We start from the raw sequence: 144,179 nt of genomic DNA, 5'->3' as shown, positions 1-144,179 counted from the left end.
CGAAGCAGCTTCTACCAATTATTTGAACGGTAAAGTGCATATTTCCATTATACCTAAATATCAAGAAGTGTGCTATCTCTAAACTGTGATGTTCAAAAAACTCCCTCCAGCCATTGTGAAACACCAATGAAAGACGGAATAACTGTATTTAGAAAAGTGCACTCAATCTCTTACACGAGATATGAGTTTGTTTTTATTAAGGGAAAAGGTATTTAGGATAACTACATACGTAACCATATATCATTTTTAACCATTTTCGGTTTACATACAAGTGGACGATAAGATAACACAGGTTTGGTTTATATACAGGTGGAAGATAGGGTAACACAGGATGGGCTAGCTAACCAATCTCGTGATTTTAGGAACTCATTTGGCTGTCAGCTACATATATAAAGCGTGATCTTTTGAAGATGATCTTTGAGGAGTTTAACTGCCAGCTACATATGTAAACAATATTTGAGGAGTTCAACTGCCAACAACATATGTGAATGCATGATCTTGCCGATTTATGTTTCACAGAAATCGCTGCTGCCAGCTTCATATGTAAACAACATTTGAGGAGTTTGACTGCTAGCTACATATGTAGGACCGCCAGGGAACAAGTAGATCAAGTCTTAGTCAGCGCCTCATCCCGTGTCGCTCATAAAACTACTCTTTGCTTGAAAATGATAAAAATTATAGGAATTAGACTACCACGTCTAAGTAAAAAAAATTGTACTCTTAATGCAGGTATATCATGAAACCAATATGAGATATGGTTGTCATGGGTGAATTTTCAGTCTATTAAGACTCGCACCAAGAAGACTATGTAACAGCAATAACAGACATATATCTAAGCAGGCAGACAGATGATGCAGCAGTCATAACTAGGCAATTAAAGCATTTTATGCAAGGACAACAATTAAGCAAGTAAGTCATTAAGCGATTAAAGCATATGCTACAACAATAATAACAGTTAGGCACAACATTCATGTAGCAATCACAATATGAATTTGATTTCTTTCATATCAACACAGTTCCGGATTCCATTTCATCACAAGCGCAGAACATGCTGAAAAAAATAAAAACATGTATCCCTAGAACTACACTCACTGTGATACCTAAACTATTCTAATTGATGTTTATCTTTTCTTATCCCGCGGGTACACACGGGCCGAGGCAACCATCACAGAAAAGAATGTTCAAGGGTATATTATTCAAAGTTGTTTTATTAACCTGAATATTCTAACTGTGACTGAAATCCCAAAAGAAGCGGCCAGTGACCGAGAGAAACTCCCAAAGGCCAAAACCAAAACAGGATGCATTCCTAACTTCTGCAGAAGAACAAAGAGCTACCACTTAGAAGATATTGGTAGTCCGGGTCCCCCAACTCCGAGGATTGGGGACTAACGAGTCATTTTAGCTCGAAACAGTTAAACACGTCTCCGGAGTTTTGTACCACCTACCCTCTCTAAGGTAAGCCTGAATCTGAGTGGGTTAATCTTTTCATTTAATTATTTTCCCGAAGTATGGGGTGTTTCCCCATCTACCTCTTACTACCATAGTAGTAAGTTCCCAAACTTAGTCATTTTGCCAAAGTACACATACCTCCATTTATTTTTTTCCATATTCATTGCACAACCCACTCAGAGTGCTCCGGTGCCTTTAAACCAGTCAAGCACAAAAGTTAATATTTATGTGGGTATTAACCTTTTCGTCTTGAGTGCCACGATGAAACCTTCAAGTACCAGGCTTGGTGATTCACGTGCCAGCCTTAAACCATAACAATTACACATAAAGGAAAATTATTCTTATTTATCTATCACTATCAGGTTTACTTAACTAAAAGAGTGGTCAAAACTTTTTTTGTTAAGAACCCTCATTAACTTAGCTCTGTCCTTTATAAGTATCAATGAAGATATAAAATTTAGAGAAATGCTAATTGCCACGTTCACAAACCCACTACTGATAATTCATTAATGCTAGATTGAAGTTTCATGCATACTGCTTACAAAATATTAAAGGCGCGACATGCATCTCATAACTATCTTGAAATGTTTACAATTTGTTGTAACTAGCATATGTTGTCCTATATACCACATGCAAACACATAGCATCTTGATGTATGTCACAATATAGGCACATCTAGTACATTCTGTAAGGTCCATGGCTCATTTAAAATAGTTGGGTATATCCCACCATGTAAGTTCCAACATTGGTAGTTTGCTACTTTCAGGATTCAGAATACTGTGTTTATTGATTTAGTTGTATATTTCACAATTTCAGTCAAATTTAAGAAGTCTTTGACCTATACATGCATACGTTTGCTGATATACATATATTCTAGCTTGATTGTTTGAGTATATGGATCTGTGCATAAATTTTCAGTCTAGAGATCTTATTAAAAACATGAATCTTAAGCATGTTACAGTGAAACCTTACTTCAACAACCAGACCTAAAGAAACATTCTCGCTCTATGTTTTCCTTGGCAACTGAGAAGGAATAAGCCATAGCATAATGAAAGAAAATCATGATTTCATGAAAGTCGACAAACAAAATTTATGTTTTGCATCTATATACTACCTTTTTGACCATAGGGTGCTGCTACAACCCCGAAAGTAATAATACTAACTAATTCAACAAAATTCGATGTTCCTACAGGAAAATCCACATCCAATAGAAATTTCATTTTATGATAAATGGTATGATGGTTGATGGAGATACTAAGACCCAATATTCTACATTTTAACCAATGTCATAAGTATGTCTGATTACACTTATTGGATCCAAAGAGCTTGCAACTTGAGAGAATTTTATCAGCACAACATACATTCATACAAACCTACTAAGTCGGATCACCTACGCATGCCCAGCAAAACAATTTTTTTTTCTTTTCCCTTTTTAACCGAAACAAGCCCTATAGCAAGCATCGAAAAATCTCTCTCCATTTTACAGAAATATGAAACACAATAGTCCTCTTTTCCATAATAATCTGAAACCCCCAAATTGTAGATTTGGGGTTTTTGGTTTGGGGTTGAGAGACAACCCCAAATTGGGGATTTCCCCCCCCTTTTTCCGCGATTAAGGTGTCCCGACAACTCTCATCTCATGCTTGACCCATAGCATTCCCGAAAAGAAACAGCAAACCTACCATTTTCCGGCGAAGACGTTGCGGCAGCCACGAGAGGAGGTCGGTCGACCTGGACAGCACCACCACTGGAGAGGTCGGCTTCTGCAGGCCGGAGCTTGGAGGCGATTCGAATGATAGAGAGGTAGATGAGAGTGAGAGAGGGATGGAAGAGGGGTTCAGGGTCCCCCTTTGTAGGAGGGTGGCCACCCGAAAAGGAAGGGAACCCTACCTTCTCGGCGGTTGTGGTGTGCTCCCCCATTTCCCCATCTCCTTATGTGTAGGCGTACGCATCTACACAACATTCTGAGGTAGGGTAAAGTCGCACAAAGGGCAATAAATGAACCTATTTAAGTTGAAATAATTAAGATGCCCTTGCTAGATATGCTTAGATTTATATTGCTTCTGCTTTGCATATTTTCTTGTTTGCATATTTATGAGTCGAGGTATGATTTTACTCTTTGAGTATTAATTCGTGTATTTGCTTATGTGGTTTCGTACTTTTTGCAATACTTATGCCCTTAATTGCTTGCATATATACTTGCTTGTATGTTCCTATGGGTCGATATACAATTTCATTCTTCGATCATTATTTTGCATAGTTGCTTATGAGTTGAGGTGTGGTTTCATATTCTTGAAACACATATGCTTTTGTTTGCTTGCATCCATTTTTGCCTGCATGTTTCCTTTGAGTGAGATACGACTTCGTGTCTCATGTGTTACTTATGACCTTATGTGTTTGCCTATCTAAGTGGCCAAGGTATGATTTTGGTACCTCGTGTATTACTTATGTGCTTTTCCCTTGATGTGCGGCATTGCGAGTCGCGAGTTGCTTGTTGTCATGTTATAACTTGCATATGCTCACATTCATGGTAAATATGTACTTACATAAATGTAGTCTTATGTCTATCCTGATATCACTTGTTTTCAAAACACTAAAAGTTGTGCTTGTGCTTTGCAGTTCTTTAAAAGCGAGTTTCTTTCTGCAACCCAGTACTCTTCAAAATGCACAGCTTTTGCAAGGTTAAGTTTTAAGTCTCGCAGGATTGTGAAGTCACATTTGGGCCCTCCCAAGTCCACACACTTGGGAGAAATATTTTATAACCTTGACTCAAGTTGCGGCTCAATTTAAATAACCCCGATTAGGGACAGGAGCCTATGATCGAGTGAGGTTCTGTTAAAGGACCTATTCTTCATTTATTAAACTTAGTGTCGCATGTCATGCGAATCATGTTGATATTAAGATAAATTTTAGATGCAAGATTGATAGTGATGTGCCTTGTGTGAATGACTCAATGTGACATTGTGTCTTTTAAGGATGAATCGTGCCAAATGAGTACTCCTATATTCTTTGGATTGTTATGAAGTTGTGTGTTGGGTGTTCCTTTTGAGAAGCCTACGCACCTCTCTTGTTTAGTGTTGCATACTTTTAGACATGCATGACATGTTAAGTACTTTGTTGATCGGACGAGAGATCTGAGACGACCTTGTATCATGAAATATGCAAAGTATTGTTGAAATGAATTCAAGACTTAACTTATCAAATTGTGTTGTGTTACTTATGCAGATAATATCTGTTGGGGTTTCTTTGGTGAAACCATATCTCTTTTATCGTAGTCGTACTTTTGACAAGTACGCCCGTACTTTTTGACAAGTACATCTTCTTATGTTGCGATGATTGGATGAGTAGGTTGTGGCAACCTTGATGAGTGCAAATAACAAAATGCTGAGATCACCTAAATAAGTGATGATTTCCGCCTTCACCAGCACGATACTTGAGTTGGGTTGAAATACTAGAGTATGTAAAATGGGTCTTCAGTTAACTACCCCTGATGTACTCATTCGAATTGCTGACTTCTGTCAGGAGAGAGGACGGGAAGGTATAAAAACTTCGATGGATAAGCTATTAATGGCAGTTACAAGCAAAAGACTTGGCTTCCCCAGTCATCAGAGTTAGGGGAAAGAGACTACCATAATTATCATAGGTGGTAGCTCTCCATGTTCGGGATGCATCAATTGTTTATGCTGCTTTGGGGATTTCTCTCTTGGTCACTGACCGTCCCCTTAGGTGTGGACTCAGTCAGCTATCCGGGTTATCTTAAAATACATAGCATAATAAACGTCTGGATCAGTCTAGGATGTTTCTAGAGTCGTGCCTTGTGTGTACCCACTTGGCCAGTTAATATTGAAACATAATTTAAATCCGATCACACAATTTGTTGAGTTATGCACGTATGAAAGCAATAACATGCAACGGGTTTCAATACTTATGAAATTGTGTGTGTGGTTGATGTAGCATCATATTTTGCTTGCTTATGCAGTGTTTTGCTTATAATAATTAACCTACTTGTGCCAGTGAAATGCTTGTAATAGTTTTAGCATTTTGCTCATGAATGTTACTCTATGAATCTGTTGAAATTAAATTGCTATATAATTGTTTGTCTACTTGACATATTAAATTATTTTGCTTAACTATGTTCTATATCGTCCTGTATGTGCACCTACCAGTTTTTAGTGAAATTGACCCATTTTATGGACAGAAAATGGATAAGTAATATAGCCTGCGATGACACGATGGCGTGATGAGATCAAGATAGAGCTCTTTCCCTGACGTTTCGCTCCTGAGGACATGTTGGTAAATTTGGTATAAAGTGTATTTCAAAATTTCTCTTTTTATTAAACCTTGAGTTACTAAAACTGTTTTAGTAAACTTCTTCTTGGTTTCAACAAACAAATTTTCAATCATTGAAATTGCATTTTAAAACCATTTGATTTTAATAGTTGTGCGAAATTCAGTAAAGGAAAGTTTACGCTGTAATGCGCTCAAGGTCCATCGACTTGTTGTTTTAAAAATATCATTTTTCCACTGAAGTACTATTTAGACTCTGATAATTGTATGATTTCAAAGCTTTCTAAACTATTCTAAAAGTTACAAGTCCTAGATTTTTGGGGCGTTACATATGTAGATGCATGATCTTGTCGATTTCTGTGAAGCAAAAAATGGCCGATGCTAACAGTCATCGTGATCTTTCATTTATCTTAACATGCTCCTGTAAGGTCAATGGGGGGACACGCACGTTGAGCTTGTCCCAAAAGTCTCAAAATTTGACGATAGATAATGGCTTGGTGAGCTCATCAGCAAGTTGATCACCAAAGAAAATGAACTGAATTTGGAGATTGCCAGTGCGAACGTGATCCCTAAAAAATGAAAGTTGATTTTGATGTGTTTTGTGCGAGCATGAAACATGGAATTGGCTGCTAAGAATAATTCCCCAATATTATCATACTACAAAACAGGAGGGTTGCGTAGATGAACTCCAAGTTCCATGAGTAAAGACTTTAACCAAAGCAAGTCAGAAGCCGCACAGGCAAGAGACTTGTACTCATCTTCAGTGCTAGACCTAGCAACGGTATGATGTTTATGAGAGGACCAAGAGATAACATTGTTGCTTAGAAAGACAACAAATCCCCCATTGGATTTGCGATCATCTTGGCACCTAGCCCAATCGGCATCGGAGTATGCACTGAGTTCAAGAGAGGAAGACTTACGAATAAGTAAACCATATTCAGTTGTATCCTTCAGGTAGCGAAGAATGTGCTTGATGGCAGTCCAATGAGCCTCACGTGGCTAATGCATGAACTAACAAACTTTGTTGACTGCGAACACAATATCCGGGCGAGTGAAAGATAAGTATTACAGGCCTCCAACAATGTTGTGATGCAACATTACATCTGGAAAGAGTGTAGTGCCTGCTATGGCGAGCTTGAGAAACGCACTCATCAAAGTGGTCATAGGCTTGGCATCAACCATAGTGACTTTCTTGAGAAGAGTAAGAGTGTAAAGACATTGAGACAGATGCACTGCGTGGTTAATATAGTTAACCTCGATGCCTAGAAAATAGCTTAAATGCCCAAGGTCTTTGACGGAAAAGGTAGAACTGAGATTAGAGACGATGTGAGTGATGACTTCTGGAGAATTACTTATAATGATGAGATCATCTATATATACCAGTAAAAAGTTAAGCAAATGATGATCTTTATAGATGAAAAGTGAGGCATCAGACACGACAAATCCATGAGAAAGTAAGTGCATGCTTAGGCATTGGTACTGTGCCCATGAGGCTTGCTTGAGACCGTAGATAGCACGGTCGAGTTTGCAGACATGATTGGGAAAATTAATATCTGTGAATCCGGAAAGCTGGCTCATGTACACATCTTCACTGAGATATCCATTGAGAAAAGCATTGTTGAAGTCAAGCAGATGCATACCCTAGTTAGAGGAGACAACAAGTGAGAAAATAACCCAAATAGTAGTAGGCTTAACGATGGGACTGAAAGTCTCAAAGAAGTCGATGTCTTCCTGATAAAAACCCCTTGGCTACAAGATGTGCTTTATAGCAAGCAATGGTTCCATCTGAATGACTTTTGATACAATAAACCCACTTGTAGCCAACAACATTAAAATAGGATTGCAGGAGGACCAAGTGCCAGGTACAGTTGCACATAAGAGCATCATATTCAGTGGCCATAGCTTTTTACCATTGGGAAAATTGAGAAGCCTGTGAGAAGGTGGACAGTTCAGGTTCAAGAAGGGAGGCATGGAGATCGGTAAGTAGAAGGGGATAGAGAGAAGCCATAAATGATTTGTTTTAAGGAGTCAGTCATGGACCGTGTGACCATGGGATGAGTGGTTAGGAAGACGATTAACACTTGGACTAGATGGAGGAACAAAAGGGTCCATTGGGGGAGAGGGATTAGAGGAGAGTGAATCAAGGGATACCGAGGGATCAGAGGGCGAGGTAGGGGATGGGTGAGGATTAGAGGACAGTGACCTGGAGAAGAAGGAGAATCAAGCTCAGTATTCACAACAAGTACAGGAGACACAGGAGAGGGATTAAGGCCACACTTGGGTGACTGACCTACAGATGGTGAAGATAAGGGGACGACACAAATGAGGGAAAGGTGTTAGGTGAAACTGACAAGGAAATGCCCCACTCAGTTAAGCATGAAGGTGACAGAGGAGGCAAGGTTGATTTGTCCCGAGAATTTTGGGAGGAGGACTCATCAAAATAGACATGTTAAGATATATAAGTGTGACTAGTTGGAGGATGAAAACAAAGATAACCTTTATGACATAATGCATAACCAAGAAAGAGACATGGTACCATTTTAGGCTGAAATTTGGACCTGTTATAGGATATGAGTAAGGGATAACAAAGGCAACCAAAGACTCGTAGGTGAGTATAGTCGGGTTTGTGGTGGAAGAGAAGCTCATATAGTGTGTGGCATCTTAGAACTAAAGTTGGCAGTCGGTTGATGATGCATGTTGTTGTTCAGAATGCATCAACCCAATAGGCAAAGGCTAAATTTGTTTCACTGAGCATGCTAAGACAGGTTTCAACAATGTGTCTATGCTTACGTTCAACAAGTTCATTCTGTTTAGACATATAAGGGCATGAGAAACGCTGGAATATACCATTATGTTGAAGATAGCTTTCGAACTCAGAACTTGTAAATTCTTCACCATTGTGAGACTGAAAAGATTTAATAGCAAAGCCAACTTGATTTTCAACAGTTAAAGTTTTTGAAACAGTCAAACACTTGAGATTTATTTTTCATGGAAAATAACCAACAAAACCTTGAGTAATCATCAACTAATAGCAAATAGTATCTGAAACCTTTCCTGGAATCCACAGGCACAGGGCCCAAACATCTGCATGTAAGAGTTCTAGAGTTCATGAATTGTTGGATTAGGAGTGACCAAAAGGTTATTTGTGAGACTTTTAATGAGGCAATCAACAAAGGTTTTTGTTTGCTTCTTCTTATAAAAAAAAACATTTTTAGATTTATGAAATGACATAATTGTCTTATTGGCATGTCCAAGCCGTCGATGTCATGTATCAAAGGATTTGCATTATTTCGCATATGCTGCCATCAATAAAGAATTACTGCTTACCTTAATTGGATATAGACCCGTACTGGTTTTTGGTCTTCAAAGTCGAATCGTATTTGTCTGGCGATCCTTAACAATAAATTGAGATGAAATGAATTAAAAAAATACAATAATTATCTGTAGTAAATTAACCAATAGACAATAAGTTCTTTGCAATGGTAGGAATATGGACGACATTCTTTAAAGCAAATTGAGATCTTATGTATGAAAGAACCATGCCTTCTGTATGAGAAATAGGGAGAGTCTTAACATTTCCTATCATGATGGATTCACTCTCTTGATATGAGGATTTGTTTACAAAGTTCTACTCATTCATTGTCAAATGATTAGTAGCACCTGTATCTGGGTACCAATAGTCGTCTCCACTCTTTTGCATGGACATAGCCAAAAATGCTTTCGGGATGTTCCAACAATCTTTTGTAGTGTGACCGTGTTTGTCGTAGATTGATAGGTTATAGGTGCTCGTTGATGTGAGTTACCTTGATTGAAGGTATTATTCGAGGGAGAATTATGCTTGTGTTTCCTTCCTTGATTTCAGTAGTGCTATATTTCAATAACAACAAAAGTTTGTTGAAGTCAAAGCATATTGACATCAAGTTCCTTGTTGTTAAAAAAAGAGTTTAAAATGGTCAGATATCGATAGAACATATTGGCAAAAACTCCATGATTGTAGATCCGCTTACTAAAGGTTTGCCATTCAAGGTTTTTCATGAGCATACTGCTCGAATAGGTGTTTTATCATTTTATGATATACTAGTTTAGTGAGAGTTTGTATTTGGACGTTCTATGATATAATAAAGTTTTTTTTGCCACTTTGGTATAAAGTTAAATTCTCAGTTTCATTATGTACTCATTATGTTGTGATCTCACTAAAGTTTAAGGAAGGACCAGTTGGAAATAGGTATGTTTGATCACATTGCATGTAATTTTCATGCTTCACATCTATACTTGATCCATGTCATTTGGTTATGTCAATATATGTGATCATTGATGGGTCCAATTACGCTATTTTTAATGAAGGTCGCTTTGGTTCTATGTTGACATGATCAATGGACCGGATTGATAGAGATATCAATTGATAAGACAATATTTTTAAGCTCATAAGGTTATAATGTGTGATTATAAGGTTACATATGTGGCCCAAATAGAAGATTGTTAGAAAAATTGTGTGAGCCTACATACATTAAACCACACATTATAGATTGTCTTACGTTCAAGCCCGGTTTATGTGATCTAATTTGTTGGTACATGCATATTGATCATGTTATGACAAAAATCAGACTCAAAGGAATGCATATGAGTAAGTTAATCATGTTATGACATAAATTTCTCTAAAATGCATACATATGAGCAATTTGTTCACGTTGGACAACAATCTTATCATATTTTTTTTTATAACAAAATGCAAAACAGTATAGATTAGCAATACATACTTTTTTTAGCAAATTTAAAACTGACTATGAATATCAAAAAACACAAATTTTGACATCAATTTAAAGAATACAATGGATGTGAAAAACAATAATTTTTTACAACAATTTCAATCAAACTAATTACATATGAATATGCATTCATGTATGACAACAAATTTGATAATGTATGACAATGCATTCATAATTCATACATAAATAATGCATTTAAGTGTCTTTTATTGGTTTACATTTCATGCTTATGATGTTTCAGGAATAAAGAAGCTATGATTCGAATCTTGTGCAATTCAGAGTTAAAACGAGGAAGTGATGGTCGTTTTACGATTTTAGAGTGAATCCCAAAATAATTCGGATCTTGATCCAATCCAAAACACATTAATTGGATTTGGATCTAATTTTAATGTATTCAGCAAATAATTCAAACTAAATCCACACTTTAAAGTTCTAGAAAAATCCCTTTGAAAATGGCGCCAAGTGCAAATTCTAAATTTTAAGTAGTTTTGACACCCTTTTTAATTTTGTAAAAATATTAGGACTTAAGTGTAATTTTTAAGAGGCTTATAAATATCTAAAGTGGTTGGGCGTGAAAGGGGTCTCCACCCTAATTCAAGCCCAACCCCTTTCTCCTTTACCTCCTATTTTCTCTCCCATGCAATCCTCTAAAATTCTTCTCTTCTCCCTCCTTTTCTTCCTCTTCTTCTTTTTTTTCTATTCTTCTTCTTCTATTCTCAACATGGATCTGAGCATGAAGATCCAGTTCAGAGGCTTGGGTGCATGCTTCAGGAGGTGTTGATCACTCTTTTCTCAACCAAGACCAAAAGAGATCGTCGGATTGGGGAAAACCGGTAAGCTCACTCTCCTCTACCCCCTCTAACACACATTTGCGTGTTTTCCCCTTTTTGATTTTTTTTTTTATTTTTGTTCTTTTGAATTTGCAGCATTTTAATTATGTAATTTCAATTTTTGTTCATGCTCTTGATCTGAATTTTTAATTGAAAAATATGAAAATTAGATCTCAATTGACAATTTTGGGATTAACACGTGTTTAATCTCCAAAACACCAATTGATTTACAATTTATATTGTTTGATCTTCTTAATCTTTGTTTTAGATCTTAGATTAGAATTCTAATTATGTAATTTTTAGTTTATGTATTGTTTTTGTTTTTTCTTCAATTGCATTTTCATTTCATTTCATTTCAAAAAGAGAATACATCTCAATTGATTTTTATTGGAATTGGCACAAATCCATTCTAATTCCTCAATTGAATCTAAAAAATAGTTTAGATTTATTTTTTGTAATTTGATTCTTATTTTGTGATTTCAATTCTGTAATTAGTTGATTTAGGAATTAAATTTCAATTCATGAATTTCGAATTACTCATTCTTTGATTTACTTCAATGAATCAAAGTGTTAAAATCGTTAATTCTGGAATTATGTTTTTCTGATTTTTTTGCTTCATTTTGTTTTTAGCATAATTTGAGTTTCTGGAATCCAATTTGAGACTCGTAAATTGGATTTGTTTTTTGCTTGAATCTACTTTTTCTCTACAAAAATTCAGCAAGATCGGATTTCATTTCATGTTCTGTCACAGACTTTTACGGTGACCTGTCCAGAAATCTCGTAATTACTGCTTTGTAGTTTCCTATTATTTTTTTGCATTTTGTTTTTCAATTATCTAAAGTTTTCGGATTCTAAATTAAGATCCGTAAATTGGATTGGATCACTGAACGAGTCTACTTTCTACTATGAATTTTTTGTTTAGTTTTGATTATGTTTGCTATGCCTCCAATGCCAAATACGTGAAATTGTTAGATAGTTGATAGTGGATTTCCTGTTTTTCTTAGTCATTGTTCATTTAGTTGTAACTAGAGTTTCACACAAATTTTTTTTATTTTGTAATTGAATTCTTTTCCTACATGTGTTAGGATTATCTTTGTAAATTTTCAAAAGGATCCGAATCTGATTGATATCCTGTTCGGCTAAATTACAAAAACCTGTTTTGATAGAAAATTCTGGAATATGAATGATAGAACTGTAATTTCGTGTGCTAACCTCATTAGTGTAGATTTTGCATTTTTCGTGTTTTTGTTTTAGTGTTTTGCAGGTGGATGCCATTTGCAGAGTGCATTATGCTAAAGTGAAGTGGATTCAGATCTCTATTAAAGGATTGAAAGGCAAAAAGCTTTATTTTTCATTTTTTACTTTTTTAATTTCTAGTTAATTAGAGCATTTTGACCACATTTAAGATGTGTAATTAATTTTATCTCAGCTTGATTGGGTTGTAATAAGCTCTTAAACATTTAATTGTTGAATTTTAATTACTTATAATTTTTTAAAGGCAATAAAAATCACATTGTTTGGAATACAAAGTTAATCAAAACCGCTCCCTGAGTTCGACCCGGTTCTCACACTAGTGAAAGTTGGTTTTTATTATTTGGTGGCTAACTTTCACAAATAATTTTCATCAAAATACATTTTTAAAATACATTTCATAAAACTACTATCAAAATTCAAACAAATTAATAGCTCATGTACATGTGTTTATGTATGACAATAAATTTAATTAAACTAATTTCAGATGAACATGTATCAATGTAGGACAACAAATTCAATCAAACTAATTTAAGATGGACATGTGTTCATGCCCGACAACATTTTTTTTTCAAAATTTATATAGGTGCAATCACATGTGGCATAGAGGGTGCAAAGTTTCTTGGGAACAAGTGCAATCACATCGATCAAGTGCAGTGGCACATTAATGCAATGTGATTAAGGGTGTGAATGAGTCTCGTTTATCCGTAATCAACTGGACTCGGACCAAACCCTATAGGGTCTGGGTATGGTGACAAATAAGAAGACCTGGGTCAAGACACGAAGGTCCGATTAATACATGGACCCTAGTATAGTTTGTGAAATTTTATACCAGGCCCAGAACCAACCCGAATTTCGATTACGCCCCACAAATTTTCAATGTAAAAATGATAAAAAATATTATTTTACCAAGTATGGTCCGGGTCTGGTTCATGTAGTTCTTATCAGATCCGAGTATGATTTATTTTACAGTAGACCCAATTAGACCCGAGTCCGGACCCAATACCACACCCAAAAATCTGATCCAAGTCTGGTTCAAAGTGGGTCCGAACCAAACCTGAACCGTTGACACCCCTGATCCTACCCAAGTGTAACAAATTTGAATATGCACCAATCTTTCTTTCTTTTTTCATTCTCAGGCAGGTTTCTCGTTATTAAAAAATGAAAAAACACCAACAAAACCGGCAGTATTATTGCGAAATCGACGTTCATCTATTTATCGTTCTTATCAGTAAAATATCTATTACAAAAAAAATTAAAAACTTGGGAAGCATGCACGTATGTGAAAAGAAATAAAAAATATATAAAAAGGTTATTAGAGACCTTTTCCTTGTTGATATTACGAGAAGCTTGCAATATTTAGAAAATGAAAATAATCAAGGAATTTATGAACATAGCGATATTTTGAGCGTCTTGAACGCCTACGAAAATAACGCGTTTATTTGTAAGAGCGAAAGACGCAACGCTCAAGGTACTATTTGAGTAAATACCGAAAGTGCCCTTGGTCGAAGATTAGGGTTTGCGTACATAAATGGGAGGACGAAAACCCTGGCCGCTTTCCTGGAGAAGTGGTTAAAGTTTCGGCGGAGGAGCATCGTTCGAGTAATCGCTTCGCTTCTCTACTCCGAAAATGGTATGGTTTTCCTACGATTCATTCTTATGAATTTCGCCTTCGTGGTGATCTATTTTGTCTATTTTTCTTGGTTCCTTGTTTTGGGGTATAGGATTTTCTTCGTGTGTAAATCTGGATTTTTACTTGCTTTTCAATAGAGGGATTATGTTATTTTTTTTTTCTTTAAATTATTTGGAAGAGATTAGTGTTTTCTTCGTGTATACTTTTGAGGTTTGATTCCTGAAGAGAAGAGCTTCTCTTTTTGAAATGGAGCTAAAATAATTTGAGGGTTGATGCATTAAGCTTGCTTACCTCCTCTTACTTCATGTTTGAGGTTTGGTTTTGGCTTGTGCTCTGGATATGTAGTTATCGTGGACACGTTGTTGAGTTTTGTCTTCTTGCAGTAAGGAAAGGTATACTCATGTTTGGTCGATTCGTTTGCTTCTTGCTATTTGTCTGCCTGTGTCAATATGCTGGAATTCCCCCTTATGTTTTCCTGCTTGACCGTTATTGTGGCTTATGTGGAGGGTTACTTTACATCATAATGGGTGTTCTGTAATAGTGATTCCTCATGTCATTGGAAAACTTGCGACATTTTTTGCTGTATATTTTGTGCCTATATGAAATGATTAGAATGATATGAAAGGTGGTTTTCGACACGGTAGCATGGGCTTATAATAAGCGGTTAAAGATAAAAGATTTTGATTAGAAACTCAACAGTGTCCCCTTAAATGCCCATTTATGTAGATAAAAATAGCGAAGCTGTCCAATAGTAGGATGTGTCATGCGTGCGATAACATCAAATATCCACGAACAGTTTTATTAACTATTGTCCTCTCAGTCTTTAATTTGAGATGTGATTTCTGAGCTGTGTGTTTCAAAGTGGTTAAACATCTCATAAGCCTTTGGTGTCTAATGGCATCGATAAAGAGAACTGTATATGCAATTTAGATGAAGTCAACTAGCTACTACAAGCAACATGAGAAAAGAATCATGCCATTTGTGTTCTAGAAGAAAGAGGAAAGTCTAATAGATACTCAAGGCAATGCTGAGTACAAACATGAAATTCATTATTCTGTATTTGTTTCGAGGTGTGTAAAAAGCTCAACGTTTTCAAGCTTTCCCCTTGTTGCAATGTTATTGGGAAGTAGTGAAAATGTATAAAATCCTTCTGAACATGTATCTAGAAAACCAAACATTTTGCCAATGATAATATTAGCTTTCACATTATGTGAAAAAATAAAAAATTGTAAATTAGTTATGCTTCATGCATATTATACACCAATTTATTTATCTTAGTTGTCAAATGCGCTAGGCGGTGAACCCCTAAAAAGACTAGGCAGGGCCTAAGTGGACTAAGCAGTACCCCAAATAATTTTTTTTAAAAAAACACACAAAATATATAAACAAACTGTTAAAATTAATAACAAACATGTATACAACATAAAATCAATCAACAAGTAACACACACACACACACACACATATATATATATATATAATATTACACAATAAGTAATACTAAACATGTTTTTGGACATTTATAAAAAAATTTACAGAAACAAATAAAATTTCAGAAAATAATAACGATGCATATATCAACAAAATTAACATGCTGTTATAGAAAAACGGGAAGAAGAAGAAAAAAAGGAAAAGGAAAAAAACACAAGAAGAAAAAGGAAAAAAAAGAAAAGAGAAGGAGAAGGGGGGGGGGGAGAAGAAGAAAACTCGAGAGAGAGAGACAGAGGGAGTGATAGTAATAGAGAGAGAGAGAGAGGAGCGAGAGAAAGAGAGAGTGCTAAAGAGGGTTTGTATCTAAAATCTCCATTTAGTTGAAATCTAAGCATAGTTTGTATTCCATTTTACAATTCTTCTTGTTACCACTCATGGGAAAATAATCCCACAAAGATGTGAGCATTATTTTTCTTTCTTAAGTGGGCGTTAGCATTATAAGAAACATGTCATGACATAACTTGTTTCCCTTGAGTTTGATAGTTTCTCATATAACATTTGTTCACTCATAAGACCTGATGAAGTTAGGTGTACATTCAACTCTATCGAATGTTGCATGGTAAGGAAGAAATACAAACTCAGGAACATTTTATTTATTTATGTTTTTGAGCAAAATAAATAAAGGAACAATTTAGTGAAGCATTTGTTGAGATGGTGGTGGAATCCTTGGTTATGTGAGCATAGACACCAATTCGTAAGGCTTTCACCATAGCATGAAGTGGGGACAACACTCTATTTTTGGATGGATTGTGCATTTGAGATGGTAGCAAGGACCAAGGAGTGCATTATAGGAATCTAAATCGATGATAGTTTAATTAAAGCCCAAACTTGACCTGACCTTGTTGGATTTTTGTAATATATGTTTGTGTTCAAGTTAATCTGGAAAGAATTGTTCAGGTCTAGTCGAACTTGGTTGGAGTTGGTTAACATATATCATTGAATTAAGGTTGCAAATGGAGACCAACTCAATTGGTTTTACCACATGGAATTTGATCAGTTTTATGTGTTTCTAGTGGATGTAGCAACTACAAGGACTTGTATTATAATCAACTTTTAAGACTCCATTGTGAGCTTTGAGATAGGCCCATATTCAAAACCAAGCCCACTCTACAAGGTTTGAATGCAATATTGGTTATTCATGCCTAGTGCATTGGACACCTTTAAATAAGGAATATAAACTAAACTAGGAGATGTTATGTACATTCCATGTCTTAGTGATTTAATTTCCCTTTATACTATAGTGTTCTTAGATTCTAGCATCACACTATACTTGAGGTTTGTTCTTGGTTGTTTAGAGGAAAAAACCTATGTCACATAGGTGCGGGTGCAGATGCGGTGATGCGTCACTTAAAATTTTTTTGGGTGCGGGGAGTATATATATATATATATATAATTTTTAACAGTTTTAAGTTAACATTACATGTATGTGTGGAATTTATGTATTTATATATAATATAAATAAAACTGGACTTGATTAGGGTTAACTAAATCTACTTTTGGACAGAAATGGACCTCGGTGTGGTTGACATCACCTGATACAAAGAAAATTGTGTCCAAGTGTCACACCCACATGGGTGCGGGTGCGATGCGGGAGCGATGCTCTGTTAGAAGAGTCTGTGTTACATAGGCAAAAACCCAAATATGTTTTAGAAGGACAATATGTTTTGGAAGGACAAAAGCTGGCTGCTTTTATATCATATAACCACCTTCATTCTCTTTTTTGTTTCTCCTTCATGAGCCCATTTTATAGGGGTTATCTTATAGGCGCATGGAATGGATGGCATTGTCTCAATTAATGTTGTGAAAAGCGTTGAGGCGTAAAGCGTAAGCCTCAAAAACATATTTTTGAAAACTTAAGAAAAACTTCAGAAAAAATATCTAAAAATACAAATAAATAAAAAATGCTTTATTGATAAAGCAACAACCAATAAAAAATAGAAAATCTTAAATAAATACTGAAAAATATGAGATTAACATGTAAAAATAACATTAATGCAATAACTTGATTTATGTAAGTATCTAACCAATAAAATGAGCATTCAATAAAAATTAAGTAACAAAATCACTAACAATCAAATTTCTCGATATCATGTCATCGTTATATAATGCATATTAGCATTAACAACCAAATGTTATTGTATTTGTCCAAAACTCTCAAAAATGAGTGTTATGACATTCACAAGTGCAAATGAAGGACCCAAAAAACATATAAATGGCCATAGTCATATGATATAAATTATGGCCTTGGCTCTTCTTGTGTCTCGTCATCATCAATATTCAAGCCTTTAATGTCATCATATGAGGAATCCATATAAACAATTTAATTCATCCTCATTGTCTGACTCTTTATCATGTACACTTTCTTTCTCTACATCCTTAATCACTTTTTTTTCTTTTTCTTTTAATAAAAAATAATGTATTAAATATTTTTTACATATAATTAAAAAATACATTTGTATTCATAATGAGATAAAAGAAATATGGATTTACCTAGAGCTCTTGATGACCTTGTAGTATTGTCCTGCCTAGAACCATAATGTGAAGTGACTTCTTCAATAGGCACATGCTCAATGGCGTTTATGGTGAAGTTCGGGTCTAACCATGAATCCTTCAACCAATTATGATTGCTAGGCAATATTGGATCCTCCTAAATAATTAACTCATCATCCGAGTCTATGTAATTTAAACATATTGGAACTTTGGTCTTCCTCCTCATATTTCTCTCTTAACTTCATATTGTACATGACAAAAATCAATGCATTCGTCTTCTCTTGTTCAAGTCTATTCTTTCATTTTTTATGCACATATAATTTCAAATCATTGATAATCAATTATAAAATAATTAAACTTATAGAAATGTATTTAAAAAACAAAATAAAAAATTACATACGATGAAAAGTTATTACAGTTTTACTCATAGCTCGATGCACTACACATGAAACTTAGAATTTGAATTGCAAACTTCATTAGTGATGCAGGGCAGGATGGACCCAGACCTATACAGCAGGACCTAGGCTTTGGACCAGATTTGCAGCAGGGGAATGATGATCGGATCCAGGTGGTGGATCCGATCCAGATCACGATACCGAGGCTTGGGGAAGTGACACCCCTGCACACCTACTCCAGACGAGCATGAGGAACATAGGCCCGAACGACCCAGATCCAACAACAAACGAAGATTGTCTCGGGTCTAGGACCGGACCCGAGACCCGAGACCCGAATCCAGATGAGGCCTTAAAAAGCCCTCTAGTGTTGCGTGCGGAAGATAGAGTAAATTGAAGATTGCAACAGTTTTTTTTCCTTTTCCTGTTTTCCTTTATTCCCTTCCTGTCAGTCGTTTCATTAGTTTTCCCTTGTTAGGTTATTTGTTAATCGATTGTTTCATTTTTTTTTATTAAGTTGATTCCATTGTTAGATTGATTCTTATTGAAATAAAACAAGAGAGAAGTTACGCCACCGAGTTCGGTGGCCCTTCTCTGGTTCCATTCCCTGCCCACTGCACAACATTGGATCGTGCCCCGCTACTTGATATCCCAAACAATCGTGAAAACCGACCCCTTCACTGCATCAATTAGGTCAAGATTTTCATGCCCAAATGAACTCCACCAATCAACTATATTCAAATAAAACAATGAAAAAATGATAAAAACAATATGAATCTCACAATTAACAAAAAAACTTACTAGGATTTTTTAGTTTCCTTGTTGTAACAATTTACTCTCTACCAGTGTTATCAAAAACGTGCCTTGAGGCGCAAAAGGCCCGCCTTGCCTTGAGGCGCGGCCCTCTGTGCCTCAAGGCACAAGCCTGAGGCACAACTTTTTTTTATACAACAAGACTTCTGAGACATAATCAAAAAGATTTTTGTAGGTTAATCTCATATATTTTCCAGTTATTTCAGTTATGTAATAAGTTTCTTAATATATTACTATATTTTAACTTTTGTTGGTTAATCTCGTATATTTTTCAGTTATTTCAGTCATGTAATTAGTTTCTTAATATATGTTAACTTTTTTTGGTTGATCTCATATATTTTCAGTTATGTAATCAGTTTTTTAGTTACTTTTATATGCTAATCTTATATTTTTTAGAATAATCTCATATATTTTAACTTTTGTAGGTTAATCTCATATATTTTTCAGTTATTTCAGTTATGTAATCAGTTTCTTAGTATATTTTAACTTTTGTTGGTTAATCTCATATATTTTTCAGTTATGTAATCAATTTTTAGTTACTTTTATATGTTAATCTTATTTTTTTAGAATAATCTCATATATTTTAACTTTTGTAGGTTAATCTCATATATTTTCCAGTTATTTCAGTTATGTATTCAGTTTCTTAGTATATTTTAACTTTTGTTGGTTAATCTCATATATTTTCCAGTTTTGTAATCAGTTTTTTAGTTACTTTTATATGTTAATCTCATATTTTTTAGAATAATCTCATATATTTTAACTTTTTTTTGTTAATCTCATATATTTTTCAGTTATGTAAACGATTTCTTAGTATATTTTTTCTTTTATTGGTTAATCTCATATATTTTCCAGTTATGTAATCATTTTTTAGTTACTTTTATATGTTAATCTCAGATTTTTTAGAATAATCTCATATATTTTAACTTTTGTAGGTTAATCTCATATATTTTTCAGTTATTTCAGTTTTGTAATACTTTTCATAGTATATTTTAACTTTTTTTTTGGTTAATCTCATATATTTTCCAATTATATAATCAGTTTTTAGTTACTTTTATATGCTAATCTCATATGTTTTAGTACTTATTTGAGATTTTCTATTTCTTATTGGTTATTTCATCAATAAAGCATTTCTTTATCTATTTGTATTTTTAGATATTTTTTATAATTTTTTTTAAAGTTTTCAAAAAAAAAATTGAGGCTTACGCTTTACGCCTCGCCTCGTTTTTTGGTGGAGCGCCTTGCTACGCCTCAACGCTTTTCACAACAATGCTCTCTACCAAACAACTCCTTTGCCGTTTTAAATACATTGATTTGTGTTGTATTTTTCAATCGAACATTTGTATCATAAACCATTTTTCAACACAATCATAAAAATCACTCATAACTTCTCCATCTTAGGTGAAATTTTCAGCATAATGAAATTAAAAATTTAAATAATAGGTTGTTTGCATGCAAAGGCTTATGGAATTGGAAGCCCATTGTTTGTCAATGATGTCCCAAATATGTTTATATTTTCTTTCAACATTATTAAGATTTAAAGAAATTTTCTCCTTTGCTCTATTCATTATCTCATATAGAAATCCCATAGCGAAGCATTCACATTCGCTAATCTCAACACTTCATGAGAGACAATATAGCTTTAATTGCATATGATGTGGTAGCCCAAAAATGATGATCATTAATAACAATATGAGCAAATCAGGCTTCTTATAGTAATTTGATGATCTAAAGTTTGAAGACAAAAACATTGTTTTCCAACTCTTTCTTGTAGCATCCAATACTATGAAGTTTGAGATGTGATATGGTAAAACAAGTGACGACTTGACGTAGAAGTTTTTTCTTCTTTGTGAACTTTCTCATCAAATTTAATATTTTATGTATTACTATAGGTGTATCTTGTGATTTTCTTTGCCTTTTGTATTGTTTTTTTAAAAAATTTAAATCTTTTCAATGTCTTCTAACATTAAATCCAAGTAATGCACCGCACATGGTGTCCAAAAAATGTTTTACTTGCTATTAATATATTCTTAGCTGCCACATAATTTAGTGTATTATCTGTAATGAATTGCACCACATTCTCTTCACGAACTTCCTTAACAACTTCTTCAAATAACTTACACAATTTTTTAACATATTTTTCGCTGTGACAGATGTCAATAAATTTCAAAAATATTGTCCTTGATGAGTTATTCACAAGAAAATTAATTAAATTTCTTTTCTTGCCATATGTCCAATCATCTATCATAATACTGCAACCAACTTTGAGTTATTTTTTAACTCTTTTAACATTTCTTGATTAGACTTTACCTTATCCTTTAAAATCTATGTTATGATCTCATGGTAAGAAGGTGGTTTGAACCCTCGCCAATAATTTGAACAACTTCTATCATTGGACCAAAATATGGATTGTTATAAAGATTAAATGAAAGGGCATAGTTATAAAAAAACTCAATGACATGACATACATTTTTTCTCTCATCCCTTTTGAATGCATTATTAATTGTGGTTTGTCGTGCTTCTTTGTTCATAAATTGGTCCTTGCGACCAGTTGTGCTTGCTTTTGTCATACTACTTGATCCAATAACATTTACATTATCAACAACTAATGATGTTGAAGCAAAATAAAATCTCCTACCAATTTTTGACTTTGCTCCTCTTGTTTCCTTTTTTATGGTTCCTTAGATAATTCTGAACAAACCTTTGCACATTAGTTTAAGCCCTATCACATGACATTACAATAATGTTTGCCAGTTAAATGATGTTTCAACCCTATCACAAGAATATGTTAATAGCAGGTAAAACATTTTCTTGGACACCATGTGTGGCGTTGCTTGGATTTAATATTAAAAGATATTGAAAAGATTTCAATTTTTAAATATACTATAAAAAGGCAAAGAAAATCTCAAGACACATTTATAATTATGCATATATATTAAATTTGATGAGAAAGTAAACAAAGAAGAGAGAACTTAGTGCTAACACAAGAAATAGTGTAATGCCATGTGATAGGGTTTCACCTACTATGCAAAGGTTTTTTTAGAATTATCTAAGGAACCACAAGGAAATGAAACAAGACGAGAAACAAAGTAAGTTAAGAATTGGTAGGAGTCTTTATTTTGGTTTAACATCACCAACGCCGATAATGTGAATGCTATTGGATCAAGTAGTATGACTAAAACAAGCCCATCTGGTTGCATGGACCAATTTATGCACAAAAAAGCATGATAAACCATAATTAATAATGCATTCAAAAGGGATGAGCAAAAAGACATATGTCGTGCCATTGTGAGGTTTTTTTTATGCCAATGCCCTTTCATTTAATCTTTATTAAGAGTCCATATTTTGGTCCAATTCTATGAAAAGCATAGCATTTAAAATCATAATGCTATAAAGTCTAGTGATAATTTGGACCTAATTATTTTATGATAAGAAATTGTATGTGTGTGTGTGTGTGAGAGAGAGAGTATAACCAATTTTTGATTTATTTAAAATATATACTATGGTTTAACTAGCACTTGTTTCTTTTCCATTTAGTGATTGGTCAAGAATTTGCGATGGAGTTCTTTGGTTGCATTTGCTTTTGAGTTGTTGACATGCCAAGTATCATCAATTTCATTTTCTTTTCAGATTTTCATCTTTCCATTTGTATTTGATCATCTAATGCAGATTGATATTCTTGCACTTTTTGAATTGGAGGTGGAATTGGTTTTACGTTGTCATTGATAGTTCTGAAGCATGATTGATATTGATCAAATATGTTAGTTGCTTTGAATTTTGCAGCCGAAGCAAATACATGAAATCAAGGATTTCCTCCTCACTGCAAGGAGGAAGGATGCACGCTCTGTGAAAATAAAGAGAAGCAAAGATGTGGTGAAGTTCAAGGTTCGTTGTTCCAAATATCTTTACACATTGTGTGTGTTTGATTCGGAGAAGGCAGACAAGCTAAAACAATCTCTTCCACCAGGTAATGTGTATATTCTTTTCTCTGCCTGCTTTTAACTAGAAGCTGAGAGGAGTTTTAAAAGCTTTAGCTTCTGATGTGATCCTAAAAACATTTGTTTTATAGACTAATGCTGGTTGGGTTTAAACCTTTTGAGTTCTAAGTTCTAACCTTATACATTTTTACCATATACCTGAGTGATCGAGATTTCAAGCAAATGTAGGGAGGAAATAAATAGAAGAGGGAAAAGCTTTCTATATTTTGCCTCGAGTATGTCTCCAAACTTCGGCATCTCATTGGTTTTGAAACGTTGTGCAAATTTGTTTCTCTTTATTTAAAGATTTGACAAAGTATCTTCAGATTATTTTGAAACTTTCTTTTCTGAGGAATTTTCAAAACACACACCTAATCTTTAAGCAATACTAATAATCACATGTAAGTATTTTTTTTAAAAGGTAAGCTGGTGTTAGGCACACCCCCACCAGTTATTATTCAACTTACCACTGGGGTTTGAACCTGCAAACGACCCACCACAAGGAGGCGTGCACTGACCCCCGGTGGTCACACTTAAGTTTTTAATATTGTTAAAAACACGCCTACACTTTTTCATGGTTAATTAAAAAGCCCTGGGGTTTACTTCTGTCAAAGTTGCTGATACAATAATTACAAAAACTTGGATGTATTTTTTAGTCACCCAAGCTTTTGAATTAAAGATATTATTTGAGGGTAAATCAGTAACTTTATCCTATTAACTTAACTTGGGTTAGTAAGAACCCAAATTAAATGAACAGAAATGTGTTTTTGTATAATGAATTTATGTGTTTTTAACAATATTAAAAAGATGTGTCAAAGTTTAGGTGTATTTTTTAAAAATTCACTTTTTTTAAAAAAAAATTCTAGTTGTCTCTACGTCATGGATTCTTCAAAGATATTTTAAAATTTTGACAAATACTCGGATTTGTCCTGATGAAAGATTTCTCCCATCTCTTTTTCGTATGAGTCTTTTAGCGTTCAAGATTTCGAGTCTTCATTGTATTCTTGGACTCTTTTTTGGTATGCCATTTATTCCTGCAATGTAGCCATAGATTGCTCTCAGATTCAGCTAATGTTAAGAGATTTCATTTAATTTTAATGCCGAAGTAGAAGACGATTGAGAACAAGGGGTTGTAGCCGTGTAGGGTATAGGGAAACGTGTTAGGCACCTTTATGTTTGTGTAGCATCGTTGTGGTTTGATGATTTGCATTTGGTTGGCAGTCTCTCTCTCTCTCTCTCTCTCTCTTGCACACACACACACACACACACACAAACACATGCAATTAGCGTAGAGCTCTGTTTGCATGTTATTGATCCGTGTGGTTTGGTGGCTATTAATTCTCTTTTGGTATTTTTGTGGCAGGTTTGAGCGTCCAAGACCTTTGAGGATAAGTTGGGAGAATTATGTCTTAGTTGTGGGGGATATGTTTTTTTGGTACCATTGTTTCTATATTTTGGACGTTTGCCTTGTGAGGGTAGTGGAGGGCCTCTAGTACGATAATTTTTTATGGTTTGGTAACATGGAAATGGAATGAATTTTGGTAAATATGTTATTTTTGATAGGACATGATAAGCTATTTGCAATACGTCCTTTTTTTTTTTAAAGGCTAGCTGGGGTTAGGCAGACCCCACCAGTTATGATTCAACGTACCACTGGGGTTTGAACCTGGAAGGAGGAGCCCCTGTTGGTTGCAGTACGTCCTTTGGTGCCGAGAGGATCCCAAAAGTTTTAAATCCGGTGAACTAATGGCACATTCAAGTTTGGTTGTCTGATCCATGTCTAAAATTAATACGGGCCTGTTTGGCAATAAGCAAAACTGTTTGCAAATTGGATTATGGTTGCCACCACTGCAGTTTTTTTTTAAAGGCCAGCTGGGGTTAGTCAGACCCCTATCAGGTATCTCTTAATCCCCATGTGTCCGAGGGATTCTAACCTGGGTCTTCAGCTTGGCTTACCACATGGGATACCATCATTTTTCTGTTTCATGCATTTGATTTGAGATCTCCTTGGAGAGAGTATTCTTTCACACATGGTTCATTCTGACGTGCTATAGTGTACATATTGAGATGGGTACCCCATGATACCGGGAAATGCACCGGTTGCAAAAGTTAGTAATATCTGTGCCTGCCGATTTTGGTGGTGTTAGATGCAATGACGATTCAAAAGGGGCCAATTCACAACCGATTCAATGCATTTTTTTAATATCTTTGAAGGGAATTAAATGACACGTGTCATCTGATGGTATTATGATTCGATTCGATTCTTAGTTTTTTTTAAGAAACTGATTCATACAGTGAACCGGTTTTAACATTGGTTGGATGCTAATGCATGTCCTTCTTGACTTGTTTATGCTTAATGAGCACCTCATGGCTCGCCCTGCCATTTTCATGATCTGTCTGATGAACTGAACTGAGCTTCACCACCAACTTCTAGGTTCGTTTCCCTGCCTTAGCTGCAAGAACTAAATGGGTCAGGGTGGTTATTAGTTAGTCTCATATAATTGGATATGGTTTGGCTAGATTTATAGGATGATTTTTGGACATGGATATTGACTATGGAGTGCACCAACCAAAACTTTCTTTCCTCATTGGAAAATGTTTCCACGTGCAAGTGATCCTGAATATTAATGAATATGTTCCATTTTGTACCTGCACAGGAGAAGTCAATTGCAAGGCGGTTGTGACGGTAGCTAATTCGAGGAAAACAGCAGACGAGAGAGATGGAGACTCGTGAGGGTGATGGGGCCTTCCATGGTTGCGGGTGATCCTTTCCTTTCGGGGATCAGAATTGAACTGGTAGGACGGATCGGCAAGGACATTCTCAGCATTGGGGCCAAGTAGAAATTAGACATGGTTGGTGATGAGATTCCAAATGTGAAGGTCGTCAAGGAGCAGAGGAAGATCATGGATCCAAAACCTAGCTATGGAGGTATGAAAAAAGCTATGGCAATGGACGATGATTGCAGGTTTTGCAGGAGGTGAATGACGAAAACGTATGGAGTTGAATTTTATCTTCAAGGGGTTGGCACGCATGTGGCCTCATATCAAAGGGTTGAGGTTCACACATCGTCGCCACGGTCTGTTTCGGATAAAGGTGGAAGCTGAGGATCACATGCATGTTGTCACCAGAGCTGCCTCTTTGAAGTTGGTGGATAGGTAGGTCTTTGATTGTGAATTGCTGGAATCCGTGAATGGGCTGGAAATAAAAGGATGTATGTATTTTGGTCTGACTCCCCGATCATCTTTCTCTTAAGCTTTGGAATACAAGGTTGTTTGTGGGAATTGCTGAATATTTGGAAGCCAAACTGTTAGATGTGGATGAGTTAAATCGGACTTCTAAAACATCAAATTTTGCTAGAATTTGCATTGAAGTCACAGTTTGATTTAAACCTGTTAATCTAGTTGAAATCAAGATTGAAGATGAACGATCTTTAGTTCAAATTATTGAGTATGAGTCGATGATTTCGTTCTGCTCTACTTGAAATCAGATTTAGGGGGGTTGCCTTCTCCGTCGGGCGAATATGCAGGAAAAAGCTCAGAGGAAATCAGATTTAGACACGATGGGTCATAAGCCTCAGGATCTAGAGGGCCAATGGACTACAGTGAAGCCCAAGAAGGTGTGGAGACGCAAGGATATGATTCAGACCACAACCTTGGAATCTTAACAGGTTCGGTGTGCTTGATTCAAACGAGTCTGTGGAGATGAGTGTTGATAAAGCTAAAAATTTAGAACCATCACATGGAGCCAAAGAAGTTATTTGTCAAGATGATTCTAGTGTTGATGATGACATTGATGTTGTGGCCATGGAGGAGTTGCCCACCAGGTCGGAAGACGATCAGCGGCAGTCAAGTTCAAACAAACTGGAGGAAGTTTCCTCTTTGGCTTTCCAGTTGCCCATGCAACGTCCCCTAGCTGTTTTGGGAGGCAAGGATAAGCCGGGTAAGAGAATGAATTCAGAAATTGAGTTCTCATTTAATGAGCAGTTAGTTTGTATAGGCAGCGAATGTTCAATGTTACTTCTTTAAACCAGGCCAGGAGGTGAGGATGAGGGTCTGGGTCTCTAAATTTTATCCTGCACAGATGGGAGCTGCTGCTTCAGGCAGGTCCAATAAACCGACCCTTAGATCCCACTCCAAAGCTAAAATGAGAAAGCTGGCCGACGTTTTGAGGCAGGGGTGTCTACCAAGCGGGTGTGCATGCTCATGTCAGTGGTAGGAGATCTAGTGCTTTACATGAGGTTTCACATCAACTTTTGAAAGTAACTGTTCTTTTTAGAAGAGGGATGATGGTGTTCTATCCCTGAGTTATAATGCTTATAAAGGTTAGTATGAGATCACCCACACACACACGCACTATTTTCAGACTTAACGTTGTTAGATCCAGAGTAGGTCTACGTCCATGGCAGAAATTATTTTCTCTCTATCACTCTACCTGACCTACTTTGTACAAATGTGTCCAGAATCTGTTTTTCTTATGTTGAGTCTTGATGTAAGTGTCGAGTCACTTGTAACTTTCTCCGGGCCACCCTTGCACTTTGGTTCAGGTTGATAAATACTCTGAAGGGTTAGCTCGTAAATCTGAACTGTAATGAGCCTGCAGGTAAAATTGTGAATGAATGCAAATGTGTTGAGCTTTCTTTTGTTCACCCTCATTGTGATTACTTTCAAGTGATTGCAATTTCTCTCCTTTCTTCTCTCTTCTTTTTCGCTCTCTTGCACTCTCTATAATCAAAGCTTTCACAACGGCAAGCAAACGATCGAAAATGCTTGCGGCTGTAAGGAAGAATCACCGCGCCGCACTAGCCTATTGAAGAAGTAGGCCCGTGATAAGTAGTACCAAAACCCGTTCTCGAGTTTGAGAAGGGATTCTGGAGTCGGTGTCGAGAGACATGTCGACAGTCTGCAATTTGTAAGCAAGACATTGTGGTGTCCCAATACAACTTGCGTAGCACCAAAGGTAAGGCAGTTGCCGAGACAGAGGAGATGAGTTCACCTCAGGGCCATGAGCAAATAACCGAGATTGTCAATAGACTGGCGGTTGATGTGAATTTGCATGGAGAAGCGATTTCACGTGCAATTGAGTCGTTCAGAGGACTGGACGACGAGGTGTCAAGCCTGCGAGAGCAGGTGAACTTGTTGATGGGACAGATTACTTCATTGACTACAACAGTGACCATCCTGCAGACTGAAGTAGGGAAGCTTCAGTTGAAGAACCACACTTTGCAGCGAACGATGACCCTAAATATGCCAAGGTCAGCGATAGGCCATCAAAGATAGATGTGCCAAGGCCAGCGAAGTTCAATGGTTACAGAGATAGCAAGGCCATAGAGAACTTTTTGTTCCAGATTGAAGACTACTTGGATATTCAAAACGTATTGGCCGAAGACCTCAGGGTGAATGTTGCAACAACTCTGGTCGACGAAGATGCTATAGCCTGGTAGAGAAAGAAATGTAGCGACATGAAAAGAGGGTATTGCATAATAAATACTTTTGAGGCCTTCAAAATTGAGCTACAAAACTACTTTATATCGCATAATGTATAACGCCAAACTTATCGGTTGGTGTCAGAATTGAAGTACACTGGAGCCTTGATAGACTACATTAGGATGTTCCAGAAGCTCATGTTAGACGTACCAAATATGACAGATGAAGACAGACTCAACTGGTTTATTGTGGGACTACAGTCGTAGGCACAGTTTGAAGTGGAAAGGTGCAACCCCGAGACTTTAGAAGATGCGTATGTGACGACCGAGCACTTAGTGGATACTCAACGCAAGTTCTTCACTCCATCGACCAAAGTCGGGAAGAAGCCAAACCATGGAGGCAAGAAAGAGGATCAGTGCAACAATAAGGGTGAGGCGTTGACTCAACAAGAAGCCAAATTACAAAAAATACAACTACGACAACAAATGGCAGGTTGTGACTTGTTGGTTTTGTGGTGATAGGCATATCGCAAGGCAGTGTCCAAAGCACCTCATGAAGGACGACGAACAGGCCAATGTAGTACAAGCAGAGAGTAGCGACACCTTGGTCATGCAACCAAGAATGGGAGCTATACGGTCGGTTAACGCAATAAAAAACTACGCAGTCGAAAGCATACCAGTTAGCAAAGAACTCACATTTCTAGAAGTCATTGTGAATGAAAAGTCTATTGTGACAATGGTGGACTTCGGAGCCATGTATAACTTCATCTCGCAAAAAGAGGCAGAGTGGTTGGGCTTGAATCCCGGGCCAAAGCAAAGACCATGAAGATGGTGAACTCTGAGGCCAAGCCCATCCTTGGTAAAGCAAGGGATGTGGCTATCCAAATTGGGAGTTGGGCCGGCAAAGCCAACTTCTCAGTGGTGTCCCTGAACACTTTTTGAATGATTTTGAGCATGGTTTTTCTTCGCAGCTAGAATGTGATGTTGTTGCCGAAGTTTAACTCATTGATGATCATGGAGAAAAACTCTTCATACACGGTGCAATGCATTACTGTTGAATAAAAGTCTTCAATGTTATCTGCCATGCAATTGAAAAAAGGTGTCAAACATGGAGAGCAAACATTCCTAGTGGCCGTGTGCATCGAAGAAGGAAAGGTGGAAGCAGCAGTGCCATCGACCTTTGGCTCACTATTGATGGATTTTCGTGGAGTGATGCCTCTGAAAATTCCGAAGCGTTTGTCGCCGAGTAGCGAGGTCGACCACAAGATAGAGTTGACCTCGGGAGCAAAGCCCTGTGCCATGGTCCCTTATCGCATGGGACCGGCTGAATTGAAAGAGTTGCACAGGCAGCTGAAGGAGATGTTAGAAGCAAACATCATTCATTCTTTGAAAGCATTCTTTGGCACCCCTGTGCTCTTCCAGGTGAAACAAGATGGTTCCAAAAGGTTATGTGTGGATTACCATGCATGGAATAAAGTCATAGTGAAGAACAAGTACTTGCTTCCACTAGTAGCGAGTTTTTTCGACCAGCTAAGCAGTGCCCATGTCTTTTTAAAGCTAGATATGTGATTAGGTTACTGGCAGGTGAGGATTGTTGATGGTGATGCGCCTAAGATGACTTGCGTCACTCGCTATGGTGCATACGAATTTCTAGTGATGTCATTCGGGTTGGCTAATGCTCTGGCCACGTTCATGACATTGATAAACAAGATCTTCTACCCTTACTTAGACAAGTTCGTGATGGTCTATCTTGATGACATCGTGATCTACAACAGCAGCATGAAGGAATATGTGGGGGCACTTGTAAATAGTATTTCAGGTGCTGAAGGATAATGACATTTACGTCAAGCGAGAGAAGTGTCTCTTCGGACAAGAGGAGATCAGCTTCCTTGGCTACATCGTGGGGAGTGGTTTGCTGCGTATAGATGGGCAAAAGATAAGAGCCATCCAGGAATGAAATCCGCTGACCAAAGTGCCAGAGTTGCGGTCATTCCTTGACGTAGAAAACTATTATTGATGATTCATCGAATGCTATTCTCTTATTACTGCGCCCCTCACAGATTTGCTGAAGAAGAATCGGGTATGGCTCTGGACAGGAGCCTGCCAAGATGCTTTCCATGGCTTAAAGAAAGCCCTGGTGAGGGAACCAATATTGTGATTGCCGGACCACACAAGACCCTTTGAAGTCCACACAGATGCTTCAGACTTTGCCATCGATCGAGTTATCATACAGGAGGGTAATCCAATTGCTTAAGAGAGTCAAAAGTTAAAGGATACGGAGAGGCCCTACATTGTGCACGAGCGTGAGATGACGACCATCATGCACTGCCTTAGGACATGGCGACACTATCTTCTGGGTTCCTAGTTCGTTGTCAAGACGGACGTCGCCACGAGGTATTTTCAGATGCAGAAGAAGTTGATGCCTAAGCAAGCTCGATGACAAATATTCCTACTGAGTTTGACTTCGCTTTAGAGTATAAGGTGGGGAAGACCAATGTTGTCGCTGACGCTTTGAGTTGCAAGGCAGAACTGACGGTTGCACGGGCATAGCCTTTCAAAGTTTACTTGAAGGGTGCGTTGCTGGACCGCATCTACGAAGGAATGCAGCAGGACACAACGATGCAACACCTTGTCTCTCTGGCCCAAGCGGGAAAGACTCGATGATTCTGGCTACGGGATGACCTCCTTGTGACTAAATGAGGATGCATCTTTGTGCCGCAGTGGAAAAGCCTTCACCGCAAATTACTTAAGGAGTGCCATGATATACTATGGGTTGGTCATCTAGGTCAGGAGCAGACCTTAGCAATCCTTGAGCGTGGCTACTATTGGATACAAGTGAGAGACGATGTAGAGGGGTATATACGAACATGCCTTATCTGCTAGCAAGACAAGAGGACCAACCAAAAGACTGACAACCTCTTTGAGCCTCTACCTATTCCAGAACATTCTTGAGAGAGCATTTCCATAGACTTTATTGTTAGTCTGCCAAAGGTAGATGACTTCAACTCCATTCTGCTGGTGGTGGATCATTTCTCTAAATATGTCACCTTCATCCCAGTTTCCAAAAAGTGCCCCATAGAGAAGACTGCGGAGCTATTTGTTAAGCATGTTGTGAAGCACTAGGGTCTACCAAGAAGTATTATGAGCGATCGCGATGCTCACTTCACAGACAAATTCTGGCGTAAAGTGTTTCAACTACTCAACTCTGATCTGCTATTTTCAACAAGTTTCCACCCACAGACTGATGGGCAGACGGAGTGCATCAACAGGCTGTTGGAGCAATACCTTAGGCACTTTGTTAGTGCCAATCAGAAAGACTAGGTGAAGCTCCTGGACGTGACCCAATTCTGCTACAATATTCAGAAAAGTGAGTCTTAAGGCCACAACCCGTTCAAGATAGCTATGGGGAAGCAACCGCTGACTCTGCATACTCTAGCCGCACAGGAGAAGGAAAGGTCATCCTTCGCCTATCAGTTTGTTCAAGACTGGCATGGGAAAACTGAGTTGGCGAAGGCATTTCTGCATTAGGCGGCTAAGACGATGAAGAAGTGGGCAGACAAGCATCATCGGCTTGCTGAGTTTCGTGTTGGGGACTAGGTGTTGGTGAAACTTTACCCAGATTGCATAGACATCTTTCGTGGACGGCACCACAGACTGATCAGGATGCATGAGAGACCATTCACCATCACCAAGAAAGTGGGCAATTTGGCATACAAGCTGAACCTGCCCCTGGACTTCAAAGTGCACTCAATGTTTTACATGTGCAACCTAAAACCATTTTATGCGGACGAGGGGGATCCAGAATGTAGTGTGCCATAATGCGCTCCTATCTTGTAGAGGGCCTCGACAACACAACGTACCGAGAAGCGTCTTAGCAAGATCCTTTGCCACAAGGTCAACTACTTGGGCGAAGCGAAGAAATATTTTGTGCAGTGGGAGGAGACAATGGAGCCGACATGGGAGCTAGCATTCTTGATGAAGAGCCACTATCTAGATAAAGTCAGGGCCTACCATGAAGCAGATGACACCGAGGGTGGCACATGATTTAAATGGGGGAGCCTATTCCCCTGTGACCTACTTTGTACAGTTGTATCCAGAGTCTGTTTTGCTTTGGTTGAGTCTTGATGTAAGTGTCGAGTCACTTGTAACTTTCTCCGGGTCACCCTTACACTTTGGTTCAGGTTCATAAATACCCTGAAGGGTCAACCTGTAGATCTGAATTGTAATGAGCCTGCAGGCAAAATTTTGAATGAATGCAAATGCGTTGAGCTTTCTTTTGTTCACCCTCATTGTGATTACTTTCAAGTGATTGCAATTTCTCTCCTTCTCTCTTCTCTTTCACTCTCTATAATCAAAGCTTTCGTAGCGGCAAGTGGGCGACTAGAACGGCTTGCGGCGGTAAGGAAAGACCATCGCGCCTTACTGGCCTAGTTAAGAAGTAGGCTTGTGACAGAGATGTTCCCTTTTATAAATGCTTAATGTGTTACATAATTATGGGATTGGTCTTAATCGTAGGATCTAACTTTCCATCACAATCCAACATTGAATGTATTTCATTAGCATTAGAAGTCTTGGCCCAAGTGGCATCTTCTCCTAGGGTTTCTTCTCATTTGCTATCTCATTATGGGTCCTTGCCCAGATGGAGTTTCTCTCATCTAGGAGTCTCTTCTCATTAGCTTTATGATGAGTCATCCTTATAGCTATCCCTAGACATTTTCACCAAATTGACATATTGTTTATCTAGATTTGATGCACCATGAGATGGATCAAATTTAGATCCATTTTCTCCTTAACACCCCCCTCAAGCTTAACGACTTAAGAAGGGTGTTGAGCTTACTCCGAAGCAAGATGAACAAGGAGCTCGATAAAGATTTGGTCATGAGGTTAGCCAGCTGGTTAGTAGATGAAATGTATTGCACATGAAGATGCGTTGAACACCGGATTGGCCAAGAGGTAAAGACACACCAATGTTGTCACACAAAAGTGTGGGTGGAAGCAACTAAAGATGCACAAGTCCTTTGATAAAAATGTGTGTCAGAGAACCTCAACAACAGTGTTGGACAGAGACCAATATTCCACTTTAGTGTTAGAGCGTGCAACACTGCATTGCTTATGAGTAGACCAAGAAATGAAAGAGCGACCAAGAAAGACAGTGAAGTAGCCAGTGGACTTGCGGTCATCAACATTCCTATTCTTCTTCTTCCTTTTCTTTCTTTCTTCCTTCTTGAAGCTTTTCCAGCAGCCATTGAAGTTTCTCTAAGGTTTAAATGCGAGAGATAAAGTTTGAGATACGTTCGAGAACTCGATTAAGGTAGGGAGTTCTATACTTTACACGTAATCTGAAATTTGTGGGTATGAATTTCTTTGATTTTTCATAAGTACAAACCCTAAATCATGCCTCCCATGCGTGGGTTTGGTTTAGGGCTATCAAATCATGTGGTTGGAAGGGGTTTTCAAAATAAAATCCCCTCTAAAAATCATTTTCTATCAAACCAATTTCCTTAGAAAATAAAATCATAAAAACTATAAAATATGCATGTTACTTGATTTTTTTATGAATATTTTGATTTGGGCTAGTAGATTATGATAATATTAATGTTATGTAAAAAATTGAAGGATTTCTATGCTCGTTTTCATGAGAAATCATATGTTTTGGAATTCGTGTTTATAAGAAAATCTTTCGGTATCGTATTTTTGGCCTCACACTAGACTGATAAATCACTTGTATCTCGATCGTCCGGAGGAGTTTTATTGAGCGATTTATTGCGTTGAAAAGATAACTTTTTTTTTGCATCTACTATGAAAATTTGGGCTTTGTTCATGGAATGAGCATAGATTTGTGACAGTCAGAATAGAAAAGTGAAGGTCTGCACCTTAACGTTTGTAACTCTCTCATACGAATGTGTTTTTACAAATGTTTTGTGGCATCAGCAAGCTGACAAAATTTTCTATGATCTATTTTTTTTTTAAATCTATCCACTGTACATAAAAAGTTTTATAGCCTCTATAACAGTCAGACAGAGTTAGGTTTTTCACAAATTCAGGACTAGTTCAAGAACCAATCCTCGATATAGGGTTTTAGATGTTCTTGTTAAAGGAAGATGATTGGTGTGATTTTGATTTTAAAACATATTTTGAAATAGATTTTTCAATAAAAGATTAAGTGTAGACCATACACCAAATTTTAATAACTGATTCACACACGAAAGTGGTGAAGTCTGGGTTGAATACACAAGAAACAAAGAGTGACTATGTATTCTAAACAATGCACTCTTCTTTATTGCCTTAAAATAAAAAATATGCAAAAGCAATCGAGCACCAAGCCTATTACAAGTGTTTGAGCAGAAATTAAAATTAATACAATCCGAATTTAAATTGGCCTAAGGCCCTACTTAAATAAATGAAATAAAAATAAAAATGAATGCAAACGAGATAATCCACTCGATGTCCTTGTCAGAGTGATGTATGTGAGAGGGCTACCTTTACCTACAAAACATTGTAAACACAAAAAGAAAAAAAACTTGTTTGTGAAAGAGTTAGTACGACCTAACCTAATGTAAACCTTAGATGCTAAATGCAGACCTATATGCAAACTAATATACAAAAAATGCAGACCTAAACAACTCTAAAAATAGACCCAAATGCAACCTAAGTGGAAGGACACGACTATGCATATGATTTAGTCCAACACAGTGACTAGACCGCACTACCGGCTAGACACGGGCCTAGCCGGCTGGACCAATTTTACAAATAGACCAAGTCTGATTTTTTGACAAAAACCCGCATATATCCTTCTGTAGCAAACGTGTTCAGACCTCCAGAATGTTGTTGTGGCCTGCTTTGAACCTATACCCAAATGAAAAGACAAGTTTGCCCTTCCCTGCACTAGCTGATTGGGTCAGGTAGGCTAGACCGACTAGATGAATGCAAATACCCAACTTAATCTAATTAAATGTTTGGCCAACTCAGACCGATTCTCAGATTGACTCTAGACAACCTAAAAATAATGTAAAAAAATGAAATAAAATAACTAATGTGGATCCAGGCCAACCAACACCCGAGCTCGCACACCAAGATTAGTCGGATCTGTGTTGTTCTGTGACAGACCCAAAAAAATTGGCCTGTTAAAATCTCCACCACCGACTGCTCAGAACAATGATAGTCGCAAAATTTTAACTAGAGGTTTTTGTGTTCATCAGCGAACTACAACCCCAAACTTGAATCGATTTGACCAAAAAATGAACATAATTTGATGTCAACAATGCCGGTCAGTCGTATTCCTAACAAAATCTAGCAGATCAATTTGTGATGTCTAAAACTCCATGCTCTAATATCAAAAAAAATCCTAAAAAATCAGGGTATGAAGTAGACAAATACAACTTCAATATAAAAGAAAAAATAAGAAAAACTCAAAAAATTGAAGGAAATACATGCTACACAAAATTGGCCTGATAAATCGTGATTGCGCTAGGCGTCAGGGATGCCTCTCAACTTCCAGATTTTATAAGTCCAAATCTCATGGTTGAAATCATGCCCAAATTTAACACAGACTTGTTAAATGTGTTCTTTGTAATATATACAAAAATCAAGTTAATCGAAGATAAGCAACTGCTTGAACCTAGACGTTTTTGACCAGATAGGTCTGATGCAGATCCAAAAACCAGATTTCATATTTTGGTGATTTTGATCTGATCCACAATGCATTTCTTCTAAAAAAACCCATAGAATGTCAAGGACAACCTTCTCTAATAAAAAATATTTTTTTGAGAATTTTTAGATCTAAATAAGATTGTTGAATTTATGACAAAACAGAGAAGGGGATACATAGTGTCTATCCTACCTTAGTGGAGGGTTCCATGTGCAACGTTAGAGGGGTTAGGCCAGCCAACACCTTCAGCTTTGCCTCAGATGTAGAAGATGATTAAAGAAGAGATAAGACAAGGTAAGAAACACAAAGATTGTTGAATGGAGCTGGTACTTGGCCTGGAGCAGAGGAGGAGGAGGTCGGCTGCACAGGGAAAAACATGTTTTGCAAGAGGAGAATAGGGTTTCTACTTTCTGTGGAGCCTTTATTCAGGTGGGGAAATTTTGGTGGATTTGGTCCATCAATTGCCCCTTTTGTTTCATGCTTGAAATGAGAAGGGAGAGAAAACAAGAAATAAAAAAAGAAATATTTGACTTTTTTGCTTGCTTTTCCTTTCTCTTTTTTTTTCAATTCAATCAATTTAAAAGGGGCGATTTTTGAAATTCACTCCCCCCCTTCTTTCGTTTTTTCCTTCTTTCCTTCCTTGATCATGAGCTAAAGAAGAAAGGAGAAGACTTTGAAAATCTCGCCCCCCTCCTTCCCTCTTTCTTTCCTCTTTGCATAAAATATCAAAACTTGGCAAGCGATACTTGCCACATGCAAAAAGGAAATTTGAAAATTCAAATTTTTGGAAGGTGTGGACTTTATGGATCCCACATCCAATCCACAATGTACCTTGAATCCAATCCAAATGGATATGGGTCTTGGGTCATGGGTTTTACCAATTGGATTCTTTGCTGAGATCCCAATCCAAAGTTATGCTCCAAAACCCAAAATTATATTTTTAAACTCAATTCTCTGTTGTGCATTTTTTAGTCCTAAGCATGGGAAATTATGTCAAAAAGCTATAAAAATGCAAGCATTTGAATGTGAAGATATAGCTCTTATCGTGCTCCATCAAATGTGTAACGCTCCGAATTTCCAAAACAATACTAAGTTGAAAATTTATGGATTTTTTTTTCTTTGCAGCAGAACTTAGAAAAGGTTTTTAGCAGCAGAAATGGATGATAATGAGTCAACAGTTTTAGAAAACATCGGGCAAGTCACACAGGTATGTGGCCAAGCACTCATTGACCACTAATGTATTTCATTTATCAAAATGAGTTGTTTATTATAAACATCACTGCTTGAAAAAGTAGTATTCTATAAAACTGGTTTTATAAAGAAAGTGGTGCAACACTATTTGGAGAAACCCTGAAACTTGATGTCGTCTTGCTCTGCATATCGCATAGTAGGTTCTTTTCCTGTATTCTCCATTAAACGAGGTCATAACCATTATTGGTTTGGTAAGAAAGCATTCAATCACATCAAGTACAAACTCATTAACATACACATCGCTACAATAACGATCAAATCTCCACGACTTAGCGTATATCGCGAAAGCCTCCTCAAGGCTTTAACTAGAATATCAAGCTCAAGTCTCCAAGACTTGGCATATCCGTATCTCACGAATCCAAGCAAGAGCTCCTCGAGCTTAGCTCACTCATGTGAATACAACACGGGTCTTTGCCCTATCGGTCCAGTAGTATATCGATCTCAACAACTTTCACAAGGTTATGCAAAACTTATCAGAACAATGCCCATTCATTCATATATCACTTAAAGTAGATCTAATACATTATTTTGATATTAATCATTCACCCCCTAGTACACAGGAGAAGCTTGAACTTTGGCATCAATGCAACGTTCTGGGGGTTTATTATTCTATGTATTTTAGATACCCCAGAGGCCTGATGACTCTGTCCATGGTAGGGTGGTAGAACTTCTATCGGGATAATCCTACCAGTTCGTTTTGGATGCATCCTCTACTATAGTAGTGGGGTTCAATCCTCAGATCTTAAGGATAACCTAACCTCCAAACTTTTTGAGTGACGAGAGGTTCCCTAAACTCTTTGGTTTATGATAAATATATGTCACTCGTGGTTGTATCATCATCATCATCTTCCATGATGAGCAATAGTATTGAAGGGGTCAGACGGCATAACCATTACTTATGGGATATTTGAATGCCACTTGGGCAAATCAGTGCATTCCGCACTAAGAAAATATGTTCCCCAACCCTATTCAGTATTCAGAAGCACGGTTCAACTGTGTGATCCAGGGACTATCATAAAGTTTTATTCATATGCATGCATGACTCTGCTCTCGACATCTACGACCTTTACGAGCAATTCACCTCTTTCGGGTGGACAACGAACTCTGGTACTCCGACCCTTATGAGTCTAGTTGTGCAATAGTATTTCACATGAGCATGCATATACCAAGATCACAATGAATTGACTATTCGGCATACATAGCCGTAATGAGCACTTGGCGTAGTCAAGGTGCAAAAACTACTCTGGCGCACCGACCCTTATGAGTAGGGTGCCCTTACAAGCAAAGGTGGAATGAGCCTTTCCCAAATTGTTTCGACAACAAGGGAATTATCATGTCATTTAAACTAGTTCAGGCAAGTCTTCTGCCAAACATTTTAGCAGTACTTCCTCTCCTTGATAGAGGAAGTGTGACGACTCTTTCTACTTTTTAGAAAGTACTTGTCAGAATTTTGGCAGTACCTCCTCTGTATAACAGAGTACATGCTATACTCTTTCTGAGCTTCTTAAAAAATTTTGGCAGCACTTTCTCTCTTTGACAAAGAAAGCATTATATTTTTTTAATATCGATGAGCATCTTTTCAGAAATTTTGGCAACATTTTTCCTCTTTAACGGAGGAAAAGCTATGCTTTAACTCGGAGATAGATGTGCACTATTGTGCGTACTTCGTATCTATCAAGGTTCGTTGGAACCTTCGGCCTTAGTTAGGCCATATGCAAGTGACTTAGGTTTTTTTGAAAAAATGGTTTTGCTCAAAAGAGAAGCCTTTCCAATAGAAACTTTTTTCGTCAATCAAAATCTTGATCGAAGAACAACATAAAGAATAACTCATTTATGCACATCTATATATAATATAAGCAGAAGCATGTGTGATTTAACGTAGCAACGTAAATGAAAGCACATTTAATATTCGACAGGAGAAACTGAACTAAATAACTTGCAAAAAACAAATACGTATATATTTACAGAAAGCAGGAGTCTTGTCATGGTTTGATGTGACAACAATCTTAAATGTATAAGTAAATTGCACAAAGCAGGAGCCTTGACATCGTTAGATGCAATGACAATCTTAAAAGCATAAGCAAATATATATGTAATATGCGAAAAGTAGGAGCCTTGTCATCATTTGACGAAATGACAATCTCAAAAATATAAGCAAATACATATATATTGTAAAAAACATAAGCCTTTATAAAAAAATATCCAACGATAGTCACAAAGGTACGCACGTGAACACCAAAGTGTCCTAGAGGACATAAACTATATGCTGATAATGTCACAAGGATTCTTCAACTTACGCTCATGTCGTGTCCCTTTGTATACGATTCCTAATAGAAAATTGTACACAAGTGACGTCCCGTGTCCATTTTGCTGTGTCTGTGTGACTTAGTCCGACGATGAGTGATTCTTTAGAAGGATGAAACTTACAGGTGAAAATAAACCACAAATGCAGGTTGAGGGATGCCACTTGAATACTGCTTGGTTTCACAGGTGAGATGGGGAAGATGCTTCAGCTAGAGCAGCAACCAGAGGAGACAAACATTTCGGGGAAAGGGTTTATAAGGGATGGTTCAGTGGCAAAGGGTCAAGAGCCAAAGGATACCTGCGCCGATCTGAGATCCACGTTCTCTCCCCTCCTATCTTCAAGCTAACAGATTCACGAATCTGAATCCTTTTTTTGGTTCTCAAACTCGTGTACTTGAAATCAACCGTTTGCAAGAGACGGATTCCTCGTGGACCCCACCAAATGCAATGCATGGATATCAGATACAATGGTATTCAAACTCACCCTTTAAGGTGCACTCTTTTAGTTACAAGATTTTAACACTCATTCAATCACTATCCTACCAGATAGCCAATATAAGGCAATGTTAACAACCTTACAGAAAAACAGGCCTCCATTTTCAGCTTAGAATCCAAATATCCATGTTACGATTCTATTTTCTTTTGATGATACAAATTCAATCCCATGCCCTCCTTTCATATCGAGTTAACTTGAAGCTTCACAGGTTAACACAACCACTAGAACAAAAGGAAAAAGATTTCTTTACCACACTATGTTTTCATCCCTTTTTGTACATCAAGCAGTGATTTGTAATGGCACTTTACTCGGCCATATTACTTGTCTCACTGTTGAAAAACTCCACCAACCATCTCACCGAGACGTGCAAGCAAGCACCATGCACGCACACAAAGATGTGAGTGAGTTGCTTGACTGCTAACATTCACAATCGTAACAGCATATACCAAGAGAGGTGGCATGTATGGTACCGTGATGACAGCCTTGAAAGAAAGGAGCCACTCATCTTGCTGCCTTTGCCTCTGGAGCCTTGCTAGGCACTGGCGCAAGACTCGGCTGGTTACCAAGTGCAGCTGCAGCTGACTCCACATGTGTAAGCAGATATTCGTATATCTTTTTCCTGAGGCGTTCAATGGTTTCTGACAGAGAGCCTGCATCATCGTTTTCCTTCCCAGAACTGGCTTCATCCAACCAGTCATTCACTCTCTTGAGCTGTGTTAGCATGCTAACAATGTGGCCGTTGTCTGGCACAGCAAAGCCAGAAACTGACTGGTTTCTGGCATTGGCATCTCCATCAGCATCCAAAAACTTCTCTACAAAACCCAAGAACCACTCCTGAGACTCCACCCTCAGATTTTTAGCCAAGTTAGCAGCGTCTGCCATCCCAGAACCCTTGGTCCACTCTGCCGGAGGCAGCACGTGATTTTTCTGAGATGTCACTAACCCAACACTGACACGACGTGGTGCTGTAACTGTTGTCTTCAAACTTGAGGTAGCCCGGACTTTGCTCTGTGGCTTCTGGGCTGCAGTTTTTGAGAAATTATCGAAAATTACCACAGGCTGATCAGAGGATAGCTTGGTTTTGGCAAGGGTAGGAATTGGAGCTAAACTAGATGCAGTGGAACGATGGCTATATACAGAGAAAGGTGACAATTCTGTGGCTAATGCCGCTTGAACCCAGGAAGTAGCTCGCTTTTGTTGTTCAGATGAGATTTTCAGGGCTGCTTCTGTTGCGCACTTGTCAGGCTCTTCATTTTCAGGTGATCTGGCAGGTACCAATTGAGATAAAGATTCAGCAATTGCACTGACCCTGCTGAGGTCTTCATGGAGGCTCAGGAATTGTTCAACTGCGGGTTGTGGGTTGTCTTCTTTAGCTGATGAATTGAGCTCAGCATACACACTGCAATTAATTAGACAATATAAATTACTTAAAAAATAATGAAAATAGACAATGAAAACAATCATTATCAACAGGACATATATTTATTGTTGAAACCCAATAATAACTGAGCCAGTCTTATGTTGGGCCTGGGTTCGCACAAGCCTGCCAAGAAACCGGGTAGCCTGATCCCATCCCAAACCTGATAATAACTGAGCCAGTCTTCTGTTGGGCCTGGGTTCACACAAGCCTGCCAAGAAACCGGGTAGCCTGATCACATCCCAAACCTGATAATAACTGAGCCAGTCATATGTTGTGCCTGGGTTTGCATCAGCCAACATGCTCTATTCAGGCCAGGCCAGCCCGGCCTGATGTTGAACCCTAGTTTTGAATGAGTTATAAAGTATCATACTTCTCAGGCTGACAGATGTCACTGAATTAGTGGCTTTCAGTCCTCAGGTACACTAACAGAATGGACTTGTGTACATGTAGCAAGAATGTCTGAACAATTTTATCCTCTTCATCAAACAGAATGCATTGCTTGACCTTCTAAAGAATTATCTGCTAAGTTTGCTAGTTTTCTATAATCTTGAACTAAGATCTACTGCATTCTTTTATTTTCTGAATGCCATAATTAGAGCCTGAGGTTTCTAAGTACCTGGTTCAACTTGGTCAAAGTTTTATACCACTTTTGTGATATATTAGAGCTTTAGGTTCTGAATAATCAGCAAAAACTCAGGCTGCCGCAGATCTGCCCATTTATTCAACACACAGTAATGATTTTAAGTTTTTTTCTTTCTTCGACGGACTGATGATTCCCACTAGTTGCAAGGTCCTGCCTATTAATGATGAAAGGCCACTCTTGTAATTTGACTTGTGATCTAACCTGAGTTAAAGGACAACAATAAATGCAGGCCCTTGGTTGGCAGTTTCCAGGAAAACAGAGGCCAATATTTGGAATTTCAGAAACATGAGGCCCATATTTGGAATTAGAGGCAAAATGTTGGCCCCGAAATGGAAATTTCCTCAAAATGTATTTAAGGCAGGTAGGCTGAGCAAGAGGATCAGAGGATGCTGTATTTTGGTGGATGGCAGTTTAGTCCATGTTTCCATGTGGTGATTGAATACATTGGGCAACAAATCACCACCATTAACCATTCTTGAGAAAATGAGAGCACTAACCCACCCATACTCTATGCTGCATGGGGCAGTGGTAGAGATATTTCAATTCTTTAATGATAAGAAGCTACATTACCAAAAACTAACAAATCTTATTTTTCATGTCTGTTTGCTCTTGGGTGGTGTAATGAATGTCAACTTTTTACCTTCTTCTGCCCATGCCTCAGAAGGTATTTTACCTTCTTAAGCTCTTTTAGGAGCCTACAAATTTAAAAGACTAAAATGGAGAAAATAATAAGGCTGTTCAAATGTTATCACTGTAGCATTAAAGCTAACTCTAGGCATTTCCTCACATTGTTTTCTAGGAAAACATTGCACATATAATGCATTTCGGCATATTGAAGAGCATGAACTTACACTGAGCTGCCTAATTAGCTTACTCTGTGTGGGAAGACCATAATGCAGTGACAAAATCCAGAGAAATTTTTCCCATATATTTGTAAATGAGAGGTAACAGCCACAGTCACTTGTGTAGCCTATGGCGAATTGAACTATAGTGACAGAAGTACATTTTGCATTGTGCTTTGTCTATTCAAGGGGAATAGTGACAAGTCTGGCGAGATTTATGAAAATCTCAAGAAAATATCACGAGAAATTACCCAAAAGTAAAAAATAGTAATTTCTCATGAGTTTTTCATCAAAAACATAAATATCATATTTTAAAAGTGATATTTATGCTTTTATCAACTATTTATTGTGAAAAACCCCTGTGGTTTTTATTTTTAAATAATTTTTATTTACATTTCCTTATAAAATTTATTTTTTTATTTATTTGTTTATATTTTTAATTTATTTTTTATTGCCGAGATTTAGCCAAAATGCAAAATTTTAAAAAAATCAATTTCTTTAAGTTTTGTCACTGTCAAGGGGAATCCATAGAATACAGAACCAACATGCCGTCAAACAAAATAGACAGAAGCCATTTATAATATTCACATATTTTGAATCCAATAAAAATAAAAAACGGTATATCAATCAAGAAAGGTGACATTTCTTAAACTATGAAATTCAGAAAAATCATTTAAGAAAAAGAATATTTGGATGGCAAGTAACGGCAGTAAGCACATTAGTCTGGTTGCACAAAAGCATAATGTGGTTTTGTATAATAGGCTATCGAATACACTTCATCAATATAAAACCTCAGATTCCACTAGCGCCAACCTAGAACAATGATTTGCAACAGCTATTTACCTCAAACATCGAATCAAGCTATCTGCAGCAGAAGCTTCCTGCATGGCTTCAATAGCAGCTAGCTGTGCCGCATCTCTATATCTCATAACCTCCTGCTAAGCAACAAGTTAATTGCCAACTATGCTAGAAGTGTAATAATTTCATAACATCATGTTTAAAGCAATTCTACCAGACTCTGGAGAAATATATCTCAATGTGAAACTTATAGGGAGTGTATTCTCATGGAGATAAGATTATCAAGAGAATTATACCTTCCCAAGCTTTGGTAGGCAGGGTGGAAGGGAGGGCCCAGAAATACTATTGTCGATCAACTTTCTACTGCTGAGAGCGATCTTGACCAAGTTCCCAGGAATGATATTATTAGAGCCCTCTCCAGATGCTTTCTTCCCAAGAGATATCTTAGGCTTACTTGACTTTTCTGGTGCATCATGAATTTTATCCGCAGATACTTCAGGAACCTTATCCACATATACTTTCTTCGATGATTGTAGAGCTTGAGCTTTGGTATCCTCCTTGGTTGATGATTTTTCATTCACAGCCAACTTCTTGAGAGGACCCTAATTTTCATTAAGAGTTAGGTGAAGGTTTTCCATGATCAAAGATATGGTCAATTATCCACGGAAAAGGATATGACAAAGAAAGGTGTGATTCCTTTGTTATCCGAAAAAACAACAAAATACAGAAAAAAGAAGAAACATAAAACCGCAGAGACACATTGATTTCAAACTGTATCCAGGCACCGACGCAAAGATCACAGTGTGAGATTAAGCGAGAACAAACAAATCAAATAAAGCCTAATATCATGGCCCCGACCCAGATCGTTAGCATAGGATGGTGAAAATCTCTCTAAAAAGAGATTTTGTGTATAAACACAATGCTAAAAACACGAAATGTGCACAAAGGAGAACTCTCACAAGTGCACAAAGGCAAGGATACAAATGCAAAGAGCATAAAAAATATCAACTGCAATAAATTGGGTCCCAAGAGGGGCTTTACAAAAAGATAGAGAAACCTAAAGGGGATCAATCACCCCTATTTATAAGACAATGGGCGGGGGGGGGGGGGGGGGGGGGAGGGAGCTCCAATACACATGTTGGAGCCCCTCCAACGGTTAGAATTCTAACCGTTGGAGGGGGCTCCAACATGTGCATTGAGAGCCCCCCCATGTCACATCAAACCAAAAAGAAAAAATAAAAAACACAAAAAAGAAAAAATACAACAAAAGAAAAAGGAGAAAATGTACAATCATATTCTCAAGCGAGAATATGCGTAAAAGCTGTGAAATTACATAAATACTCTTATCGAGTTTGATATATATATATATAAGAGAGAGACTACATTTTAACAAGGATACCTCAGGTCAGCTTCCACAGAGATTGTGAAGATCTGTATGAGATTCTCACCACCATGCAACTTGGCACGAAGTCCACACAAGATCTTTCTGAGAAACCTATATATATATATATATACCTATATATATATATATAAAGAGAGAGAGAGAGCAGCCCGTATCGTCGGACGTGCTGGGCATCGGATGCGGGTAGGACGTGCCCAGCATCCGTTACATTTTAGCAGCGGTTGTGACCGCTGCTAAAACACCCCTTTTACGAAAAAAAAAGGTTTTCTACTGCTGATCACGCACGATAAGCGGCGTAAAACTGTCCGACCATCATCAAACACTTTGCGTGTTTGTTGATACGGTCGTCTCTCTCTCTCTCTCTCTCTCTCTCTCTCTCTCTCTCTCTCTCTCTCTCTCTCTCTCTCTCTCTCTCTCTCTCTCTCTCTCTCTTATATATATATATATATATATATATATACTACAGTCATTCGTACTTGAAATCTAGTAGAAAACATTTTTTTTATACTTTTTCCATAGATCTAACATTACAAATGCGATCTATATACTTTCTTTAGTAGAAAATAGGTTTTGGATCACGCTTTTCAACATGTAAGTTGTTTTTCAAAGGGCTTCAAAAATGAATGGCCCACAATGTGCTAAAATTTTGACTTAAAAACTATGATTTTACATTAAAAAAAAAAGATTCAAAGTATGACCCCTAATGAACAAACCATGCTGAATACATCTGTGAGGTCAGATTGAGTGGATACTTGTACCTATGATTTTCCAATTAGATTGTACATACAGTAGACAGTAGCAAATATATATCCCACACACAAAAATGCATCGACTTTAATGTATTTGAAAAAGGATAAAAAAGATTAGATAGATCCATTAACTAGAAGAAATCAATGTTACAAACAAAATTAAGGGAGACGTAAAACGAGAACTCACTGAAGAACTACGGGAATCTGATCTGGGTTCTTTCTTGACCGGCCTCAAGGCTGAACTTTCCTTGCCTTTCAGTTCAATGGCTCCTTCCCAGCTCTTTCTCAGAGCTTTCTGCCTGAGTTCAATCCCATTAAGCATATGCACTATAGGAGTCACAGCTGTCAATCTCTTGCCTGTTGCACTTCCCTTTAACACAGATGCTGCCTTCTCCAACAATCCCTGTCTAAGGGTCTTCTCCGATCCCTTGGGAACAACAGATTGCTTCGCAGACGAAAAATTCATCCGGATCTTCCCCTGCTCCTTAACACCATCAGAGAATTTCTCGAATGAAGTAGGCAACGAAAAACAGCTCGTTGGCGATGAAGGGATCGATCGGATGTTCAGCGGTTTCAATTTGGCCGCGAGCACCAATGAAGCAGCAGCATTGCTCTCCTTCTCCTTTGAACCAATAACCGGCTTCAGAGGCAGAGATCTCGATCTATCGAATACTTTCACCTTCTCTGAATCCCCCGAATTTCTATTGAAGAGTTTCGATGCCAGTTTACTGTCTTTTGCCTCTGTTGATGAATTAGATGCCAGTCTTGTTTTCTGCCCAGCTCCATTTTCGCCATTTTTTCGACTCAACGCATAGCTTGAGTCCTTCCCATCAGAACCAGATTGATTGAGAAAACAAAGAGAATGAGTGGCAACAAGATCCTCGGGGTTTCCTACGCATGGATGCCTACCAGGAACAGGTTTCACACCTCTTAAAATGGGCACAGGGGATGCAAATTCCAATCTTTCGACGTGAATGAACTGACCCAGTTGGAGTTTATCACTAAGGATGAGATCATCATGCTCATCAGGCAAAGTAACATAGGTGGCATGAGAAGAATCAGAAACCTTCAAATAGAAACCTTGATTGGGCCACAGGTCTCCCCCGGCTAGTGCAGGAACAATGCTTATAATTTGCAATAGAACCGATCTGTGCTCACCTGCAATCTTCACATCTGTTTTCATATGCTGAAGCAGCTTCAAAAGAACTCCAGGAACCAAGGTAGCCATTAGACCGTTTGGATACTAGAGAGCAACACTCTGAAAGCAAGATCATATCATCAGAATCCAAGCAACATACTTTTCATAGACTTTTCTTTCTGTACCTTCTCTTATGCTTGCCCACCAAGAATCAAGGGAAGATTTGAGAACCAAAAAGCACAAGTTTTGATTTCCTTCCAAATCACTACTTGGGTGTCCTTGATCGACAAAAGAAAGGCCAGATTGTTCCCTTTTTTTCTGGATATTCTTTTGGTTATCTTCAAAAACCAAGGCAACCAATAAGCCCCGGACTTTGAACACCAAAACTAAGAAGTTTCATGTTTTGAAACGTTGGCTTTGGTGATTGAATGAGAAAGGTTAACACTAAATGCCTTTTTCTGCTTCATCACCAAGGCCTGAAGCTTTGGTGGTGGAGCTGGATGATGGGTGTTGCAGAAGGAAAGGTAACTTGCATGATTGAGTTACTCCCCTCTGTCTCTTTTGCCATGAACAAACTCCAGCCTAACGAACCAATTCAATGGAGAGGCAAGGAACATGACCCACAAAACTGAATTATCAAGAAAGGGAAATTGTTATCGGCAGACAATCAAAGAGAGCAGTGGTTGAGTGACCATGACCCTCAATCTGCACATGGGCAACCTGCTCGCGACTGCTGCCGCCCGTTTTCAACTGTGCGTCTCCTATATTTTGCCATGTGAAAGCTAGGTAACAAAAAACGCCACATTCACGGACACTTTGGTCATTTTCTGAGATCCAAATCTAGCACGTATCGGTTCTCCCATTGTTTTTATGGTGTTGTCCAAAGAGAAAGTGACGTAAGGAGCTGTTTCGGTCAAGCCAAAATTCCATGTTTTATATACTTTTCTTTTCTTAGAAAAAGTCGTGAATTTCTCTGGTCATTTTTTTTATATTTACAGGGAGAAACCACCACAGGATCATAAACCTAACCCCGATGGCTTTGCCTGTCGTACTAAGGGTCACTGTCCTAAGAGCATAAAACTCCGTGGGATTACCCTTAACCCCGAGGAGTCACTATGCTTCGGCTTGGGAAGGAGCGACACCCACGAGAATTAAACCTAGACCACCTGCCTAGTCTAAGTCCCATCCTTCTTTTTGCCTTTTTTCTGATTTTTTCAGACTGTTGTCTGTAGAGGACTAGAGAAGAGGCTGAAAAAAACTCATTGACGAGCTAAGAGCCTAAGTGGCTCATTTTCAACCCAACTCAAAATTGCTTCATATTTTTCTTGTCAGAAAATGCAAGATTTTTCACTGCTACTCTCTCTTTTAATTTTCTTCCTCACACCTCTGAGATTACTGATCATGGGCTTCTTGGATAAGATAGAAAGGGGGTTCGACTTTAGGAGCTATCGAGCTAATTTTCAAGGCTACCGTCCTAATGTCCAACTTAAATTTTCTTATTGTCACCATAGTTTGGCTTTACATCCTTTTAAGTTTTCTCTGATAGATAGTCTTGGTTTTAGCATTCACCAACAAGAGAATAACGAGTTTTTAACCTCTTTTTCGATGTGGCTAACAAACCGACGAGCATCAGAATAAATTCCAAAGTCACCGTATTCATCAAAACTATAGAATAGCACAAAGTACACCAACTCAAGAGAATAATGCTCTATAATCGGTCTCTGTTCATAAAAGAAAGCACACAAAAAAAAGACAATTTCCTCATTGCACACATAGTGACGTGCAGCATGTGCAAATCTTTAAATAACATCCCCATCAATTATTTACACCCTAACCCAAAAAAAAAGAATGCTGACTCTCATCTGTTTCGCTGCCTGTTATCTAGTTGGCCAAGAAAGAAAGCAATGCTAACGTTAAAAATAGACCATTATTAAATAGTTATATATCAAAATAAAATGTATCAAACATATATGATGCCATAATGGAAGGTGGTTTGATGATTAGATCCCCTATTTCATTAATGACCAAGGACTCCTTTAATTAAAGTACCTAAAATGTCCTTCAAAGTTACCGTGCTTATCATTAATTTCGTTTCAAAATATTTAATGAGGGAGCTGGATTTGTCTGAATAACCTCACTCATTGGATCATGTGATACCGTGCTTGATTTGTAGTTGTTAATCCGGGTCATTCTATCACCACCGAGAAATAAGCTAACCTTTGCTTTGAATGACATCATATGTCAAAACTCAAAAAAGCGTTGACAACTCCATGATAATGTAAGCCAGGTAACAAACGTGGCAGCAAAGTCGCGTGGGCTTGGTTCTTCAGTTCAACCCAGTAAACATTTTTCAAGTACGCAACTTTTTCTTTTTGCTTCGCTGAGCGCAGCACTTCCTGACTGCTGTACTCAGCCCCAACAGTGCCTGACTTCTGTAAAGGTGGGCAGATAATAACATAATGACAAAAATGCCCTCTGTGGTTTTAAAATGACTATTATTATTATTATTATTATTATTATTATTATTATTATTATTATTATTATTATTATTATTATTATTATTATTATCGTCGTATTGATCCAAGGATGTGTACACTGTACACATCCAAACGATATCGCAAGGAAAATATCGGGCGAGCAAAATTTAAAAAATAAAAATAATAACAGATGCATTACGAACAACTTCAATAAAACTGCAAAGAAATCGGAGATACTTCGGAAATATTCTTCTTTTGGGGGAAAACGTAACAGCTTTTAAAAAGAGATAAAAATCACGATATTTTTAAAATTATCGGTACATTTTGTTAAGGATGGCGACGACAAACGAGATGCCATACGGCGATCTCCAGGGCGCTCTCAAAGACAAAATAGCCGTATGAAATGACAGTAATACCCCCCCCCCCCACATCCACAGGTGTCGGTGTTCCGGATATTCTGTCGGCGAGATAAAGCCAAAAGGGCCGTGCGATAACATTTTGGGTTAATAGACCTTTGATTACATAAACCTTCTGGGGGTATTTTAGGTATTTCAAGAGTCGACGATACAAAAGCAGCATTGTCCAACCAGCAGCCCAATGAGAAGGAAGTATTCCCCGAATTTATCCACAGCCCAGTACTCTTTCGAATAAAATAATTAGTTCGTATTAATTTGTTTACAATTCCTTGCGGTTGACGTACACATCACACCACGCCAGTGATCGTGTTGAACATAAACGACCAAAAAAATGGTAAGGACAAAAACAAATGAGAGATTTAGGAGTTTGGATTTCCAGGAATTCCGGTTCTGGAATTGGAAATCCGAGCCAACTCAGAACTCGAATTCGCATATTTGGATTCCGATATTTCCCAAATGCCAAGCTACTGGTTTTAAACCGGACGTATCGAGTTCAAAATCCTGGAGTTCATAACAGCAAACACCCGGAGTTTGGTAGCCACGTTTGGATGTTAAATGGCTTGGGAAATCCTATCCCGCGTGATGTATCCGGAAAGTCAACACGTTCGGTTTCTGTACAACCCTCGAAAAGAAACAAAGGAAACAAGCGAAAATGCTGGCTTTAAGCTTACCGTTTGACTTCCTCCGCCGCTCTGAAATAGGTCGTTTTCACGCCACCGGAAAACCTAACCCTCACTCGACCCCTTCCCGGCCCGCCATAGATCCCCAAACGCTCGGACCATCCACCACAGAGATCTCCTCCATTTCCGGCAGATTGTGGCCGCTCTTCCTCATCAAACCCCTACTCCCCCGCTCTTCGGCTGGTATTTTAAGGCGAGATTCTCGCCGAAAAGTTTTCCCGCCAAGACGGTGTCGAAACGGAAGATAAGGGGAAGAAAAGAAGGGAAAAAAAGGAAGAGGAAAAAGAAAGAAGGGTTTGTTTTCAAATGACGAATGGGGGGACGGAGATGGATCATGGAGGGCTTGTTTATATGCCTACGGTCGCTCGGATAGCGACGTCAGCCCTAGACGTGCCACGTGGCGAAAAGCCTGCTCTTAGTAGGCCCAACTTGCAAATTCAGATATCCGACCCAAGATGAGTCGGGTCTAAGCAGCCTTGCAATTCTTGCATCGAACTCACTCGTGATGTCCTTAACTTGGCCAAATCGCCTACCCAAGTGTCCGGAGCCCTTTGTAAGCTGGATTCGTAAATACTGCCTTGTGATTGGTTATGACCACATACCAAATGAGTTAATAAAGAGATCGTTTGATGTCGCTCGTGGTGGCACCGAAAAATGTCAATTGATTGGGTTTGGATCTGATATCAGATCCAAATATCCAGTCAGAGTTCAATAAACAAAGTAACATCCTATTAGTAATTAGATTTGGATTCAGCATGCCGCATCCCAGTCTAAATCTGGCTCCAAACCGAACCTTAACCCGACCCATAATCCAACCCGATTCCATCTAAAAACATATCCGACAAGCTCATCAAAATTCAGGTTTCGTACTGCCATTTTGCGTCCAACTTCAAATCCGACCAGCCACGTCAACACGGGCAGACTTAAGTTCTCACACTGACCTGCCACGTCACTTTCTTCCCTTTACCTCCTTCCATGGCTGTTAGGGATGCAAATGGGTCGGATCCGGGATGAAGCTTTCGCAATTTTTAGCTGTTCCGTATCTGATTCCCAATGTATTTAGCTGTTCCGGATCCCAACCATTTGCATCCCTAATGGATATAATCGGGGTGAGTGGCCCACATGGGTTCGGGTCTAAAAACAGTATAAACATATGGATGAAAAATGTTTTGGATAAGGGTTGGGTCATACTTGACCCATCACTAAATCCTGGTTTAAAGCAATAAGTCTATTTTCGGGTTAACCCTGTTTCAAAGCTCACAGCTGATTTCAGACGTTCTGGTATTGGATCCACTAAAAATGAGTAAAGATCTATAGATTTTTTCAAAGTAAAGTGGGTCCGGTTAAGCCTGATTCGACCCAGATCTGACCATATGCGTTTACTTGATTCCGACTTTGTTCTAAATCCGGGCACGCCTTCATATTAAGGGAAAATTTTATTTAGGGCCCAACCTTTGCCCATAATTCCAAAATTTGACTCATCTTTTGAATTTCCTGATATAGGTCACTGTTTTCTCAGGTTAGAAACAGTCAAACAAAGACCTAACTTTATTATTTGCTAAAGTCAGGTTAAATCATAAGTCAAATTACAATAATAACCTTAATAACCAAATGTTCAAACAATTTATGTTTTTCTTTTTTACGAAGATGAATGAGCATTTTACCTTTATGATAAAAAAAGGATGAACGAGTATTATGCAATTTCAAAGGACGGTACGGGGAAAAAACATGTTTTCCAAGATGATGAATATTAATTTAGGTCCTTATTTGACAATTTATAGGAAATCTGTGGCCCATACAAGGAATTTTAGAAAGGTGAAGTCTATTTTTTGAGATTAAGGGCAAATGGTTGACCTCTAAATAGAATTTTCCCTCGTGTATGTTACAACCGAATCCAGGAACTCTTACTGATTTGCACCTTTTGGAGACTTTTTAGCTAGCTTTATCTAGATCTATGTCAGCTTAATATTTGCTACATTCGATTGCACTTACAACCAGCATAACAAAACCTTTTTTTGTTTGAATTGGACTTCGTAAATGTAATCTAACGTTCTCTGTTTTTTTATATTCACAGAGAGAAACCACTCCCAGGATTAGAGACCTAATCGTGCAGGCTTTGCTTGCCCTTAGGAATGCACAATGAACCGAGCCAGCTTGGGCTCATCCGTGTTATAAATGAGTCAAGCTTGTACCTCGGTTTGAAGCTGGGACGAGTAAATGAGTCCATATTCCCCGGTACTCTTCCCTATTTCCTGGTTCTCATCCATATTCTTGCATTTAACCCCAAGAAAAATGAGTGTACATCAGGCAAGTATGGGCTCTGGCAGATTACCGTCAGAGCTCATCCTGAAGCCATTCATGTTGGTCATACATGACCAAGAGGTGGCTCCAGTCTCTCTTGAACGCTTGAAACCACCTGTTTGAGGGCATTATCCAAATGAAGCACATTTAAACGTACTTCATTTGGATAAGCTTAAGTGTAAAACTGTTCACCGAATTTCTCTCCTTAGAGAGAAAATCTGTAAAGTCCCATAATAGCTGGTAATGGCTACCCAGGGAGTGAAAACCGTTCACCGAATTTAGAGAGAAAATCTGTAAAGTCCCATAATAACTGGTAATGGCTACCCAGGGAGTGAAAACCGTATATGAAAACTAAGAAAGCAGACCCCCTCCTAAAGATGGCATGTAATGATCTTACCTCTCTGATATTCTTCTCTTAATTCGTGCACATCAGGTTGCGAGATCCCTTCAGTGGTATCAGAGTCAGGTTCTTGTTATGTGTAAATTTCGCTTCCACCTCAATGTTCAGATCATCGATCACCATTTGATGCTCAGAGCAACAACAATCACTGAAAAACAAACACGAGAAAGGTCAGTGCTTCTCTGTTATTTCAAAAGGGTTGTTTTTTTTTTCTCTGCACCTAACAGAATCCAATCAAATTTCCAACCTCAAATGGTGGAAATCAGGCAATTGGACAACACATAAAAATAAAGGGCGCTTTTCCATTAACCGTATAATTTTTTTTAAGTTTGATAGGTTGCCAGATTATGGCGACCTACCCCACTAAAATAAAAAAAAGGCCCCTGCAACAAAAACCCTGTGAAAGTTTTTTTTTGTTACATTGTTTTAACAAAAAAGAACACAGACCCTGGATCGAGGTCTGCGTCAGACGCTAAAGGGTCACTGGAAAAGAAAAATCGATGACCCCTTAAGTTAAAACCCATTGTTTTTTTTTTGTCCCCTAAAAAAAAGAAACAAAAATATAATTTTTTTTTTAAACAGAGGGTCTTCGATCGTCGGCACTGGACTTTTCCGGTCACTACATTGGGTCGTCAACAGCGATCGTCTTTTAAAAAAAGAAAGCAAAAAACAAAACCAAAAAAAAAGGAAAAAGGGTTTTTCGCTTTTCTCTTCGATTAACAAGATTTTTTTTTTTGCAGAGGGTCGCCTGTATCTGGCGACCTCTCTCTTCACTGAAAAAAAAACACAAAACCGAAAAAGAAAGGGTTTTTTTATTTCTCTTTACTTTTTTATTAACAAGAAACAATTTTTACAAAGGGTCGTCGCTATCTGACGACCTCTCTTTTCTAAAAAAAAAAAACAAAGAAGAAAAAAAGGGCAAAAGGCAGATTACTTGTAATTTTTTTCCTTTTTTCATCATCGGCATGTCACCACCGTTTATGTTATTTGTGTTTTTTTGGTGACCCAACCGACAAGAAAAGGCTTTAGCAGAGCATTTTTTTTCGTTGTCATCTTTTTTGTTTTTCTAGCAAGCCGAACGGGCTGGTTAAATAAAACCCTCATCGCCATTTGGAGGAAGAACAAATTTTTTTGCAGAGCTTCACTAACTTAATTTTTTTTCGAAACTGTTTCTCGAAGGATTAGATGGTTTATACGGGTTAGCAAGTAACATTATGCTCCTAGTCTTTTCCATTCATAACGGTGAAGTCCTTGCCCGGTCAATTTATATTTTAGCCCTTGTTCATTACATTATTTTCTGATATATCCTGCTATAATGAAGTTACTGTTTTGCCCTTATTAATTTTTATATTTGATGTTTGTATCCCGACTTTACAGAACAGGTCCTTGATTTCTAGTAATTTTTAAAAAGAAACCTGAACTCTGAAATATATCAAAAACAGACTTATATTTTTGATATTTTGTAGAAAAACCCCTAATTTTTTTTAAAAGTCCTGTTTTGGGAGTTCTATTTTTTCCTACAATACTCACCTATAACTTTTCTAAAATTACAGAAAAGTGCTCAGAGTTTGCAGTTTGCCTCATTAATCTTTGTTTTAGTTGAAATAAAAAAATTTGTTTGTCTTCCAATTTTTTTTGTATTTGCATGACAAAACAAGTTTGATATCAATAATTTATTGATTATCAACGTGATATTTTATAAGTTCATGGTTAATATTATTTTATTTATCTACTTATTGAATGTTGGACATATCTTTATCAGGCATTGTCATTATAAAATACTTAAATTTAGAAAAATGACTAATAGGGTTTGTGCAACCAAATTGGCCAAAACTGATAAATTAAATGGAATCAATTTTCATATTTGGAAAAGGAGGATTCCTCTCATTTTGATCTTAGAGAAAATCAAGAATGCCCTCACTACTAAAATGAGAGACCCTTGTGACAAAGCTACCGAAGCAGACAAAATTATTTTTCTTAAATATAAAAGAGATAACATGTTGGCTAGAACCATTATGCTTATCTATATGGATGACAATCTTATTAGGGTGTTCGAAAATTACCCTACAACAATATCTATGTTTGATACTATCTTATAGAAATATGATACTACCTTTGAAACTCACATTCAATTGTTCTTGGAGCAATATAATTTGTGTAGAATGCAAGAAAATGACAATGTAGTTGACCACGTAAAAAAATATTTGTAATGGCAAAAGATTTGGCGATTGTTGGGAATGTGATTTTTGATCGTACGTAGATATCCATCATTTTGGATAGTCTCTCATCTTCATGGAAGATGGTGCAAACTGTTCTTAGACTGAACTCAAAAAATCTAACTTTGGAAAAGCTTTCTGCTCAACTTAAAATTAGGCAACAACATATACAGTAGGACAAGAAAAGAGAATTACACCTCGCAAAAGATGCTCCAAACCACAGCCATATCCCTTTTAGATGCCCACATTTTAAGAGAAATTTTTCTAAAGGTAATAAAAATTTTGATAAAAAAAAAAAGTCCAACATTCCACAAACCGCAGGAAGCCACCTCCCATGTAAAGTGCTTCAAGTGTGGAAAACTTGAACACTTCAAGAAAGATTGTTGGAGTCAGATGAAAAACAACAATAGAAAGAACAACAGAAAATAACCAACAAAAGGAGAGGCGTGATATAATCTATGTGATATCGGAATGCTCATATATAGACCAGGCTCTTTCTGGATAGAAGGTGGACTCTAGGGCGACACATTATATAGTCATAAGAAAGCAAGAAATGGTGGACATGATCAAGTATAAACCCAGTGAACATCTATATGGGAAACAACACCTACTCTGATGCTATAGGTGTTGGGACTTATCGTATTGAAACTTCTAGAAACAATGTTCTGTTGTCAAATGTCTTGTTTGTATCATCCATGAAACATAATCTAGTGTCTGTTCTGACCTGAGTCATAAAGGGTTTTGAAGTTAGATTTTTACTAGTGAAGGTTACTATAGAAAAACATGGTTGAGTCCTGTTTGATGGGTTTTTGATAAACAACATGGTCTGTTCAAAATTTATGATTCTGACATGAATAAAATTCTTTCAAATTTTGCTTATATTGACAATGTCTTTAATATAGATTTAATGTTTGGCACCAAAGACTTGTACATATTAATTTAAAAAAAAATAAAGAAACATATTGAATTAAATCTAATACCTGACTTTAATGAATCTTCATTTCACAGATGTGAACCCTGTATTTATGAAAAAATGATAAGAAAACTTTTTTCACATAATGTAATTAGAGCATATGAATTATTGAAAACCATTCACACTGATATTTGTGGTCCCTTTAAGACTGAAACTCATAATGAAATGCAATATTTTATATCTTTTCAAGATATAGTTATATATACCTTATAACTTATAAGTATGAAGCAGAATATCGTCAAGAAGTCGAAAACCAACTTGGTAGAAAGATTAAAGTTTTACAATCTGATTGAGGAGAAAAATATATCTTAAATAAATTTTCTGAATATTGTAAGGCAAATGAGATTAGACCTCAAACTACGACTCCAGACACTTCTCAACAAAATGGTGTGGCTAAAAGATTGAATGTGATCCTTCTTGATATGGTTAGATGGATGTTATTTAATGCTTTATTACCCAAAGTATTTTAGGGAGAAGTAATACATACAACAATATATGTTTTGAATAGGATTTTTTGTAAAGCTATTGTCTCCACACCTTATGAATCATGGACAAGAAGAAAACCCAACCTAAGTCACCTTCGTAGATGGGGTTCAGTAGCTCATATAAAGGTTATAGAGCGATCAAGAGATAAACTGGATACAAAATCTATACGGTGTATCTTTATTAGATATCCTAAAGGATCCAAAGGTTATAGATTTTACCACCCTAATAAGGGTTTAACCGAAAGTATAGATGTTATATTCTTGAAAGAACAAAACATAGAATAAATTATTTCTAAAATAAATAGAGATGATCCTCTTGATTTATATTATGACTCGGATGACTCATAAGAATATTTAAGTAATGATGAACCATTTGTAAGTTCTCCATCTTATTCTCATCAGTCTCAGGTTGGCCACAAAATGTCTCGAGCTCTCACGTCTTACTTGGATGATTATTATGGCTATCTGTCGAAGGAACTGTGTTATGCTTTAGACATGGAAGATAACCTATCATATGATGAGGTAATAAAATCACGTGAGTCAACAGACTGGGTAAAAGCCATGGATGAGAAAATTGAGCCCATAAAAAAATCAGGTTTAAAACTTGATTGATTTACCTAAGTAAAGGAAAGTCATTGGATGTAAATAAAATTTAAAGAAGAAATTTCAGTCCGGTGGTAGTATTGATAAATTTAAAGTGAAGTTAGTAGCTAAAGGATTTTCTCAAAAAGAATGGATAAACTATGTTGACACATATTTATCTGTTGCAAAATTTGCCTTGATAAGGATAATTCTTGCTATTGTAGCTCACTACGACCTAAGTTTACATCAAATGGATGTTAAAACTGCTTTTCTTAATAGTGAGCTCAAGGAAATCATTTTCATGTAACAACCTAAAGGCTATATAATAAAAAGCAAAGAAGATAAAGTATATAGGTTGAAAAAATCCCTATATGACCTCAAGCAATCATCACGTCAGTGGTACTTAAAGTTTCATAAGGCAATTACGTCATTAGGGTTTGTGTTAAATAAATTTGACCTTTGTGTTTATATCTAAAAAAGTTAAAGTAAATTTGTCAATATCTCATCATATGTGGATGGCATTCTTTTAGCTAAAAATGACAATGATATGAATGTCAAAACCAAGTCATGGTTAAATTTTTAGTTCGAGATAAAAGACATAAGAGAGACATCTTATGTTCTTAGAACTAAAATCACTCGAGATAGAAATTTTAAACTTTTAAGCTTGAGTCAAGAAATATATATAAATCATATACTCAAGAAATTTAAAATGAGTGATTGCAAATCTGTTAGGTCATCTGTGGTAAAAGGTGTCAAATTGAGTAAAAATGATAGTCCTAGCGATGGACAAGAAAGATTGAATATCCCTTATATACAAGCTATTGGAAGCTTGATATATGTTATGCTATGCATAGGGCTTGATATCAGTTTTTTTGTTGGCCTCGTTAGTCGCTACCAAAGTAATCATAGTTGGCCTCACTGGCAAGCAATAAAAAGAATATTTTGATATTTAAAAAAGATTATGAACTTGAAATTATGTTTTTAAGATATTGCTTTAGAATTAATTGGATATTCTGATGCTGACTTTACAGGGAGTAGAGATGATAGTAAATTCACTTATGGATATATTTGTCTCCTCGAAGGAGTATCAATTTTTTGGTCTTATAAGAAACAAGGTCACATAGCTCAGCATACTCAGAAAATGAAATATATTGCATGCAATGCAGCTGCCACATTTATCGTTTGAATAAGTCACTTCATTGATTATTTGAAGCAGGATATAACCAACAAGCAAGTTCAAATTTATTGTGATAATCAGGCTGTTATCTCTCTTATGAAGAGTAGAGTGAACAATTCAAAACGTACACATATAATGGTAAAATATCATTATATTCATGATATGATTGAAATGAATGAAATCGAAGTCAGTTACTTACCTACATCTGATATGATTGTTGATCCCTTAACAAAGGGCATATCAGAGAAAATGTTCTCGAAACATGTATCATGTATGGGATTAAGATATGTTTGGTAAGACATATGACTAGATGAGTAACTAAAGTATATAACTCATTCCAAGAATATTGATGCAAGTGAAATACTCCAACAGTGGAAGGTAAAATCCTGCATCCTTATTATTTTTACATGGTCAAGTGAGAGATGTTGATCATGTATGACCGTAGTGGTAATGTTTCACGCATGATTTCCTAAATTGAGAAGAGAGGTGGGCTCACTCTCTTTTCAATGCTTGAAACCACCCGATAGAGGGTCTTATCCAAATAAAACATATTTGAATGTGTTTCATAAAACATATTTGAATGTGTTTCATTTGGATAAGCTTAAGTGTGAAACTATTCACTGAATTTTCTCTTCTTAGAGAGAAAATTGGTAAGTCTCGTAAGTAATGGTTATCCAAGGGGTTGAAAACCACCAGCCTGTGTCTCTCCCTTATAAGAGAGAGGGCTTATTCAGAAAAATATATATTGAAACTGAGAAAGCAGACTCCTTGAAAAAAGCTTGTTATGATCTTACCTCTATGATATTATTCCCTTGGTCAGTGTGCGTGATCCCTTCAATTCATCCCATGGATGAACCTATGTTTTTCGCTGTTCATTTTTTGCGATGTCATTCATTTAAGGCATCAACTTCTCTCCAAAACATGTGACCCATCATTGGCATTTTGGAGTGAGCTCTCATACTACTAATCCGTCGGAGCCCATTCTGACCAGAAAAATGTACTACTAAGTATGTTCTATTTTGTCCGGTTCTGTTCCCACCAGAACTGGATCCACCATGTCAGATCAGATCTGACTCGTGTATGCCCCTATATTGGTTTGTCAGGTACATAGAAACAGTTTGGTTGAAGGTTTGTTTTTCCATGGAGAGTGAATCGTTTTGTATCGGTCCAAAAATAATAAAAAAGTATTACACGTGATCAAACTATTAAAATGAATTTTAAAAAGTATTTTTTATATTTATTAAAAAATAGCCGATTCAGGCCTGCACCGTATCGAATTTCTGCCGACCGATACTGATAACATTGAGTGAAAACATCACGAGGTGAGGGGAGTGAAAGCAACGGTATTACGACACCTACCAAATTTTCAATGGGTAAAAATACAATGGAATTATTAAAGTGCAGGCTTCACTTGTACATGTAAACGATGAAAACTCATTAGGAGAAAAGGGACATGACAGCTCAGATAGTTGCCCAGCCCTACTGTCAATCCATATTGTTGGATCTAGATAGTATGTAATTTGATCCGAGTCAGATTTGGAACAAATATGGATGGGTTTACTTGGATTCAGTTGGGAATTATATATGTAAACAAATATATTTAGATTTGGAGTCTGAACCAAGTTTAACCCAATCAGTTTTAGCTTTTCTTTTAAATAAAAAAAACAACAGGTTTTACCTGCTTTAAGTGGATTCAGTACTGCATGGGATCAGATTCTGATCCAGAACTTCATGAAAAGATCCAAGTAGATCCAGATCAGAAACCAGTCACACGTTTCAAAAATTAGAACCAGTGTCGGTGATCCATATCTAAACCATTTGAATCCTGGCCTGCGTCCAACTAGACCTCGTGTACTCCATTTTTCAGTCTCATATTCACATACAAAATTAGGTTGTGCATAAAAACTACGTTGGATTAGAGGTGGCAGTGGACCGGGGTGGATACGAGGGACAAGGTCTTCACCCCCGCCATTCTGCCATCCATCCCTGCCTTCATTCTCGCATGGGTTTTGATTTTAACTTTCATCCCCGCCTCCATCCCCGGTCCAAATGGGGCAAAACGGGGCGAGGCTCCGTTTCTCTTCGGTTCACTCTCATCCCTAAAGAAAGAGATCGAATCGTCGAAGGATATTTTAATTATTTTACTAATGTGGATCAGGGATAGGGTGGGGTGGGATGGAGGAATGCGTAAGTTCATCTTCACCTCCATCCCCGCATGGGTTTTGATTTTAACGCTGTTTCATGTCCTTTATCTCCGATCCAAACGGGTCGAGGTGGGGTGGGGCCCCCATCCCTACGTTCGATTGACATTTATATGGTGGTCAACAAATGGGTTATATATGCAGACTTGGACACCGGTCCGATCTGATCCAACTAGTATGGATCCCTTCCGAGTCCTCACTCGATCGATGACACAACCCACTTTTTGACAGCCTCGGTTTTATTGGTGTCATCATGAAGTGATGATGAAGCTGAACATGCCACATGAAATATCGTAGTGATTCATCCACCATGGTGTGCGCCAATCAATGTTCTACTAGCTATCCGGTATCACATAATGGATGCTAGTGAGGTCATAGCTGTAAAGGGATTTTATGGGCCGTATCCGAGTGGGTGGGTTCAGTTCTTGAAGTCAGCCAGATCTGGCTTGAGGTCTGTGTGACTCTGGACAACAAATACCACCCTCTCTTTTGTTGGAACAAAGTGGCCAAAAAAACAGATTTTAGAAAATTGAGATCCCAAACCTAGAGACATTCTTAACATTGCTAGTTTTAGACCTCCAATCGCCCCAATTCAGGATTTTCAAAGATTTAAACTGGGAATTAATATGACTAAGTCCCTAGAATACAACTAGGCTGACTTCAAGAGAGTCGCTGCTTCCCAAGATCATGTGACCTCTCACACATAAACTTGCAAGCCAAATAAGATCCAAAGTGATCGAAAATAGGAAAAGGTTGAGAATAAGAAAATTTTGTTGAACAAGTCGAGAATGAAGAGTTTTTATAGATTTAGGAAGACAAAATATTTTTTGTTAAAGGTGTATTCCGCTGTGTAAGATATTTGAAAAAAAAAACTAATTTTTTTCGATTTAAAAATTGGAGTGTTACAGAATTAGAGTGATGCAGAGAAAATAGAACATTGGTGTGGGTGTTGTTCCTCATGACTTAAGCTCGAATCTCAATGAAAGCACTCTAAAAAAGAAAATGCTACTCATAGTGTTTGGATCAGACCCAATCACTAGTTTTTTATCTGGGTAGCAGCCAATATCAGATCCACCATCGTCGAAGTGAGCTCCCTCCTTTAGAACTCACTATTGCATATGGCTCGCATGATGGACGGACGTACAGGTGTTGCGTGGTGCTCAAGACTAGAAGACAATCTACCTAATAAGGCAGAGACATGCTTCCGCCTTTGTGTTTGAATACCTCCCCCAAAAGTTGAATCTCAAAATATTTTCTAAGGGACTAGGCAATTCTCAAGAAGGAAAGGATGATACGGTTCTAAATTTTGTGAACTTAGCATCCAATCTGTATTCGTTGTCCCAAGATCTTAATATGGATCTAAGTGTTGCAAGCTCATATCCAAGTTCAATGCCCCAATCGTTAGAAGAGGATCCATTGAATGCAATATATCTAGAAGAATCAGATCCAGTTCAACATTGGTTGGAGCAAAGTAAGGAGAGAAGCATATAAACAATGACGGACCCGTATCCACCAACACACCCCAACGGATCACATCCACTAGACCAAGATTCATCCATTCAAAACAATATCCATTTCATGAAGTGAACCAAGTGGATCGGATCCTTCAAGCCAAGGTGCATTCTCTCAAGCCCAATCCATGTAGGGACATTTTGGTAATAATAAAAATTCATAGGTCAACCTTGAAGGGTGTACAACCATTTTGAATGTGGCCTAGATGAGCATGCAAAGGTATTTAAGAAGACCCTAGGTATTATCCTAACACTAAGAAGGTTTTATTTTAGAATACAGTTGAGACTCCAAGAAGCCTCTTTGAGTTTCACAAGGCTCTTAGGAATTTCAAGTTAGTTTTAATATTGCTTTGATATTTTTTATTATTTGTATTTGGCAATTGTGGAGCTCCATTTGGTCTATAAAAGGGGTTCCTTTGTGCTGAAAATGATATGGAATATGAAATAAAATAGAAGGATTCTATTCTAAAAAAAGTGTTCCCTTCTCTCTAGTTGAGCCCCTAGGCTTTTGTCTATTTTCTCTCTCTCTTGCCCCCTAGGTCCTCGTAACCTTGACCTCCTACACATCTTTTTCTTCTAGCCAAGCTCTCTCTTGGCTCAATTTTTGAGTGTCTGATCCTTGTGGTCAAGATCACTTAGTGGACCAAGGTGCTACCAAGGCCCACACAAGCGATTTGTGCTCATGCTGGTGTTCTAAGTCATCCTCGGCCCCAACCATAAAGACCAGACCTTACTCACTATTCTAAGTCATCTCCCCTAGGCCCCGGTAAGTTGAACATACCCTCACCTAGGCTCAAACCCACTTCTGAACCTTCTTGACCTAAACCGGATATAGTTAACATAATACATTCTATATGCTGAGATTTTAAGAATTTAGCCTGACTTCCTTAGATCATATCTTCCTAACCAAAACAAGTTTGGTTATCAAATTTGAACCCTAACTCAATCCACATGTCTCCAACCTACCATCCACAAATCCAAACCAATTAGGAGAAGCATTATGTTTACCAAAACCTGTCAAAACAGAAAGTCATACCCGAGCAAATTTTTTATGGTCTGATCACAGACTCATAAATCACCAACCGAGTGGAGTTTGACATGCGGTATGTTGCAGTATCTTCTCCCACGTATCCCCTACCTACCCTTCAAATTTGATCCATTTTTGTTCAGATAATTAAGAGAAATCATATTTTTCCTAAAGTCTGTAAGAAATTTCAGAACCAATTTTTTGACATAGATCATGTTTTGACTTAACTGACCTAACCCAAACCCAGTTTCATCTAGAGCCCACTCAGAACATAATAGAATGTGGACTTAATTTAAATAATTGTATTTAAATTAGATTTAGAATTCAAAATAATAATTTAATTAGATTTAAAATTATTAGTTAATTAATTTAGATAGCAAGTAGGATCCCAAGACAGTGGCACACTATAACGCCCCAAAATTTTCACCCAAAATAGAGTTTTTTTTAAATACGCAATTAAATGCAATGTCTCAGCAATGACATTGCCTTAGCTGAATTAAGCTCTAAGAAGTCAACTTGCGCAAGCAGCGACGTTTAATAGCTCCTTATAATAGAGTTTGAGAAAAGACAACCAATTGACAAAACCTTCTTATTAAATAACTTAAAAAGTACAACATAAATTATAAATTTAAAATCAGTTAAACATTTTGGGTAGGTTACAGGTATTTAAATACATCACATTCAGCCATAAATTAAATTGAATTAAATAAAAGTTAAATAGTTTATCATAAAATAATAAAATTGTAACACATCAGACTTCCAAAATATTTCTTTTTTTTTCTTTGCAGCTGAACTTAGAAAAGGGTTTTAGCAGTGAAAATTGACGATAATGAGTTGTCAATTTTAGAAAACACCAGGCAAGTCACAGGTATGTGGCCAAACACTCATTGCCCACCAAAGTATTTGATCTATCAAAACAAGTTGTTTATTACAAACATCACTTCTTGAAAAAATAATATTCTATTGTGATCATTGCAAAAATTTTCCTCTTGTGTTCCATCTCTTCCTGACTCTTTGTGCCTCTATTCCCTTTTTTAAGGGGAATAAAAGATAGAAAAAAAGAGAGAGATACTCTTTTGCAAATGTCTCACTTGACCTTAATTTTGAGAATATTTTGAAATTACTCGCCTCCATTTTTGAAAAATTGCAGAAAAATAGAGAGATAGGATTCACTCGTCGGTACGAGGTTCGACCGTTTCTGGCACCTTTACCAGGGGTAATCAAACCAAGGATCGAACTTATGCATTTTCCTTTGCCTAAATATTGTCTATGAATTTATTTTAAGTCTAAAATGCACAAAGAGTCATGTTTGTGCAATGCAAATGCAGAAATGTATGCTTTTGAGAAGAATAATTTAGAAATTTTGGGATTTTCCAAGTGATTTTGAAATAAATTTGAGAATATAGTGAAGAAATGATTTTGAAAGTTTGAAGATTTGGAATCTAACTTAGAACTTTGAAATAGATCTGAAAGAAACTTTGAAGTTCTAAGTCTTGGAATAATCAAAGATCTTGAAAATAAATCTTGAGTTTGAAGAAATGAAGAGAAAATGAGATTTGAAACTGAGATAAAATTTGAAGTAAGAATGAGATTTCAAAGTTTAAAAAAAAACTTTGAATTTGAATTTGATTTTCAAAAATCGATTTTGAGAAGGGATCTTTGATCTTGAGTTTAGATTCAGAAGCTGAAACAAGAACTAAATTTGGAAGTTAAATTTAGACTTGGAAAAAAGTGAATTTTGAAAAATAGAATTGGAATCCGGATTTGAAAAATCAATGTGAGATTTGGAAATGGAATTGAGTTTGGAATTGAAAATCAAATTGGAAAATGGGATTGGATTCGAAAATATGAATCACAAATGGAATCGGATTTGAAATCTGGAATCCTAGATGGAGTTGGATTTGAAATTTGGAATCCAATATGAAATTGGATTTGAAGTTTGTAATCCTAGATGAAATGAGATTTGAAATCTGGAATCCTAGATGAAATTGGATTTGAAGTCTGGAATCCAAAGATGAAATTGGATCTTGCAATCTAGAATCCAAGATGAGATTGAATTTGAAAATCTGAATCCAATGTGGAATGGGGTTCTAAATCTAGAATCCAATATGGAATTGGATTTTGAAAATCCAAATGGGACTTTGAAGATGGACTTGAATTTAGGGAAAATCAAATTTTGAGATTTAGAATCAATCTCAAAACCTTGATTTTGGATAAATGAATTGAATTCAGAATCAAGACTCAATCTTTAGATAGAACTTTGGAGATTTTGAAAAATAAAGAATAAACTTGATTTTAAACTTGAATTTTGAAATCAGGAGATGAATCTAGAAATTTCAAACTTTAAATTGAACTTTGAAATATGATTTGGGATATTGAATTGAATTTAAAATTGAAGCCTAAAAATGGAAATAAATTTGAATTTTAAAAGTTGAATTGAACTTTAAAATTGGATTTGAATTGGAAATTGAATTTTGAATATAGAAGTGAATTTGAAATTTCAAAGTCAAATTGGACTTCAAAATTGAAGTCTGAATTTTGAAAAGATATATAATTGAGGATAAAAAGATGAATTTGAAATAAGAATTGAAGATTGATTTGAGAAATGAAGAAGATATTTGAAGGATTGTCTCAAAATCACTTGGATTTTGAAATAATATGAAAAGAATTTTGAAAATATAATGTAATTCTATCCTACATGACAAAATGAGTTAAAGAATTTGAAAATTGAATTTAAAAAACATATTTCATTCTTGAAATGAATTGAAATAAGATTGAAAATATAATACATTTCTGACTATGGTCATAAAATATATTATATAATAATTATATTTAAATTCAGATGAAGAATAAATTACATTTTTGTGCCTTTATAGAGTTTGAAATCAAATTAACTCTCAATATATCGTGACTATGGCCATTGATATATATTTTAAGTTAGTTTCAAGTTAAACTTTGATAAAGAAAGAAAATTTCAGAAAATATGATGATTTTTGAAAGAGATTCAGTGTGGATCCAATGTTATTCCATAAAAGATAAAAACCTTAAGCATTGTCCACATTTTGACTATGGCCATCAATGTGGGTCATTTGCTTAGGATTAATTATCTCCCATTAGAATGGTGTATGTGTCATTTGTGTTTCATCATGGTGGATTTTTGAAATAAAAGATAAAATAAGATAAAACAAGTGATTCTAGAAAATATGCATGCTCATACATTTTAATCTAAGCTGGAAAGTAAATATTCTCATTGACATCTAGCTATTACAACTTTAAATGGAGTTAAAATTACAGAATTTCTAATCTCAAAAGGAAAATAACACTCTTTACATATTTCCTGCAAAAAGGGTTAGCATAAATACTGAGAGAGATGGCAAATATCAGACTGTATTTGAAACACAAATGATGAAATGGGCTTAAAATGCATATGAGATGCATCGAATTAATGAGAAAAATACTTATTACCAAGCTTATGTGATGCCTAAATGATAGGATATATATATATATAGAGAGAGAGAGAGAATGACAAATGAATTAGATACATAAAATTACTAATGAAAATGCCTTGTCAGATAAAAAACATATTGAATGATATGACTAGTCTGTAATAGAAAGATTCCATATTGTTGATCCAACAACTCTTATGAGAGGAAGTACAACCACAGTAATCCTTAATCGACTAAAAGAAAAAGAGAAAAAAAAAGAAACAATGATGAAATCAAAGGGATCAAGCAAGCAAATTGAAATTAATGGGGGCAGCCATCTCAACTGATGTCTAGGTCTGCGGCTGAGCAACAACATTTCCAGGGATTACTGGATTCATGGTCTTTGCAGCAGGTGGTATGGGTTGGGTGGTATGAGGATGGTTGTTGTTGGACCCTCTTGAGATGGTTGAGACTGGAATGAAGGGCAAAGTGTGGGTGAGGTGCACAGTGCAACTATGCACAATATAAGGTAATATAGATGTAGTGGCGTGAATGATGGTAAGGTATTGGTAGGGGAAGGTGTAAATGATAGGTGCATAGTCGTAGGGGGAATGTAACAATGGTACACAAGAAAATGCTGGGATTTGATACCTGCAAAAGATGATATAGCAGGAGCTATGGCGAGGGTCGCTGTGATTGTAAAAAATATAGATGGAACTGGCAATGTTATAGCAGATGGATGAAGGTATAGTGGAAGTGGATGAAGTTGTTGGCTATTATGGGAGTGTGTTGTGTGAAGTGAGATGGGAAGTGAATGTTATGTGACATATGAGTGATAGCAGTGGGGGTGCTGGAGGAGGTGATATTTGCTACAACAGATGGGTTGTGTAATGGGTGAATGAAGAAGAATGGTTGAAATGTTGTTGCAGGATGAAAAATGCATGGGAAAGGTAGAATGGGTGCTGGAGATGGTAAGAGCCATAGGTGGCTACGAGGTTAGAATGCAGCAGAGTGTTGTCAAGGGGTGTAGTGGTATGAACAATGTGTTTTGCAGATGGTGAAGTGTATGAGGGCAGTAAGTGGTGTAAATGAGTGGGTGACGTTGCTGTGAAGGGATTAAGTGAGAGTGTAGAGGGTGATAAGTGTAACACTGCACACAGGAGATGAAATGAGTAATGTAAGTGAGCAAGTAGCAAAGGGTGTTACTGGTTGACTTCTGAATACTTAGAGGACCTTCTTCTGAATTCTGCGTGTCATCAAAGAAAGGCATAAGGAAGGATTTTGGACTTGATGGCTTCGAAGACAAATCGTTTATTGTCTTTTCACTATGGGGCAATGAAAGCCTAACCAATGGCTTTGTCAATAGGCCAAAACCACTGTGTTGAGGAGAACGACTGTCATGGTATAGGTAATCATGATTGCATTGCTTTACAACTAAATATACCCAGATCGAGTGAACTGATCATATGCAAGTGCCATTGAGACTACTCCACGCACCAGACCAGCCTACCAAGCGGTAACCTGCCTCTTAAAGTCAATCTTCCCATTTGGTGATTCTCTTATTTTCTTTTTTTTTTCAAGTTGGTCATGAGAGAAAGTGGAAACACAAAAGCTGCCCTTCCCAGCGTAACTAATCCTATCAACATTGAACCCAAGCCAATCGATTTTCCTGGGCTGCTCTCTACAAATCTCCACTTCTCAATATCCAATGCATCCATACCAACATACAGGAAGATAAACATCTCAACGATGAATGACATTATAGCAAATGCATGCTTGGTGGTAACTCGTGAACTGTCTGTCACATTATGCCAGGTATAGTGAGACATCACAATTCAAAAAAAAAAAAAGTAAAAAGAAAGAAAAAAAATCAGAATGATGCTGAGATTGAAAATTTCAGACAATACATATGACAGGTAGGTCATGAGTATCATTAATGCAGCTTCACGGTCTGTAGAATGCCTTTTGAAGTATAACTTTATTATATATGCACTTAGAAGTCCAACAACTACTCAAGAAAAATGCTCATCAAAAATAAATAAAGGAAGTTGAGAACCAACTCTCAAGCAGTGGTAGAGTTGACATGACTAAGGTCGAAGTTCTGGATAGCATTAAAAAAAAAACATTATTGAAGTGGCATCATTCACAACGATAACACCAATTCAGAGCATCATCAAACAAGCAAACTTTCTGGTAATTCTGAGAGACAGCCTCCGAAGATGACGGAGTAGAGAGAGAGAGACCTCCCCCCCCCCTTTCTTTTTTTTTTAGAAAACCAGCAGATCAAATGTGCTATTCAAGCTTATTTTCCCAGCAAGTTAAATATGTTATTCGCATTTGTTTCCATGGCAAATTAGAGCAGCTCAAATCGACTCACAATATATGTAGCTTCTGTGGGTTTCTGAATGTCTGAAGAGTTTTTACTCTTTAGTCCAACTCTGCTCATGCCTGATTATCCCAGGTTATCCAAACAAAAGATTTGAGAGAGGTTTTAGCAAAAATTCAATGCTACCGGGTATTGAAGACCTCTCAATTTCTTTGGGATGGTTCCAGAGAACTCATTGGTGCCAAATGTATACAGCAATTGGATTGCCAAGAGATACAAGCATGGGGATGATGTAGATGGGAGATTGCGGTGAAAACATATCTCCAATGAGCTTGAAAATGATACCATAGATGAACTGAAATGATATATTGAAACAAAGAGGTAATCCATGAAATAAACATGAACATTCAAAAATGGAATGAGCAATCAAACATAATGAAATCTAGTGCAAAGATGAACAGAACACAGTGAATTAGAATGAACAAAATTTGAAACAAAGAGGCAATCCATGAAATAAGCATGAACATTCAAAAATGGAATGAGCAATCAAACATAATGAAATCTAGTACAAAGATGAACAAAACACAGTGAATTAGAATTAACAAAATTTGCAAATCGATATTGTTAAAACGAGAAATCAAATGCAAAAGACAGTAATAAAAAGAAAAACAAAGGGGAAGACAGGAAATCAGATGGTAATAAAGAACCAACCGTAAGTTGGATATCAAACAAGAACCAAGAAATGGAAATATGCAGCGACTTTTTTTTTTGTTTGAGTCGGATTCAAATCCCTTTGCAGGACACCGGGCCGATGTGTAGGCCATGAACCCATCCTTGAATGCCTCAATACACAGAAGGAAAGAAGGATGAAAGCTAAGCTAACACTGATGAGGTTAAAAGACAGGGAATAGACCTTATGGCCGCTTATACAAAAATGCAAAAGGAAATAAAAGGGGGAAATCGAAACCCGAATGAAAAATAAATTAAGCTCAGACATAAATTGAGATTTAAACCCAGATGAATCGGTGATGCTATTGTGAAGCATCATCGGTTCCCATCATGCCAGAAAATGTACAAAGTAGAATCGAGGGCCCGATGTAAATATTGAGACCAAAATGAACATAAGAAAGTAACAAAAGTGAAAACACAAAAAATTGAATTATAAACATTTGTCAAAGAATCTATGAAAATCAGAACAAATCATGAATAAAGGATGAAAGAAAAGAGGTAAGGTGTTGAAATCGGGGATTCCATTTGTTGTAGCAATGGGGGGTTTGATCCTGCTATATGCAGGTCGATCCCAACCGTAATGCCATGAAGGAAAAATGAAATTTAAAACCAAAAAAACTTGATAATACGAGATCTATATGGAAAATCAAAATAAAAGAAAAGGAAGGAAACTCATGAAAAATCAAAGATGAATACGATAAGCAATAGGAAAAGGAAGGGAATGAGTCACTTACCTTTTGTTGCAGGGATTCCAAAGGAAAGAGCTCTCCTTTTGCTATCGTGAAAAATCCTCTGCTACTGCAGAGGAAGAGGAGGGGAGGAGAAATGTGATCGTGAAAGAGGGAGAAGCGTGGAGTGGTGAATGGCGAATCAGGAGGAAGAAACTGGGTGGAGGGGTGAAACACGATGAAGGAAGAAGACCTCTGCGCCTCCTGTTTTATAACAGGAGGCCGTTAGGCTTTCTTTCAATTGGGTCGTTCTTGGTTTTGAGATTTTCCAAAAGGTAGTTCCCTAGTTTTTTTTGAAATTTTTCAAAAAGAGGGCTCTTTTATAATTTCTTTTCAAAAGGGGTGTTTAAAAGCCATTTTTTTAATTTTCTTTTTTTTTTTAATTTTTTTGTTCTTTTTGTATTTTCTATTTTTTTGGTTTTTTGAAATAAAAACTTTGAAAACTAAAGGATTTTAAAATAATTTTGTGAAATTTAAAAGTAATTACAAAAGAAGGGTTTTCTGAGAAATTGGGTTTGATTTTTGGAAATTTCTTCAGAAAATGGTTTTAGATCCAGATTTTGAGAAAATATTTAAGTATTGGACCTCGAATCAAGGAATATAGAACAGTGGATCCAAACGAATACCTGATGGACTGTCTGAGCCATTCAAAAACTATTTTTGATATTTTTGTAATTTTAATTTGAAAATTGGATAACGAGACTCAAGTTTGAGTTTTGACACTAGATCCAGATCCAAAATCTAGACAGATATAGAAAATGGATTCTGATTCCAGTGAATCAGAAAAAATAACTGGAATTTTAGCTAAAAATTGACTCAATTACTTAGAAAATGGAGGCCAGGGGAAAAGAGAATTTTTATAAAATTTTGAAAAATTTGGGGTGTTCACATCTATGAAACTGGTTTTATAAAGAAAGTGGTGCAACACTGTCTGGAGAAATCCTGGAACTCGATGTTGCCTTGCTCCACATATTGCATCATAGGTTTAGTACCTATATTTTTCATTAAACAGGGTGAGAACCATCGCTGGTCTGGTAGGAAAGCATCCATATTAAATCCGATTAAAATGAAAACCCTAATTCAGAATAAATTCTCAATTTGAAATTTATTCTGAATCCCCATTAATACTTGAATTATAATTAAATTTATAGCTTGATTTTGAATAATATTTTAGCCTTAATTTACTATTATTTTTGTAAAGTATAAAAAAATTATGGGTTTTACAGTAAATCATTGTAGAATATTTTTTTATTTTATTAAAAATGTCCTCTTGTGTGTTAAAATTATATTGCAAGACATTTTTTTCCTGTTTTAAACCCGAAATGATGAGAAATCCAATCCAAGATTAATTTGTTTAGGATCCAAATGCGACAAAATTGGGGTGTCTACAAGAATGCATGAACATAATATTATGATATTAGATGTTGTTGTTCTATAAGACATGTAAGGCATGCATGAACATGGTAGTATTCACATTTGAACTTGGGATTCATGAAACCATATTTTGCCTAAATGCTTACGAACTTGTGATGTATGTTAGTACTATAAGGCGTGCAGGGTATGCATGTATGTGTGATAGCTTGAAAATAAGTTTTGGAGGTTAATGAACACATGGGGTGCAAAAAATGCATAATGATATATATACATACACACATGATATATTGATTTGTCTTAATAGACAAGGTGCTTAATAAGTTGGTTTAAAGGCAACAAAACACTAGTGAATGAGTTATGGAGCATACTAAGTACTTTAATTAAAGAGACCTAAGAACTCATCCATTCACCTAATCTACCTTGGAGATGGTAGTTGATACAACCTCGAGTGACCGTAATATATACGGATGTTATTTGTATACCTGTCGTTGATTATTTATAAGATCAAGGGATCTCACTTGGTTATCAGTCCTCGCGAGATAGGGGACCAAGACTATAAATGTATTCTAGGTAGTAGATTTCATGCCTACAACAGTAGTTAGCAGATGCATCCTAGTTATGAACGCCATTGTAAGGTTTCTTCTCGGTCAAGCACCGATCGCTTTGGTTGTCACGAGCAGTTAAACATACAAAAAATCTAAATACATAATATAATAAATACTTGTAGTGCTCTCTTCTGTGTCACTAATGTCCATGTATACTTGTGAGCATAGTAACAAGAGAAATAAAGACCTTATTTGACATAATTGTGATTCATATATGCCCTAATTATTCAAATACTTCAGTATGGGCATGAGAATGTTTTGATTAGCATTATGCAATTGCTTATGTATGAAATATGATATCATGTTCATCTTGTGAGCTTTATATTGTAACATAAAGCATGATTTTAGATGTTAGTAAGTATGTGATACAAAGCATGACTTAGGAGATTTAACGTTGCAAGTGTATATATCATGTTCGTTTAATATGCTTATGTGTTGCTATATGTTTTAATCCTTTGTAAACATGTGAGGTGATTGCACTCCTACCATACTCGATGAATTTGACCCCTCCCCCCCCCCCCTATTTAACAACTCAACATATGAGGAGTAGTTGCAGTGGTTGAGTGCGAGGACGGGAGGTTGTTGAATATAGCTCTCAGCAAGGCTCATGTTAAAGTTAGTTTTAAATTTAAGACTTTAAAAACACTAAAGATTTAATGGATGTAAACTTTTTATTTAATTACTTAGTTTACTTAAATGTTGAATGGTTTAGCATATGGCAAGATTCCAACGTAGTTACTATGTTTCGAATTTGGGTTTCTCGAGTTGAAACCAGATCCTGAAGTGTGATGTGGATCTAAGTTCAAGGGACGAAAATCCATACCCATGTATGGTTATATTACCTGTAACCTGCCCAAGATTGGTAATCCATTTTTGAAAGAAAGAATCTTTCGTTGTTTTCTGCCAATTTATTTGGCTACAGTAGTTTATCACTTGAACTAGGTTCTATGAGACTCTTCGTGTCTAGAAGGAGCACTTGTGCGCAAGCCGACTCCCTAAAACTTAGTCTCGTAGAACAATGCCTTTCAGATTTGTCTTTGATACTCGTATATTGAATTTGATTCAAAGGTGCTATTAAATACCGATGCTTGTACAAGATGATTCCTTTGAACTTAATTCGATTAAGACAATGCCTTAGACAAAACCTTGCCTTAAATGACACATTTAAAAAAAATATCTAAAAAATTTGGGTTAAAATTTTAAGGTGTTACAAATTCAAATATCCATATCGTCTGAACACTTTTTATTTTCATGTTTGCATTTTTTTCTTGAATCCAATCACATGCACGGTTAAGAATTACATGGTTTTTTGTGGGACAAACTCTTGGATCGAACCAACTATGACATGTTAGCAGTACTTTTAAGACATAATAACCACTCATAATTTTTTATTATGTTTCAACGCTTGAAAAAGTACTTTTTTACTAAGTGATACAATCCAACTTCTAGTTCATATCAAATAAAGCGTGCCGAGTCAGATTTGCAACTCACTGAAATGCCCCATCCGCACTAAGTTATGGCATATGGTACGATTAGCCATGTCAAGATATCAAATATATCTAATACCCCAATTGTGAATCTCATTAGTTGGATTTGGTTAAGAAAACTGAATCTGATTAGTAATTGGATTCGGATTCCGCTTAAGATTTTATAACCGAATTTGAAATATCTGATTTTGACAAATTCAAATCCAGTTACATGTATTGTTTCAAATTCAGTATTAGTTTTTTTTTATTCTTTTTTTTTTTTTAAATCTTAGTCGGATTTGGTATTGGCTACATCAGACCAGAATTAGAACTGTTTATATCCATAGGTGCGATGGTGCATATGGGTGTTAGGTTCGGGTTTCTCTCACTGCCTGTCATTCAGGTTAGGTTCTAGTGCACGACACCCGGTGCATTGAGGGATCTAGTGGCACTTGCACCTAGGGATGCACATGAGAGTTTGGGCTGTTCAAACTCAGTTCAGTTCAAAATGTTTATGTTCAAGCTAGTCTCGAGCTCCAAACCGAGCTTGAGTGCATTGTTCATACTCTACTTGGTTTCCAGCTCGACCCGAGCTTTAGAGCATTCCCCCCCAAAAAATCATTTTGGCAGGATTCAAACCCTAACCTCTCTCATGGTTTCACAAGCGACCCACCACTAAGCCAAAGCTTATATTGTATTTATTAAAAATGAAAATAATATATACATAATAAAAGTACTTCACAAAAAAATTAGAACCCAACACCTTTGATAAAAAACCACATGACTACCCATTACAATAAGAATAACTTGCTAAATATTTTGTCACATATTATATATATACTTGTATTCTAGCATTATCGAGTAAGCTAGGCTCATTTAAAGCACGGACTAGCTCGGGGGGCGAGCTTAATGGAGTCGAGCGGGCTCTGTTCGATGTGCATCCCTACTTGCACCGACTTGAAAATTCCAAAAAAGTTCACCACTTGGTTTGGATTTAAGTTGTTAGCTTGACTGTTAGGTTCTCAGCTGTTATCCTACCGATTGTTTGAAAGGGTATCTTTGTCAACTAATTAATAAACAGTTCGAAATTCGAATGAACAGGGAGTAGAAGCAGCCGGTCATTAGGTCAAGGATGTTTGAGTAAATTACTGTTTTCTCCCTCCGACGGAAGGGTCTAAATAATCAGCGATGCCGTGGCGCGGGGCTTAACACTCTCATTAAATATTTCGTAATTCAAACTCTCTCTCTGGTTTTCGAAAATTCTAGGGTTTCGAGTTTCAGATCTCCATTCACGGCGAGCGAGGGAATTTCGGCAATCATCATAGCTCCAAATTTTCGAAGGTAGACGACGTCATCTTCTTTTCTGCCTTAGGGTTTCCAATTTCCCGGAAAATTTCGGAATTTCGTCTTCTCGCTCTATTTGAGGGCTTTTCGGATTTCGGGCAATTCGCTTGGTTTTTGAAGTGGGTTAGGAGACGAAAGTGTTGTTTCAGCTCTGAATTGCTTAGTTTCGGGAGCTGCCGCGTGGTTGCTGAGAGTTTGAAGCTAGGGTTGGTAGGGTTTGGGGGTTTTGGGAGGAGAAATGGAGATGCGGTCGTTTCTTCGGACTGGACGAGCTAGGATTTTGTTGTTTTGGCGGGGAGGTTTGGAAATTGTCACTTCGGTTTTGGTGGAGTGAGGGTTTGGGTTTTTAGGGTTGTGGGAAAATGTTCTATTCTCAGTTCATCTTGGCGAAGAAGGGCCCGCTTGGGACGATATGGATCGCCGCTCATTTGGAGAGGAAGCTGAGGAAGAATCAGGTCGCGGATACGGACATCGGCGTCTCTGTAGGTTGGTCATTTTCTTCCCTTCTGTTTTCTGGCTTTTCGGAGCTAAATTTCTGTTTTCTGCGTTGGTTATATTTCTTAATTGAGCTATCATCATAACCACCAGTCACATTGGAATCGAAATAACGAAATTATATGCATTTAGGATAACACCCTTTTGCATTTTTCAAGAAGAAAATATGTTGGTACTGTCATTGCAATTATTCTCCCCCCCCCCCCCCCCTTTTGCTTTCCTCCTTTCTCCCTTTCCATATGTTGACGTATTATGTTATTTTGATGCCCTAAAATGTTAAGAAGCTGATGGTGCAATACAGTTCGGTTATTTTATACGATTACCTATGATATTGTGTTGGTTTCTTTCTTCTTTTTCTTCTTTTCCGTTGATGATTGTTGTAACTGTTTTGGAAATTCGTGGAATCTCCATTACTGGTAGTTTGAGACTATTTTTTGAGAGTCTTAGAATTTATAGGTAGGAACATTTCATCTATTTATGGACTTCAAAAACTCTCTTTGTGGGGATAAATAAAATTGTCAAAATATTGTGGGACTTATTTCACATAGAATTTATACCTTGGAACATTGCATCCATCCAAAGTACCTAAGTCTATGGTTAAGTGACCTATTTGCTGAGATAACAACCTGTATTTATAGACCCTACTTTGCTCTCTCAATCTTTCATTCCATATCATGAATGCATTTTCAAGTTGTATAAACTTCTATCCTGTTCTCAGAAAATAAAATCAAAGCCAAATGTGCTTATTCCAGTGTTATGCTACCTTTGCCTGGGATCTGATTCAGGCGGTAAGGACTTAGGTGCTTCATATTGTAGTTATGTTGGGAGCCCTTTCAGTGCCAGTGGACTATTTTTAAGGCCATGCATTATATGGGTCTGGTGAAGAAGTTGTTCAAATAAAAGATTGAAATTATAATAATGGAACTCATCCGTTACTCTGACTTATATGGCTTTCCCATTGTGGTTATGCCTGCATCTTTCTTACATTGTTACACCTATAACTATATTAGCTGGCACATAAATGATGACAAATTTCAATGATACTGGCTACTTAGTTCGTCATGACATGCAGATGAAGTTCTCCTGGTTTCTTTTGTTCATACCAAAGTTGAAGGGAAGGTATCTCAAAAGTCAATTGTTCAAACTTATGAAGTGTTATTTGTCCACTTTACAATGAAAAATAGTATATCTTAGACTGCATACTTTCTGGATAATCTTTAACATAGATGGTGCAGTAAGTTCTTAATTGCTCTGTACAATATGTTGGAATTTCATTTTTTGATCCCAAGTAGAAAATGGTATTTTTTAGACGATTGGTGCTTGTATTCTACGTCACATGGCTGCCCCATTTTGCCCCACCTATCGTGTCCCCTTATGTGCTAGTTATATTCAAAGTTTTATAAAAGTGGCTGTATTCCTGTATCTGCAGCAGTATCCATGTGGCGTAGGGTATTTTTAACAATATGAGGTGCAAACATCAAGTGCTTCCTGTACTATTTTAAGTCTTCTGAAATGAAAGTTACATATACATTGCTAAACCAGGGTGACAGTTTTTTTTTTAAATTTTCAGAGTGGCTTTGTTGGGACTACTGATTTGATAATTTGCAAATGAATGCATTCTTCTTATGTTTTTTTGGTTGCTTCATGATTTTTTTATTACTTTGGTTGGTTCATGATAAGCATGATCATTTTCTCCTTTGAGCTTGAGGAAATACTTAATGATTAATGTTCACATATTTTTTTAATCCTTAAAGGTCTATTCCTATCACAGGAATGGGAGTGGTTTTCTTTTGAACTGGTGTCAAGGTAAGTTGTCCTTGTATGCAGGGTATATGGTAAACTAGACTGGTACTATATTGAAATATTTCTAGCTACCATACAACTTAAAAATCATCTTGTAGAATATGGGTGCGGGAAGAAAGTTATTGCCTTCAGTACACAATTAGTGAAATACTTCACCTCAACTCAAAAATTGATGCATCAGTAAACAGCTAAGCATATGAGTGGATATAGTTGACTTTCATATGCTTTTGATCATTTAATTTTGGTAAATTCATTTCTTGCTTGATAAGTGTGGAAGACCATTAAACATCAAAACACACTACTAGCTGTTGCAGCAATGCCACCCATGAAACTCTTTGAAGGCTTGATACTTAGTTTTCTATTTTGGTCAAGTGCGTTCATGTGAAACCTTAAGAGAAAAATATGGAAGTAGAGGGTATGCAACATTAAAGTACCATTCTAGGGATTATTTTCGAAGAACATTAATTCTGTTCTTAGTTGTCAAAGGCGGTGCCTAGGCACAGCCCCATCGCCTGGGCTTTTGGGTTTGGGCGGTTGGGGCTCTTTTTTACCGGCTAGGCTTCGCCTAGCTTGCATAGGCGCTGGCGTCTAGGCTTAAGGACAATTTTGTCTTTTTTTTTTTACTTGACCAAGGAAAACTATAAAGGGTGAAGGGCGTAGTCTTTCCCCCTTCTCTCTCTCTCTCACTCTCGCTCGCGCTCTGGGCTTTTGGGTTCAGGCAGTGGTGCACTTTTTTACCGGCTAGGCTCCGCCTAGCTCGCATAAGCACCACCTAGGCTGTTACCGACTAGGCTTAAGGACAATTTTATTTTATTTTATTTTTACTTTACCAAGGAAAAGTATAAAAAGTGAAGGACGTAGTCTTCCCCCCTTCTCTCTCTCTCTCTCTCTCTCTCTCGGCTTGTTGCAGCCTATGTAGTCAAAAGCGCTAGGCGGTGCCTAGTCGGTAGACCCCTAAAAAGACTAGTCGAGGACTAGGCAAGACTAGTTAGTCGGTACTCCAATTAAAATATAAAAAAGTACACAAAATATGCATACAAATATGTTTAATTCTTTTACTAATAAGATGTTTTCATTACACAAGTACAAAATTACACATGCTTTCACAGAATATATATAAATATACAGCTAGAATATACTTATATATAATTGTGCACACAAATATATGTATATATATTCATTTTTTCATAACATATTCAGTATAATCAACAAAATATGCTTTCAACATTTCACATAACCACAATAACAAATACATATATAAATAACATATTACATAATTCATAATACTAAACGTGCTTTCAAGCTTTTATAGCAAAATTCATCAAACAATCAATTAAAATTTAGTGAGCATGCTTTCAATGTTTCACATAAAAGATCCTAAAAGCAAAGTAAACCGCCCCCCCCCACCACCACCACCACACGCACGCGCGCGCGCGCGCACACACACACACACACATATATATATATATATAATAACTATTCATGTTTTCATGATTTCATAGAACAAATCACATAAACACACACATATATAATTATATATATAAGAATAATAAATGACTAAACTGTACTCATACCTAGGTGGAGCCATCTTTAGTCGCTGACTAGGCACCTTAGTCGGTGCCTAGTTGGCAAAATTGGTACCTTTTAAGGTACCCACCTAGGAATTGCAATGCCTAGGCATTTTACTAATGCCTAGACCGACTAGTCAGGGCTTTTGACTACATTGGTTGCAGCGAGGAGAAGAAGAAAGAGGAAGAAGAAGAAGAAGACTCTCTCGGTTCACTCTCTCTATCCCTCATTTTTTTTTCTTCATCTTCTCTTCCCCCTCCTTTTTTTTTTCTTCTTCCCTTTTCATTTTTCCTTTTTTTTCTTCTTCCTGTTTTTCCTTTTTTCTATAGTTTATGTTTTTTAGTTATATATATATATATAACTGATAATCTTGTGTTTCAGTTATATTATATATCATGTATTTCAGTTATTATAATATGTATATTATATATTCCATGTTTGTGTTATATATATATATATGTGTGTGTGTAGTTTATATATAATCTGTTTGACTGTTTTGAGTTATATATATATCATGTATGTATATTTGACTATTTGTTCTTTGTATCTTTTCTCACACATGCACACACTCACACACATATGTGGATGCACACATATATATCGGTTTTCTATGTAATTATATATATTTATATATAATTATATATATTAAGTTATTGACATACTATAATCATATATTATATATGACTATATGTAATTATGTATATGTATATATTGTATAATTTTTGTGTGTGTATTGTTTCTACTTTATATTTTTGGTTGTCTCAATTATTATTTGTTTTCTTATCTTTTTCGCACTTCATATCAGAGTTTCCAATTGAGGAATTGAGAGCTGGAAGCGAGGCACTTCTAAAATTTTAGGAAGCGGGAAGCTCGAGATGACTTAAAAGCAGACCAGGAATCGTCTCGGAAGCGAGAAGGGAAGCAAACTGGAAGCGAAGAGGAAACAAAGAGGGAAGCGACCTAGGATTTGAGTGAGAAGCGAATAGTAATTGAGTTTTCTCGATATTGGGCAAAAAAAAAGTTGTTAAAGGCTCAAAGTCTCCCCAAAAAAGAAGCGAGGGGGTGTAGCACCTGCGAATTTTGTTTATTTTAACTTTTAAATTCGAGCAAAATTAAAGTGAAATTCAAGTTAAAATTTGGTTAAATTCAGACGAAATTCAAGAGTCTAAATTGAACTAGGACTCTAGTTAGGTCCGTTACCAGCCGTAGATCTCGTATTAGATCAGATTTGGTGATTTTGGTTATAAATTGGTTAAAAAAATATAAAATTTAAAATTGACGGTCCTCTATTTTGGGTTTCTAAACTTGGATAAGGTTTAGAATTTGGTTGTTTAAAATTGATCGGACTGTATTTTGGATTCAACCCAATTAGGTTGCATATAATCCATGACATCTGAATCTAATTAAGGATGAACTGGGTTAGATATAACTCAGGATATTTGAATCCAATCTCATTGGATTGGACCTATAGGGTTGGCTGCTCCGAACAACATCATTATTGTTTCGACAAAAAATTTGGTTGATCTGTGACTCACCTATTAAATCAGAGTCGACCTCGCCGTTCCTCATTTCGAGGGCATTAAAATTGACTATCTACACGCCCAAATTGGTGTTGATTTGAGCATTTTATCATCGATCGAAGTCCATGCCTAATTGTAGGTCGAAAATTAATGTTTTTCGACATCGACTATTTTTTTGCCGATACGTGTGCGTACGATTAAACCTAAGACTACTACGATGATCTACATTTTGAGGGCTATCAAATCGACTATTTAAACATCGAATTCTGCTGAGTCTTTGGGTCTGTAGGTCTTCGGGAAGGTTACCATGTCACTGGAGCTCAAGCCAGGGTAAAACCCCCCCACCTTTTTTCTCTAGCTTAGTTAATTTCAAAATTTAATAAGTTAGGACCTATAATTTATTTACTTGTTTTATTAATAAAAGAAATTAATATATATTAACATCTTATAATAGGGATAAGACTCTTGCCTAAGCCCATCTATAAATAGAGGTCCTACTGAGAAGGGATAACATGGTTAGTTCTCTATCCTAATTGAAGTGTATCTCTTTCTCTCTTCTTCTTCACATCTCCTTCTTCCTCCCAACCTTAGAGGTGGTCCAAACTAGAGTTGCTAATCAGGGAAGCGAGACACTTTCAAAATTTTATGAAACGGAAAGCGCAGAAAGACTTAGAAACGAACCAGGAATCGTCTCAGAAGCAACCTAGGAAGCAAACCAGAAGCGACCTAAGAAGCGAACAGGAAGCGACATACGAAGCGAGGGAGAAGCAAAAAAAGAGAAAACGTAAGAATTTTTTTTTCTTGCTTCCCCTAAATTGGGAAGCTCACTTCTTAATTTTTTTTACGCTTTGCACTTATGAAACGCGCTTCGGGAAAGCACACTTTCCCATATTGTATGGCGCTTTCGGTAACTCTGGTCTAGATCTCCATGAGAGACTTGCAACTACCTTGGTGAAAGTCAAAACCAGCCTGAAATGAGGTGCGTGTAGAGGAAAAAGCGACTGTATCGTTGCAGAAAGCGCATTTTCGGTAGGGAATCTATACTTTCATGGTGTTCGATTTCGGGATGCATTATTATTCCTTCTTTTTTATCCAAGGCTTAGATATACATGTAATCTATGCCTAGCATTAGATTTACATGAAAAAGATTTTCGAAAACCCAAAACGACGTTTTGGAAGATCGGTTTTGAGAAAAAAATTTGGAAAAGACTAGTTTTGAAACCTTAAAAAACAAAAATCATGGGAATAGTTAGATCTATATTTTATTGGATTGTTTAACATGTATAATAAATATACATGTATAATAAATATAGAAGGATGTTTTTGAGTGTTTCTCCATAGATATTGATGCTGTAAATTTGTATCTTGCGTAGATCTTGGTTAAAGATATACAAAAATTATTTTTAAAAATGGTTTTGGCAAAAACGTTTTAGGGTTTTGATGTTTTATGTCAAAAAAAGTTAATCTGAGCATATATGGTAGATTAGTACATGTGTAGCATGATTAAAACATGTTATTGCATAAATAAAGCTTAATTCCATGTTGTTTAATGTTTTTTGTGATTTTTGCATAGATGAGATTGTATTTGAGATATTCTATAAAGGCTTTGTGATTCTTGAATGATTGATGTTAATGTTTTAGCAAGACTAGCATAAATATGATCAAATATGTATTGTACGATGTTGCAAATGTGTTTAGAGCATAAAAAATAATGATTGTATGGATTATACCATGATTCTTATTTTTGTTTAATGGATTTTGCATGAGTTTGAATCTTGGTTATTCTGTCCTCATTTTTTATTCCAACCAGTTTAAAAAAAAATCAATATCTCTATGAAAACAAAGTCAATAAATTAAAAGAAAAATATTGGAGTGTTCTACACATCTAGGGCTTGAATTTAGAATCTTGTTTCGTTCTGTTTGGTTTAGTTTTGAGGCTGAAGCGTCCATTGCAATAAAACACAAGTTTTCTGTCCTGTCAGTCGGACTGTTCTGACCAAAGATTTTGAAAGCTCTAAAATTTTAATCAAAACTGATCAAAATAAATTGTGAAAAATCTGGGTGAAAGGTAACATGTATAATAAGATTCTGTAAAAAGGATTTTGTCAAAAGAATTTTTGTAAGTCTTGAGAAATTCCTCAAACCGGAATAAATTTCTGCAGTGGACAAGATCTGTCTGATATTTTCCTAAACAGAGTTCAGCCTCGGAATTTTCTTGATTTTATTACAATGAATTTTACAGTTTTGTTTCTCGGACTCTGGTCCTAAGATATTGAGGCAATCTTAGTAAAATATTGAGAGTGAAATTCAGTTCTTGTAATTTTTGGTGAGTTTTTCAAAACCGGGTTAACAAGGATCTAAAATGCATAGTATGACATGTGTTGATGCCTGGTTGTATTTTATCTTGTGTAACATGTTTATTGATGCTTAAATAAGGTAATGGATTGATATGTATGTTAACTGGATACATTTCATTAATGATTGAATTTAGCATACATAAATATGAATGATTAGCCTACCTTGACTGTGTAAATTTATAATGATTGCATTATTGTATTGATTTTATTATAGAGATTAGTCAAAAGCATGCATTGAGTGCCATGAATATTATTGGATATGAACCCTGAATGTGGTTGCATGTTTGCATTGACACGATTAACAAGAGAGTTAATTAAAAATTAAAATAAAATTAATTCTCTTGTAGTTTATTGAGAAAATAAGCTTGGTACTGACGGTTCTGTGGGATATTGTTTTAGCATGGAAGGTTGCTTTTGTCCCCTATCCGCAGGACCCGTAATCGGGAGAACTAGCATGATTTGTCTGCGATGTGGTAGGTAAGACTCATGAGAAAAATATGATATATCGGGTTGCAGGAGTTTGAAACTCTCTTTATAAAATTATATTTCCTCTTCAGAGTAGTCACAGTTGGAGCGTCACGCAGGTTAATAAGACACAATTGCTTGAAATTACAAACCTGACTCTACCTCTGTATTGGGAGAGTCCGTGTTGTATCCACCGACAGATATTGACAAGTGAAAAAAGAATGTGAAATGCATATAGATAGAATATGACATACATCATTTAATCAAGAAAACAATAATTGAAGATAAGAACTTATTCATACATGAAGGACTCACATTAGGAAATAGTAAGTTCATGCATCTGGTATATGTTCATGCATTTTGTAAATGTTCATGTATGTGCATAATTTATTGTATTGTTGCAAATCTTAACATGAATGAATGTGCATTAAAGTGACTTGCTATTTTGTTGTTAGCATGATTTTATGTTTATTGTTTGCTAAGATACATGTTACATGATTGATGTATGAGGCTGTGTTTGAATGCATTTTGATATCGTGCATTTCTTGCAAGTATGTTATTTCTTACAAAGCTTTCACGAATTTGACCCGTTTTATGGGGTTTCTGGTAAATTATGATGTGCAACTGCAAAGCGGATGCAGAATGCTTGGACGACGTCGAGAGCTACTATTTTTCATTCTCGGAGATAGTTTTGAAAAAATAATAATTATTATCAAAATACTCTGATATGTATTTTAAATTATTGAAACTTAATTAAATCTTAATGTTCACATTTTAATTCAGCTATGATGATTGATTGTACTGTAACCCACCCTGAATGTTTAACGTAAAGGAAAAAGTTGTTTCCGGTGTTTTAAAAAGAAAAAAAGTATTTTCTGAAATTTTAGAGTTAAAATTTTGGGGCATTACAAGCGGGAAGTGAGGGGTAAGCGAAGTGTGAAGCACACTTCTTATTTAAAAGGGTCGCTTCCCCCCTCATATCGAAAGTATCACGTTTTGCGCTTTCGAAATATGTTTCGGAGAATCATGTTTCCCTGAGTCTTATAGCGTTTCCGATAACCCTACTTCACACACACACACACATATATATATATATATCTGTTTTTTGTATGTAAATATATATATATATATATATATATTAACATGTTGCAACAATGAGGATTTTCGGTCCTAATCCTTGGCCTATATAGTTTAGTTTTAGGATCTTTATAGTTAAGAGATGAAGATTAACATATGGGATATTAGTTAAATGTGATGTTTTTAGTTATCATGAACTATCAATAGTTCAATTATGACTTTTCACATTTTAGTATGACTTGGATGTGAATTTAATATTGTTAAGACTTTAATTGTGTTTTAATTATTTAGTTGTCTTTTATTTACATTGTGAGTTGCGTGGTTGGTTTATTCAGTTATTTATTTATTCTTTTTATTTGTCCATTGCTTATTATATGTCTGATGTTGTTAATTTTTTATATATATGTTTTTATTTTTTGTATATTGTTTATTCACATTGTTAGTTGTATGGTTTGTTTATTTAGTTGTTCATTTATTCTTAATTTTTTTGAGCAAGTTATTTAATATAATTGCTTTATAGTGTTCGATGACATGTGTTTTGTCTATTGCTTATTGTTAATTAATTTTATCATGTATACATGTTTGTTATTAATTTTAGCAGTTTGTTTATATATTTTTGTGCATTTTTTAAAATTTTTTGATTGGGGTACGGAGTACCCCGCCTAGTCCTGCCTATTACCCGACTATGTAACACGAACTTTTCTAACAGGCATCGCACCCGTGTCGCACCCTTACCCATGCGGGTGTGACACTTGGACACGACTTCCTTTGTGTAAGGTGAAGTCAACCACACTGAGGACCATTTCTGTCTAACAGTAGATTTAGTTAACCCTAACCAAGTCCAGTTTTTTTATACTATATATATATATAAATACATAAATGCACACACATACATGTAGTGTTAACTTAAAACTGTTAATATATATATATACCCTCTCCGCACCCATGTTTTTTTAAAGTGCAGCACCCGCACCTATCTGACATAGGTCCCCGACTAGTCTTTTTAAGGGCTCACTGCCTAGGCACCACCTACCGCCTTTGACAACGAGGATTCTGTTCTGAAAACAGGCAGGTTGCTACTAATCCATATTATACATGGTAAGAGAATCAGTAGATGATTGGCAGAAAAATAATGCTAGACTTTGCAATAAACAGTTGAACTACCAACCATTGATCATTCACTTCACACATTTAAGAAATATAACTTATTTAGTTGGTTGAATGGTTGTTCATGCCATATAACCTGGAGTTCGTTTGATATTGAACTTTTGTGCTATTATTCATCTTTATCCTCCAAAAGCTGCTTGTATCAGCAAATTTTACTTAATTTCTTATTTTTGCAGATTCAATCCTTTTTCCTGAAGTGCCTATTGCATTGCGATTGTCCAGCCATCTGCTGCTTGGGGTAGTAAGAATATACTCTCGAAAAGTAAATTATCTATTCCATGATTGCAGTGAGGCTTTGCTTAAGATAAAGCAAGCTTTCCGCTCCACTGCAGTTGATCTTCCTCCTGAAGAATCCACTGCACCATATCATTCCATTACTCTTCCGGAGACATTTGATCTGGATGATTTTGAGCTGCCGGATTTTGGGTTCTCACTTGGGTTGGTTTTGCTAACCTTCCTGGCTTCTTTTTGTTCCCTGATAACTTGGCTGCTTCTCTAATCTCTTGTATTGCTTTTGATTGGAGGATATAAAATTTACAGTTATCATCTGTTCTTATGTTCTTCGTGCATGCAGTAGCTATGTTGATCACCATATTAGTACAAGAGAACAGATTACCCTTCAGGATACCATGGATGACATTGTGTACTCAACATCACAGTTTGGATTAGATGGTTAGTTATGGTCTTTTGCTTTCTATGCCACTAATGATTTTGCAAATTGTCGCATCTGTTATGGCTGCAACTTATGTGTTCATTATATCCTTTTTGTTCAGAGAGGTTTGGTGATGGAGATGCTTCTCAGCTTGCTCTTGACTTTGATGAGGTAACCTTTATTGTCATTCCACTATAAGTTGAATTAAACATAATATCTGGCACCTGTATAAACATGTTTAAAGTTTTATTGGGCATCTTTTGACCACTCATGTGTTTAAGAGTTGTATTTTTGTGCCGTTGCCATCTGTTACTTCTTCCTGCTTACAGTGGTTCACTCTCTCTTTCTCTCTCAATCAATCAAACAATCTGGCAATAAGTTTTATACATGTTGGATAGAGCATACAAAAATTGAAGTAGCTATAGCTTCTCATTATTAGCTTTCAGGTCAAGGTTAACCAACATTTGGTGGACTCAACAAAAATTGTACTGCTTGTGATTCTATCTATATGTCTTGTATCTCTGGATGTTCAGTTTATAGTACAGAATTGCGACATGTACAGAAAGAGAATCTGTATTTACCTTAGTTGGATATTTTTAGCTACTTATTTGAACCTGTAAATTTTGATGCAAATGAGGGATAGTGTAACTACTTTGAGTTCATTGTTTAACATACTGCTTTATTATGGAGCCTTGCTTCATCAAGTTGGTCTTAAGTCTAAACATTTTTATAAAATGAACTGTCATTTATGGAACTCAAGAATGAAAATGGTGCAAGTTTGCATGGAAATAATTACAACATTTTCAAAACATGGGGTGTTATATGACTAAGAATTACCCTTTTGATTGGTTGACTAGTTTGAAGGAAATTTGGTGATGAATCAGTAACTAGTTGGTGCCTTTCTGTTTATTAATCATATATAAGTTTCAGCGCTCACTTTCTTTGTAGTCTATTCTTTTTCTTAAAAGGAATGATAGCATAGTTTACTAAAGACAATATTGTTTTCCTTACATGGTTTTCTCATCAGTTAGCCATTCTACATATTCTGCTTGTTTGCCTTTTGCATGACTAAATTTGTTAAAAGGATCTTTGTCTTATGAACCATAGCTAATGTATTAATGATTGATCTGTCTCTTGTAGGACTTTTTTTTTGATAGAGTTCATTCACCTGTTCATACTTCTGTTTTATTGGGCTCGCCAAATGAGTAAGCTTTCTTTGCCTATGTCAACTCTTGATGTTTCTTGTTTAATTTTTGTATATTTGTAGGCTGGTTTGTGATGTTGGACTGAACTCAGATAGTCTTGTTCTTTGTTAATCTTTCTTTTGCTTTAGCGAATCAGAGAATTATGCTATTCTTCTCTTTATGATTCCCTGTCTTCAGTGTGGTTGAGCAGGTACATGATCAAATGAACGCATCCATTAGCCCTATGGAGTTGGATGAACATCTTACTGTTGGAAGAAGCTCTGGAATTTCAGAAGATGCACATCAATTTCCTTCTGTTAGTTGTGATCAGCAGGCTGACTTGAATTCTTTAGATCCTGATGGAGGAAATCGTTCTGCTGATATAGTAGGCATTGAAATTCGAACTCCAGAGCTGATAAAAAAGAACTTCCCATCTGCACTTGTTCAAGAACAACTTCCAGATACCGAGGAAAAGGAGGTTGCTTATCCTACTATTCAAAGTGCATCTGCTTTTCATAGTGAAGCAGATTATCCTTCTGCTACTGCACAGGGACCTTCCACACCTGGGTTAACAGAAGAAGCAATTCCTGTCAATGTTCAGGAACTCACTAGCTTGGGCACCCTGAGAAAGAACTCCATTTCATATGCTGGGGACCCTATTTTGGATGGGTCCGACAATTCTAAACCTTACTCTGAAGGTATTGCTTTGCATGATTGAAGGAACTTTCTTTGGCAACTTGGTTAGTGCTGCTGTCTAAACTTTTCTTGTGGTTCCAGAATCGGAAGAGAACACTGGAAGTCCTGTTATGGGGAAGAGCATGGGGACTTTGCCAGCAGCTGAATCATTACATTCGTCTGTGTTGAATGATGTGAACCACGATGAAGGTTTCATACAAATGGATCGTGTCACAGATGTCATGCAAGCCATGCCTACTAATAACCATGACGCCTGCGGACATCAGAGCCCTAATAGTCTGAATAATGCCATAATTTTAGCTGAGTCTAGTGATTCCAAAGATTCAAAATTATCAGATATTACCTGCCAAGAAATATCGACAGATTCAACAGTGCTTGCCCATGTTAGGTTTAAGGATGGTTCTCTCCCTCAGCATATCATCACCTTAGCTTCTGCTGAAGCTGATGATAGCACATATGCTTGCAATCATGTACTGCATGCATGCAGCAAAAGTCACCAAATGGCTGACACTGAGAATTTGCAAGATCGATCTTCGGAAGAACGGGCAACTTCATCAGACAAAGTGGTGGAAGTGGAAATTGGTGAGCATGATGCATCGGGAAACGAGAAACCATTGCATGGTAGTGGTGCTTCTACATCAGTTGATTGTCATGGTTATTTTCTTTTGAAACTTTCTGCATCACTTCCAATCTATGTCACCTGGGTACAGGTGTGGTTACGAGTACGGGTACGGAGGGTACGACATGGTATTTCCAAAAAATGTGGGTACAGGGACACAACTATATATATATATATTAAATATCACATAAATACAAAATAAATTCAAAATAAACTGAATATAATCTAAATATATATGCTATATCTAAAATATATATTATATACTGAAACTATGAAGTTATAAACTGAAAATATAATTATAAAATTTAAATTGAAGAGGAACTTGTATGTAAGGAGGGTAAAATGGCATGTTCGGGTGTCGACGCGAGTCAACACGGGGATATGTGTGTTAGCACGGGTACGAAGGGCAAAATGGAGTGTCCGGGTACCATAGCTTCCAATCTGAGATTTTTATTTTTCAGACCTTTTTCCACAACACATCATCATCATCATCTCTCTCTCCCCCTCTTCCCCTTTATTGTTTTCTTGGATTTTTCATGCATTATTTGTTACAGAGACTGCATTGGAAAACACACCAGTGGAGGATGGGACGTTTGACTGTCTTGCTTCAACATCTGTGGAATTGCACGGTTGGTATTTCATACACCTACTTCTTTGGTAGCTCTTAGTTTTGTTTTTTGCAGTATTCTCTAGTTGTCCCTTTTAATGGAAAGTTCAAACCATACTCTCCACTCTCCAATATTGGTCTCAGCTATTTCCTGGAGGGTTTTGCTCATGGGATTTAAAGAAATTGGTTTTTCTTTTGAAAAATCTTGGGATTTTAAAAAACATTAAAGCATGTAAAATGAATGCAAAACATAACAAAAGGATCAGTTTTATTGTTATTTTTTTAAAATTAATAAAAAAGTTTTTAAATAAAATAAAGAATAAAAATAATATTTAAAATATGTAAGAAAAAGAAGGTTTTTTTTAGAAAAGTAATAATATCACAAAATTATTGTGTAGTATCGTGTTATTTTCAGTTATAACAATATGTCAGAAATATCATGCTATTTTCCGATTTGTTTCAAAAACTCTTTTTATGCATGACATTTACCAATATTGGTGACTGTTTAAACTAGCCTTAAAGGTATTTGCATGTCCATATATTGGACTTTGATTTTCATGTATAAGTGGTTGCAGCAGAGGGTGGAATCTGCCCAATTGTTGGTGTAGGGGCTTTGGTATCATCATTTTGTGATGATGAAATCCTCTCTTCTGATTTAAAAGGTTGTTTATTTTTTCTAAAATATTTGAACATGTGTTACTTCTATGTTTGCCTTGTTCCAGGTCGAGAAATTGAGAAAAACCCAGAGAAGACCTCAGAGATGGAGCAATTGGATGGTAATTTTGCTTCCAGTTTTTTGTCTTATAGTTGTATGCTCTTTCAAGTTATCTTGTGAAAGTCTTTGATAATCCTCTTCTGACTGCAAATCTTCTCATTACTTTTTAAGGTGAAGTCTGTCCATCAACGGACGTCACTCAGGCAAATATGTCTTCACAGCAGAAATTAGATTCCTCCCGATCTGTAGAAGAGCTGGTGCTAAACAATGCAGATAGTGGATGCTTAGGCGTTGCCCTACCCGAGGATGTACATGCAGAGACATCTGATTATCCACAACTTGAAACATTATGTTCAGCCCCTCCAGAGGTGTCAGATCTTCAGGAAGATTTAGTTGATAAGGATTCCTCTGCACATGATTCTTCCCTTGTGGCTGGTAAAAGTAGTATTACTATTGATGTTGGAGAGACTATTTCAGGGAAAAAGCGCAGGTTAATGGATAGCACACCTGTCTTACAAGATGCGAATCCATCTAAGATATCTAAGCCATCCCAATCTGCAAGAAGTGTGAATTTTGTTCCTGATGATGATGATGTATTGGCTTCTATCTTAGGTAAGAAACCAAGTTCTTGATTTCAATGCTTATGGCTTTTTTGGTTTGCTATGCTGTTTTATCTAGTAGGGACTTTTGATTACCATCTTTTCTCCAGGATTCATTTATCTTATTCCTCCATTAATTATTCTTTTCACTTTAGTTCGAAGGCGAACTCCTATATTCAAAATTAAGCCTACTCCACCTCCAGCTGAAATTGTACCTTCCAGACGTAATCGAGCAACAGTTAAGGCAAGTACTCAGAAGCGGAAGGTGCTGTTAGATGACACAATGGTCTTGCATGGCGAGTACGTCCATTTCTCTATTGAAGTTATGCATTTATTTGTTACAGTATCTTTTGTCACTTTGTCTTCCAGTGACATACTTGATCATTTATTAATTTGTTAGTCCTTATCTGCTACTTTGATGCTACCAGTACAATACGGCAACATCTGACAAGTACAGAAGATATACGTCGGGTGCGAAGGAAGGCACCATGTACCACTCCTGAGATATGGAGAACCCAGAAGCTTGCATCAGCTGATGAGATTTTTAGCGAGTCATTATTAACTGGTAAGATTATTAAGCAGTATATTGCTTCATTGCATTTTCGTGTTTTTGATCTGCTTGTACTTTCACTATTCTTCTTATGTTTCTCTTTTTTCCCAAAAAATATTGCTAGTCCACCCCCACTCTTTCCTACGTATATATATAGGGTAAGACTCTAGTGTTTTGTGTACTTGATGTTTCCGGACTAATTTCACCATGATTGTAGACGTCTAGGGAGCATAGGTCATTATCTGCTTGGAGTCCTCAATAGATATGATCGATGTACCTGTATATGAGTTCATTTATGTTTGATCACGAGGTGTTGAATGCGTTTCTTTTGGCTTTCAGGAATATGCCCACAGCTTGCTTGTCTATATAGTAAAACCCTTAGTATGACTGAGGATGGGGCTTTGTGTGTAATATCAAAAGATACAGAACCTATTGGAAGCTCAGACCTTATCAAGGAACCTAGTGTTCAAAATGTAGATAAGCTCTTGAGAAATTCCCTTGAAAATAACTGCCTTCAAGTTCAGGAATCTACAGATACACTTGTGGAGACTGAGAACTGTCTATCTCATTCACATGGAGGAGGTCTGCAGGGTCCAACTCAAACTGTAACACATGAACAGGGAATGTGTAACATATCGGCAGATAATGGTGCATTAGTAGCACCTGTGCATGATGGTAGAGAGAATGACTGTGTAGCGACTGAGACACCTTTTCATGGGTCAGTGGAAGATGACATGTTGGTGGGACCTCCTGTAAGTAAAGAGCATATAGAGAATAATGTGTCCAATGATTTGAGAAAGCTTCCTCCTGCTGCTACTCTAGATGGAGTTGGTGGAATTGATCCTTCTCACTCTGATAAGGATTCTGCTGATGGTAGAGTCGAGGTAAATACTGTGGAAAATCATTCTGATTCTCATTTGCACGTACATGATCAAGATTTAGTTATTCAACCTGTTGACAAAATATTGGAGGTGGATGGTGAATCTTTGGATACATTTAGTTTGGTCGAGGGTGCACCTATTGAAGGAGATATCTCAATGATGAAATCAACAGATGACAAGCATGTTCTGGAAGATAGTAGCAAAACTATAGTCATTGAGAAGCATGACATCTTGGGTGAGAAAACTAATGACAGGGATGTCAATATGGTTGATGTACTGAAGTGTCCACTGCAAAGTGATCTTCAACTACAAAGGTTTGATAATGGTGATGTATCATCTCCCATGCTTCCTAGTTCTCAATTAGGACCTTCTGTGCCCCATGAAAATGAAACTTTAAATTCAGAAGCAACTGCTGATGAATATGCATCAGAGGGAATCAGAAGAGAGTCAGTGGTTTCAGCTGAGGATACAGTTATGACCGAAATGGTTGGTCTTGATAGCAATATTTCAACTGAGCATAAGGATCTACACAATGGTGCACTTTGTCCAGCTTCACTGCAGTCAGAAACACAGATTGTTTCCATGCATATTGAAGATGCTACTGGTCATGGAAACAATAGGGAGCCTCTACAGGATAATCAAGATGCTATTGAGGATGTCTCTGCCAGAAATGACTTGGATGAGAATTTAGTTGAGGTCAGTCTCCTTAGATCTGTCTTGCTTTAAGCAATATTTACTTTAGGCTGCTTCAATTATGTTGTTTTTATTGTTGTCTTATTGTTGTCATTGCTGATATCACAAGTTGGCCACTGCATTGTGAAAAACTCTTGAATCTTAATACATGTAATATCCAGGTGCTGATCACAATTATTGTCTTGCAATTGTAGTTGATATCAGCATCTTCATTGCACACTGCTGGTATGTGAAACTCAACAGGTTTTAACAGCAATGCCATTTCTGGTAAACAATCCGCATCATGGGTCAGCATTTAGAAGTTGAAACCAAATGCACCTTTAAAGAGGAGTGAAAAGATGAAAGGCTAGTGTGTGTGTGTGTGTTTTAAAACCAAGTGACTTGTGAATAGGCCCAGCGGTGCTTGACCTGTGACTCAGCCTGATCAACTCACTCACTCAACTCGGTTACGATATGTATAAAATCTGTAGTTATATAGAAAATTATATATACACATGATATACGATTGTATGTGTACATACACATATGTTATGTAAAATATGTGCATTATATACTCATACACATACATAAATAAATAATTATAATATTTATGACTCGGTTGAGTCAAAGACAAAAAGAAACTATAGCTTGATGCATCATTTAATTTGGTTAAAAAAAAATCAAATTGGCCAAAATATTTCAAAAGGTGGAGAGTACAACATCCCTTTCGAATTTTGGTAAGCGAAAAGTATGGCTGCATTGTAATTAAATCAAAAGAGAGAGAGAGAGAGAGAGAGAGAGAGAGAGAGAGAGAGAGCACACTTACAAGGCCACTAATGGGCTGAGCACAACTTCCACTACGGGCAAACACAAGAGCTCAATAGAGTTCACAAGCACAAGTCACTAAGGGCTGAACACAATATAAAAAAATATAATTTTATTAACACACAAAATGCTTAAGAAAAACATATCTTACGTGAAGGGGAAGATCCCCTATATATACACAAAAAGAGGGAATGAGGGAGCTCAACTAGCTATTGGGCTAGCCCAACAGTTAGTTGAGCTAGCGGTTGGACGAGCTATGTAACGACCCCAACTCATACCCGTTAAAAAGTGATAAATTTTTTTTTTAAACAATTACGGAAACATTCCGAGAGACCGGGGCCTTTACAGTTATAACACATTCACAACCATAAGTGATCTTATACCCATCATCCAAACCAAACCAACTTTATTAATTGAATCATATAGTCTGAAGACATGTGCAAAAGAATGTCAATAAAGCAAAAGTCTGTCAAGTAGTCGCGTAGTTTTTGTAGGTCCTCGCAAAAGCAAATCCCTTTAATGGGCCTCAAAGACTGTAAAAACACAAAAGTAAGGGTGTCAGAATCAAAGATCCTGCGTACTCTAATGACTCAAATAAGCAAAAAGAACATAAATAAGAATCATGCAATATTTTAGAGGGATACAATTATGACAAATTTATAATTCAAATAACCATTCAAGCAATAATGAACATTTGCTTAAGAAAGAGGGAACAATTATTATCAATAGGGAACATCAATTAAGCAATAAAGACATTTATCATGCAATAAAGAGCAAATATCATGCAATCACCAATACATCACAAGTAAATATGCATGATCTAATGCATAACAGGAATATGCATGCTTTCAATGCACATGCATGAATAAATTATTATATTTTATCAGAGTTTTCTTTTATATGCATGTCTCTATTAAATGCACACAAACTTTAGTTCCTCTTTTTATTGCTGTTGCCCACGGATACTCAAAATAGGTAAACAATTTTCGAGGTCAAGTTAGGTCCCTAGTTGTAGCTTAACACAAAATTTGTATTTTATTACTGGGTTCCACACTCAGCTCTCGACTGATATCAGAAATCAACATCCATTCGAACATTAGAAATCAACATCTAATGTCGGGACATTATGAAAATCAACATTCACTAATGCCACTTTTCTTGGTATATCAAAACAACATCTGTGTCTATACACGACCCCCAACCAAAGTGGTTGAATCTCTCTAAAATCGTGGTCGGGAGAAGAACCTCCATATCGGGTTCAGGAGCATAACAACGAACACAGAGTCTTAGTATCCTCACGGTTCCTCAAAACCGCAATGTTCAGGATTCCCATACTATAGAAGGGACATCGATGAATCGTAGTTTACACTGTTCTTTTCTTTTCTTTGCTTTTATCTTGTTATTAATTCAACTTCTTAAATTTGCAATTCAATATACAAAATTAATAACACAGGTTCGCAAATCAACATGCGAAGCTTATCACGGAACCACAGCTCATGGCAACATAGAACAATGCAATTAGAATAATAATATCAAGTATGATTTTTGCCGTGCATAAACAATTAAACAAGGAACAACACATGCTCAAGGCTCTTACGGCCCACAATGATCTATTTTGATTATCGATGCATTCATATGCAAAAATTATAAATAACATGCCACTATGCATTTATTTCCCATGCTTTTCAATACACAATCATGTATGCTAATTTAGAGATGTGCATGAAACAACAATATTCATATGCATGTGTTCACATAATCATGCCAAATATATGCTTTCATTAATGAATCATTTCAATTAAAACATGTGAACACTCATGCAGTTATGTGTAGGCAAAGAGATACCTATTTCACGTATACACATGCACAAGAAGGCAACCTTGCATTAATATTTTGATTCAACATAGTATAACAAGTTTAATCATGTGAACATTTTATTCTTTTGCATGCGAAAAGCCAAGTCTAACACGAATAAAAAAATTCTGGAAATTAACATGCCAAATTACTCTTTTGTTCCAGATTAAATCAAACACAAGAATGTGCAAAAATTGAAATTCTTAATGTACTGTTTTGGCCTTTGTCCAAGTACAGTCTGATTTGCCACATACAAACTTTTTGCATTTAGCCTGCACCCAGCCGACTCGGTCGGCTGGGGCTCGGCTTTCGGCTGGTCTGGCAGCCCCTACACATGCCCAAATCGGACCTGTGTACGCTGCCAGGGCCTCAGCCCAACAACCATAAAAAAAACTTTTATAAATCTGTTTTTTTTGTTCAAAACCTACCCAGCCGAGCCCACTCGGCTGAGCCTAGCAGGCTCGACAGGCCTGGAAGACCAAGCCAGCTGAACTCGGTTCAGCTGGGCCTAACAGGCCTGTCAGCGGGTGGCCAGGTATGCTAACCAAACCATACCAAACCTTTTAATATTTTTTTTTCTCAAAATATTATTATTATTATTATTTTGAAACTGTGTAGACTGGTTTTGCCAGGCCTGCACCAATCCAGCCGAGTGGCTAGACCGGGCCTGGCAGAGCCAAGCCTCTGCAGCACACCCATATATATATATTTTTAAATCTTTGTCAAATGTACATGCATGAACAACTTTAAAAATAAAATTCAGGTACTCATATGCATGTACAGTCAAACTCAATTATGCATTGCATGTACTAAATAGATTTATCGTCAATAAACATATGTATGTTGCTTTTCACATTCAAGAGTTCACATAGATCTAAAAGAGCAAACTTAACATGGAACATGCATTAATATATGTTGTTCAAACATAGCATAAATCAAGTACAGGATTTCTGTTTTATCAAACAATAAGCATGCACCAATTTTTTTTTAATTGCATATAGATCGCATCATGTTTGTTTTCTTTTTCAAACCTTAGACACTAGATCTGGACCAGATCTGCGCATCTGCGCATGTTAAATACATGGCAGATCGGTCCAGCTCCATAGATTTGCAGAACATTAAAAATATATATATACATATATATATATATATATATATATATATATTTCAAAAAAGGAGAAACAACATTAATCTCAACCATGAATTTAGAGTAAATATTCAGATTTACTCTTTTTCCATGTTTTTCAGCCAAAATCTTGCAAGGAATACAAATTCATGCTCATTTTCTCATTCGATTCAAGAGAAAAACTCGTACATTAACCGTAGATCGAAAAGAAACTAAAGATGGACGGATGGATTGGAGAATAACCTCCTTCTTCCTCCTCCTCCTTCCTTTTTTTCCCTCTTTCTCTCTACTTTATTTTTGACCATTATATAGGAGGATAGGGGGTGATGCCCCCCTTATCTCTCTAGCCCTTCTAGAGAGTGCTGGAGAGAGTTCACTCCCATTTGGGAGTCTTCCTCTCTCTTGTTTTATGAAATTTTTAAATCTCTTTAACACTTTTCAAAGTTTCTATTTTTAAATAGACTTTCTCAAACCTTCTTTAGCCTACTTGGACATATATAAGGACTCTATCAAGGAGTTATAAACAACCATCACAATTAAAATTTGAAATTAAATAAAATTAATTAATTAATAACTATTTATTAATAATTAAATACCTAAAAACTTTCATAGGGTGCCTTATCTCTCTGGGAGTCTTTTTAACTCTAAATTAACTTCAATTTAAATATAAAAGTGAATTTAAAGTTGGATTTTCGTTAAGCATGGGTTTTTGATCTGGATTCGGATCCAAGATCCAAATCCACATCCAAAATCCAATTGGGTCCTGGGCTGAATCAATTCCAGATTAATATGAGTCTTGGATAGAGTCCAAATCTATATTAATTTGGATCAAATACATTGAATCCAGTTTGATCCAAATCCGGACCGACCCAAATTCGGACTCGACCCATAGAGGCAGTCATTTTTTGAAAAAATGCGATTTTTGGGCCAACCGTAACCCAAATTCAGAAAAGTAAAATATTGTTACTCTCAGAATTTCGAGACGCATCCAATGATATGTAACTCAGATTTCGCTTTTGAATTATGTCTGAAAATAACCTGAATTTCGCTTGAATTTAAAGGTCGAAAATAAAATTTTTCTCACGTTTTAAGCGGCTCGTTTAGGCCTTGTCGATGAGACCTGGGCCAAGCCCAAACTCAAAAGCATCGACCTAAAATCGTGAATCTACCGATTTTTTCTAAGTGTGAAGATACACGATATTACAAGCCTAACGACTAGAAACAGAAGGACAAAAATGCCCTTGATGGCATTTTTATCCTAAAATACATAAAACATAAAATAAAAAAATAAGAAAGAAAAAAATGCATATATAATCCTGAAATACATTCTAAAAAGAAAAAATCTATCTATATATATACGATAAAAATACATATGAAAAGGAAGAGTAAATAAATAACATGTATTTAACAACCCCCCCTGAAACTTTTGGTGAAATGACCAAAAGTTTGCCAAGGATAAAAGAGAAACGCGACAAATGCAATGCTTTAGTAAAGAAGTTGGCAAGTTGGAATTTTGATGTCACATATGGGAGATCTAGTTCGTTTAAGGAATTTCTCACAAAAGTAATGACAATCTATCTCTATATTTTTTATGCACTCGTGAAAGGTGTGATTACTAACAATGTAAATCACAATTTTGTTGTCACAACACATCTTTGACAGAGTAGTGTTGATACCCATATCCTTCAATAGACTTCTTAGCCAAACAATAACCGTGGTAGTGGTTGCCATATCTCAATACTATGCTTTTGTGGAAGTGAGCGATACCTTTTGTTGCCTTTTATACCTCCAAGAGATAAAAAAATCATAAAAAAAAATATAATAACCTCTAGTAGAAATATGATCATTAGGATTGCCTCCCTAATATGAATCGGTATAGACCAAGGTTTTAAAACCCGTGACTCGGAACTCGACTCGTTCTTTATTGACTCGTGACTCGGCGGGTCAACTCGGTGACTCGGACCGGGTTTTCTTAACTTTTGATTTTAAAAGAAAAACAATATATAATTTGTCTGAAACCATGTTTTTGAGTAAACATAGTCTCCAAATGTCTGTAAGAATATAAAAACAACTGCAAAGAGCTATAGAGGTTTGCTTGAATAATTGAATTTGATATCTATACAAGCACTTTGACAGTCAATTTGTCATGTGCCACAGAAATCTGGGAGTTTAAAGATTAAAAGTTTATTAGATGTAGAACAGTTGGTCACGACAAGCAAAAATTCATTAATTTTGCTAGTTTAAGTCCAGACTCCCAAACCATTTCATCAGCTTGCAGAAAGTACTAGACTCTTTTAGCCTTACTCAAGACCTGGTTCTTCATTTCAACAGTTTATCTGATTTTTCATATCAATCCCAATTTTGAGGTAAACAAGGTCTGAAACTGCAAAATAGACCATTTTTTATTTGACAAAAGCAAATGCATACAAAAATCTCTCCTGGTTTTGCCAATAGAGTAAGTTTTTCAATGTATGTTTTTACACAGTCAATTGTACATACAATCTATTAGAACACAATTTTTTTTTTCAAATAGTTTGTCAACATGTAAGCAAGTTTCTCAAGGGCTTCACAAATCAATGGCCTACAATATGCCAAAATTTCATGACTCAAAAAAACATATTTTTACATAAAAAAATATGATAAAGGTGTGATTCCTAGCAAATAAACCATGTTGAACACATATATGAGGTCAGATTGCTTAGATACAACTTGCACCTGTGATTTTTCAACTAGATTGTACAGACAGTAAACAGTAGACTGCATATATGTATATATATCATTACCATTTGAAACTCAAAAAACAAATTTCAAACATCCCAGAACTCGCCCGAGTCAGGCCGAGTCAAGCTGAGTCAAGCCGAGTCAGGCCGAGTCAAGCCCGAGTTTTGGCAAACCGAGTTTGCCTTGCCGGGTTGACTCGCTGGAGGGTCGAGTCAGCCGAGTCAACGAGTTTACTCGGTGAGTTTTAAAACACTGGTATAGACAATTAAATTTAAAGATGATGACGAAGATAAGAAAATCTCTTTAGTTATGGTGTCCTTCAAATATTTGATGATTCTCATAACAACAACCATATGAATCGAGGTAGGGGCATGTTGGAATTGGCTCGTACTGTGGAATGCATGTGCAATGTCAGGTCGAGTGAGACAAATATGTAAGAGATCCAATCAGCTGTTTATAAGCGTGAGATCCTCTAAGGGAGTCATCATTTGTCCTCATTTTTGCATTGATGATTTCTAGAGTACTCAAAACCTTTTTATCTGTCAACCCAAACCTAACAACAATCTCAAATGCCAATTTCATTTGAGACAAAACATACCCTCGAGGGTGGCAATCTCAATACCTAAAAAATACCTTGGAAAATAAGATTGAACATATCAAAAATTTCTTTAACATTTTTTTTAAATAAATTTAGCTCTTTTTTATCACTACTAGTAATAATCATATCATCTATATATAAAAGATAATGATGAATGTTCCTGCATTCTTGACAAAGAGAGCAGTGTCAGTATAACAAGATATAAAACCAAGATCAATCATGACTTTGCTAAAACGGTAATACCAGACTGGCTTGTTTAAAACCATATAAGGCTTTCTTAAGTCGAAGAATTATACCTTCCTTAACATTAAGCCCAGATGGAAGGTCCATATACACTTATTCACTTTCTCATTAAGAAATGCATTCTTGACATCTAATTGGTAAATCAACTATTTTTTAACAAAGGCTACGACTATGGGAGTCCTAACACTTGTCATTCTAGCTATCGGTGCATAGGTTTCTTCATAATCAATTCCATATTCCTGAGCATGACATTTGACCACTAACCTGGTCTTATTTCTTTCTAAAGTTCCATCACTCTTGGTTTTAACTTTGGATACCCATCGACATATTATAGTTTTTTTCCTAAAAGAAGATTCATAATTTTCCAGGTTTTAGCTCTATGTAGGGCATCTAACTCAACCTTTATTGCATCTACCCGATGGTGATAGTCTTTGACTTCTTTGTATGTGGAAGGTTCATGAAAGACGTGAATAGCTAATAGACAAACTCTATATTTTGGTGAAAAAGACTCATATGACACAAATCTACTAGGGGCCTTAGATATATGATCCGATCTCTTAATATTGGTCTCATCTATGGGTTGGTTTTGCATGAACTTATCAAGTGCACATGAGTGTTTCTCGTTGTTACATTGGGAGTATACCTTGAATTCTTGAACATCTGCTTCCCGGACCGGAGATCCTGTATAAAGCAACTCTTAGTTGAGAAGGAGATTTCACATCCATGATCACATATTTGAGAAACAGAAAAAAGGTTTAAATTTAGTTGAGGTATCACCCTCACATTTGGCACAAAGAATTTTTTGGAAAAACTTAAAGTTCCAAAACTTTTGATTTGTAAGGCGTGCCATCGACAGTTGAAATATAAGAGGTTTTTGAATTTGGACATAAGTCTGATAACCCATTCTCATGAGGTGTCGTATGAAAGGATGCTTCAGAGTCAAGGATCAAAGAGGACATACCTGGAAGAGAGGAGGTGGCAATGGCGGCACCCAATGTAGATGGAGATGAAGATTTGAGTAGCAATTGGGGTGCCTCAGATAGTTGAGCAAGAGAAAAGGAATCCCTTCCTTTTGTTGAATCTTCCTTCCTCGGTGTGCTTTCTTCAACGGAAGCAACTCTTGGCTTCAGAACTTCATTTATCTTTGAACAATTTGGCCTTATGTGTCCCGGTTCTTGACAATGATAACATATGGCTTTCTTATAGTTGCCATTATAGTTATTTTGTCTTCCAAAATGAGGAGGCTTATAAGTCTTAACATGATTTTCGGGTTTGGAAATGGCTAAGACTTCATCTCCTCATTTTACCATGCCAAGACAGGTTTCTTTTTTGGCATATTTCGGCAAGGACATCTTCTAGGGGAAGAGGCTTAGATCTATGGGGGAGAGAAGATCTAACTTGCTCATACTCCGCTCTAAGCCCATGCAAAAATTTTAAAAAATGTTCTTTTTTCATTTGTTGCCTTCTAAGTTCAACATCCTCACTATCTACCCATTTGGGTTCTGGGAGGGATAGCTCATCCCATAAGGGACTAAGAGAGCTAAAGTAATCACGGGCACTCATGTCTCTTTGTTTAATGGTGCGAATCTTTTCTTGGGAGAAAAATTGCTTAGCGAGGTCTTTTTCGAGTGTACATACCTTTCATGAAGAACCATGCCTCGTTAGCTTTGCGAAATTTGGCAATGTTTGCACAAATTTTTAGCTCCACGTTGCAAGTATTTTGGCATGCTTACTTTCCCAATCTTCAATCAACAATTGATGTTCTTCAGTGGCTTTAATTCGTGCTCCTCCTTCTCCTTCCATTTTGGTAAGTTGAAGTTGAGGTTCCAGTGTAACGACCCCAACTTCTTCCCTTGCAAAAATGCAAGAAACCCTTTTTTTTTTTTTATAGAAACTTTCCCAAGGATCTGGGGTCCTCACAGTTCCACTTTCCATTGGGTATTCCATCATCACAAAGCACTGACAATCATCATCAATGAGTAGCAACACCAACCTATTATTTATGAACCGAAGTAAATTGTTATTACCATTCTTCATACAATCAAAGAGTTCAGGAATTGAAAAGAATTATGAAGCCAAAAACACAAACATAAAATCCCTATGCCACTGCCGAACTATCCACTCCAAATTGTGAACCTCGTCCATCCATAGTGAACAGCTCATCTCTCACTGCCCTCCATTTCCTGTAAAACCAACGAAGTAGAAGGGTCAGAACAAAATTCTGAGCACTACTAATTCAAGGAAATTAGGTGAGACAAAGATCATGAGTGCGATTTCATATGTGAGTTTGAGTGAGTGCCGATACCACCAACATGCAACATCCAATCATGCATAAGTGTACTAGATTTTTCATACTCACGGCTAAAGGACAGTAAGTCAGTAATACATAGCAAAAATAAAACATTTCAACATGCTTTTAAGAAATGAATTGCATACATTTACCATATCATGAATTAGAGACCATTTCAATCGATGCATGACTTAGTGCAAAGAAGAAAATGCATAGCTTCCTCATTATCTTATATTTAAGTTTGAGTTTTCTTTCCATATGCATAACCTTATTTAATTGCATACAACTTTAGGTTTCTCCTTTTTAAATTTCCATCGCCCGCGGATACACCAAACGGGTAAGAACCCCGAGGTCAAGTAGGTTCCCAAGGTAGATTCACACACAATTTGGTATTTTATTACTGGGTCCCAACCTAGCCCTCGACCGAGTCACCCTCGGAACATTAGACCTCCCCATCTAATGTCGGGGACACAAGGGACACCCCACGCCCACAAGTGCCACTTCCTTTGGTACCAACAAATTCACAGCTGTGACCATCACCACCACTCCCGGGTAAAGTGGCGGGTTCTCCCTAAAACCGTGGCCAGGAGAAAAAACCTCCATATCGGGTTCTGGGGACCAAAAATTTACGCACACGGAGTTTTTTGTATCCTCACAGTCTCCCCAGGACTGGAAACTCTAAGATCTCCATTCTCCAGATGGAAGACCTCAGATCAAAAGTTACACTGTTCTTTATTATATTTTTATTTAATTCAGTTCTAAATTCTGCAACACCCTATGCAAAAGTGAAGTGTAAAACTCGCATACGCCTCTGCGAGAGATCATATGGGACTTCCGCCCACGAATACCATGTGAACAGTGTAGTGGTATGCCACCATCTTACGTTGTGTAGGTGATGCAGCCAATGTGGAAACAAAACCAACTTTCTTAATAAAGTGCACAAATTACCACACCATATGCATGTACTATCCATGTACAAGTGTCTCTATGTCACCCCCTACCTCTTATGCATTCATCCATCGTTCATAAATTCATGACAACAATCTATGCATGATATCACATTTTAAAACCCACATTGATCCATATATGCACATAAGGCTTTAAACAATACATACTTCCATGTAATCATGCCACATATTTCAACAAGCATTCATGATTAAGACAACCCGCAGTATACTAACCAAACTCCCATTTAAATATCATAAAATGGAATACTATCGTTCATCCATCCATCAGGATGATGTAAAAATCCCAGCACCTACTAGAAGAAATAGTTAGGCTTGCCACGACTGCTGGCTATACTAGCTAGATGAGAGCATCCAGCACATCCCCTGCTAATATTACTGCATACACACAACAAAAACAGAGAAGAACACAACATGCCAGTCCCCTACGGCTGGTGGTCTTTATACAAAGAAATCCCTCTTAGCAGCCGACCATGGAGAGACAGTAATGGCATAAAGATACTAGTATTGGCAGCCATCGGTACCCATTGAAGGTATCCAACGAGGTAGGCTGCTGTCATGCCTGTTACATCACCTGTGCAACCCTTGTACCCCATCTTTTCTATTATATGATAACAGATTTGACACAGCAACCAAAATTTTTCCATTTCTCCCTCAATTTTCAAGAGTACAAAGGTGTAAATTCAGACGTAGCAAAATCCTCATGCATGCAGCAATAACATATTTTACTTCACCGAGTTAAGGGTAAGAATCATGGTCTAAACACGCCCTCAATTTCATCTAATGTTTCAGCTTCTAACTTATCATTTCCATGTTGTATTCAAAGCAAATATTTTCAAAATATCAAAGAAAATAACAGGTTATGTATAGCATGATCTACTACACAGTTGAGCACACGAGATATAGCAAAAACCCCTAGCTTAACTCACTCACACACCCCCAGCCTGTGTTCATCGATTTCCAGGTTACAAAATCCCCCAAATCCCTCTCATGGAAGATTTGAAACCCCAATCTTACCGATTTGGGTTTTAGGTTTAGGGCTAAGGTAAACCCCCAAACCCTACCCTCAAACCCTCATACAAGATCGAACCCACGTTCGATCTCTCACCCATTTCCGAGGATAGCCGTACCTGATTACGGTGATTTCCGGCGGCTGGTGGCTTCCGGCGTGAAGAGGTGCAGGCCGATCGTGTTTCCCCCCCCTTACTGCCGTGAAGGGCTCCTTCCTTCACTGCGTGCGCACCGGTCGGGAGAGGGAGGGAGGTCGAGTGGGGGAAACAAAATCCTGGATGTGGGGGTTTCCCCTCCTTTTTAACGCCGAGCTCCTCCCCCTTCCCTCCTCCTTCCGGGAAAAGAGGGGTTGGTTACGTTCGGCGTAACCTCCCCCTTTCTCCCTTCTCGCCTTTTTGAAACTGCAAGAATCGTGCTTGAGGCACGATTCTTGATTTTTATTTAAAAATGCTCGCACTCGGGTCCGGGTCCAAACCCTGCGACCCGCAACACCCGATCCAACATGAGCATGGATCCGGGTCTCTCAGGGCTAATGGATCCTCAGTGGATCCTTGCGGGTCCAACTGTGGATCCGACCTTAATGCCTGAGTATTCTCCTAATTAAATTCATTATAGAAATCCGAATTTAACACCCATTTATCGATTCCTTTATGGGTCCGGATATCGGGTCCTATATCCAAATCGACTAAATATACCCTAATTCTTCCGGATATTACATCCAGAATGGTGCCCATCACATAACTCCAAAGTTTTTTGCCCTTGATGTTGTTCTTGTAACGCCCCAAAATCCAGGACTTGGTAACTTTTTATGAAAAGTTTGGAAACTTCGAAATCAATCATTTATCAGAGTTTGAAATAGAAGTTCAGCGGAAAAATCTTGTTTGAAATAGTAAGTCAAGGGACCTTGAGCGCATTACAGCACAAACTTTCTCTTGCACAACGAATTTGCAACTCCGCACATTTAAGAAATCAAATAGATTATGCAAATGCAATTTTTATTTAATAGTTTAAGACTTGTGCAAAGAAGAGATTTTCAGGAAAACTTTTATGTAAATTTACCTAGGAGCAAAACGTCAAGGAAAGGGTCTCATCTTGAACTCATAACGTCATCGTGTCATCGCAAGCTGCCTCAACCTGCCCATGAAATGAGTCAGTTTCGCGAAAACCTAGTAGGAGTGCAAAAGACAAGAAGGAACAAAGACTGCAATAAGCAAGATAATTGCTCAACTAAACAGGAAAAACAAAACAGAGCTAACCATATATCTGTCGAGTATGGTAAGCAAAACTCCAGTAAAGCAAATAGCTAAATACAAGAGCAGTACAGAACAAAGTGTTGAACAGGTAAAATATGCATTTATAGCAATCCAACTGATTTTATAGGCAAGGAGTAACTAACTCCACCAAGCAGTCAAGCATGGTAAGCATAGAAACTGAATAAGCATTTATAACGAAGCTCACAATACATGAAATTACCACTTAACTCTTCAGTTCATCGATAGGTAACTATATGAATCATAAAGTGCAAGTTATTGCACAAGCATAAGCTATCCGTGATTAAGCAATCACACGACAACAGTTATATATATTAATCACAAGGGGTAAGCAACTTATAAGACAAACAACTACATTGGTTCTAGTTGTAAACAATTCGTAGATTACGAGCTGTGAGCAATTACATTCGTCATATAAACAGTTCATAGATTACGAGCTGTAAGCAGTCACATTCGTCATAAGAGACGCAAGCCAACAAGTATTATATTACGACAAGTATGAAATAATTCAACCAAGTAGCAAGTCACATGCTAATATATCGCAACTAGCATAATGCTATCATCATAAGCATTTGACTAGCACGAGCAACTAATTATTAACAAAGGATTGCGTAATCATTTCAACCAATAAGAGTAGCGCCACAATGAGCATGCATAGCTCAACAAGTAGAAAGCTGAATTACAGAGCAAACAAGCAATTCACATCATAGTACGCGCATCTCATAATAAGGTGAATAGTTTACATTTTTGTTCTGATTATTAGCTGGCCGTTGTGGGTACACACAAGGCATAAAACGTAGAAGCAACCGAGATCAATCCGGGGGTTTATTATGCTATATATTTTATGATACCCCGAATGACTGACTGAGTCCGCTCCTAAGGGGACGACCAATGACCAAGAAAGTAAATTCCCAAAGGCATAAGTGGCCCGTGGATTCATCCAAACTTCTGCAGAAGTGGCCTGAAGGCGGCTATCTTTGTAGCATTTCCCCTAACTCCGATGACTGGGGAATCTGAGTCTTTTGCCCATAACTGCCATTAAAGGACCTGTCCATCGGAGTTTTGTACCACCCATCCTCTCTCTTAATGAACCGTGCCGAATGAGCACGACAGAGGTTTCTTAACCGTCGTCACATTTTACATGCTCTGGTCTTTTGACCCACTCGAGCATCTTGCCTGTGAAGGCGCATAGTCACCATTTAGTGAATTATACGTGCCAATGCACGTTCGAGGCAACCACACACCTCTCATCCTACTCACCGCAGTACGCAATGTACCTGTTCAAAAGTACAACCGCGATGAGAGGGGTCAACTCATAGTGAGAGTAACATCACCATTTTGTGATCTCAAACACGCACCATTGCATGTTCGAGGTAAACATAGACCTCTCATCCTACTCATCGTAGTACGCAAAGTACCTGTTCAAAAGTACAACTACGATAAAAGGGGCATGGATTTCTCAAAAGGAAATCCCCACAACAATGCTTTGCCGATAAGATATGGTGTAATCATTCAAGTTCAAATTTGTCATGCTCAGGTCCTTTAGACTGTTACGAGCCTCTTGCCTGTTAGGCGAACATCGATATTACATGATTAATAGAAAGTGTCAAAACCCGCCTCGAGGTTACTACAGACCTCTCATCCTGCTCCTCGTAGTTCGGTACAACTATGAGGAGAAGGGCATGGATTTCTCAGAAGAAATCCATCACCAATCGTCTCACGAAGGAAGGAAAAATGCCAACTATCTTAGTTGGCCGAAAAACCCAATAACTAGGTCTCGCACTGGTCTAGCGATGGCGCATGTTCCTCAGTAGAACCTTTGCCCATCTTATGCACATGCCCTTAAACAGGGTTATCCGAATTGTATCGGGTACGCGAACTGCAGTTGTAAATACTTCTCCCAAACAGATCAATTTGGGAGATTCAGCCGCTATCTTACAAAAGGCTTTCGAAATCTGCTTTATGAAACAATACGTTTCGAAAATAGGTTGGTGCCTAAAAGTTATCCTTTTTGGAGAACCAAGTGCATAAGTGTGCATCATGCTTTTTAAGACAAAAGAATAAGTTGAAATACGCTTGAAGCTGCACTCAATGAGTGCAAGCTAACAAAAGAGTAAGCACGTGCACGTTATAGTGCGATGATAAAGTATGATCGATTCCCAAAGTGCAAAACTGTGTATCGAGCACGAAACCTCAAAAGCAATGCACAAAGTACGAAAAGGTACCTCACTAAACAGCCAAGCAACTACGTGATTACTGAAAGCAATGCACGAGGTTCGAAACCGTACTTCAGCCAACCAAACACACAAGCAAGTGACATACCCAAGGTACAAAACCATACCTCGCTTAACTAGACATGTAAGCAAGTAATATGCAAGGTAGGAGAGCATACAGAAAGGAAAGCCTTGGCGCATAAAGCACGGGGCACCAAAAAAGGAAAGTGCAGAAATTAAAAGAGACAAAACGTAAATGACATGACGCATAAAGTGCAGGGCAACAGAAAAGTAAAGTGCAAGGAAAGTAAAGAGGACAAGGATCGCGAAACCACGTCCTTGAGTTAAAAGACATACATATATATTTTATACGTATGCGTATATCATCGTTCTCTTTCATTTTTAATTATCTTTCCTTATTTTAGCATTTATCCGTTCATTGTTCTTTTATGCAAGAATCCCCTACCTTGAGGGGTTGCGGTCCTCGTATGCCTGTGACGTAGATAAGCATGAGCTCAAGCTACGGAGAGCGAGCCGGTTCCATCATTCAACCTGCAGGCATAAAAACGTTAGCATGAACATGATAAAAAACAACTTGCGGGTTCAGTGAGACCCATAATGGTCGCCAAATCGGTCCCCGATACACGATTAGGCAGGTCAAAAGAGCAGCAAAGGTAGGGAGCCCTTAGCTACCTCTCTGCCAAAACAACAAGGGCCCTCCTTCCAAGGCCTTGTTGGCAGAAGGCGACAGGTAGGGGGCAGAGGCAAGGCAGCAAGGGCAGGGAGCTCTGCTCTCTGACTGCCGAGATCCAGGCGACAGGGGCCAACCCCTGCCGGCCTGCCGAAACAGGACAGAGGCGGTAGGGCTATACCCCTGCCGGCCTGTCAGGAGAACCAAAAGGTGACAGGGGCTCTGCTCCTGCTGACCTACCTGAAGACAAGCGGCAGGGGCTCTGCCCCTGCTGGAAAGGAAATCGGTAGGGGCAAAGCCTCTGCCTGACCAAGGCGAGGCAGGGTTTCGCCCTGCCTACCAGGAAACCCAAGCGGTAGAGGTAAAGCCCCTACCAGAAAAACAGAGGTAGGGAGGGGCTTAACCCCTCCCCTGCACCAGAGGACACAGAGAAGGGCTCAGCCCCTCCCATGCGTACTGAGGGAACAAGGAGGTAGGGAGGGGGCTCGACCCCTCGACGAAACAAGAACGAGGGAGGGGCCGAACCCCTCCCTTGCAACCTAAGAGAACAAGGAGGGGGCTCAACCCCTCCCTTACGAAATAGAGAAGGCGCAAAAGAAGAAAAGAAGACAACGAGGAGAGGTGCTCGGCACCTCCCTCTTGGTAGACCCAGAGCCACCCACGTTGGTGGCTCTGGTCCACCGCCAACAACCGAAAAAAGGGGAAAAAGGGGGTTTACCTGGGAAGAACGCGACGACGGGAGATGTCGCTGGTGAGCGATGCCGGAACGCGAGCACGAAGGAGGAGAGCAACAGCGGCGTCGGGGACGTCGCCCGAGCTGCCCGAGCAAGGGTTGCGATGGTCGGGGGTCGCTCGCAAGGGGGTGTCTGCCGGACACAGGGAGTTAGAGGGTGACCGAGGGGTTTCGAGGGTTTGCCAGGGGAGACCTGCGGTTGTCTGGGTCGGTCTCGGCAAACAAAAGAAGAGGATGAAGGAGAGGTGACACGAACCGGGGTTGCCGACGAGGGTGTCGGAGAAAGGGACGTCTGCCGACAGGGGAGCCCGATCGTGGGTTGCTGACGTCTGCAAGAAAGGCGGCGAAGGAAGGAGAGGAGGCAGTCAACGAGGTCGGGACCAGAGGGTGTCGGCCGAGAAGGCGTCGACGAAGGTGGAGGGTCGCCGACGGCTTCGTTCGTCGGTGGCTCCAGTCGTCAGTGGCCGCTGAGGAAGGGGATGTGAGACGGGAGGCAGAGTAGAGGAGAGAGAAGGGGCGACGGTTTTGCCCTTCGGGCTCTCGAACATTCCAGAGCCCGGGCCCGACACGGCGAACCAAACCTCGACACGTGTCTGACACAAGTTTTTTTTACAGGCTTTACAGTTCTCCATAGCGGATGCCCATACCAAGTAGTTGGTACCATTTAGCTTGAAGGTGATGTCAATCTTGTGTTCACCTTCCATGGTGAAATAGAGAAAAGAGAAGCAAGAAAAGATATGCTAACTTACAAGGAAACTCGAGTGAACAAGGGATTTGACAACAAGAGCGTAACCTTGCTCTGATACCATGTAATGAAATAAGCAGAAATAAACACAATGTCCTAGAATGTCTATTCACAAGCAAAATGCAAAGAACAAGCTCACAATGGACTAACACAAAGCCAACAACGGCTTGCTTAAAAGGGGATATTCTATAAAGCAAGAAAAGGGCTTGTAAAAGCCATACCATACAAAGGGGTTTACCCCTCTATTTATAAGCAATAGAGTGAGAGAGAGAGTGGGAAAAGAGGAGGGAGAGTGGGCATTGGGAGGCCCAACAAGGAGTCGTTGGGACCCCCAATGCAACATGCATTTAATGCATTTACAATAAAATAAAAAGAGAAAAATAAAAAATAGGAAAAAGTAAAGGAAGAAAAGAAAAGAAAAAAGACTAAAATGCCCCTATTGGGCAGAATTACAGAAAGACCCTTTATCGGATATGATGAGATATCAATTAGTATATATATATATACATGAATACATATATTTTAACAGGAGCAACACCTGATCAAGGCCCACACGGCTTATGATGATCCACTTTTGACCACCGATGCATCCCATGCAAAAATCATAATGAATATGCCACTAATGCATTCATTTCACATGCTTTTAAGTGCACATTCACACATGCTAAACAAGGGTGTGCATGAATAACAATTTCCATATGCATGTGTTCACATGATTATGCAAAATACTCATGCTCATTCATGTAAATATACATATGCAGAACAACATCAATTTCATGATTTGCAGGTACCCAATAGATGCATATGGGAGTAACATTTCATTAAAGATATTGATCATGCATAATCAACCGGCCATAAGCATGCAAAAACTAGACTTTTGACATGCATGAAATCCAAACATTCATTATGAGCATGCGAGTGCACAACAAAAACCCAAATCTCAGGATTTACATGTTCATTTCAGGTATATGTATGTAAACAACATTTTGTACATCCAATCATGCCTGACAGTCCAATAACAACCATACAAAAAACTGCACATGTACTGGCATGAAAATCTGTATTTTTACACATGTACTAATCCACCCTTTAACATGTATAAAATTTATAATCTTAGCACATGTGATTCTGTTAATGAATATGAGCATTTGGAATAAGTAAAACTGGACATATCTACGAGCATTAAACATATTAAATTCTGAACTAAATCATGAGTATTTACAATCATACACATGTACTTGTAAATCCGATCACACAGGTATTTTTTTTAACGTGCATCTGAACATTCATAAATGAGAAAATCTGAATATACATGATCACAATAAAATCAGTCTTGTATTAAATATACAAGCATATTCTCACTCAACTCAAGGCCCCTTTTTTTTTTTGAAATAGACTGCCTACCTGTCCAGCCGAACCCAGTTCGGCTGGACTGCCTGCCAGCCCAAAACTTTTATTGTGTATACTTTTTTTTTTGAAGCCTGCTGGCACCTGGCCCAGCCAATCCATTCGGCTGGGTTTGTGCACTCACCCGGGCCAAACCGGGCAACTACCCAGCTGAACCAGGGCTCGGCTGGGCCTGGCAGCAATAAAAAACACAGTTTACAATATATATATTTGAACTGTCTTCTTTTTTATTTCCTTTCTAGGTAACCAGGCACATCGCCCAGCCGAACCAGGTCGGCTGGGTCTATGTTCTGCTGAACATGGTCCAGCCCAGCCAAACCCAGTTGGCTGGGACTGAATTGTCCCTGAGTCGGCTATAGACTTAAGCATAAAAACTCTTTTGTTTTTTTATTTTTTCCTTTTTTAAAACTAGGTTTAGATCTGGGCCCAGCCAACCCAATCGGCAGCCGACCCAGTCGGCTGCTCAGACCCCACCCTGACAGAGCCCAGCCGAACTAGTCGGCTGGGCCTGGTCTGTCCTACTGCCATACTTTTTTTTGACCCCCTGTTATATATATATATATATATATATATATATATATATATAAACATCTTTTTTTTGAACAGGGTCCAGTCCCAGTCTGGACAAAAATACCTAAAAATAAAAAATTTCCTTTTTCTCTTAACTGAATATATATAAAAAATTTTCTTCTCATATTCATATTCACATTTCAAATATCGCAGACCCTTTTTAACCTGTCCGGATCCGTCCCCTAATCCTGCGGACAAAACTGTTCAGAACGGACAGGGGTTCAGATCTGGCCAGATCTGCCCATTATCACGATGATCAGATCTGTCTGCTCATTTCATGGGACAAATCTGTCCAGATCTGTACAATATATATATATATATATATATATATATATATATATATCCAAGATTATATGCATGTAAATCAAAGTAGGAATCAAAATTACATATTCTAAGCATTCATACATCAATATCCCTGGATCAGAACGGTGAAACTAAAATAAAATCCTTGGTTTTCCTTCAAAAATCTTGCCTAAAGCTTATTTAAGCTCTTTTTCTCATTCGAGACAAAAGAGAACACCCATACCTTGTTGACGTTCAGAAAGGGATATGGATGAAACGTCGGATGGTTGGAGAGGAAGAGGATCTCCTCTTCTTCTTTCTCCTTCTTTTCCTTCTTCCTTTCTCTCTTTCTTATTTTTTTTGACCTTTTTATAGAAAAATATGCCCTTATCCTTCCCGCCCCTTCTAATGTGGGCTGGAGAGAGGACTTCCCCTTTTTGGGAGTCTCTCTAACCCACTTTTCAATTTTATCAAAATTCTAAATTTTGACTTTTCTAAATTTCTTTCCTAAAGAAGTCTTTTTTTTTAATACTCTTATAACTCTTATCTCTTAACAATTTAAGGACTCTTTTAGGGAGTCCATTTAGTTAACCAAAATTGAAATTCGAAATTAATTTTAATTTAATAATTAATTAATTATTAATAATTAAATATCTAGAAACTTCTAGAGGATGCCTTATCCCTTTGGGAGTCTTTTTAACTCTAATTAACCTCAAATTAAACTTAAATATTGAATTTAAAGTTGTATTTTCGTTGGTATGAATTTGGATCTGGTTTCAGATCCAAGATCTAAGTCCATATCCAAATTCCAATTGGATTATGGGCTGGGTCAATTCTTAATTAATATGGGTCTTGTACAGAGTCCAGATCCATATTAATTTGGATCAAATACATTGGATCCAGTTCGATTCAAATCCGGACCTGGCCGGTCGAGACAGTCTTGTTTTGAAAAAAATGCTATTTCCGGGTCAACCATAACCCGAATTCAGAAAAGTAAAATATCTTTATGCTCAGAATTTTGAGACGCATCCAAAGATATATAACTCGAATTTCACCCGAAAATAACCTAAATTTCGCTTGAATATAAAGGTTGAAAATAAAACTTTTTCTCACGTTTTAAGTGGCTCGTTTAGGCCTTGTCGATGAGACCTGGGCCAAGCCCAAACTCAAAAGCATCGGCCTAATATCAAGAATCTACCGATTTTTCTTCTATACTTAGTTAAATTTGAGATTTATAAAAATATACGATATTACACCAGAGGGACGTCACCCTCTAGAGGAGCCCATCCTCTATAAAAACTCAAAAAAAAAAGAAGAGAGAAAAAGAGAAAGAGGGAGAGAGAGAAAGGGAAAAGATGAAGGAAAAAAGGAAGAAGAAGAAGAAGGAAGAGGACTTCCTTCCGTTCCGATCGTCCAACATTATTTTCGGTCTCTCTTTTTGTTTTCAAACGAAGGTGCGGGTTTCTTTCTTGATTCGAACATGGAGAAATAGTTTAAATCAGATTTGTGTGGGGATTCTAGATAGAAAAATAATAAATCTGATTTTTCTTTACATGTTCGATCACATGCCTTGATGTACGTGGGCATGAAACTTAATTTTTACAAACACATGGCTTATTTCTCCTGTTTTTCATGTTTTAAATATTGATTTTTCTTCGCAACATGTTGTCTATATGTATATATGTTTATATACATATGCTGATATTTATATAACTTTATATGTGTCTTGGAATCGACCATGTTCGGACCAGCCAATGTAGTTCTGGTTTGGGGCAGATGTGACCCCAAACCAGGCCTGCTGCAGGCTCTAAAATATATATATATATATATATATATATATATATATATATATATATATATATATATATATATGGGTGTGCGTGGGATTGATCATGCGAGGTCTGGTTTGGACCAGATCAGACTTGTTGCAAATTCCAGCATGCTGTCCTTGTAAATGCTGCGTTATTCAAACCAATCGATTTAAGTGCTTACGTATCCAACATATTCACATGTCACAACTTTGCTACTTTTATTGTTAAAAAAAAAATCTTAGTTATGTGCAAGTGGCAGCCTGCTTTTTTGTCAATGGATTGAATAGTTCATGATTGCAATCGTACATGTATTTTTTTAGTAGGATCTGTTAAGTGTTACATATGTGCAGCTGAAAAATAATTTTTTTGTTGCTATCAGATCTGCCAGGCATATGAGTATGCAGATCTGGAGCATCTATATATACATGTGTGCAGATGTGCAACACACACACACACACACATATGTGTGTGTGTGTGTGTGTGTGTGTGTGTGTGTGTGTGTGTGTGTGTGTGTGTGCAGATCTGGCCCAGATTTGCCAAGACTCTAGCAGGCAGATCTGGTGCCGATTTGCCGAGTTTAAGCTCGCTGTCCCAGTCAGATCTGCTGTGCTTTTGCACATGCAGATCTGATGTAGATCTGCCAGGGATTTTGCACATGCAGATCTGGTCCTTTTCTTGATTTCAAGCAAGAGAATGATTTGTGATGGTTCGGTGGTAGAAGCAGGTGACAAATCCCTGTCATGTATGGTATTGTATGAGAAAAAATTGCATGAAATGTTTCCACCATTTTGTCATGGTTTTGATCGCTTCTGTTGCATCTCCTCATGTTGTTGTTGCTACTAAGTTATGTTTCTCTGTTGATGATGCCATTTATAATATGAGCATAACATGATTATTCATGTATTAGAACTCAGGTCCATGCTTCATCTTCTAAGCACAAAAACTAATTCTAATATATGATGCTGTTGGACATAATGAATTGTGCTTGTGTGCATCTTCTTGATTTTTGTTTTTTAGATGGTTGCCAGACTTAAGTAAAATTGGTTGATTTAATTTCTTATTGAGATTTTTTGTTTAGTCTAATTAGATTTTTTTTGATTCTTTATATCTGTTGTTTTTCTGTTGGTACAGGGATTTGGCTATGGGGATGATGGAAATAACATAGGTATCCATAATTTTTTGATAACTTGATTGGTGATAAATTGGTCAGTTTGATCTAGTTATACTACAGTTATTGTTTTGGTAATTTGGCTAATGGCTTGAACTTTTTGGGAGATGATTTATTGAATTAATTGGCACTCCATGCTTGGATTTTGCAGTGAAAAGTGGCTTTATATACATAAAGAGTAGCCAGTGTTAGTTTTGTTTGTAATATATGTTTCTTCTAACATACCAATTTGTTATTTTTAAGTGCATAAACTATTCTTAATTTATGCAGAAATAATAAATGTATGAATGTTATAATTGTAAGGTGGTCAATTTATGTATGGTATAACTAGATGAAAGACAAGAATGGTTGGTCATTTTTTGTTGTTTATTTATAATGTTTCGAAATTTTACTGACTTGTTTCATGAAAACACATTTTCAGTTTCTTTTCCAATAACAAATTTTGCTTTGTTTTAAGAGCCACCTGGTTTTATGTTGGGGTTCCTTCACCTATCTGATATGGATTGAAAAGAAAAGAAGAAAGCCTGCATACTAGAGTATTCTTATATTTGAGAGATTCTGAGCACAAGTTCTCTTTATAGCATAGTTAGATATAGCTCTGACTTGGATTGGGTATTTGTTAGCTGATTTAAATCATCAGACACCATCCTCTATATTGTTTTGTTATAATCAAAACGCGATTAAGATCTCCCTTAAGAACTCCAAAGAGCATGTTAACAAATCAAGAAAGTGCTAAGTCGAAGATTCAAAATGAAAGATCTAGGAGATCTCAAATACTTCGTGGGAGTGGAAGTTGATAGGAAATTAGATGCATTGTTACCGACTTAACCCAAATACACCATTGATTTACTTAATAAGGCTGAGATAAAAGATTGTAAGCCAACAAAAGCTTGGACGTGATGAAGGGGACATTTATGATGATCCTACATGATACAAGAGCATTGTGGGTATGCTTCAGTATCTCACCTTTTTTCGTCCCGATGTTGTCTATGCCGTGAATCAATTTTCACAATTCATGCATTGTCCACGAACCACTCATGTGGAAGCCGTTAAAAGAATACTTAAATACCTTAAGGGTACGCTTGGAGGTGGCCTTCGTTATCAAAGAAGTAATGGTGGTGAGGACATGATAACCGTTGATGGCCTTTTCAATGCAGATTGGGCAGGGGATCCCGATGAAAGGAGATCAATCTCCAGGCATTGTGTTTTTCTTGGCAAAAATCTGGTTTCATGGAGCAGCAAGAAACAAAAGGCCGTAGCCTGATCCAGCATTGAAGCTGCATATCGATCAATGGCTGCATCTTCGTCGGAGGTAACCTGGATTAGGTATTTATTAGCTAATTTAAATCAGCAGACACCATCCTCTATATTGTTTTGTGATAATCAAACCACAATTAAGATCTCCCTCAATCTAGTTCAACATGGAAGGACCAAGCATATTGAAATAGACCAACACTTTGTCAGAAGCAAGATAGAAAGTGGTGAGATCACGTCTCAGTTTATTGGAACTCATGATCAAGTGTTCGATCTATTCACGAAGGGATTAAGAAAGCAAAGATTTTGGTGCATGAAAAGCAAGTTGTCCATGGTCCTTACCATGCACAACTTGAGGGGGCTATTTAGACGTAATGTTTGAGTCTGGATCCAGATCCAAATCTGAATCTAGACTGACATCCTTATGTATTTTGGTTTAATATGTATTTTGTTTAATGTTTTCAGCATTGCCCCTCTTATGTAAAGACCCTTGTATATTAGCCTTAGCGGTATTATTGTAAACATGTCAATACTTAAAGGAACCCGCGACCCACAATGGGATGTGCATGGAGTTTTGTGCAGCAGCCCTATTTTCTCCTACCTCTCATCTTCCTTCTCTCGATTTCAGGTGATGCGTACTTGATTTACACCTATATCCACTATTATAGTTATTTTGCCTTACAAAGTGAGGAGACTTATAAGCCCTTACATTGTTACCCGACCTAGTAACTGCCAAAACATCTTCACTCTTAGTAGTCATACAAAGGTGAGTCTCCTCTTGGCATATCTCAGCAAAAGCAACTTCAAGAGGCATTGCCGAAGACCTATGAAGGAGAGAGGACCTAACTTGTTCAAATTTCGGTCTTACACTGTGAAGGAATTGAAAGAAGTATTCTCTCTCAACTTGCTCTTTTCTAAGTTCAATATCTTTAGTGGTCACTCATTTTGACTCAAGAAGTGCTAATTCGTGCCAAATAGGTGACAAAGTACTAAAATAACCACGAACATTAATGTCTCATTGTTTAGCGGTTCTAATATTGTATTGTAAAAAATATTGCCTAGCAAGATCTTTTTTGGTATACATACCCTTAAGAAGGAACCAAGCCTTACTGGATTTTTTTCTTCCCTTTGAAGTGATTTTCCATTGCAGAAGACCACATCATGTAGTTGGATCCACTGAGTTTGAAGGAGAGCTCGACTCTTGATTCATGCTCCATGACGAACAAGAGAAATGAATAAGAAAGAAGAAAGAAGAAGAAAGAGAGCCAAAAGCTTTAATCACGAACACACGATTTACCATCACTACGAACAAAGCTTCAAAAGAATCCGAAGGGCTCTGATACCATGTAATAAAACACAAGTGCACAAAAGAAGCATGCACAACCACACAAGTAGAAAGCCACTAATGGGCAAGATACAAAATGCCACAAAGGGCTAGGCACAATGCTCGCAAGAGGAACAAGAACCCATATAAATATATAATTTTGTATTGAGAAAATGTTTAGAAAAGCAATACCTACAAAAGTGGGAGCTCCCAATAGATTCATTGGGAGCTTCCCAACGGTCATAAATATGATCGTTGGCTATCCCTCAACGAATCTATGGTCTTTTGACCATAGAGCCCATGCTCTATTACACTAAATACGAAAAGAATAAAAAATAAATAAATAATAAAAAACCAAAAAACTGTTCCTAGTGAGCAGTGACTATTACATGCCGTAAAAAGACAAAAAATGCCTCTGGTGGGCATGGAAATTTACAATACTGCAAAACTATACATATATATATATATATTAATACCAATATGGTCACAAGCAAATAATGATTGAGTCATCATTGATAAAGATCAATGCAAGCATCTAATAAACAACAAGGGCTAAATAAGCAACTGAATGATACAACTCACTCATAGAACCAGAGGTCAAATAGCGGTCAGTCAAAGCCAAAACAAGTGCCAATATTGCACTCATAAATCAGTAATCTAAATTGAAAAAATATAGAGATGCACACATAACTCACCCCAATAACTATCTTTGGCTCCACAACATCGAGGCACACATAACTCACCTTGAAAATATAAAAAATGGATGCATCGGATAAAAAATAGACTAAGCCAAAACAAAGAGGCTATAAGAATAAAAGTCTTCAAATCAAGTCAAATAACAAGAATTTGAATCCTGAAACAAGTTTAGTAACGCTATGCAATAAATACAATCATATGACATGATACAAGCAAATAGGTAAGCACAAAGGGCCACTTAGGAGCATACTCAACAAAGTATGCAAAGGAGTGATAGTCTACAAATATCCCCAACAATGTCCACCAAAAAATACACAATGGACATTCACAAAAAAAGAACTCTTAAAGGAGTTCACCCACGGGACCCACAAGGGGCCATACTTACAAAACCCATACAAGGGCACACATAAAATACAATCATAAAACTATGATGTTTATAAATGAAAAAGTATGCAAGAAGCATAATACATAGATCCCCATGTAAGTCAACATGATGTTAAAACACGTAAGATAATGTTCACTTAAGGATCATAAGTCGAGAAATACCATAACCACAAGGTACAAATGCCTCATTCCCAAAGGCCACTAGAAAGCCAACAAGCAAGCACTCAATAATTATTTTAAATAATCTTTTAAAAAATACATTAAAATGCATTCATAAACCTTATCAAAGAGAGCATAAATCTTACAAGGATGGATGTAAAAATCCCATAAGAGACAAATCATGCATGAAAAAAACATGCTAAAAACAATTTATGCATGAATAAACAAACTTTATGTAAAATACAAGACAATCTCAAGTACAACGATTATATATCAATAGAAAAAAATTATGAGTACAAATTCAAATTTGCAAAAAATAACAAGATATATATAACCACATATAACCTTAATACTTCTCAATTACATAAAATATTTAATTTTCACATAAGAGCATGTCAAAGAAATTTTAAACACAAGTTAAGCAAGATCTTGTAAAATCACGCAAGTGAATATTACACAAGATTATTATGCAAAATTTTAAAACAAAAAATTTGAAATCATTTCAAACTTACTTAATCGAAATTGAAAAACAACAATAATATGAGCTCAACTAAACACAATAATTTTTGAAAAGGCAAGAAAACATAAGGACATTCAAAAGAGCTCTCAATCATGTGCATAGGATCAACCAAGAAACAAAGTTTGTCTCAAAAAGATTTCGAAGCAGTAACAACCAACTTTTAATAGTTTTCCTTTTTAAAAAACAAATGCTTTCTCATACAAAATGCATGAGACAAGCAACAAAAGGAAAAATAAACAATTTTTTTAAAAATACTTACCAGATAAATATTCTCTTATTTCCATGATTAAAGAATCCCAAAATGATCATTAAAAGCCAAGATGGTTGTATCCTTGCTCTGATACCATGTCATGAAAGCAAGAGAAATACAAAAAGCCAACATAGGCAATTACAAACAACCACTATATGACCCATGTCATGAAAACAAGAGAAATACAAAAATCCAACATAGGCAATACAAACAGCCACTGTGGGAAAATCAAAGCACTAAGTCACAAGAGCAAGAACAACAATCATAATATAATATTATTTTATTCATAATAAAACTCACAAAGGAGTTAGAATGCTTAGAAGATCATCAAAGGAACAAGAGGGGGGTTCACCCCTATTTATACACAAGAGGTAGTCTCAAATAGAGCTGTTGGACTGTTTTATAACAACTGTATTGACCAGTCAACTTCATGTTGACTAGTCCAAAAAGAACCTAACTAAAAAAAAGAAGAAAAAAGGAGAAAAATAATTACAAATAGTTACAACATATTTACATATATAATATATATGTACACACATACATATATACGTATACAAATATGTATACATACTTAGGGGTGTCAACGGGTCGGCTTTACCCGGACCTGACCTGAACCAAACCCTACAGGGTCTGGGTATGGTGATAAATAATAAAACCCGGGTCCGGCCCCAAAGGTCCGATAAATACGTGGACTCGGGTATAGTTTGTGAAATTTTATACCAGACCCGGACCCGACTCAAGTTCCGATTAAGACCCGCAATTTTTCAATGTAAAATGATAAAAAATATGGTTTTACCAGGTCTGGTTCATGTAGTTCTTATCCGGTCCAGGTATGGTTTTTCTTATAGTGGACCCGATTAGATCTGGGTCTGGACCCAATACTATACCCGAAAATCGGGTCCAAGTCTGGTTCCACCTGGGTCTGAACCAAACCCAACCCGTTGACACCCCTATACATATTCAAGTATGTATACAATACATGTATATATATTGTATATATACATATTATATGTATATGAATTTTAACATATATATATATATATATATATATATATATATATATATATACACATTTTAACAGTCAGATTGGGTACCCAATGACCCTTCAGTAAATGGCCTGGAATGAGCTTGGGTTGGCCTTGGAGACCTATTAACCTAGGTCTAGACCCTGTCAGGTAAACATTGCGTCAAAGTGGGGCCTGCATTAGCCTGACCCAAGTCCAGCTCAATGCAACATATAATTCGGTACAATTTTTGGACTGAAATTAATAAGGTCTGGCCTTGGCCAGATACTGATAAATTCAGCCTGGTAAGGGGAGGTCTGGTCATTGACATGTAGGTGGGTGCCTCCATCACTTGTAAGATATATGCTAATCATATGCAAGTTCAGAATGCTATAATTTTGTTGGTTGTATGGTAATCATATGCAAATATGCAAATTCAGAATGTATTAGTTTCGTTGGTATAAAATATAATCTAGTTGTAGGTTCTTGTTTCATGTAAAAATACTTACATTGTTTTTCCTTTTCAGAGTTTCTGAATGTAGATGATGAAACAGAGTTTGAAGGAGGAGTGAATGCTTCAACTGCTGAACCGAACCAAATTGAGGATAACAGTGGATGGTCAATAAGAACAAGGTAGATTTTCTATTATTTCTTTGCAATCGATTGCTTACTTGCAGTGCTACTTCATTGCTTGTTGCAGTTTACAATTTAATTATGGTATACTTTTCTTCGTGCATATTTTAGTTTGAAAAGTCTAATCTTAATAAGCATTATTGATGTTCTGCTAGGGGTGTTGCTAAGTACCTCAAATCTTTGTTTGAGTCAATAGAGTCAAACTCCAACAAGCTTGGAGTGCCAACTCAGAAAACAGTACCTCTTGATCGCCTTCTAGTTGGTAAAACTCGGAAAGAAGCATCCAGGATGTTCTTTGAGACACTGGTATGTAAATCTTGCCTTGCCTATGTCGTGAGATTGTTTTATGCAGGTTAATGATTCTTCTGTGAAGGTGGATTTGTATTATGCTAAAACTTTCAGAATCCTTATGTAGTGTTTTCATGCTTTATCTTTTTTTTTAACTGGAAAGTAGGGTTTGTTAAAATGTAAAACTGTACATATATGTATATATAATAATATTATATTATTATATATATAAATACATTTTTAATTTCTTTCTTTTCTGTATTTTTTTTCCTTTATTTTTATTTTTTGTCTTTATGTCATCTAGTTCAGTTTGAACTAGAATGACTGTTGCTAGTCAAGTCCTGTCCAGACTTGACTAGCAATAGAGCTGTTGGACTGACACAGTCCAACAGCTCTTAATAGAGCTGTTGGACTGACACATTCCAACAGCTCTAAATAGAGCTGTTGGACTGTGCCCAACAGCTCTATTGAGTCCTCTTTCAGCTGTGTATATAAAGGGGTGCAGCCCCTCTTGTATTTCACTCCAATGCTTCTTAAGCAATTGGTTTTTCATATCAATAAAGAATACATTTTTATTTTTATTTTGTTTCCAGTTATACCCTTTTTAAGGGTTATGCTTTAGTGTCATTCTTGACACTTGCTCTTGTTAATCAAAGCTCGTGTTTCGAAGATCCCCATTTCATTTCATGGTATCAGAGCCGCGGAAGTACTAAATCTTGAGGAAAGCTGCCTCGGTTTCCGTGCCCGTTTGCAAAAGTGTTCGCCACTTAAGAGAAGTGTTTTATCACTTCATTGGAGAAGATTTCACATCTTGTTGTATTGTTTTTTTTTTTCTTTCTTTCTCATTTTCCTTCTTGTTTCTCTTCTATCCTTATTCTTTCTCTCCTTGTAATCGATGGATGACAATGATAAAGTCACCATCATGCCTATGAAACTAAGCGATACGAACTATGTAACATGGGCTTCAATCATGAAGCACCATATATGGGGAAAAGGCTTATGGGGGATTGTGGATGGTTCCGATTCGGAACCTAAGCTATCTCTTACTAAAAAGGAGGGAGATAAAGACGTCCCTCTATCGGAAGAAGAGAAAATCAAGGCTATTGCCTCATACGAGAAGAAATGGAAAGAATGGAGAATATCTCATGCGAAGATAATGTCATGGCTTATCAATAGCGTTGACATTAAAAAATGACCAAGTCTCTTATGCCACAGTTCCAACTCTATTTTTTGAATATTATAACAAAAAGCTTTCTTCGGCATTTCCAAAAAATCCATGTAATAGAGTCCTCCTTCTCTAGTCAGGCAAGCTGATTGGGGAAGGCCATAGAGAAGGAGGACTCTATTACATGGATTTTTTGGAAATGCCGAAGAAAGCTTTTTGTTATAATATTCAAAAAATAGAGTTGGAACTGTGGCATAAGAGACTTGGTCACCCACATATAGCCAAAATCCAACATTTTCCAAATCTAGGGAAATTTTGTAACTCTGAATCATTTGATTGTAAAGATTGTATTCTCGGCAAAATGAAAAGATTACCATTTCAGAACAGAACCTTTTTCTCTTCAAGACCACTTGAATTAATACACTCGGATGTTTGGGATCCTGCACCAGTAATTTCTAAAGGAGGATTTGTTTACTATGTTATTTTTGTCGATGATTTCTCCCGACATACGTGGATGTACTTTCTCAAACATAAGTCTGAAGTATTTTCATACTTTCAAACTTTTCATAATATGGTTAAAAACAAATTTCAAAATGATATTACTATTTTTCGCACAGATTCAGGGGGAGAGTTTTTATCCACAGATTTTCAAAATTATCTTAAATTGCATGGCATCACACATCAAAGATCTTGTCCTTATACACCTCAACAAAATGGACTGGCAGAACGAAAACATCGTCATATTATAGAAACCACTAGAACTTTATTAATAGCAAATCAAGTCCCTAAAGACTTTTGGGCAGAAGCTGCCTTAACTGCCACCTATCTCATTAATAGGATGCCATCTTCTTCGTTACAAAATATCACTCCCATTGAAAAACTTATGAACATTTCTCGAGACTACTCTAGATTAAGAATATTTGGGTGCAAATGTTTCATATTTACTGACAAAAATGATAAACTTTCCCCTCGTGCGATTCCCTGTGCCTTTTTAGGATATGCTGAAAACCAGAAAGGTTATAGATGTTTTGACTTCAAAAATAATAAACTATATGTGTCTAGAAATGTTTCCTTTCTTGAAAAGGAGAGCTTCTTTGATTTTAGAAAATTAAAAGACGTCACTGAGTACTCCTTTTTGCTAGATCTAACATCAACATCTGATGAATATGACCTTGATTGTAACTTTGATGATGATCCAAGAATTATTGATCTTAATGTTGAAAATGAAGAAGTTCATAGAGATACCAATATTCAATATTCCAGGCGACAAGAGTCTAATACTCCATGTGCACTTGAGAAATATTCTAACATTCCAACTAGACAATCATCCCGAATCTCGAGGCCTCCAGAAAAGTTTGTATCATACGAGTCTTTCTCACCCACATATAGGGCAGTTATTGCATTAATTCACTCATATGAAGAACCATCCACATATTTTCAAGCAAAAAATGATATCAAATGGATAGAAGCCATGAAAGTTGAATTAGATGCACTTGAAAAGGCTTCTACATGGAATATTCAAGATCTTCCTCCAGGGAAGAAAACTATAGGATGTCGATGGGTTTATAAAATTAAAACCAAGAGTGATGGTACTCTTGAAAGATATAAAGCCCGTTTAGTAGCCAAAGGTTATGCCCAAGAATATGGGATTGATTATGAAGAAACCTTTGCTCCGGTGGCTCGTATGACTACTGTCCGAACCTTAATTGCCTTAGCTTCTATCAAAAAATGGTCTATTTTTCAAATGGATGTCAAAAATGCTTTTTTAAATGGAAAGCTAATTGAAGAAGTATATATGGAACCCCCTCCTGGTCTAAGTATTCCTAAGGGTAAAGTCCTTCGCTTAGAAAAAGCTCTTTATGGACTTAAACAAGCACCAAAAGCTTGGTATGATAGGTTTAGTCGTGTTATGATTGATATTGGTTTTCAATTCTGTTTAACTGACACTGCTTTGTTTATTAAGAATTCTGATGCAGGAATCATTGTGCTTCTTCTTTATGTGGATGATATGATCATCACCAGAAGCGATAAACAGGGAGTTGAAACAATCAAAACACTTCTTAAATCTCATTTTGAAATGACTGATTTGGGCTTGTTGAGATATTTTTTAGGCATTGAAGTTGCTTATTCTCCTAGAGGATATTTATTATCTCAGACTAAATTTGCTTTTGATATTGTTTTCAGGTCTGGTATTACTGATGATAAGAAAGTTGACACTCCAGAAGTTGTTAATATTAAAATGAAGATTGATGATGGAGAACTTCTTGCAGACCCTACTCCTTACAGACAGATTGTCGGGGTACTTTCCTATCTATCCATTACCAGACCAGATATAGCACATGCTGTTCATACAGCAAGTCAATTTCAACATGCTCCTACTTCTGTTCATATGGGAGCAGTCATGCGTATTATCAGATACATCAAGTCCTCTCTTTCACGAGGACTTTTCTTATCTTCCTCCTCTTCTCTTGATTTAATTGCATATACTGATGCTGATTGGGGAGGTGATCCCAATAACAGACACTCAACCACTGGCTTTTGTGTCTTTTTAGGGGAATCATTAATCTCGTGGAGGTGTAAAAAGCAACAGAAGGTATCTCTCTCATCCACCGAAGCTGAATACAGAGCCATGGCAACCACGACCATGGAAGTAGTTTGGCTCCGACGACTGCTTGCTGACATGGGAGTTGAAGCAACAAAGGCTTCACAAATGTGTTGTGACAACAAAAGTGCGATCTACATTGCCAGTAACAGAACATTCCACGAACGCACCAAACACATCGAAATGGATTGTCACTACGTCAGAGAGGAATATCTACACGGGATAATTGATCTGCCATATGTCACTTCAGAATATCAGTTAGCAAACCTCTTTACAAAGCCTCTCGCTGCTCCCCGATTTCACTTTCTCTTAGACAAACTTTCGCTCATTGTACCGTAAGTTTGAGGGGGAGTGTTAAAATGTAAAACTGTACATATATGTATATATAATAATATTATATTATTATATATATAAATACATTTTTAATTTCTTTCTTTTCTGTATTTTTTTTCCTTTATTTTTATTTTTTGTCTTTATGTCATCTAGTTCAGTTTGAACTAGAATGACTGTTGCTAGTCAAGTCCTGTCCAGACTTGACTAGCAATAGAGCTGTTAGACTGACACAGTCCAACAGCTCTTAATAGAGCTGTTGGACTGACACATTCCAACAGCTCTAAATAGAGCTGTTGGACTGTGCCCAACAGCTCTATTGAGTCCTCTTTCAGCTGTGTATATAAAGGGGTGCAGCCCCTCTTGTATTTCACTCCAATGCTTCTTAAGCAATTGGTTTTTCATATCAATAAAGAATACATTTTTATTTTTATTTTGTTTCCAGTTATACCCTTTTTAAGGGTTATGCTTTAGTGTCATTCTTGACACTTGCTCTTGTTAATCAAAGCTCGTGTTTCGAAGATCCCCATTTCATTTCAGGGTTTTCATTAGATGCTTTTCCAAACATATACGAGTGCACACATTAGTATATTCTTGTCATCTTTCAATACCTTTTTAGAAGGTCTGTTTTTTCCTACTACCTTGAGGTTGCTACTGATTGGGCTTCCAAATGAAAGGTGGCATTAGGTTTTGACCATAGTCACCGATACTGCCGATATTTTGAAAATATCGCGATATTGTCGGTAATTTCAAGGTTTCCAATATTATTGAGAATATTTCACGATATTTTCTGAGTTTTTTTTAATTTTAAGTTTGCATTTCCTGTTTTTCTGTTTCTTTTATATTTTAAAACCTTTAAAACATGTTTCTTTATATTTTTGAAAGAAAAATAATACAAAACTTATTATTTTCTTATTTTTTTTGTTATTTATTTTTTTCAATTTTTTAAACTCCCGAGATTTTTCTGAGATATTTCTGAGATCTATCAACTTTTCAAAATCTCTCCGAGAAATACCCTCGCCAAGAAATTACCTTTAACGATACAGGTGACTATGGTTTTGACAACAGAAATAGATTTTGTGTACTGAGGCTCTGAAATTACCAAGGTGGGCTTGTCAAACTAGGAAGAAAAAAAAAGAACTGGATATCAATATGAGAAGGGAACTATTGAATATTCTAGAAACAAATTAAATAACCAAACATTTCTTTCCACTACACAATGTTGGTGAATCTATATTCTGAAAAGTGGTAGATGTGGTATAGGTGACTGAAGTTCCGTGGTGTGCGTGTTGACTCAGAAAGGTTCCACCTCTTTTGCTGTTTTCTTCTACTGTGAAAATACAACTTTGAAGTATTCGAGAAAAGGAACACAACCAACAATATAATGCATAATAACATCATAAAACTTGAAATGGCTTTGGTATTTTAAAGCCAAGTATCAATAATTCTATCAACATAAGCAAAGAATAGGAAATGGCCATTGTGATGAGCAGTCACCATCAACCATATGAAACAGTGATTTTGTCAAGATGCCACCAGTGTGTCAGAAAGGGTTGTAACTTGTACCCCCTGCTTTTATATCCAATCCAGTATATATCTTAATCTGGTCAGTGACCTGTGTATTCCAACTATTATGTCTTTCTGCTTGGATTTACAGACTGACAAGGTGAACTATCAGCTTCGTTTGTGTTTTATGTGGCATTATTGCCTAGATACTAATTGACCTACTTCAGTAGGTAGTACCTTGGATTGTAGTTTGCACGTTTTCAATAATATAAGCATTACAGTAATGGTGAAGTATTGAGCAATGCATTGTGCAAGTGTGTGGATCTTGCATGCTAAAGCAAGACATTGCCAAGCTTTGGTATAGCAGATGGTTTATTCATTTTACACTCTCAACATGGTTGGTGAGTTGGTTTACGTGAGTTAGGTTTGGCTAGGGATGAGGGTGATTTATGTTGGGTCTAGTTGCACAATCGAATCTGACTCTTTGGGTGTTACCTGGCTGGTTGGATCAGTTTGATCAACTTCCAACTGGAATTTGGGCTCATTCATCCTCTTTACATAGAAAATAGATATTAGCGTGGTGTGTGCATGCGTGCATGTGTGGGTGGGTGGTGGTATTTTTGTGTTTCACAACTCAATTTTAATACTCTTAAGGGGGCATTTATTACACATCCACCCAAGGCACTTACTCGTCAAAAAAAGTGATACCTATGGAAGAAAGTGCTTCCCCATGGTGATAGAATTTCGTAAGAAAAGGAGGATTTTTTGCATTTAATGAGTGGTCCCCACCACCGCTTTCTTAGGAACATTTGTTTCACCCCATGGGAGAGAGGAAAGAGGCTTAAACAAAATTTCCTTGCTGCTTCTTTATATTGTTGGGTTGGTCTTGTGTCTACTTTCCAAGAATGCCATTGATCATTGACGACTATGATATTCTAGGGGCATTGCTTCTCGGTGTCTTTCAGTCATTGGATAGCTTTGTAGCTAAAAGCGCTAGGCGGTGCCTAGTCGGTAGACCACTAAAAAGATTAGTCAAGGACTAGTCGGTACCATGGTTGCCAGTCGAGGAAGCGGGAGCGGGAAGCGATACGGGAAGCGGGAAGCGAGGCACTTTCAAAATTTTAGGAAGCGGGAAGCATGGGACGACTTAGAAGCGAATCACGAACTGTCTCGAAAGCGACCTAGGAAGCGAACTGGAAGCGGTCTAGGAAGCGAACCGGAAGCGACCTAGGAAGCGAGGGGGAAGCGAAAAAAGAAGAAAAAAAAATTAAAAAAAATGAAAAAAAAATGAAAAAAGAGGGAAGCGCACTTCCCATAAAAGGGAAGCATGCTTTTCAAAAAAAGGGACGCTTCCCCGCGCATTTCGGAAGTGCGACGTTTCGCGCTTCCGAAATGCGTATCGGGGAAGCACACTTCCTTAACTATATAGGCGCTTCCGGTAACTCTGGTCGGTACCTCAATTAAAATATTAAAAATTACACAAAATATACATAAAAATATGTTTAATTTTTTTACTAATAAGATGTTTTCATTGCACAAGTACAAAATTACACATACTTTCACAAAATATATTAATATACATAACCAAAATATACACATATATATAATTATACACACAAAAATATATATATTTCAATTATTCATAATATATTCATTATAATCAACAAAATATGCTTTCAACCTTTCACAAAAGCACAATAACACATACATATATAAATAACATATTACATGATTCATAATACTAAACATGCTTTCAGGATTTTATAGAAAAATTTATCAGAAACAAACACACACGTATATAAAAAACATAATCAATTAAAATTAATTGTGCATGCATTCAATGTTTCACAGAAAAAATCCCAAAAGCAAAGTAGCACACACACACACATATATAAATATAATAACTAAGCATGTTTTCATGATTTCACAGAACAAATCACACAAACACACACATATATACAAAAAAATAGCAATATATATAAGAATAATAATTGGCTAAACTTCCCTCGTGCTCAGGCGGTGGCAGCTTAGTCGCCGACTAGGTGCCTTAGTCGGCAAAATTGTTACCTTTTATAGTACCCACCTAGGAATTGCAAAGCTTAGGCGTTTTACTTACGTGTGACCGACTAGGTAGACTAATCGGGGCTTTTGACTACATAGTTGGATAGATATGTGGTACTTCATGAAGCATCTGTGTCATAGTCTTGAAGAGTTTGGCTTGTCTTTGGATCTTACTTAGCATTTTTCATAGTATCCAATTTTAAGAGATGCAATCATTTTTATAAGAAATGAAAACTTTCTTAATGCATGATTATAATAAAATCACTGTCATATCATTGTGTGCTCCTCTTGCTTTTGATTTTGTTCACCAGTTCATTATCTTAAATAGAAACAAGCTGTCTCTTTAACATGTTAATTTCTCTTCATATTCCACTGAATCCAACAAAATTTATCAACAAGTTTCTCTATCTGCTTGATGTGAATTGGGTGTCTTATGATTATAATTGTGGATAAAGGTTAGAAACTTAGAATATCAACCAATCTAATGAAAAAAAACTGAAGTTTCTTGCCCTTAAGAGGAAAGTAATAAGCATAACAGAAATGTTGATGATGGTGATGACAATAAAATAAAGCTTTTATATTTAAAAGTGTATAGAAGGGAAAGCTTATGTTTCTTTCTCCCCCAGCATATATGAAATTGGATACTATAAATCAGCACTTATTAGATTTGTAAGTGCATGCACATACACATAATCAACATCTTTTATGACTTCCAAGTTACTGGATTGTAGAATATGCCTACCAAGGATCAAGATAGGTGCGATCCATATAACTTATAGTGGTCTTTTGTTTACTCAGATTTATTTTCTTCTCCGCAATTTTGGCTGGGCCATCCAAATCCTTCTAATGTTCATTTTGTTCCTTTTAACCTTGAATAAAAGACCATCATCACCGTTTTCTTCTGCTTTGATCTTCTCTATCGTTATTCTAACCTCCACCATAATCTCAACCACCAATCTTGGCAGCTTTTTAACTCCACCGTCACCATCAGTCCTCCCTAATCTGTTACTCTTGCTTCTCTCTTTATCCCTCTCTTTAACCTGCTTGAGGGACCATCTACCATTAAGATATGCCAAACACTTTGCCTTTCTCTCCGTCAAATTGCTGCTTTTTCTGTCTACTCTGCCACCAACATACAGTCTCTACTTGGAGAATAAAACCAATATATATATATATATGTATATAGAGGAATATCCACCTTATATTTTATAGTATTGGTAGGAGGTGCCATGTCCTTAGCTTAGTTTTTCAATGGTAACCGAACAGAAATCACAACCACTTTCCCACTTGTGTCAAACATAGAAACAAATGCTGAGTGGAAAGGATCCTAAACTATGTCACACGGACTCGGCTAGGGAGGTGCCGCACCCGAGTCGACACGCCCCGACACGGGTGCGGACACGGGTGCGGCCTCGGACACGGCCTGGACTCGGTCAACGCCGAGTCGGACTCGGTCAACGAGTCCAGGCCGAGTCCGTCTTAATTTTGGACTCGGTCAACGTTGACCGAGTCCAAAAATGTCCATTTTTAGTACAAAAAAATAAAAAAAAAGATCTTTTTATATATTTAAAAAAAAAAAAAAAATATATATATATATATATATATATATATATATATATATATAACATGAGTCTTAAACATTAGGCCCAGAAAAAAAATTATTCTTAAATATTATCATTTAATTCTCTCTCTCAATCTTAAAAGCTAATAAATTCTCATCCACGAGTGCCAACACTTTTCATCCACCAAGTTCTCTCTCTTATAAAAGCTAATAAATTCTCATCCACGAGTAGCAACACTTTCTCATCCACCGAGATCTCTCTCTCTCTCTCTCTCTTTTTCAAATCTAGCTTTGAAAAATTAAAAGCTTTTAATGCTTTTAATTAATGTTATGAATTTTAGCAAAAGATATTTAATGCATTTACCAGAACATGCTTTTAGTTAATGCTTTTAATTAATACCTTGATGATGTTTTATTCCCATGGTAGCTAAGACTCGGCTGAGTCAATGATAAACTCAGCCTAGTTTGGTTCTAACACAGTTATACTACTATTTTAACTCAGTTAGTTCAGGATCTGAGACAACTTGGAAGAGTCACGAGCCGAGTCCAAAATTTATATAGACATATGCACACACTGGATATATATATATATATATTTTTAAATATATATATTTTTAAATATATATATATATATATATATATATATATATATATATATATATATATATATATATAGCCGAGTCCCCGTGTCCAAAATTTTTAAAATTGTGCCGCACCCGTGTCGCACCCGCACCCGCACCCATGTGACATAGATCCTAAAGTTATTGCTTGACTTTTAAAATCATAGGATATAAAAAGTCTTGAGTAACCAAATGTTGCTAAGAAGAAAATAGAAACAGCACTATGGAGGAAAATAAACAGAATACATGGACATCAGGAGCGATGTATGAACACCTCAGATGTACCAAAGCATGGGGTTATATTTCATTCATGGTGAACATAAAGTGCTGATTGTCATGTTTGATGGCATGTTGAAAAATCTTGATGAAATGACCTATTCAAAAACATTAGAGCATAACGAAAATATTGCACTTGTAACGAAGCATATTAATGAAACCTAGAAGATGGATCTTATATAGGTAGCTCAGGTCAATCTTGGCTTGTTCGAGCTTGAATCGAGGGGTTGAACAAACTTGTATTCAGCTTTGCTAAGCTCAAATTGAGCTATCATATGCATGCACACATACAAAGCTATTTGCCCTATATTTGGTACTAATCATAGTCACCTGTATCATTCAAGCTAATTTCTAACTGGGGTTTTTTCTCAGAGATTTTCAATCAATGGGTTTTCTTGGGAAAATCTTTGGAGTTTTAAAAATAAAAATAAAAAAATAATAAGAAAATAATAGGTTTTGTATCATATTTCTTGCAAAAATATAAGGAAATAAGTTTGAGAATTTTTATAGTACAAAGAAACAAAAAATACAAAATCTCGGCTTAAAATATATAAAATATTTTTTTTTCAAAAATATCTTGAAGATATCATGATAAAATCACAATATTATTATGGTATTTTCGTTTATGGGGATATTTTGAAACTATTGTACTCAGTGTTATTAAAACGCGCTTCAAGGCTCAAAAGGCTCGCCTCGCCTCGAGGCGAGGGACTTTTCGCCTTGAGGCGCACTTAAAAGGCGTAAAACCCTCAAGGCGTACGCCTCATGCGCCTTGAGGCGAGGCGCGCCTCACCGTGAGGCGCACAATTGAAAATCGGATGGGCTCGGACCCGAGTCCGGCTCGGACCCGGACCCGTATGCTCGAAGGTTCGAGAGAACCTGTGTCTTTAAAAAAGACACAAGCGCCTCTCTCGAACCTTCTCTCTCCACTCTGTCTCCTCTCTCGAACCTTCTCTCTCCTCTCCGTCCCCTCTCTCGAACCTTCTCTCTCCTCTCCGTCCCCTCTCGTCCTCCGCCATTGCCGGCCACCACCCGCCGGTGGTCATTGCCTCTTCCACCTCTTCTTTCCTCTGCTGAGAAGGCGTCGGCGACCCGCCAGCCACCACCATCTTCTTTTCTCTAATCTTCCCGTCAGATTCATCGCTCCCACAAACAGAATCAGTATCCTTTGTTTCTTTTGGGTCGTTTATGAATTCCATTGAGTGAAGAGATATGGCAGTGTCTGAGGAAGAATTGGGAACTCAACCTCAGCCTGCGAAGCGCGTCCACTATCTCGCCAAGACCGTCCTCAAGGGCAGCACCATTCTTCACGCCGCTCACGGTCGCATTCGCTCCCTCAAAACCTTCGATATCGTCCTCGGCAAGGTGCGTAGCGCGTTCTGGTTCGTTTTTATGCAACAAGTAACAAAGTGCATCCACTCCGTTGTTCAGTCCAGAGTACTGTTATCAATGCTCCGATTAATATGGTTATTTACACAATGCATTCGCCATATGCATTTCTTAGCATTTCATAGGACCTTCATACATACCTGCGTTTGTTACCTATATTGCAAACAGTACACACACACCTTCACTAAGCACGACTGTGCACATCGTTCTCCAAGTAGCACTTGGTTAAGAAAATAGTGACATCTAAGTATTTCAAACCTTTACTGAACATCACTCAAACTAGGGTTGCGTTTAGTCTTACCCAATCTACGCAACAAGTGTCTCAGGGCATCCACTCCATTTTTCAGTCCAGAATCCAAGTCAGTTACCATGTCAATGCTCCAACTAGTATGGTTTTTTACATACAAACAACAACAACAACAACAACTACGCCTTCATCCCAAAACAATTGGGGTCAGCGATATATGAACCAAAAAAGAAATTCATTTTGGGTCTTCCACATGAATCCTTTTCCTCCAATCATTTCTATCCAATGCCATGTCCTCGGTGAGGTTCAAAGCATTCATATCCTTTCCTATCATCTCCATCCAAGTCTTCCTAGGCCTACCCCGACCTCTTTTAACTAATATATTTTCCCATTTCTCCAACCTTCTAACTGGAGCATCATTAGGCCTTCGCCGAATATGTCCAAACCACCGTAAACGATTCTCTCGCATCTTATTTTCAATGGGTGCAACACCTACCTTCTTACGTATCTCCTCGTTCCGAATCTTGTCTTTTATTGTATTTCCACACATCCATCTAAGCATCCGCATCTCAGCTACACTCATTTTTTGAATATGATGTCTCTTGGCAGCCCAACATTCCGTACCATATAGTAAAGCGGGTCTAATAGTCGTCCTATAAAACTTTCCCTTCAACCGCAATGGCATTCTACGATCGCACAACACTCCAGTTGCACTTTTCCATTTCATCCACCCAACTTTTATCCTATGATTTACATCTCCATCAATTTCTCCATACTTTTGAATGATGGATCCCAAATATTTGAAATAATCATTCACCGGTATTTCTTGCTCACCAAGCTTCACTACACTCCCATCACTATTTCGTTGCTTACTAAACCGACATTCCATATATTCAGTCTTACTCTTACTCAACTTAAAACCTCTAGCTTCCAATGTCTGTCTCCATAATTCTAACTTAGCATTAACCCCAACTCTAGACTCATCAATCAAAACAATATCATCAGCAAACAACATACATCACAGTACATTTTCTTGAATTGATCTCGTAAGCTCATCCATCACTATCGCAAATAGGAAAGGGCTTAAAGCAGATCCTTGATGTAACCCAACCGTTATCGGAAAATTGGTTGTCACCCTTCCACAAGTGCGGACATTGGTTACTACTCCTTCATACATATCTTTAATTATACTAATGTACTTTAGGGAAACACCTTTCTTCATCATTGTCCACCAGAGAACGTCCCTAGGTACTCTATTGTTGCATTAATGTTACTTTTACATGTTAATCTCATATTTTTTCCGTATTTATTTGAGATTTTTTATTTTATGTTGGTTGGTGCTTCATCAATAATGCATTTCTTATTTATTTATAATTTTAGATAATTTTTATAGTTTTTTTAAGTTAATTTTTTTTTAGGCTTACGCCTCGCCTCAGATTTTTGGTGGAGCGCCTCGCTACGCCTCAACGCTTTTCACAACACTGATTGTACTATTTTGCCAATATTATTGTGATATTTTCGAAAGATCAATGATAGTAGTATTAACTTCATTTTCTACTAAACGAACCTTGTAGATCACATATCTACGGAAAAAATCTAAAAATTATTGAAAGAAGGTGATTTATACTCGATAGTTTCGTGCCTCTTATATATATATATATATATATATATATATATATATATATATATATATAGAGAGAGAGAGAGAGAGAGAGAGAGAGAGAGAGAGAGAGAGAGAGAGAGAGAGAGAGACTCCCTTTCAAAATATGTATGTAAGATGTTTTTTTGGCAAATTTGACCATATAGATGTGATCTTCATGGTTGAAAGCATATGATTAGACTTAGTGGCGGAGCCACATTGAGGCCGGGGTGGGTAAGTTTCCACCACTTGCCCACATAGACTAGAAAACCCCACCAATAAGGGGTTAAGGTTAGGGTGGACCCACCCTAACCTAGTGAAAGTCGGGTCAATGCCCACTCTGATGAGAGATCGGTTCAGGGTGGGCACCACCCACCCCAACCTCTTTTTTGTGTCCCCTGCTTGACCCCGATTCCTCTCTCTCTCTCTCAACTTTGCCGGAGTTTGCTATTCAGCGGGCCTTTCCGGTGCATGCCCCTGGTGTCTGACCATTGGGTCATCTTCTTCTTCTTTCCTTTTGTATTTTTTTAAATTATTCCATAAATCATGAATGAATGCTTTACATGGTTTTGATTTTAGGTGTTTATTTATTTTTTCAATAATCATAATTCATGACGTTTGTTAGGGCTTAGGTCTTTTTTTAGTTTTTATTTTTATATAACATGAATGTTTAATTAGGATTTTAAGGTTTTTGTGTTTTCTAATTAAGATTAGGCATGCAATGAATGCTTTATTTTGATTAAAATATCAAGGGTTTTGCTTTTCTTTTTCAATTAGCATAAATCTATGAATGTTTTAGGACTTATGGTATTGATTTTGGATTTTTTTTCAAATGACGTCAAAGTTTTATTAGGGTTTAGTTTTTTTTGTGTTTTTTTTTCAATTACCATTAAGTATTATTCCATTAGTGGAATGATTGATTTTAGTTATCACTTATCAAACCCTTAAATCTATGATTTTTGTTAGGATTTAAGTTTTTCATTTTGGTATTTGAAATGAAATGTTTATTTAATTAGGTATTTTCGTGTTTCTTTTTCAATCAACATTAAACATGATTCCGTGAATGCATGCTTGATTTTGGTTATAATTTTAGGGATTTTATTTTTTTTCAATTAGCATATATGTGAATGATTTTTGTTATGATTTAGGGTTTTGATTTAGTTTTTTTTCATAGTAACATAAATGTTTGATTATAGTTTTAGAGTTTTTCAAAACAACCACTAGGCATGAATCTATGAATCGCAAATGCTTGTGTTTAGTAGAATGTTAAGGATTGTTTTATCAATCGCCATAAATCCATAATTTATGATGTTTATATGAATTAGGGTTTTGCTTTTTTCTAATTTTGTTTGAACGTTTAATTATGGTTTTAAGGTTTTTATGTGTTTTTCTTTCTCAATTAACATTAAGCATGAATCCATGAATAATGAATGCTTGATTTTGGTTAGAATGTTAAGGATTTTGTTTTTTTATTTGTATATCAATTAGCATAGACGAGAGATTCACGATTTTTGTCAATTGCTATTTTTTTTTACAATTAGCAATGAATCAATTATGAATTATTCTCCAAATATAAAAAATTGATGATGTCAATTGTAAAAAGTACATTTTAGAATAATTGTTTGATTTTTAGGAAACATATTATTATTATTATAATTTATTAGTATTTTTTGCTATATGTTTGTGACCACCCTTGTTTAAATTCCTGGCTTCGCCTCTGATTAGACTCTTGCATCAAAGTTTCATGCTAAACTTTCCCAATGAAATTTTTTTGGTGTTTTTTTCAAAATTCCGGATGTGCAGATGTGTTCAGCATGATTGACTTACTAGAAACTGACACTTGGATCATGGATTTTGGATAGAAAAAATGGTATTTGGAGCCTCAAAAATTTATGAAAATTGTATGCCATTGATTTTTGAAACTTATAAAAATCTATCCATGCATCGGTATCAAATGCTCCAAGAACTGATTCCTATAAAAACAAGCATATAGATCACATCTGTATGGTCGGAATTTTGAACAACAACAACAACAACAACAACAACTACGCCTTCATCCCAAAACAATTGGGGTCAGCGATATGAACCAAAAAGAAATATATGGTCGGAATTTTGAAAAAAACAAAAAAAAATCCAATAAAATATGTGGTGTGTAGGTTTGGCATTTTTTTTAATGGGTAGGTTTTCAAACTTTTCATTCCTATATATATATATATATATATATATATATATATATATATATATATATATATATATATATATATATATATATATATATATATATAATGTTTTTTTTCAAAATTCTGACCGTCCGGATGTGTTTAGTATGATTGATTTATTATAAATCGACACTTGGATCATGAATTTTGGATAGAAAAAACGGTATTTGGAGCCTCAAAAGTTCATGAAAATTGTATACCGTTGATTTTGAAGCTTATAAAAACCTATCCATGCATGGAAATCAAATGCTCCAAGAACTGATTCCTATAAAAACAAGCATATAAATCACACCTGTAGGGTCGGAGTTAAAAAAAAAAAACACCAAAAATCCAATAAAACGTCCATTGGGGAGGTTTGGGAGGGTTTATATATATATATATATATATATATATATATATATATATATATATATATATATATATATATATATATATATATCTGCTACAGTCGTTTTTATATACAATCTAGTAGAAAGTGCCATTTTTTCAACTTTTTGCATTTTTTGTGTGGATCTAACCTTACAAATGTAGTTTATATTAGTTTGTTTAATAGAAAATAGGTCCCAAATAATCTTTTTGCAACAGATAAGCAAGTTTTTTAGGGACTTCAAAAATCAACAGCCCACCAAGTGCCAAAAAAAACCTTGAAACCTGCTTGTATGTCACAATCACATGATTAAAAAACCATTTCCCACTAAACTAACATTGTAGATCAGATGTATGGGGTCCGATCTACAAAGGGATTTAGAATATATAGGAGAAAGGCGAATTCTACTCAATAGTTCCATGCCTTCATTAGTAGTGTATATATATATATATATATATATAGAGAGAGAGAGAGAGAGAGAGAGAGAGAGAGAGGTGCTTAATGATAAGTGCTTGATGGGTTTTCTGCTCTTTCATTGTTTTTTTCGCAGTTCCAACCCCATAAATATGTTGGGCATGGTCGATTTACAAGGAGTCCACACTTGGATCATGTGTTTTCGATGAAAAAGTGATATTTGGAGCCTCGAAAATTTACAAAGATTTTGGACTGTTGATTTTTCGAACCTTATAAAAAGCCACCCACCTGTCAGAATCAAGCACTTCAAGAGCTGATCCCTATAAAATCAAGTACATAGATCACATCTGTACGGTCAGAATTTAAAACAACAACAACAACAACAACTACGCCTTCATCCCAAAACAATTGGGGTCAGCGATATATGAACCAAAAAAGAAATTCATTTTGGGTCTTCCACATGAATCCTTTTCCTCCAATCATTTCTATCCAATGCCATGTCCTCGGTGAGGTTCAAAGCATTCATATCCTTTCCTATCATCTCCATCCAAGTCTTCCTAGGCCTACCCCGACCTCTTTTAACTAATATATTTTCCCATTTCTCCAACCTTCTAACTGGAGCATCATTATGCCTTCGCCGAATATGTCCAAACCACCGTAAACGATTCTCTCGCATCTTATTTTCAATGGGTGCAACACCTACCTTCTTACGTATCTCCTCGTTCCGAATCTTGTCTTTTATTGTATTTCCACACATCCATCTAAGCATCCGCATCTCAGCTACACTCATTTTTTGAATATGATGTCTCTTGGCAGCCCAACATTCCGTACCATATAGTAAAGCGGGTCTAATAGTCGTCCTATAAAACTTTCCCTTCAACCACAATGGCATTCTACGATCGCACAACACTCCAGTTGCACTTTTCCATTTCATCCACCCAACCTTTATCCTATGATTTACATCTCGATCAATTTCTCCATACTTTTGAATGATGGATCCCAAATATTTGAAATAATCATTCACCGGTATTTCTTGCTCACCAAGCTTCACTACACTCCCATCACTACTTCGTTGCTTACTAAACCGACATTCCATATATTCAGTCTTACTCTTACTCAACTTAAAACCTCTAGCTTCCAATGTCTGTCTCCATAATTCTAACTTAGCATTAACCCCAGCTCTAGACTCATCAATCAAAACAATATCATCAACAAACAACATACACCACGGTACATTTTCTTGAATTGATCTTGTAAGCTCATCCATCACTATCGCAAATAGGAAAGGGCTTAAAGCAGATCCTTGATGTAACCCAACCGTTATCGGAAAATTGGTTGTCACCCCTCCACAAGTGCGGACATTGGTTACTACTCCTTCATACATATCTTTAATTATACTAATGTACTTGAGAGAAACACCTTTCTTCATCATTGTCCACCAGAGAACGTCCCTAGGTACTCTATCGTATGCCTTCTCTAAATCAATAAAAACCATATGCAAATCTTTGTTCTTCTTTCTATATCTTTCAATAAGTTGTCTAAGAAGATGTATAGCTTCCATAGTTGATCTTCCAGGCATAAAACCAAATTGATTCTCCGATATCATGACAACCTTCCTCAACCTAGACTCAATCACCCTCTCCCAAAGTTTCATAGTATGACTCATGAGTTTTATACCACGATAGTTTGTGCAATCTTGTATATCACCCTTATTCTTATATAAAGGCACCAAAGTATTCTTCCTCCACTCATTAGTTATCTTATTTGTTCGCCAAATCAAGTTAAAAAGATTTGTCAACCATTCTAAACATTTCTCTCCCAAGCATTTCCAAGCCTCGATAGGTATACCATCTGGGCCAACTGCCCTTCTTGATTTCATTTTCTTCAAAGCCTCTGCAATTTCTTTCTTTTGAATCTTGCGCATGAAGTCACGATTAATCTCATGAAAAGGAATGGAGAAGTCTCCAAGATCTTGAGCATGACTATCATTAAATAGCTTATCAAAATAATCTTTCCATCTCTCCTTAATCTCCTCATTTTTTAATAAAACCCTTTGCGTTTCATCTTTGATACATCTAACAATACCCAAATCCTTCGATTTCCTATCTCTCATCTTTGCAACTCTATAAATATCCTTCTCGCCTTCTTTGGTATCCAACTTGTCATAAACCTCCTTATATACCTTAGCCCTCGCGTTTCGAGCAACTTTTTTAGCTTCCTTCTTTGCTATTATATACTTCTCCAAATTCTCATTATCACGACTCTTACTTAGATTTCTATAGCACTCTCTTTTAACCTTAATAGCTAATTTGACATCCTCGTTCCACCATGATGTATCCTTACCTATACCTAGTGGTGCACCGCCTTTAGACTCACCCAATACCTCCTTAGCCACTTTTCTCATATCACCCGCTATCTTATTCCACATTGATTCTGAATCCTCCTCGAGACACCAATCAGCTTCCTTAACTACCTGCTCTACAAACATTTCTTGTTTAGCTCATTTCAGTGCCCACCACTTAATTCTAGGATCTATCTTATGTCTATCCCTTTTGCGGCATTGTCTAATTCTAAGATCTAAAATTAAGACTCTATGTTGTGTAGCTACACTTTCTCCCGGTATAACCTTACAATCGATGCAACAACCCCTATCTCTCTTTCTAAGTAGGAAAAAATCTATCTGACTCGTATTAACCCCACTTTTAAATGTTACTAGGTGAGACTCCCTATTCTTAAACCAAGTGTTTGCTAAGATCATATCATAGGACAAACAAAAATCTAAAATCCTTTCTCCACTTTCATTTCTTTCTGCTATACCATAGCCTCCATGAATACTCTCAAATCCATCCCTACTAATGCCTACATGTCCATTAAGGTCACCGCCGATGAAAAATTTTTCTCCATAAGATATCCCTTGTACTACTCCATCTAAATCTTCCCAAAATTGATGCTTAATGGAATCATCTAAACCTACTTGAGGTGCATAAACACTAATAATATTAATAATATCCGTACCTAATACTAATTTAATAAGTAAATTTTATCACCCTTCCTACGGACCTCAACTACATTATCTATAAACTGACGACTCATAACAATCCCTACACCATTCCTATTCCTATTTATTCCTGTATACCAAATCTTATATCCCCAAGGTTCTATCACTTTAGCTTTCTCACCTACCCATTTGGTCTCTTGAAGACATAAAATATCAATCTTTCCAGTTAAAGACCCTATGTTCCAAGTGGCTAACCTAATTTTAAAGACCCTACGGTCAGAATTTAAAAATAAAACAAAAAACCTGAAACCCATTAAGCATGGATCATTAAGCATCTACTCTCTCTCTCTCTATATATATATATATATATAGTGATGCGTAGGTGCTTGAACACCTATTTGATGCTGCTGCGCTCAGCTTTTTTTACGCAAAAGCGCAAAAACCCATTTCCTTGGAGAAAGGCGAATTCTACTTAATATTCCATGCCTCATTAGTAGTGTGTGTATATATATATATATATATATATATATATATATATATATATATATAAAGTGATATGTAGGTGCTTGAACACCTACTTGATGTTGTTGAGCATCCATCACGTGTGCACGATGGGCGCTCAGCTTTTTTTTTATGCAAAAAACGCTCAAAAACACAAAAAAATTGGTGAGAAGGGCATTATCAGCGCTTTTAAAGCACCACTAAAGGTCCCAGTTCTGCTGGGACCTTTAGCGGCTCAAAAAAACTCCACTAGAAAACAATTTCGAAATAATGCGCATCCCTGTGGACCATTTAGCGGTATTTTTATGTGCTGCTAAAGCTTTATTTGGCACAAAAAGTCTGTTTTTAGCAATTTTTACCCCTTTTTCGCGCTGACTGTTCATCGCACGCGTGCGATGGATGGTCAATGTGATTAAGCACGGGTTAAGCACCTATTCATAAAGTAGCTATGCATTTTCCTATATATATATATATATATATATATCCTTTTAGAAATGGCTGTGTACCCTCTCCTGCATACCCACATCATACCTATGTGACATAACTTACGTGCTTTCCCATTTTTCAAAAAAGTACTTATGTGGTTCCTTTCAGGGTTGTTTATAATGTCATTTATTCATGAGTTTGACATGCGAGTTCGGAGGTTTCCTCAAAAATGAGCTAACTGAGGATTTTAAGTGTTTAAGGAGCTTACTGAGGATTCTAACCTCGGTGGTGTTCCCCAAAATTTTCCTTTCTCATTCGTGAGTGGCTATAATTGGGTAGTTGGACTGAAGGTGTTTACATACTTTGGGGTCACTTCGCTGGAGTATGTCAAAAGCTGCTGATCTGATATTTCTTTCACCTAATGCTTTAATTTAAACCTGAGAAAGGAGTTTGATGTTGATAATCGTGGCTTGGCATAGTTACACAGGTGTAAAAAAATGCAAGAAATTTTTGTTCAGCTCATTGTGTGAGCTCTCCAATCCATTTCTGTCCTTCAAGCATTTGCATGTTTATTTATTCATGGAAATTGGTCTAATGTTAGGCCTGTTATACCATGGTTTAGGCATTAGATCCGTTTGAGCGGTTTTGAAGTGGGTCTGTAATGAGCCATGGTTTCCTCTTCCTGCAGGTTTTGAAGACCAGAGGCTATATTCATGTGGAACAGGAGCATCCGTTTGATAGCATCGATGTTGGGCCCAAACTGAAGCTAATGAAGTCTGAGTTCTGAATCATCTAACCTCACTGCACTGTAACATCCTGTGATTTGTTCCACGAATGTAACTTTGATTTTTCCCATTATATACATGTTGCCCTTTTCTTTCTGATTTCTGTGCCAACACATTGTGCCAGGAGGTCACTGCTGTATTTGCGTTAAACTTGCACAATGTAAATATGAATGTAAAATAAGCCATTCTCATCTGACACATTCATGTTTCTTTTGCAAAAGTATGTCTCTTTACTGCGAAAACCCTGGTTTCATGTTTGGACTTGTATCTTTGTAGTGAGAGAGCGACATAGTTGAAAACCTGTCGTTCCATTATATGTTTATTTTGTGTTGGATTTGATCCTAATTACTAGAATCTTCTCTTAAAAGACACGCCTGTTTAATTTTTGTTGGATTTGTTGGTGTCATGCCTCCTGATTAATGGAAACTGTTTTTTTTTCTTCTTTTCGATGAAAATAGTTTGGGGATCATGCCCCCC

At 36.9% G+C, this 144,179-nt stretch overlaps 3 protein-coding genes and 1 pseudogene across 8 annotated transcripts; 2 read left to right on the top strand and 2 right to left on the bottom strand.

Annotated features, from left to right (window-relative positions):
* The first annotated feature begins 14,095 nt into the window (after nucleotides 1–14,095).
* On the top strand, nucleotides 14,096–24,944 carry LOC149833420 (large ribosomal subunit protein eL38z/eL38y). Its single transcript, XM_090012828.1, has 3 exons — nucleotides 14,096–14,216; nucleotides 23,182–23,365; nucleotides 24,739–24,944. The coding sequence occupies exons 1-3, from the start codon at nucleotides 14,214–14,216 to the stop codon at nucleotides 24,759–24,761; spliced, it is 210 nt and encodes a 69-aa protein (XP_089868954.1). The 5' UTR covers nucleotides 14,096–14,213; the 3' UTR covers nucleotides 24,762–24,944.
* Nucleotides 24,945–40,576: 15,632 nt separating this feature from the next.
* Nucleotides 40,577–47,579, bottom strand: LOC149833419 (protein CORTICAL MICROTUBULE DISORDERING 2-like). The gene is made up of 4 exons (XM_090013433.1): nucleotides 46,539–47,579; nucleotides 44,497–44,802; nucleotides 44,246–44,337; nucleotides 40,577–41,896 (listed from the first exon to the last, which is right to left on the bottom strand). The coding sequence occupies exons 1-4, from the start codon at nucleotides 47,577–47,579 to the stop codon at nucleotides 40,999–41,001; spliced, it is 2,337 nt and encodes a 778-aa protein (XP_089869559.1). The 3' UTR covers nucleotides 40,577–40,998.
* Nucleotides 47,580–67,710: 20,131 nt separating this feature from the next.
* On the bottom strand, nucleotides 67,711–69,522 carry LOC149833418 (sodium/hydrogen exchanger 1 pseudogene; annotated as a pseudogene).
* Nucleotides 69,523–75,836: 6,314 nt separating this feature from the next.
* On the top strand, nucleotides 75,837–143,944 carry LOC149833417 (sister chromatid cohesion 1 protein 4-like). Of its 6 annotated transcripts, none has more exons than XM_090015107.1 (17): nucleotides 75,837–76,418; nucleotides 86,562–86,823; nucleotides 86,960–87,057; nucleotides 87,159–87,208; nucleotides 88,178–88,242; nucleotides 88,420–88,919; nucleotides 88,999–89,538; nucleotides 90,091–90,165; nucleotides 90,866–90,919; nucleotides 91,030–91,470; nucleotides 91,613–91,757; nucleotides 91,886–92,022; nucleotides 92,347–93,584; nucleotides 116,048–116,081; nucleotides 122,203–122,308; nucleotides 122,464–122,614; nucleotides 143,606–143,944. In XM_090015107.1, the coding sequence occupies exons 1-17, from the start codon at nucleotides 76,295–76,297 to the stop codon at nucleotides 143,702–143,704; spliced, it is 4,119 nt and encodes a 1,372-aa protein (XP_089871233.1). In that variant the 5' UTR covers nucleotides 75,837–76,294; the 3' UTR covers nucleotides 143,705–143,944. The 6 variants fall into 6 exon arrangements, with proteins under 6 accessions (XP_089871233.1, XP_089871231.1, XP_089871236.1 ...); XM_090015105.1 differs by having other exon boundaries at nucleotides 75,839–76,418; nucleotides 86,963–87,057; nucleotides 88,999–89,571; XM_090015110.1 differs by having other exon boundaries at nucleotides 75,839–76,418; nucleotides 88,999–89,499; nucleotides 90,115–90,165.
* Nucleotides 143,945–144,179: the final 235 nt, after the last annotated feature.

Source organism: Nuphar pumila, chromosome 7 (assembly GCF_984573655.1).
Source record: "Nuphar pumila chromosome 7, dmNupPumi1.hap1.1, whole genome shotgun sequence".
Classification (NCBI taxonomy): domain Eukaryota; kingdom Viridiplantae; phylum Streptophyta; class Magnoliopsida; order Nymphaeales; family Nymphaeaceae; genus Nuphar; species Nuphar pumila.
This window is presented reverse-complemented; position numbering and strand designations above follow the sequence as displayed.

Bases quoted from the DNA above. Each gene is read 5' to 3' on its own strand.
- LOC149833420 (XM_090012828.1), top strand. The intron at 23,366-24,738 runs GTAATGTGTATA...TTTTTGTGGCAG, and splicing joins AAAACAATCTCTTCCACCAG to GTTTGAGCGTCCAAGACCTT.
- LOC149833419 (XM_090013433.1), bottom strand. From the start codon at position 47,579: ATGGCTACCTTGGTTCCTGGAGTTCTTTTGAAGCTGCTTCAGCATATG. The intron at 44,338-44,496 runs GTATAATTCTCT...GTTGCTTAGCAG, and splicing joins GCCTACCAAAGCTTGGGAAG to GAGGTTATGAGATATAGAGA. The intron at 41,897-44,245 runs GTAAATAGCTGT...AATTAATTGCAG, and splicing joins AGCTTGATTCGATGTTTGAG to TGTGTATGCTGAGCTCAATT.
- LOC149833417 (XM_090015104.1), top strand. From the start codon at position 76,295: ATGTTCTATTCTCAGTTCATCTTGGCGAAGAAGGGCCCGCTTGGGACG. The intron at 93,585-116,047 runs GTCAGTCTCCTT...CTGTTGGTACAG, and splicing joins TGGATGAGAATTTAGTTGAG to GGATTTGGCTATGGGGATGA. The intron at 116,082-122,202 runs GTATCCATAATT...TTTCCTTTTCAG, and splicing joins GGATGATGGAAATAACATAG to AGTTTCTGAATGTAGATGAT.